The sequence below is a fragment of the Haliaeetus leucocephalus genome, unplaced genomic scaffold (genome assembly GCF_000737465.1).
Source record: "Haliaeetus leucocephalus isolate CR32 unplaced genomic scaffold, Haliaeetus_leucocephalus-4.0 Scaffold170, whole genome shotgun sequence".
NCBI classification, from domain to species: Eukaryota; Metazoa; Chordata; class Aves; order Accipitriformes; family Accipitridae; genus Haliaeetus; species Haliaeetus leucocephalus.
The window spans coordinates 257,685-383,864 of record NW_010972606.1 but is presented as its reverse complement, the minus strand read 5'-3'; the positions used below and the strand labels follow the sequence as shown (position 1 = coordinate 383,864).

The window sequence follows — 126,180 nt, the reverse complement described above, 5'->3', positions numbered from 1 at the left end:
TCTGCCCGTCCCGGCGGCCGCAGGCCGGGCCGGGCCGTCTCTGGGCGCCTGAGCAGAGGGGGGGCCGTCGGGCGGTGTCGCAGGGTGCCCGAGGCCCCTGCCGGGTCCCCGTCCCCCGGGAGGGAGAGCGGGGGTGCCTGTGCTGGGAGCCGCCTGCGTCCCCGCGCCGCGGTGCGGCGGCTCCGGGACCTTCTTGCGGCTGGCGTGGGCTGGGGCTCGTGTGCCAGCGTGGGCACCCGCGGCTCGTCTGCCTGGGGTAACGAGCCTGTGTTGGCTGCCGTGGCGCGGGCGTTTTTCTGCTCTCGGTTCCCCGAGTAGTTCCTCGGTGTCCGCGCCGAGGGCCTTGAAACTGTAAGCCTGGCGGCTGCTGTTGCAGCGGAGAGCTCTTTCGGGACCGTGTCTGCCGAGCGGTGGGTTTGCAGCGGTGTTATCTGTAGCGAGCATCGTTACCCTCTTCTGCGGCTGCCTAACACATCGTTTCTTTCCTCTGACGCACCTGCTCAAACGTTTCTGGCTCTGGATTTGTGAGAGGAGCGGGATGGAGGTGGATGCGACGTACGCTAGTTTGCCTACAGCTGCTTATTAGGTTGCTTGAATAGAAGAGGATGAGGCAGATGCTAAACCTGCAGAAGTGAAGAAGTGCCTGTCCCTTAATCCTCTCATCATTTTCTAAAACGGATGAGAAGAATGTTTAACTAAAGTCACTTAAAAATAGGGTTTGAATGAGGAAGTGAGGGAGGGGGGATTGCAGCTGAGGGTACAAGATTCTTCTTGCCAAAGCAGCATTTGGTTTGTGTGTTTGTAGGGCCGTTCAGTGATGGAGTGTCCTGCCGTAAGCTTATCCGTTTAACTGTGTTTTGCTCACCACGCCCTAGTGGAAAGGACTGGCAATCTCGATGCTATGGCTTTTCTCTTTCTTGTGGTCTTTTTGTTATCCTGCAGAGGTCTGTTTCCATTAATAAAAATTCTGCTCAGTTACTTATTTTGTGATCTCTGTTAGCAAAAATTTGTGCAACTGGAAACGATGAGTCACCAGATCTTCATTTAGTGATTCCTGGCCTTATGGTCAGCCAGCCACTCCCTCTGCTGCTGTAGATCTGACAACAGCTTCCGTGGTTGCAGTGCAGTTATCTTCACAAATATCTTGATATACCCTGTGGTAAGAGTATATAGATCACTTTTAACCCATAGAACGCATTCTTAGCAAGGATAACTTTTTGTAATCATTCAGCCTTCAGTTCTTCCCTTTTTTCCTGCCCACCAGCTGATAACTTCTGAGTAAGGAACTAAAACAGCTATCTGAATTAGTGGGTGTGCTGTTTCTTTCCAGGCTAAATCCCATGAGGCTTTTGCACTAATTGACCATGAATAACAAATTGCCTTCCACAAGGCTAACACTGTGTTAAAAGTATTTGTCAAAATTAAATTACATTCTGTTCCAATAGACTCAGATCTGGTGTGTGGCTTCGAAAAGTTATGGTTATGCACATTTGGGGAAGGAGTGTGTTAATCTCATTTATTGAACAGCTGTGGTAGTTTTCGCTTGACATCTGATGACCCAGAAATTATTTGCAAAGATGGGAGAAAACATTTATCTTTCCACACAGGTGGAGAAGCTGACTTGCACAGATGATGTTTTGAACTCCACTCTCCTCCTGCCTTCCTGATCATGTTACTGACATACGTTAGTGTTGAAGTTGGGACTGAGCCTAAGTTTTTGAATTCCCATTTTCAACTGCAATTTTGCTAGACCACAGCTGCGCTTTTTTTGGTCTGTTTTAGGTAGTCACATCTGTAAATGAAACTAGTTTATTTTAACATATTAGTGTCTTATTTGAAGCATCATCTGCTGCAGATACAGTTTGCATCTTCACCAGGTCTCAATTCACCTGTTGCAATTCTCAGTAGGGAGTTTATTTGCTGCTCTCTCACTTCCTTTAGCAACTCCACTCCTTCCCCCCTGTTCTATGACTCAATAACAAAAGTTCTTCCTGGAGCTGCAGTAATCTGGTGGATCTGCAGGAATTAAGGAATAATATTCCTGTAAACTTCAGTTTCTTCAAAAGCAATCTGTGTGGAGGTCTTTCAGTATTTTCAAATAAAAGTGAAAAATGCAATGTGTATGTGGGTATGGCATGGTGTGCCTTCAAGCTGTACCTAGTGTTGATATATTTTAAACCTGTACAGCAGCATTTTAAGAAGAGAGAGTTTATGCTGTCCCTTTTTTTTAAATTTTACTCTTGCCACAGTTTTAGTAATAATAATGTAGGACTTTTTTCTTTTCTTTTTCTTCTTATAGCTTCCTGAGAACTGTCACACTGGTGGAAATGTGCTTCTAAAAGACTGGTCAGGTCCCTTTAAAGTGAAATGAAAGTGAAAGTTAACCAGGCAGGAGTTTGAGCTCTTTCAAAAATTAGTGCATTGTGTGCAATCTTGAGTATTTGCTGCTTTTTTCTCTCTCTCCCCTCTGTTAAAGCATTGAATAATAAATTACAGAGTTGGAGAGGATTTTTATAATTAGTTGTTCAGTGTATTCTCCTGTCCTAGGTTAGGACCAAGTCTGCTTACACAGGTGACTTTGTAGGCTGTTGTAGTGCTCTAACCTCGCAAACAGAGGACTGTCCCTGGGAACAGGCACTAGAAACGAAGGCACGGGCCTCTAGCTGAGCATGATCCCGGCAGGCTCTGCACTTGTGCTCTGTGAGTGACCCATCTTCAATCCCATAGACCCACCAAGCGCCTGAGGCGTACGGCGCTGGGCTGGGGAGGTGATGTCGTCCTTCCATCTTGTCTGCACAGCTGTAGTTGCAGCAGTGTGGTCTCTTCTGTGCTTTCCTGGGCTGGTGTGACCGCTCGGTCTCTCCTGGCTAGGCAGACTGTGTGTGGTGTTGGGGATGGAGAGGGTGCTGTGGTGTGGGGGCGTAACCTGCTCCCGTCTTCTGGGGCTTTAACCTCGGGGGTGAAGCTTATCCCTGCAGCAGGCTACATGACTGTCCTGGTTTCAGCTGGGATGTAGTTAACTGTCTTCCTAGTAGCTGGTACAGTGCTATGTTTTGAGTTCAGTATGCGAAGAATGTTGATAACACTGATGTTTTCAGTTGTTGCTCAGTAGTGTTTAGACTAGAGTCAAGGATTTTTCAGCTTCTCTTGCCCAACCAGAGCACAAGAAGTGGGCACAGGACAGAACCAGGGCACCTGACCCAAACTGGCCAACGGTGTATCCCATACCATGTGACGTCCCATCTAATATAGGAACTGGGAAGTGGGGGCGGGGAATTGCCGCTCGGGGACTGGCGGGTTGTCGGTCGGCGGGTGGTGAGCAATTGCCCTGCGCATCATTTGTACATTCCAATCCTTTTATTACTACTGTTGTCATTTTATTAGTGTTATCATTATCATTATTAGTTTCTTCTTTTCTGTTCTATTAAACCGTTCTTATCTCAACCCAGGAGTTTTACTTCTTTTCCGGATTTTTTCCCCCATCCCACTGGGTGGGGGGGGAGTGAGTGAGCGGCTGCGTGGTGCTTAGTTGCTGGCTGGGGTTAAACCACGACAATGACCATGTGTTCATCTGCCTCCAAGTGCTGTGATGTAAAAGGCCCAAAGCAGTGGTGCACGTTAGGTGATGTGGTTGAGGGGCCTGTCTGCACCTGCACGCACCGAGGAGCACAGAGGCACAACGGTGGGTGGGGAACCGGGGTGATGCCCTGACCCAGCTACTACCAGGCCCATCACAGGAGAGCAGCCAACTTGTGAAGGCTTGTCTCTACATGCATGCACGCAAAGGAGCACAGAGACGCTGGCAGGTGGGGGAGCCCCAATAACCCACTCCCAGAAATGAGCCCCAGCCTTCCCAGAGCTGTCTAGGGGAGCCATTGCCCCGTGGGCCAGGGGTGACCCCTGTCTGCACACATCAGTGGGGGGCTGGCTCCCGTTGCAGGCCAGGGCGGGGGCACGGGATGCAGGGGTTGAGCGTGTGGGGTTGTGAGATGTTAAGGGGAGGAACCAAAGGCAGGGATCGAGGCCATTTGGGGAGGAACAAATGCGGGGAAAATAAAAGGATAAAGGGTTAAAAAGGACTGACCCTGCGTAAACAGGTCTGCTGTGTGTGTACCCTTGTCTGGCTGTGTCTTGCGACCCGTCAGCGGAGTCTGTCCCGTGTCCTCGTTAAACTCCTCCATGGCTGCCTTCCTGGGGAAGGGACGCTGTTCTGCACGCACGTATCTGCGTGGAGGTGTAAGCACCAGTACCTGGAGCCAGATGGTGGGTCGGAGGGCCTGTGTGTCTGTGGTGCCAGCACTCAGCATGAGTGTGTGATGGCTAGCAAAGATCAAGACGGACTAGCCAGGAAGTAGGCGAGGTGGCCTGGGAGGCAGGCGTACGTGCATCTCTGAGGGTGAGACCACCGAAGGCACTGGCCGCTGGAGGGGCCACGGGTCCTGGCCAGTTGCCAGAGAGACAGTGGAGTCTGTGGTCAAGTGTGAGACCCCCAGTTACTCGGGGGTCCACAGCACACATGATGGTGTATGAAGGGGTCTGTGCAACAGCGGCTTCTACATCCAGATGCCAGCAACTGGGGAGACTGGAGTCTGGGGATAGCTGCTGCGAAGACTAAGCCAGCTACTGCTGGATCCACCTTGTACACATGCATGTATGTGTATTTCCCAATAATGGACCTTCATCCTTATCAGTCAGGGAGGGGAGCAGGATGAGGCCATCGATACTGTTTTTGTGAGCATCTGTCTGTGTTGATCAGTGTGGCCAGCCACACGTATATTTGGGCACGCTTTGTGTATGCGTGTCCATGTACATGCCTGCTCAGCCTTGCTAATGGTTGGACCTGGGGACGTGGAGCTGTGACAGCCTTGTTTCTGTCGAGCTGCGGGGTTTGGTAACCCTCTGCCGGTATGCCAAGTGCCTCAATGTAGGAGTAACGTCAGGTATTCATAAAGCAAATTTGTCTGTTACACTGGCTGGTGTTTTTTTAATACTTCCTCCTCCTGCTCATATCGGTACAAAAAACCACATTTTTTGGGTGGTTAGATTGTCATGTCATGCTACCATCTTCCTTCTCACCAAAATAACTTTCTCTTGTTATACACACGTGTCTTAACACTCTTTCTGTATTGCTGCAGTTGGGTTGGCTTGTGACATACCCAGTACGGTTTATCTATGCCACCTTCCTGAGGCTGTTCAAGAATCCCCATCCTGCGATTACTCTGAAGGATCCTGAACTGAAGTATGCGTTGAGGCTGATTGATAAGGAGGTAAGTGCATGTACAGTGCTGAGCATGATTTCTCCATGGATACTGTGAAATACTTATGGCATCTTAAATCTTGGGTAATGTTGCAGCAGGGCAAATACTTGTATTTTAAGGAAAGGACTTCTTTCTAAATGTTCCTTGCCTAGTATAACTGGGTTCTGCAAGCAGTTTGTTTCCAAGCAAGTTAGAGAGGAGAACGCTGCTTTAGAAATGACCAAACTCATAGTTTCTGTCAGGTGTGTCTCATGTCATGGAGTACATCAGCAGAAATTCCTAAACTCTGCACTACTAGATTGGCTATAAGACAGAAGTCATGCTGTCAGGCAGAGCAGGCAGTTTTTTCATGGTCAGTAGCATTCAGCATAGTAGTTGTCAGAACTATGTTGGTACTGATTCATGTTATTGGAATTTGTACTCTAATGTGTTACAGGAAGAAAGGTGTTTAGATGGTGTAGTCCTGACAGCACCTGAGCTGTCTCAGCTTCTTTTTCTCTGTTAAAAGTAGAAGCTGTTCTGTACCTCCTGGGCTGCTCAACTGGGTTTTTAGAGGAAAGCCATGACCCTTTCAGGAGTTGATCTTGCTATCAGGAGTTGGTAACTCAACTTGCAGGAAGGGGACCAAAGCCATGAAAGGTGAAAAGTCCGGATTTCCCTTGGATAAACTCACCATCAAATGCATGAGAGAGAAATCTTTGCTTTTCAAGATATATTTAGTGTTGACTTTTTAAGTCAATGAGCTAGTCAGAGAGTTATCAGAAGAATTTCAATGAAAAGCACTTTGGACTGGCACAGAGCTTTGTTTGAGGTATAGGGAGTGCACTGATAGCTTGGCTTTCATTTGTTCTGTCTAAGAAAATGGTTACTGTCATTCCGAGTCCTAGTTTCGTGGGAACTGAAAGCTTCCTCATGGCTTGGGCTGGGTGGCATTACTGAGTTTATTTCCTGTGTGTACTTACTGAATTTATTTCCCATATCTACTGCAACAATGCTATTATTATATACTCCCGACTTTTGCGTGAGACCTGTAGCACGTGGTGGCAGGTACAGTCTGCCTGAGCTGCAGGAGGGGAGGGAAGCTTGAGGCAGTGCACATGCTTCTGAGAACCAAGCTACTTGCAGGTTTCTGCTAGTTTGTAGCAGAAGAGAGTTCACAGTTCACTTGATTTTTTTTTGGCTAAATACTGATTTTCTTCTCACTCTTTTTATTTTTTACATGCTTTTTTAACCTTGGGATGGAGGAACAGCTCTTACATAACCAGGTCAAATGCTGCTGCAAGGGGTACCTTGATCAACTGAGAATATTGACTGATGGATGTTTGTAATTTTTTGCCTAAATGGGAAATGTGTCCTGGAAACAGAAGTTAATTTTGAAAAAAATAATTTGGTACAGTAAGTGCTAGTAGTTTCTAACATCCTGCCAAAAATCTGGTGCAAACACTCTGATCTTTGGTATTAAACTTCTCAACATTGCCATATCCACCTGTCTGTGAAAGATGAAATTAGTCAGAGTCTTTCTGACATGCTTCAGTTTGTATTTTACAAGCTATTAAATTTGAAGTAGATGAGAACTGTAATCTAAACCCACCTGTCATTACACAAGAATGTTTTAACTTGGGAGGAGAATTGTGCTCTCGGTGTGGTTGTGGACCCTACTCAAGACATCTGTGTGGTTGGCTAGAGTTTACCTTCCATTGCAAGAGGAATTTCAGTACGCTGGTTTTGCCTTTACCTAGTGCCCAGCCTAGCTAAAGACCCTCATATTTTAAAAGTTTCTGTTATTCCTATTACCATGTTGGTATTTATTCCCTTTTTGTGACTATGAAGCTGCTGGTACCTTCACTGGCAGAGCACCAAAATGTTTTGTGTTTAAAACAAAAAAGGAACAAATGAACTCCCTGTTGTGGGGGTTGTAGTTTTTAACCTGATGTATTTTGATGATATAGTCGAGAGTATGGCCTTACAGAAAGTTTTCTTAGTGGACTGTGGCCCAAGCAAAGGAGCAAGAAGCTTGACCAGGAAGGGAGGTGGCAGGAACTGCTTAGACTGATTTCACAGCTCAAGAAAATGGGCTGGTGGTGGCAACGGAAGACCGAGTTGCATGTACTGGGCTGCCATACAGCAATACACGTATGTGAAATCTCAGAAGGATTCCACAGTTACGTAGCAACAGTGTTTAGGTGTCTGCAGTCTAAAGTTTGAAAAGCACTGGTCTAGAGAATGCCTAGTTTGACATATAAGTATCTGTTAACACAGCTTAGATTTTTGCGTATGAGAGCTGGAAATCGAACATACCATGTTGTCGACCTGTTGCGAGCAGAAGCCTTTCTTCCTCTACCCGCTGTCTGCCTTTTACCCACCAGCTGAAATGTTAACATCTGCCCAAATTGGGTATGCCATACCTCCCGTCTGTTGAATGGAGAAATAGGGGTCACAAGGCTGCTTTCTAGTGTTTTATCATAGGAAAAAACTGTCATAATATGGTTAGGTGTGCTAATTTATTTTATGCCTTAAAAAAGCCGACAACCTCAGGGTTTTTTTTTGTGGTGGTAAGCATAATTCATTTGTTGCCTTTCAGTGGCTTCAGCAAAGCACCAGCCTGCAAAAACTGTTCTCCAGCTTTGCATTTGCAGTTGCGAGCGTGGAAGACTCCACAGCACCTGCTACTTGAGACAGAAATACGTGCTGGTATCTGGAGGCCAAGGGCTTAGGCTGCTGCCAGATGATGGCATTGGGGAATGCTGTGGAGATGCCCCCATACTGGAAGTGGCTTCTTTGTCCTGTTTTAAGGCTGTCTTTAATCTGGCCTTGACTAACGACTTGCTGAATGGCATGGTCAGTGTCTTGGCCACTTGGCCAAGCTATCTCAACTTTAATTCATGAGATGATTAACTGGGAATTTGTTCTTTCTGCATGCTGTTAAAGACAGCATTTTAAAAGATTATTGGCAAAATTGAGCTTTGAAGTAGTGAAGCTTGTGCTGAAATTTCCATACAGAAACAGCAGCGGTCAGTGTGAGAGTAACAGCGTTAAGTCCACATTAGCTGTCATTCTAGTGGAATTTTCAATGGCAGTTACTGTTCCTGAATAGACATAAGTACAGAGAAGCCCTTTTTAGACTGCTACTCGATTCCCTTCTTTCTTCTGCATTTACCTTAAAATGATTTATTGTGAAGAAAATTTCATCGGTGTGACCAGAACTCATAAGGGAAGACTAGAACTGTGATGAGAAATGAAGACAGATTCCTTGGTTACTTTAAAAACAAAAAACCAAACAAAAAAAGGGTTACAATATTTTATAGGATGTTTATGAATTTTTCTCTAGAAGGGATGTTATGTCCCATAGGGCTTTAAAAAAAGAAAGTCATTGGATGAGGCATTAGGCTGTATGATGTTTCTGTCTTTTTTTGCTGTCTTTTCAGTCCCATGAATGTGACCTGATTTTTAAGAGATAAAAATTGCATAGTATAAGAAATAACATTTTATTTACTCATTACAAACATTTTATTCAAGATATGACTTTCCTAGTAAAAGATCAGAATAATTATCCCAGCTGGACTCCGTAATACTTTTATAATGAAGTTCTTATCTAGATAGAGTGTTCTTTTCAATTTTAGTTAAGAATTAATTCAATTTTTACAGAGAAAATATTTTTAAGGCTCTTAGCATAGCAAAGGGGACCAGGTTGCTACTTCCTGATTTTCTTGACATCCACTAGTGTCTTCTGAAATCATCTACATTGAAATGGTTAATTCGTTTGATTTTGAGACTTCAAAATCAAAATTTTTGGCCTTGAACTCCTGCATATTTAAACTTTAAATGAGAACTGAAGAACTGATTAATTTTTATCTTGTGGCCTTCTCACAGAAGGCAATGTAAATGTTCATACTACTGAGAAAGTTATTGTTTAGTCTTAATCTGTATGTAAGTATTTTATCAGGTTTTGCTATTCACATTTAAATATACATCAAAACCATATTTGCATTTGTCTTTTATTTCTATTTCTTCTTCTGTATTACTTCTCAAAATATTTTGAGATAAATTTAAGTTTTCAGGGAGTTTGAATGAAAAGTTGACCTCTGCTGGATTGCTGTTTTCAGAGGAGTTCATATTTGCATTATGCAAAAATCTCAGTTAGGATGCTGCTCTTCCCAAAATATTTAATCCTGCAGGAAGCCAGACTAGCGTATCGGTGTTACAAGTGAAATCACAAACATTAAATCCCAACAACATAGCTGATTGATTGTTCTTTTTATTTTCCTCTTTCAGGAAGTTAGTCATGACACAAGAAGATTTCGATTTGCTCTCCCTTCCATAGATCACATTCTGGGTCTGCCTGTAGGTACGTTCTGACTTTCCTTACTGAGATGTGTTGTTAAGTATACTATAAGAGATTTTGTGGGGATTTTTTTCCTACATTTTGAACTGTTGAATTTCAAATACTGTCCACATGGCTTGAGCCAGTATTTAGAGCTTTGCAAGATTATTCTCATGCTGTGAGTCATCTGCAGGATCTGAAATCTTGTGTACTTACAGAGTGTACATCCAGCTTGTTTCTGTAAAGACAGTAGACTGGTCTTTACTTGTATTTTTCCAGTCTTGACTTTCCAGTGTGTGTTATTCCTGTGGTGCTTGGTCTCTGTGGTCCCTTTCCATCCCCTGAGGCAGTGCGCTCAGCTGCTCCTCCTCTAACACATGCGGTTTACCAGATGATCTGCTCACTTCTGAATTTGCAGCCAGTCTCATGGAACTTCTTAATCACCATGGGGTAGATGTTTCCTTAGGCCTTGCCATGTGGCGTGTTGCCTTCCATAATAGCTTAGTGCTATTGTTTCCTACTGCTTATATAAAAAGCATTTAATTGTGGCTTGTGTTTAATAGGGACTTCTGCCTTAAGAACCTGTTGCAGTGATCTGTGGATCAAGTGCTTCGCGGTAGTCCTCAGCACCTTTCCAGCATTACAGTCCATCGTGTTTAGATTCCCTCTTGTTTGGGATATATTATTCTCTTGATCCTGTTAAGTAGTCATGAGGGCAAAGCTAGTTTCCCTCCCTTGCCCATAATGAACATTGAGGAGTGAGCTGTCTCACATCTGTCATTGTTCTTGTCCTACACGCCAACAGAAAAGGAGCCGTCTGGGGGGAATTTGGCCGGCTGGATGCCACGGCTTCCTCCAGTGTTTTAGTAAAAAGTCAGGGCAAATCAGCCAGTTGTTTCAGCGTAGCCCGAGGAGGTGCGTGCCTGCCCCGCACAGTCCCGGGAGCAGCGCAGTCGTGATCTCGAAGGTGCTCTGCACGGGCTAATCTGGGGGTGACTGAGGGAGTGGTTTACTGGGCAGACTGGGGAAGCAAAGATGGCTGAAGGCTGGTGAGGGTGGTAGCAGCAGCTGGGAGCAGCAGGCTTGGCAGCCGTGGGACAGATACTGGCCTGGATGTTTAGTCCAGCCCCAGCATTTCGCTTTTACCACCAGCTGGAGCGTTACAGGAAAGAACGCGATTCACTCTGAGGGAGAGTGCGATTGTGTATGGCCCCATGCAGAGGCTGCCAGCTGCTGTCCTGTCAGTGTGGATGTCCTCCTTTCAGCTGGCGTAGAGTTTTACTTTTTTTCCTGATTCTCTCCCCCATCCCACTGGGTGGGGGGGAACTGACTGAGCAGCTGCGTGGTGCTTAGTTGCTGGCTGGGGTTAAACCACAACAGTAAAAGCGTAAGGCATGTTTTCCCTTTGGGAGGAGCACCTTCTTTGAATTTGTACTAAGTCGTGACGCATGCCCCAGCAGCGGTCCTGTCCGCCCAGTTTCAGTCTGCAGTGGTCCCCATGGGCCCGTTCCAAGGCCACCCCTTGGCTGGAGGAGGAATGAGAGGCTGCTCCTGCAGCTCCCCTGAGGTCTTCCCTAGCAGCAAACGTGTGCTGCCAGATGTGTATAGGCTTTGCTGAGAGGGTTATCTGAATCACCCTTGCATTATGTCCGTGTACAGCTTCAAGTGAGGTATGGTTGCTCATTTCCCAAGTCACCAGGTAGCACATCCTCATTCACCTACTGGTTTGCCTCACTGGCCCTCCAGCTTGGCAAACCAGCTCCCAGTAAAACCTCCTCTTTGTGTTCCCGTAACAGGCAGAGGAGCTGCACCATCTTTGGAGAGCTGCATTCATCTTAAGAGATAGTTTGTTCTGTTGACCTAGTGGTGATAAAATAACAAAACCCAAATCTCCCCCCAGGTATTCTTCATTTGGGTCTCTTCAGGGTGTTGGAATTTTATAGGAAAACCTTTCAAAGATGTTAATTTTAGTTTTTTTTCATCAGAAACATAGACATTGAGAAAAGAAACTATTGTAGAGTTCAGTGAATGTGTGACATTGAAACGTGATCGCTACATTCAAATGTTAAGCTGGAGGAATAGCAGGGTTAGAAAAGTGCTTTATGTCTAGGCAGCCTTAGCAATGGCAGCTAGATGGCTTCCTGGTAGACATGAACGATCTGTGGTCAAAGTAAGAACAGTTGTAAACACAGCTGTAACTAAACTGTAACAGTTTATAACTAACAGGTTAATAAAGAAGTGTGAACAGCACTTGATGGTTCTCCTCTTTGTTCTTTTTACGTGTCTGTATGGGAGAGACATATCACATCTTTTGCAAGATCTCACGTACAGTTAGGGCTTTGGTAAATGTAAATGCATGAAGCTATCAGAACAGATATGACTGACATATAAAATTAGCACTGGAGTTGTCTGCCCCTCCAGGTTGAATCTGTGCATGGTTAACAACTCTGCCAATGCGTTACAAGGACAGGAAAACAAGAGAGGAAAAAGTGGTGCCCCCAAAAAAGGTGGTTAGGAGAACTTTGAGACTCCATTTGCAGTCCGTGCCAACTCAGTACAACTCCACTGAAAGAAAAATCTTCTGAAAGCAGACTGCTTTTTTTCTTCCCTGTGTACAGGACAGCATATCTACCTGTCTGCACGGATTGATGGAGCTCTGGTTGTCAGACCTTACACTCCAGTTTCCAGTGATCGTGACAAGGGCTTTGTGGACCTTGTTGTCAAGGTGAGAATGTCATGCTCCTTTACCAGGCTGGGCAACTTCTGAGCCCACCGTTACACTTGCAGTGCTATGTGTAGTCTGATGTGCTGCCTTCTGTTCAAGTATGTGCCACTGTGGAGTTCCACTGTTGTAACAAGTGATCTGCAATTACCTACAATCCATATGGCATTTGCAAGCACTTCTTTAGTGAGTGTGTCTCATGAGATGCTGCATGATTTTCTGTATTTGCATACTGCAGTTTTCCAAAATCTGTGCAGACCTGCAGATGTTCACGCACTTTTTTAATCCTTCTGAAATAAGGAATTAACCTTGCCTGAACTGTCAGCTTCTTCTGAAGCTAATGTAATACGGTCATTATGATTGTTAAGAGCAGTGATCATTATCATTACTGATCCAGACAGTGTGAATGACTGATTTAATTGGCAAGAATATGATTGAATCTTGTGATAATGTCCTTTTGTTTTATCTCTTGGTAGCTAGACTAAGCAAATATATTTAAAGCTGACAGGAATTTAAAACCTGAATATCTGCACTGGATTTCCTCTTAGAATTTTAATCTTAAGTTTTTTTCTTCTTCACAACTAATAACACTTTATTTGTTTATTGTGAAACTAGACATGAATTTGCCTTTTACTACCTACTTACCTTCATGAGTATGGCGTTGCACACAGAAGACATGACAAGGGAAAAATTTAAATATTTGACTCAGAAATGTTTCACAAGACTCCTTCTTCCCATTGTGGCTCTCCATGTATGCAAATGGTGCTGTTCTTGTAAAAGTGTAGCTAGTCTCAGCTTGAAGTCTTTAACACCCATGTGATTTAAAACAAACCCCAGCACAGTTCCAGCAATGTAACTACACCCACTGATACCTGTTGGTGAACAGTTGAATATTCAATTAGTTGGTATCCACTTTTTTGGTTACTGTAACTTTGAGGTGCAAACAGTCGGCATCCCAAGAAGGTGGTTTGGGTATATCCCTTTGCAACTGAGCTGTCAGGGATCTTTCTCAGAAGTTTTTCTGTTTGAAATCACAGTGCTGGGTTGTTTGGGTTTTTTCTGCCTTTGTTTTTTTTCCCCTTTTGAACTTGGGTGTAAATCATGCTGATTATTTAGATATATTTTCTATGTTACAGAAATACAATGGAGAAATTGCCAGTCTGTGTCCAATCTGATCAAAATTAGGGCAAGACTGGCATTTTAATCTTTTTCAGAAAACTCAGTGCTTCTGTTTTATTGTCAGTCAAATCTGCATTGGTAGTGTTTATCTACTGATTGTATTCTTTGCATGAGGATTATGGGTACCTAAATATTTAAAGGGAAAATGCTCGTCTTTGAGCTGTGAGATTAATTGCTTCATTGTTATTTTTAACAGATCTACTTTAGAAGTGTCCATCCGAAGTTTCCTGATGGAGGGAAGATGTCTCAATACTTAGACAGCCTGAAAATAGGGGATACTATTGACTTCAGAGGACCAAGTGGCCTACTTGTCTACAAAGGAAAAGGCAAGACTGACTCGGAAGATATAGTTTATCCAGAGTAAACAATACAGAAAAAAACATCATATAGTAGTAGTAACACTGGTCACAGTTTTTTCTGGCTGGGTTCAAGTTTTTATAGAATCATAGTATCATAGAATCGTAGAAGATTTTGGGTTGGAAGGAACCTTTAAAGGTCATCTAGTCCAACCCCCCTGCAATGAGCAGGGGCATCTTCAACTAGATCAGGTTGCTCAGAGCCCCGTCCAACCTGACCTTGAGTGTTTCCAGGGATGGGGCATCTACAGCCTCCCTGGGCAACCTGTTCCAGTGTTTCACCACCCTCATCACAAAAATTTTCTTCCTTATATCTAGTCTAAATCTACCTTCTTTTAGTTTAAAAGCATTACCCCTTGTCATGTTGCTACAGGCCCTGCTAAAAAGTCTGTCCCCATCTTTCCTAAAAGCCCCCTTTAAGTACTGAAAGGCAGCAGTAAGGTCTCCCTGGAGCCTTCTCTTCTCCAGACTGAACAACCCCAACTCTCTCAGCCTGTCTTCATAAGAGAGGTGCTCCAGCCCTCTGGTCATTTTTGTGGCCCTCCTCTGGACCCGCTCCAACAGGTCCATGTCTTTCCTGTGCTGAGGACTCCAGAGCTGGATGCAGTACTCCAGGTGGGCTCTCACCAGAGTGGAGCAGAGGGGCAGAAAGTCTGTGGCTACATTTTGATTACACATACTGCATAAACCGAACCTTAGCTATCACCTCTATTTATTATTTGGGCTGATACTCTCGGTATACTCGTGCTCTCCCAATAGACATGGGGATTCTTTTCTGTTGTTAGCATCTCTGCACAAAAGAAACTTCTAGTGTCTTAATTAAGTCAACAGCCATCTTGAGGGGGATTGTTATGTGACTATCGAAGTGCTTGTTATTGATACTAATCTCAAGGAAGGGAATTCGCTCCCTGCTTATATGGCCACAGTTTATACACTGATAAAAACACTTGGTATATGTGCTGTGCAATGCTAATTTCCCAAGTGAAGATGAATGTTATCAGTAGGAAGTACTTTTATGCCAATATAAAATATCTCACTTTGGCATAGTGCAGCCACAAATGTGTCACAAAAGCCTTCTGGCAGTTTTGTGAGCAGCAGAACTCAGAGATGTGGTTTTCCAGAGCTTTGTATATTGTGTTCATGTTATCCTGGATGAAGAGAGGTGTGAATACAACAAATACATCATTCTGGGCAATTTCAAACTCTGTGAGATTTGGCTGAAGCTGGCAAATCAGCTCAAAAAGAGGAGATAAATATACAAAAAAAATACACCCTGCGTATTTCAGGTTTTCCCTTAAAATAATCTACATGGGGTGAAAAAACTCCCTGAGCAGATTAATTCCTTTGTGTAGAACTGTTTCCAGAATCTGGGCTTCTGAATATCACTGGGGGTACGGGACATGAGCAAATAGAAGTACAGGTAGTGATGGCTTGATGCTGTAGTCAGGAGTAAGCAATAACCCATGTCAGTGTCGGCTGTTATCATCACGTGTCTTACAGTCTCTAACCATGTTCCAGGATTTGTTTTAATTTGTGACTTCTTCACCTTTGTCTCATTTCCTGCTCCTGCTTTACGGAGAGGGAAGTGTGACAGAGCTGGAACAAAGTCAATTAGCTGAATGGGCTGGGAAGGGACCACAGGCGCTGTTTCCTGCTTTCTTCAATGTTTTCCATCAATCTCTCTCTCTCTCCCCCCCGCTCCCCATCCTCTCTCTCTCCAGGCGAGTTTGCTATTCGGCCTGAAAAGAAAGCTGAACCGGTTACTAAGAAAGTGAAATATGTGGGGATGATTGCAGGTGGGACTGGTATGTATATATAAAGATTAATCCTTGGTTTCTGACAGCTGGTAGATGTATTTGTTCATATTTTCTCTCATGTGCTCACTCGTGCTTTCTTTTGCTCCTTCACATTCTCGCATCATTGACCTGCCTTTCTCTTTCAGGGATAACACCTATGCTGCAGATCATTAAAGCAATCATAAATGACAAAGATGACCCTACCATTTGTCAGCTGCTGTTTGCTAATCAGGTAATTCTGTCCTTTTTTCTTTTTATAAAGTTTTAGTTAACTAACAGAACTCCACTTGGGCAAATTATATTCTTGCTGAGAAAGCCTGGTACAGAAATACAAACTCTGAGGGGAAAAGTGAACTGAGATGTTGAAAACTTCCCATAGAAAAGCACTATAATGAATTGTTTTTTAAATGTTACTACAGAAATACTGCTCCCCTCCCAGCTAATGCTCGCTTTCCTGTGTCTTATTGCTCTGTTTCTAATCCAGTTTATAAATGTTTTAAAACTCTACATTCCTTTGTGGAAGTTGTTACTGTTTTGGGCAGACTTTCAAAGCTGTCTCTCTTTGTGGAAACATCAAGGAGGTGGACATGTGTCTCCTTCAGCGATTGTAACTCCCCAACTTTGCAGCAGGGTTTGTATGTGGAATCTTTCTGTTTGAGAACACCTTAGGTGAGGCTAAAATTAACAGTGGTCTCCAGCAGCTCCCTTGGCTATGGAGCTGTGATTCTGCATGGCTGTCTCCTTTCATTTCCATTTCCTCTGTCAGTTCTTTGTGCGTTTCTATTGCTCTTTGAGTTGTATCATACTGCCATGCTGGACAAAGGGAAGATCTCTTATCCATGGAATCCTTGCGAGAGATTTCTTGGATGACCAGGCAACCCAAATGGTGTTGTGCTGCTGAACTGCAATGCCCCTTCTTCGCCTGATGTTCTTCTAGCGCTAATCCTTTTGCTTTTAAATTTCTCCATCAACATAAGTATTTGTTTCTGGATTATGAGCCATTGTTTGTGGTGAACCTCACTTCATGCCTGTGTTTTTTAGCTTCTTTAGGCTCTCCTCTGTCATTCCTTTCTCCTCTGATACTCAGTGTGTCCTCGTTTTTTGTACCATATCTGAATTACAAACCAAGATTTTTCTACCCAGAAGCTACGATCCAAGTGCCAACAGATGCCCTGTTCTGATGCTTTATTCCAGTAAGACCTCCTCAAGAGCCCTGCTGGTGCCCTCTGGTGCTGGCTGGTGCGGCTGCAGCAGCTGGTCTCTGCTGAGCCCTAGGAGCTGGCATAAAGTGCAGTCGGGATCAGGGCAAAAGGGCCAGGATTTGCTATGAGTAATTCAGAATGACTACTACAGGGATAGAGCTGCTGCTTTAGCAACCTAGAAAACCTACTGCTTCTTGCAGGGAGGACTTGGGGAACAGTTGCCTGTGTATTAGCAACAGCCTGTGTAAACAAACATCAATCCTTGGCTTTGAAGAGTCCTCGTACCCAGTAACTGCACAAATATAAAGCAGCCTCGTGACAAATGGTCAGTCAGGAAAGCCTGCAGACTAGATGTTTTTTAATACTGAATATTTAGATTTTTTTTTTTTAATACGTGTTTTGCTGATCTTTTATTTTGGCCTTCCTGAAAGAGCTGTGTTGGATTACAGATGACAATGTACGTGGGCTCATACTGTGCTTCTGACTAGCATGCTTTGAGTTGGTCAGACCCCGTAATAGCTTTTCTGGAACACACGTAACTGCAGATCCAGAAATAGGCACCTTCTCGGCAATAGTTGCTGGCACATTCCTCCTTTCCCCCACAGTTACAGACATAGTGGTGTCCTCAGTGCTGAATTATTAAGGTGGCAGAGGATGGTACCACTTTTAGTCTCTACCCTTTTCCCTCCTTCCCAAACTGCAGCTGCTGTTACAGGAATAAGGCTTTCTTTTGGCCTTCAATTATGTTGCATCAGGGAGGAGCAGAACTTGATACCCTGGGTAATATTTGTTGTTCCAATCACAACTTGATACCCTTTTGGTTATTTGTTCCACATCCTGTTTAAAAAAACCAAGAAATCTCTGTGTGGCGGTGCTGATGAAATTTGAAGTGGCAAAGGTGAAAAACCTGGCATTTTCCTGACTGAATGGCACAGTATGGAGGGGTAGGGAGATACCTGTGTGCAGTCATGGTTATTTTTTGATGAAAGTTTTTTCTGTAATAGGAGTGCTAAAAGAGGGTTTTACTCTCCTGATTCTACCACTACTTCTCTGAACAAGAAAGTTCTGTGTTTTGATACAGGTTTTGCTTTGTTTTATTTTTTAGAGGGAAGGCATTGCATGGTCAGGATTTGGGAAAGTTATGAATCCTTTTATTAGCTCTGCCACAGGATAGTCATGAAATAACTTGTGTTTGCTCTCTTCAGCCTGTAAAATAGAGTTGAATAATCCGTTCATTTCATAGGTCTGTAGAGTAGCTAATGCTCTGTAGTCATCTGAGGGCTGTACTCAAATGCAGAGCGTAATCGTTGTTTTCCTTACCCTGCAGACGGAGAAGGATATCCTGTTACGTTCTGACCTAGAGGAGATCCAGATTCAGAATCCTGGTCGCTTTAAGTGTTGGTACACACTGGACAGAGCACCTGAAAGTAAGATCTAACATGCTAGTTCCACTGAAGCTTAAGTTATGAGTATAATGCATGTGTTTGACAGGAGACATGCTATGTCTTGTTCATATTTCTGAGCTCCTTTCTTGCTTAATGAATTGTGTCTGAATGCATCCAGTAGCATCACTCTTCACACAGTGATGCACAGAAACTCCTAGATGTAATCAGGCAGTGTTTGCAATGCTACAAAGCTCACCTCAGGTGAATGGCAGTGCAGTGTTCCTTCCATGACTACACCTGAATATTTACCATTATTTACTCTGGAAGGTGACTTTCCTTCTTCCCCACAGACATAAATATAACGTGCTATCTTACTGTCTTGTGTTTAGAGCATGCATTAAGGCAGCTGCAGTGGGAGTGTCAGAGGCACTGTTACCTCACGGAGATGCGGCCAAGTGCAGACACCTACCTAGCTGTCACTGTATGGCAGTTATGGTAGCTGATCTCCTTCCTAGGCAATGGAATTGGCTTTGTATTAACAGTGTTTCTCAATGAAAATACTGTTCCAGCTTGGTGCAGTCCAGTTTTAAAGATAATGTGATACAGTTGGCTGGTCTAGGTGAGAGGATGAACCAGCTGAATGTGCTTCCCTCAGCTGTACAAGTTTGAGGAAGAAAAGGCTAAATAGTTACTGCTGTTGTGAAAAGGTTCAATAGATTCTGTGTCATTCCTTGTCGTTTCCTTTCTTACCATTCCTCATCACACCCACCCACATCAGGCTAGATTCATACTCCTATTCACTGGTAGTTTGGGGCAGAGGAGGAAAAACTATATACCTTCTCCTACCTTGTGACCAAGAATACACCTCTGGTAGGGTGGGGGGAAGGGTCTTGCTGTCCCCACAGTCTGTTGCTGTCATGTCATCTTCTGCAATTAGTGTTTTGGAATTTCTAATCACTCTTCCTTTTCTTTGATATATATGAATTGTGAACTGATCTTAGCAGTTGCCATAAAAGTTCCTCCTTAGACCCGCTCAATGCTGTTCTGCAGACTTTCACTACCCTATGTCAAACCAGACCAAACCTGGAAATTTTTGGATAATCTGTGGGAGAAAAATGTGTCAGTCTTACTGTGTCCAAAGGTTTGGGTTGGCAGCTTTTTGCATCCAGGGCTGGAGATGTGATGGGTAAACCTGAATCCTAGTATTAACTGATTAGCACCGTGAGTGTTCCAACCAGGAACAACTTCACCAGCTAGATTTCCCCTAGTGAACTTGTAAACAGTGGGGTAGGGAGGATGGATGTTGTTATTACACAGTGCTGGAGCTGAAGAGTTTCACCTTCTGTTCACAGCTCTGCTTGAGATTTCCTTGGTGCTTTTAGCAAGCTTTATTAAAAGTTAGCCCTTGTTTTCTCCATACATCAGTTTTGCATCTTAAAAGCAGAGGTGACGGTTTTTCCATGTAGCATAACTGTGTTGGGGACACTAATGTGAGTGGAATGTACAAATGCTACACTCCAGAATGTTACAAAAAAACCCCAGACCCCCACACTTCATTCTAAAGTGACTTGTATCTATCTTTTCCTCCTTTTTCCTTCGTTCCCCTTCCCCTACTTTCATTTTTTTTTTTACAGATTGGGACTACAGCCAAGGATTTGTGAACCAAGAGATGATCAGAGACCACCTGCCCCCACCTCAAAACGATGTTCTGATCCTCATGTGTGGACCTCCTCCGATGATCCAGTATGCTTGCATTCCCAATCTGGACAAACTGGGCTACACCAAGGACATGAGGTTCTCCTTCTAAAGAAGACTGATAATTCACTGATCTTGTGTAGAAGGGAAGAAAAAACATTTAATGGGGAACAGGACAAAGCTACAGACATGGCTGATGCACAGTGCTGGGAAGCTACATTTACATTAAAAAATGCTTCATTTTTTCTGAATCTCTGGCAAGTAAGACACTTAAGCTCAACTGTACTAAAACTGTACTGTATGTTGCACAGAAACAACTGTATTGTGGAATGGTAGTCATGCCTAGTGCTTGGCTATATTGTATACTGTCTCAAGGGAGGACAGTATAGCTGCTTAGGGCAGTAAACACTCATTTACACTTTTTCTTAGCACTGTAATCAAATGGCAGTAATATCCTACTTCCTAGCACTGTGCATACCCAGTATTTCATGGTATGAAGTATGAAAATATATGGAATTTGCTGGATTATTCATGTTGCTTACGCCAAATTTTAATACTTACAGAGCTTTTACAGTATGAGGGCCAGGAGTGTTTGCCTTGTATGCATAATCTTTGCAACATCAGAAGCTTAAAGAAGATGCTTGTTCAGTTGAAGGGTGACAGTTAACCATTTATGACTGAAGTTGTTCAAGCTGCCTTGTTAATCAAAACAGAGAGGTAGACAGCAGCACAAAATTTGTTTGCTTTGTATTTGGGCATAGCCTCTCAAATGCAAACACTTTTCCAGCTGGTCACAGTTTTCATCCCTGGGCAATGAAAGAAGCTACAGAAAGCAAGCAGCTTTGTGCACTGTTCCACAAATAGCTGGAATTTTTTGCTTGTATGTGTGTGGAATACTGAAAAAAAAAAAATACTAACTTTTGCATTTACTTTTGAATAGTGGATGGTGCCATAGGAGTACAAAAGCATGTGTTCTGCATGTCCTGTGCAGTGAAAAAAAAATGCTGGGTGAAAATTGGATCTAGTTTTAGTTTCTTGTTTCCCAGAGATGGATTTGGAACAAAGGGAGCTCAGGTTTCATTGGCAGGGTGGGTTTCAGCAGGTAGCCCAGCTTGGGATGCGGTATGTATACAGTCGGGGGACCCGCCTGTGTGTCTTGCTCAGGCAAATCTCCAAAGGGTTTTGCTTGCTAAGGATGCATGGGAACAGCCTTAAGAAGTCACCAAACTGACAGCAAATTCAGATGTTTCACTGAATCTAAAACTGTTTCTTAGATGCTGTTTATTATAGCTCTGATTTTTATTTTTTTAATACACTTTTTTTACAGCAGCCTTTAGTAAACTTAAGGCATCTTGCATGCCAAACCTTCTGCTTCTGAACAGCAGAGATGCTGCTGAGATCGGAGCTGTCCTGCAAGGAATCTATAAAACTAAAAATCTTGCTCTGGTGATGAAATCAGAGTGACCGAAAGGATGTTTAGTCATGTATGAAGTAATGTGGATGCTAGTTAGCTACAAGTGTCAGTGTATAATACCACTTTTTTAAAGATTCGGGTAGGTATCTGAGGTTATAGCTTCCCATGTTTTCTCTTGTGTTTGTACAGCAGATGGGTACTGTGCACTTAAAAGGTTAATTTTTCAGCATGAATTAAAAGGAGAAAAAGATAGTACAGTTAATTTAAGGAACCTCAAATGGATACTACTGTTATTAATTTTATTAATTAGATGCTTGCCTCTGAAGTCTTGAATTTTTGATGTGCGCTGCTGAAACTTGTTCTTTAATACTATGCTCCAAAGTTCAATTACTCCTCAAGTAAGTTTCAGTCCCTTTTTTAGGAGGCAAAAAGCAGAAATATGAGAGAAATTATCTTGCTGCTGGTTTATATCACTGTGGGATACACATAAATTTTTTTCATTATAGTATTTAATAAAGTTTTCTTGTAAAAAATAACTCTAGCTGGTTACTCATCAACTATTTTGTATTACTTACTCTGCTTATTCAATTACTGGCTTTTTTCATATCTGTGTAAGAAATAAAGTATCTTGCAGGTGAATCACCTGTGTGTTACTGAGCAGAACATCATCTTAAACCTCATAAGAGACAGACTGTAATTGTAAAACACTCTACAAAGTGAAGGCTCAAAAAAAAGAGAAAGCATTAGATTTGTTTACCCAAGTGCTTATCTCTTTCTTTTGTTTGAGTTTGGTGAAAACTGTTGTATTTGGTGCTGAGTCAAGGAGTAAACTGTCTTTATCCCTGTCACTCCAGTCTCCTCTTTTTACCTTTATTTTGTACATCATCTTCCTTGTGACCATGAGGCCATTTTAATAAATAAAAAGAGGGATTTTATATAATCTGCTGAAACAAAACTGTGTCACAGTCCCTTTGGCTTAATGGTCCTGTACTCTAGCATTTAAACAAGTCAGCGTTCAAGTTGTTTTTATTTTATTTTTTTTCCTTTGAGCCAATTCATCTGTCTGTCTTCTTACAGAAAATATGAGTATTCTGCCACTTTTCTGGCAGGATGTGCTGAGTACTACTAGCCTCCATGTTATAAAGCAGCTGGGGAAACATGAATGTCCTGCATGAAAGGTATTTCCTGAGAGAAACAGGATTGAAAGGGCTGCTGCAGCTTCAGCTTTACCAGAGGAAGGTTGCCTCCACTTACTTACCGCTGTGCAAAGGCAGGTATCCCCATGCCACAAATAGCAAAGGTGTGCTTGCATATGGCAGGAAGGAGGTGAGATGTGAGCTGGTCCTTAATCTATCTTACTCTCGTAGCTGGGTCTTGAGCCTGTGCTTCTTGGGGTGCTGCAGCAGTCCCAGCTGTGCGTCTGCTGGTCTGTGCTGGTGTTGGCCCTGTCCCAGCCACAGGGGCCAGTGCTGTGAGCAGATCTTGGTTCTGGGCTGCATGTGGTGAACTGGCTGCTTGCCCAAAGCAAGTCCTCACCTGTCCTGCTTCCCAGCTGCCTGTATGACTGGGGGGGCTCTGCTTTAATCTTTCAAGGCACTGTATGACAGGTGAGGAAGTACATACTGCCTTAGGGGTTTAATAGTGTTCTCCAAAAGTTTCTGATAAAAATAACTTGGTTTACAGGAAGGAGCCTCATATTGTTCCTGAGCTTTTCTCTTCTTGATCCTGCAGCAGCCAGGCTCTCCCTTGCGTTTGTTAACTTCTTAGACACATGCGTCAGGTGTGAGTGGGGGAAGAGCAGGACAGGATTGGAGCAGCAGGGATCTTTTCTTGCTTGAACAGCCTAACAGGTGAGCAGTAGCTTTTGCTTAATGCCTCTGGGGATTGTGCCCTGCCTGCCACCCCACTCCGCAGTTTGAATTAACAGAACAGGGCCCTGTTTTTAAACAGATCTACCACAGTCAGCATGCAGCATTCCCAGCGCATCAAACACAAGATACCTGCATCAGGCTGTTCTCCTCTGGCCTAAGCCTGGCTCCCAGCAATGCGCGTTAAGAGCATACACAGGCAGCTAGTTGCAGCAAATTCCTGCAAGTACATGGCGTCTAATCAAATCATCTCTGTTGCAACTGGTCGCTTGTGGTGGATGCTATCAAGCAGCATCCCGTGTTGAGCTAACCATAGAACAAGAGTCCTTGCAGCAGTGGAAGGGAAATGTCTGTAGAGCAGGGAGTGGGAGACAGAAAAGAAAGAGGGGGTGCATTGGTGATGGATCACCCAGGGAGGAAGGGCAGGAGAGGGGTCACGGGGTGGCTGAGGGATGGGACAGCCACAGATGAAGGCCCCTGCCAGGCAGTGTCTATGTAGCATACAGCTTGGGGTACACAGACCATGCTGCCACTTCTGCAACAGGGGAGCAGAAATGGTGGGGGGTGATGCCAGACACCTGCCTGGAGTAATTAAGGACTGGCCCAGGTCATCTCTGCTTAAGTCAGAAGCACCTGGTGGACCCAGGTGGGGTGGATACCTGTATCCTGTGATAAGCTAATGCTTCTTACATTAAAGTTTCTTTAAAAAGGGTGGGGTAAGGTATTGTGCTTTTTTTTTCTTGTTAGGAAGACCTACCTGGCTAAGCAAACCAGCCAACAGCAGCTGTGCTGCATGTTTCCTCTTCTGAGAGCCTTTCTTCACCGAGCTATGCTTCCGTGAGCTCTCGAGCTCAACTACACTATAAACTGTACAAATTGTAATAACGTATACATTAGCAAATGGTGTCCAAAGCAAAAAAAAAAAACCAACCAACCAACCCAACCTCTTCACTTTGCTTTTACTAACCTTAATTACCATGGGATTAAACTGTCTGCGGTCAGCACCTTACCTGGTAAATCAGTATGTGGAGTTACAGAAGGTTGTGGTATGGCTGTGAGTCACCTGAGCTGAGACTCCAGCTTGGCTGAATAAATGAACATGGTCAAATTTACATTGCTAAATACTTTGTTGTGCATCTGCACCATTACTAGCCCTAGCACAAAGCCTTGGCCAGTTCCCACCGTTGCTGAGGGCTGGGGCTCCTGAGCTAAACTCACAGGCAGAGTCCGGCGCAGCCTGGGCGATATACCCTGGCTCCCAGAATAAACACCAAGCCTGCGTGACATCTCTGAGGTACCAGAGCCACTCTGGAGAACACAAATCAAACTGGCAACTGCCCCAATGTGTAACTTCCATAGTTCCAACTCCATATAGTCAAGACATTTTGATTTTCCCCTTTCCAACACTGAAAAAGCATGCATAACATCCAAAGGAGAAAGCCCAACCAGTTTTCAGAGACAGCATTCCTACAGACCTGAATAGCTTAAGAGACACACACTAGTTATAAGATACCAATTTAATGCAAAATTAAAGCTTTTCTGCTGATCTTTTATAAACCAATCAATCCTGCTGCAGTATTGGTTATGCTGTAACTTTAAACAGGGGGAAAAAAAAAAAAAAACCAACCTTCCCGAACAGTTGTAGAGTCCTCATGCTCTGCACTATCGCCATAACTGTGTGTATTTTCTATGTAAACCGCCAGAACTATCCCCTCAAACCCCTGCTACCCACAAAAAAATACAATGACACTAGCTCTTTAAAAACAACTGTATCTCAATGAACTATTTAAAAACTAAAAGGCCTCCCTTCTCCATACCCATCTACATTTGTGATTCGGCAAAAATGTCACAGTTCTCTGTATGTTTTTATTTCAGTTCACCTTTCAGCCTCCATGCCTATGCCATGGAAAAGCTGCGAACAATTCTGGCACTGATGCTGCAGCTTCTTTATGTCCTTTTTCAATGGCTGTGTAAAGAACAGCCTTTATTTCTCAGCTGTTGCAGCTGCCCCATCTTATAACTCAAATAAATAAATAATAAATAGTAAAATATGCATGAGCTTTTGAAATTATTTTTATTCTGTTAAATAAAGTGAATAAAATTACAAGAAAACTACAGGTAGAGCAGGTTTGCACTGACAAAACTATTCTGATGATAGCTATGAACAAAAAGTGAGTTTACCAGTTTGAAAACTGATCAGGTCTTCTTTCACTGGTTAACAGTGGCTGAAAGCAAGTAATAACAATTGCGCAACCCAAAAGTCTGACTTTGTCCACTGAAAGCTGGCGGAAATGAAATAAATTAGTCCATAAACGCAATCAGCTGCTAAGCTACTGAAAGCAAATTCAAAATTAAATAATTCTGCCTCCTCCAGACTTTTGCTCTCTGCTACCAGTGGTCAGGAGCTGCCCCGGCTGCCATGAAAAGCACAAACCCACCAGCATCTCCAGTGCCAGGTTTTTGTCTCCTTGGTTGATTTTCCCCCCAAGTTTTCTTTAACACCTGCCACTACCTTTTGCCACACAATGACCTGAGACAGCCACTCAGCAACAACAGGCTTTGCAGCTGGGACCAACCCTACCCCTGCCTTTTGGGCACAGCTCCAAGGCCCTCCGTAGCCTGGCACTGATCTACTTTTAAGGAGCATGTAATTAATAGGTTTCTCATATAGCCCATTTCTATCACGGGGAAGCGCTTTTCCTCTTAGTTGGGAACCAGCTCACTCCTCCAAACCAGCGTTTTTAAGCCTTAGTAGTGTCCTTCACGCTAGTGCAAATCTTCTGACCAGCACCAGTACATTTTCTTTATTACAGACTCAACCTCCTACTGCAGAAAAAAAAATCTGCCACACAGTAAACAAAGGCTGTGAGTCAAATCTACCATGGCCTCCCCAAAGGCTCAGGGTGACAAAGCTTTCATCAGCTCTGGCCAAGACTTAATGTCTGGCGAACAAAATGTTCTGGAAAAATGACATGCCTTCTATAAACACATTTTTCTGGCAGGTACATCCTGTTGTTTTAAAACCTGGAGAGACTGACTCAGCCTGGCTTCTGCAGGAGCTAAGGGAATGTGATGGGTGGAGGGGAAGGTGGGAAATAAGGGGGTGGAGGGAACGGCATGCAAGAAAAGCGAGAGAGGCAGAGCTGAGCCCCACGCAGCCTCTGGTGCTGGCATGCAGAGAGCCACTGCTGTTAACCAGTGGCTTACAGAAAGTTTATGTACACATTGCCCACCTCTTTCGGTCCATTTTTTGCACCGAGGCAGTTTTCCAGCATGTCTTTTGTGGGCAGGAAGCTGTCAGTACTGGTGACAAATTGCTGTAGCGCATCCCTGCCCAACAGGCAGCATTTTTGCTCCTCCTTGGCAATGCTGTCTAGCATGACTCCTCGGATGGCCTTGGGCTTCCCTGGCACACCGAACATGATGAACAAGCCCAGGCAGTCCCGTCCCACCAAGCGGCAGAACTCCGCCAGCTTCTCAAACCTGCTCCTGTTTTGGAAGCACTCGTCTGCCAGCACGGCTTCCCGGCAGCAGTCCTCCACCGCCTCAGCGGGGCCGCCGTCGCTGCAGGAGAGCTCAGCCAGCTGTAAAGCCTGCACAGCGATCTGGAGCTTGATTTGCTTGTCAGCCCCAGACAGAGTCCAAACCCAGTCCACCCCGAACAGGGAGGACTGCTGCTTGGTCATTTTGCTGGTCGCGATACGTTCCTCCACTCCCTTTTCCACGCAGAAGCTGATGAAGTTGACCAAAAAGATCTCGCTCAGTGTGTTTGTGGCTGGCTGGAATTTGCTCTGAGGATCCACAAACCCAAGATAGTCCTTCAGCCTTTGAGATGCATGGACCACACCTTGGCTGAAGACTTCGCAGATGACCAGAGTTTGAGCCTTGTTCTCTTGGTCATCCTCGTGTGAGACCTTCTGGCCCATTTTCTGTGCAGGAGGAGGTCGTTTCCACATGCAGACTGCCTCGGGGAAGTCCCTTCCTTTTCCAGCGAAGGCTTTGTAGGTGCTGGGCTCAGCCAGACCTATTAAACATGCACATGGTTACCTGTTGCCTTCCAGATGAAGGTCATGGCAGCAGTAGAGATGAGCTCTTGGAGCAAGCTGCCGTCCGGCAGGGCAGACGGCTTTCTCCTGGGTGTGTTTCTCCACAGCTGACTGAGCAGCAACCAGCGCAACAGGCCCAGTAACTTTCACACCTACTGAATTCATCTGGGCTTGTTTTCCTTATTGTTAATTCTGGCACCATTGCTTTAGCTGATGCTATCTCATTCCAGTCTGATCTTATCTCCTTTGATCTCCTTTCTAGGACTATTACAGAGAAGCCATTTGATTGGCGCTGGGTGTTTCCTGGAGATGAAACCACCTTTTTCTTTTAATCACCCAGAGAAGGGTGCTGCTGCTGCTGTCAGTGGCATTAGTTGTGCCACGGCAATGCACACGGAATCAGTTGGACTTCTGGCTCGACGGAGAAGCTTGTGCTGTTGCTGCTTTTAACTGGGTTGTCTCAGGGAAGCTCGGACAGTCAACGCACCACCATCCACAACCATCAAACACAGCTACAAATAAACAAGCTTCCTAATCTCACAAAATCCCGTCTCCCTAGCTGTGAAAGCGGGAACATATATTACCACTACAGCAGAAGCCAGCCCCGTTCAGCTCTGGATGTTGCTGGTGCCAAAATGCACCGCTACAGTCTCTTCATTGGCCTGGGATCCCACCCCCATTCTTAAGAAACAGGCTCTGTCCTGCTGAAAGCTGCTCTTCCTCCTCCCCTTCATTCTGAATGAGTGAAAAAAGCATCGAGGATATGTCTTTCTCTGCCCTCTTTACTCTCATTGCTCGAAACATCATTTGATATCTCTTTCCTTCTGTCTACAGCTGTTCTTGTACTCCTGCCAACCCAGAGAAACACCTTCTCAGGTGCACAGGCTGGTCAGTCCCACTGCTGCCCTTGGGTCCCTCTCTCTAAGGAACAGATCATGGCCTACATATTACGTGTCTTCTTCCACAGGTCTTCAAATGTGTCATGGGCCCATCTCCGTTCCTTCAGGACCTTCTCACAGCTATGATGAGGGAGCACGCTGCTGCTTCTCCTGTTCTCTCTCACTGTAACCCTAATTTCCTTTCTATTCAAGGGTTCCCCAGCACCTAATACTCTCTCCTTGCTGACGACTGCTCCAAATCTACTGGTAACTCAGATGATTTTGCTTCTTAGCTGCCTCAAAGAGCACCATCTTCTTCCTCCCAACTGTGGATAAAGAGGCTCAGTAGGAAAAGCTCTTGCTGCAAATGAAAATGCCAAAATACTAAAGTGAAGCATAAAGTATGCACTAAACATTCGTAAACAACAAAGTGGTGCAAGATATAAAAAGCATGCAGGTAGGGTAAGTGCAACTTCTCCCCTGAAGGGAAAGCCAGGATGCAACAATACCTGGTGGATGGGAATCAGAAGAGTCATTCCAGAAGTTATTCTGGATTACTTCTCCATTTCTAAGCATACATGTAATTTAAGCAAACTGAAAAAAGCTGGGTTTAATCTCCATAGGCTCTTGATCAATACACATCTATCTCTTCCTCATCACTGTAAATAAACAGACAACAGAAGTTTATCATACTCTAGGTTTCAAGGTGCTTATCCTCAGCGTTCCCACTGAAATGCTGAGCTGATGAACAAAACCACAGAAATGAAGGTCACAATAGGGGTTCTGCATTTTCTGGTCCCTTACCTGGGCTACGCCAGGCAAAACACTGATCATCATTTGTACCTGCACCCCAGCAACAAAATGCAGTTTGGGGAAGCTCAACTCCTGCTGGCAAAGTAGCTGGACCTCCTACAACTGCTGAGGGCTGCAAGGGCACGGGGAGGGGAATGACACCTGGGACCAGAGAGACCACTGCCCTGCACAGCAAGAAGGGCCAGAGCTGGTCCTTCCTTCAGCACCCTGCGAGGACTCCCTGAAGAGCACACACCGAGCAATGGGGAAGTGCTTTCTCATCACACCATACCAAACAACCCAAGATGGTTCAAATCTGGATCCCAGAAATATGTAAAAAGACTTGGGGTAGTTGATTTCTTAGCTGTTACCCGAGTCCTTCTGCAGGCACTATCGACAAACAAATTAATGAGTCCACAAAGAATTCTCCCTCCTTTGCCTTTTAAATAGAACAAAATGAGATTCCTAGGAAAATAAAAAGGAAGAAAGAGGATAAATTAAAAAAGAACCAGCTTCCAGAAACACTTGGCATTTTCCACAGACTTTATTGGATTTTACATGGCAATACACAGTAGTTAAGTTGCCCTCTTCAAACACGCACAAAATAAAATACCCCAACGGTATCAATTGTGTGCACCTATGCTCATGAACTTCCTGACTTTATCACTTACTTTCATATCCCACCCCCATAAAATAACCAAGGTTCAGATGATAAGCAGCTTCGAGGGGATGACCTGGCTTCCAACCACTGAATGCAGGAAAGGGTTGTTTGGAGCACAATGCTACTTACACCGGACTTAAATAAACCATCATCTGCCATTGTTGATATGCTTGCTAATAGCACTGGCCTGAAGAGAAATCGGAGAGTATTTTTTTGTGCCTATTTCAGCACATAATATTGTATCACTAGCCCTCCTTTCTTCCCCCTGTGAATATCCCATCATGTTCACTAGCCAGCACCTAGTGAGAGCTAATCTGGAGGAATAATTTTGCTCAGAAGCCTGCACCACATCTTCCCAGTACTTCTGCAGTATTTGGGAGAGCAGGGCCTTAAGCTCAACCTACGTGTAAATAATAACTGTATTGCAGAGTATTCACAGAAAGCAAGCCCTGAATTCACATCCCAAGCATCTGCACCCTAAAGCTGACAAGCAGGCATTATACAATGTAGTATTTCTGCCCAAATAAAATAGCTCAAACACCCCCAAGACTGCAGAGGAAGAAACGACAGAAAGCAAATTATTTGCAGACAGGAATTAGTCAGGAATATTGAATAAAGCACCAGTTGTGATCTGTTTGTAGACAAAATGGTAAGCAGCGCAAACCACACATTATGGATTGTTTGCCTGGCTCCAGTTACCAAAGAGAAAATGGCAGAGCTTCACGTTATGTGTAACACAACCAGTCCACATCATATTTTTCATCTTGGTACATAAATAATAGTCTACACTGCACATCCTTCAAAGAACCAGGCTGGTAATAGCTTATCAGGTTACAATAATATAATGCTGGAATATGTCTCCAATCTACCCCAACATCTGATGGGAGCTCCCTGGAAGACCCTGAAAGAACCTTTCTTCCTTTCCTAGCTTTGTTAATAGTGTTTCAGAAATACCCACAAAGTCAATGCAAATCTACCATCCCTTGCACCATGCCAGCAATGTGTTCAAAACGGTCTCACTTCCAGCAAGGAGAGCAATGAAACGAGTGACAAACACTTGGTGAAGCAACACACCACCACAAGGAACAATTCCAGCTGTACTTTTTTTGCCTTTACAAAGCAAAGAAGCTTCATGCCATTGTGCTAAAATACATGCAACGTTCAACACCATACGAATGACCACTGTAATAAACAGAGTTACTTTTTTTTGTTTGCATTTGGCTAGTACACCTTGCAATACCAAAAGTCTGACAAAAGGTTTCCACTGGCTAGTTAGGATTTTTAAAATCTGATGATCTTCAAAAGCAGAGGAGCTGTGCTTTAAGAAAGTAAAATGATGAGCAACATGTTTGATACTTGAATTTTGGAGGAAAAGTCCCACCTTAGGTTTAATATTATGAAATAATATATTTCCTATACATTTCTCTATATAACTTTATTTTTTTTGCAACTACACCATCTTTACATCAGTCACAGCACAGAAATATCCCTTCCATATGCAGGGAGTACTCTCAACTTTAAGGAAATTTTTTAAATCACAGAAGTGTTAATAACCTTGTTTGAATGCTATAACTACTGCTGCTGGGAACAAGAAAGAAGACATTTTAAAATGTGCAGTTTCCGTGCAAGTCACTGCTAGAAGAAACATGCTTTATAATTGTTTCATCCCAAATGGAAGATCATTAAACTGTGCACTTTGTAAAAAGCACGAAAGCAAACAGTTCCAAAGGTCAGCCTGCCTTTTCCAGTAACCAGCTGGTATGCAAACTGGCATAATTTTTTTTACAACCCTCTCCCCTTCCCCCACACCTCAAACCTTCCATCATTTTACCTCACAAAATTTAAATTTTTGCTTTTATATGTACTTCATATACTTCTTTTTTCTTTTTCTTTTTTTTTTTAAATAAAACAGTATAAAAGAGCAACAGTCAAGAGCTACTGGGGAGTTTATGCAAGGCATGGATGACTAAAATCCTACACTGGATACCGTAGGAAGGGCAGAACTGGTATCTGTGCCGAACAAATGCACTTGAAAAAGAGCAGTCGCATCTTTTTTCAGCTGAGAGTCTAGAGAAAGGTGATGCACGATATCTACAGATGCAATACTTCTACCTAACATCATCTGTTCTTTTGAAACAGTATAAATGATTATCTGAGGCTGTGAATAAGCAAAAGGAGCACTATCATACCACGTAAATTTAAATGCAACACTCAGAAACGTATCACCAGTTTGTACATTAAATATAGTAAAAACAATTACCATTCACCAGTGTCTGGGTGTTTCTTATGGCAACTTTGGAGTAGGCACCTTTTTTTTTTCTCCTTTTTTTTCTAAAAATTCTCCACCCCCCAATGTTACTTCTAACAAACAGAAGCAAGAGCAATGTAATGTACATGATCTGCTGCCCGTCATGTATAATGATGACGTTTCTTGTACATAGGAAAATGAGCCTTTGTCAGCGCCTGGTGGTGACTGTCACACGTTGGAGTCCTCATCTGTTATACTGGTGCTAGGAGAGCGAGTTGCAAAGTCTTTAAACATTTCATCTTCTTTCAGCATGTGCTAGAAAGGAAAGGAGGGAAGAGTCAAGGTTCAGGCCCTCACAACTAAAATCAGGCAGCTGTGATGGTCCAGGCACACCGCCATTGGCCCTGCAGCCACCACGTTGTTCTGCTGAGGACGTTTTTCACCCATGCTGTGGAAAACGAGCTCACTGCTGTCCGCTGGCCCAAACGGCTCGGGGAGCACGGGCTGGGGCTGAGCTTCCACCCACAAAATGTGCCACAACCCTCAGCTGGCAACTCGCCGCCCAAGGGCAAGCCCCCGGCCTGGAGCCGGGTGCCCCACGCTCGGCCCCCCTGGAGGGTGCGGAGCCAGCGAGGAATCGCTGGTGACCGCTGGCCACCACTCCCAGCTGGGGCAACCTCTGCGCCAGGATGGGCGGGCATCTTCCTGAACCGCTGATTTTTCTTTTCCCCTCTGTCCTGTACAAAAACCAAAGGACCTCAGTGGACGCCTAGTTCTGATGAGGCTTCGCTGTTACCCACAATTTGCACAGTATTTTATATGCTCTAGCCCTCAGAGACCGGTGGCGCTTCGCTCTATCCAAAGACTAGGTCCCGCTATGCACTGAAATCGATCAAAGCAATTGCCCCCAAAACTACAAACCTCAGCTGTTTGACAGAGCCAGTAATAGCAAACGAAAGTTGTACTTAGTGTATTTGTATTAAATAGCATCACTGTTTAATACTAGCAACTGCCAAGGGTTTTATACCCATCTTACATAAATAGAGATCTTATTCCACAGACCCCACTTTTAAGCCTTACTGTCAAGTTGTTGATGCCTTCAGAAAATGCTCCTATTTGCCTCACTGTCCCTTCTGAATCTTCCATCTACAAAAGACAGATAATGAATAATGAATCAATAATAAATTCATTGTAAGCCACAACAGAGTGGCAATTAAATGCAGCACATAAGTAACTGCTTGATTACACCTGACGTGGTCAGAGCAAGGGAGGAGCGTGCCCTGTTGGGAGAGGACAGTTATGCCAGAGTAGGTCCTAAAGGCACTGCATTCACAGCTTGAACCTCCTTGGGCCAAGAGACACTTTTGTTAGTAATGCTATGTGACTGCAAGAAGGCAGGACCTTCACAGGCCAAAGCAAAATGAAGGCTTCCCTGGAAAAAGGAAGGTTTTCCATCGAACCTGACAGCACAGTCAAGGACTCCAAACTGCTAGAACTGGCTTACCTGCTCCAGCCTGTCCAAATCATCATCATCATATACTCGGATATCCAGGCCGGGCTTAAAACCCTTCTTCGACCCACTTCCAGATGCCCGCCCCAGCTCCATAGGACACACATACTCTTCCACATCATCTTGCTTCTTCTTCCTCAGGCTCCCAAAATTGCTGAAGGCAAGTTTCTTTGGCTTACGAGTGAGGAGAAAATTTACAAGAAAGAGAATCAGCAAAGGATTAACAGATCTCTCACTCTTGCACTGGTGTTTCAATGATAAAGGGTCAAAACCCCACTTCTCTCCTTAACAAAGATCTTCTGAATAGCTGTATTTCATGATAATTGCATCTGAAAGAACAAGATGTGTGCCCTCATTCTACCATTGTTAAGACAACACCATTTAAAGGATCCCAAATAAAATCAGAATCCCACTACATTAAACCATGAGCATATGAACAGTAAGAGACAGTCTCCCTCCCAAACATTTTATAGTACAGACAGAAGGACGACACACAAGACTGCTACCTCTTGTCCGTGCATTTGAGAGGCTGAGGTGTGGTATGTTCATGGTAGACCCAAGTGTCAAACCCAGGTCTGCTGAGTCCTGCTCTCATGCTTCTTTCATTAGCAGCCATCCCCTTTTCTCAGACCTTACTGAACTGCCCTCCAAACATGGATAAAACCAGCACACTGGAGATCGAAATGTCTGCCTGGAAGCTCATGCACTGACTCAGAACAAGTGACCTACCTTTACTTTGGCTGTTGCTGTTAAGAGGACATAGTCTGGGGACTCCATGGCTTCGCGCTTCTGCTGCTGGGCCTCCTGCCCAATGAGGAGGTTGAAATGAGTCGCCAAGTGCCGTCTCAGTAGCGTCTTGTTTGGTGGGATGTTCAGCAGCTGTGCCATGGTTTCTACATTGAAACGAGGCTCTAAAACCTATTAATCAAATCACAGAGAACCCAGCTGAAGCCAGTACTGTCTGATGAGGTCTCAAGGACATCAACAGGCACATCTATCTTGGTCACTTCCTAGGGTTGCTTTGGGGTTTTTGTTGGTTTTTGAGAGGAAACATACAACAAAGAGGGAGAAAAGAGAGTTACCTAGTTAAAGGATTCATAAAATGCTACCTTCAGGCTTTCCTTCTTGAGTTATAAACAGAAACGAATTGGCAGGTAAGAAGAAAGGAACAGATAAATCCACCCTTAACTCATGTAATGTGTGAAGCTGCCACAAAATGTTTACCCACATCCTCTTTAATTCTGGAAAACGTAGCCAGAGGAATGATGGAAAATAAACAGACATAAAATGTTTGCAGCAGCGAGATACCTCTTAATCACCACAACAAACTTCTACAAGTGTAAGTCCCTTGTCTGGAGTATCTGATGCTAGAGCAATTAAAAACAATCCTGCTTTGACATTGAAATCACAAATTTTACAAAAGTAACAGGCCTTCCTCACAAAATAAATACATATCCAGGTCTAGAAAGGAAGACAGTGGCTGTTTAACAGCATGATAGCAGCGTACAGCATTGTAGGACAGAGGGTGGAAAATGCCATACCTAAATTAAATTGTGCGGGGAATACAGGTAATCAAACCCATTGCTACCCACACTAATGCTGCCTGACATTCATGTCCTTTGAACTGTAGGGTAATAAATTTTAATAGCGACTTCTTATTAAGCAGAATTAGAAGATAAGGTGTGTGCAGCAAAGATAATGCCAGAACTTTGCTCGAGCGACTCTCAGCCATATTTTTTTTAGGCAAATGGAACAAGCCAGCCTAAAACCTTACCATCAGTCCCCCATGCACACCGCTCCCCCGCAGGTTAGGTGCATACTCTGCCAGATCAACGGAGCGTAACCACTCCATCACACGATGATTGGTCCACTGGGTGACCTCAGAAGGTGTGACATTATTCTGCGAACAGGAGGAATAGGCAGTTAAGGAGACTTCCCAACGCAGCTGTGCCAGCCCCAGTCTTTACTGAAACAAACCTCTCCTGCCCTTAATGAATGCAAGCCCACTTTGCACTTGAGAAAAAGCTCTTTTTTGGATTGCTACCTTGCAGCAATACCAATGTGGAGATGGGTCTGGACAGTGGGCGGGTCTGTATTATGCTTCACATCATTTGATTATCCTGCTGTGCACTAGGACTACTTGCAATTTCTACAAGTAGAACTGAAAATTTAGCTAGCTCCATGAGCCACTGTGCTTTTCTTGCAGATATGCATCGTGAATCTAAATCCAAAAGTATGGGTTGCTTCATCATCCATTGCTCTATCCAGCATATGCTGCTTCCAAAACAAACTGATGGCAGTCTCCTGTCTGGTAACAGGGCCAAACTCCTTTCACACAGAAAATCTTGACACAGCCATCAATTTTCCAGAGAGTTACACAAGACTCACAGCAACAGTGCACTGAGTTCAAGATGATTTAAGTTCCAGACAGCACATCAGAGACTAGGCCAAAACAGCCAGCTGTTGGCTAGGAAGATAAGCAGGAGACCTGGCAAAGGGGACATGAGTCTGGGGCCATGGCAGGTGGAGGAAAGAAAGCAGTGTTCCAGGTAGTGATAGCAGAGCATGAGACCGGAAGAACAATATGAGAAAAAGGAAACCGAAAATGAAACAGAATGAAATAGGAAGGAAGAGACAGGAGCAGATAGCAGAGCAGGATTAATCAGAAACACCAGGGCAAAAACCCCAGAGGATTCCTCTTCACAGCTTCATCTTAAAGCAGTACCTCATCAGATGGCCTCCTGCGCAGACAGTTGGGCTCAAAGTTGTTTATTCTCAAAACCTGAATGGCTCTTTTGATACTGAGGTGGTGGAGGACACTGACAACTTTCAAGGACAGCAAATCATCCTGTCAAAGAGGAAGGGGGAGTTAATAAACACAAATGTACTTATTGGTGGAACCAGCACCTGACTGGAGGAGAGTGCTTCAGACCCTGACTTAAAAGGGCATATCTAACACATTAAGGGGTAAGATTTTAATATGAGAGATACATGATTAACGTCAAACCACCTGTCCCAAAATAAAATCTTCCCATGTTGCACTGTACTAGCTCCTGAGTGATGTTCTTCACGTAGGCTACAGAGCTTAGTACAAGAAACCTGGGATAACAAGGAGGGGAGAGGGTGAGATGACACATCCTCAGCGATCTGATTACAGCCAGGACAGTTTTCCAAACACAGTGCATCAGACTCACCTGGCATTCGCATTTAATCCTGCCAAAAGTTTTAGTACCACAAATGTCCAGCTAAAAGTTTAGCTGAAAACAATAAATTACCCTGAAAATTGAGGCATTCTGTATGACTAGAATGAAAAAAAAGAGGGAAGGAGAAAAATACAATGTTGTGTCAGGTTGGTCTCCCACAACAGCAAACGCTGAATGTTTTTTAGAATACTTGTCACAAGTGATGGAATGATGGAAAGGGTGACTATACCCAGGCTGCGGAGGGGCTCACCTTAAGCCTCCTTGGCCCCAGCTCACCATCACTTTGTAGCTCCTACCTTGTGCAGGCACCCGCTACGGTCTGAGGAAGGAGGGCAGGTGGGCCAGGAGCACCAGTTCCCCCTCACGTGTGCCAAAGGAGCACGCTGGATACGCAGGCAGCCTGCGGCTTGGCTCTGTGATGAGGCACCACGAGGCAACCTGGCCGCACACTTTACAACGCACCATTTTCAGCATGGGATAAGCCACTTCTCACACATTGCAGGGCAAGAGCCTGCAAAGGCACGGCCACGCTCCTCCCTGCAATGCATCAGTGATTCTAACAAAAGCAGCGGGTTCTCCCTCCAAAAGCTCAATCCTGGCCATGTCTAGCCCCAGAAATTTAGCATTTCAAACCCCAAATAATCAGATTCTCCCTGATTTAGGGAGCCCAGCCATGAAAAGCTTGTAAGGAGGACTATGTGACAGGCCCAGCTAGACTTCCCAGCTTGCTTGCTGCTGCTGTCGCTCCAGAGGAGTGCTACGAAAGAAAAACCTCCCCTGCACTGCAACTAGGGTCACATGCTGCGGGACTTGCACTCCTGCCAAAGTAGGCTCTTCAGTTGTAATTCAGTCCTAACTGTGCCATTAAGTGTCTCAAAGTCCAGTTCTCTGCTGGTGCAAGTTGGCTGACTTAGATAAATTTATGCGTCCTTGTGCCAGGGTTAACGTGGCTTCATATGTTTTAGTATTACTTATGTGTTATGAATATTAGACTTTATTTTGTCGGAACATTTATGACTAGATTTTTTGCTTACCTGAACGTTTCATTGCGTTCGGCTAACCTTATGATGAATCTAAGAGTAGAGTTTCTATGTCATGGTTTGCTATTTTATTCATTATAAAATAACAAATATTTGCTATTATTTATTTTGAGTCAGGGTAACTTCACGAGATTTTTAAAAGTATTACTTTCATACTTTGCATACAGTTGTATTTAGTTGGTCATTTACACTGAATCTGTTGTTATAATTTGATGGTTAAACTCTGTCTAAAAATATCCCTAGTGATCTACAATTAAAGGGAAGTGACAGGAAGAATACCTTTTTAAAAGGCAAAGCTTCTGCTACACATCCCTTCTCTGCCCACCTCTCACTTTTCTTTCTTTTTTAATACAAAAAAGACTGACTGTTTAAAAATACAAGTTCCCTTACATTACAGCCTATGCTGCGTCTCATCTGTATTCAATTCTCATCCAGTTAATACAGTGGTAGCAAAGTCTCTCAACACAAGACCAAGCTCAATGGAGCTTACTGGCATCAGATCTCCAAGACTTAAGAACCAGAAGAAATAAACTGCCTCCTACTTTTATATTAATGTCTGAACTCAAAAGAACTGAAGGAAACAAACACCAAACCCCACTACACAAGCAGTGAGTATTTAACATTTGACTGAAATGGAGTCAACAGCAAAGTCATGCCAGGTAGCTGAGGCATGTCAGTTCTGGGCAGCAGCTGCAGTTCCTCAGCAGCGCCGTGCTTGTCTTACAGGAGGAGAGTTAGATGGATCAACCCTCGGCTTTCTCCCGGTGCGACTGTAAAGCCTATATAAAATACATGCAAATATGGCATAAAAAGGTAACTTTTATTCTGCCCATGGCATGGCTCATGAGAGAAAAGGAGTGTGATCGATTTCCTCTTTGTTATACAGAAGGAATTAATATTAGCGATGCTTAGTTTGCACTTTTGTCTCCGGAGAAGAACAAAGGTCTTATTTCATCTTACCTGAGACCTTACACAAAGGAAACCTGCTGGGTTGACTTCACCTGACCAGCAGTAAAGTGGGGAGCCGACGCTGGTGCTAAGCATTTTGAAATACATTATGCAAAAGCTGTTAAATGTAGCCTGTTTTCAAACAAGTTGGTTCTTAAAACTGCAGTTTTCTTCAAAGGAAATTGCCTGGGTTTTCTTCACCTAAGCATCCACATGAATAGGTAAGCACACCGAATGTTTGCTCACTGAAGAAAAAAATTCCACCTATTTCTATTAATTAATAACAACCTGAACAGCAAAGGCCCAGCTGCCTGAACTGTGACCACAGAATTTGCACTTTTGTGGACGTGCAAATGCTGCCTGAGCACATCAGTGTCATACACAACTGTTAAGCACAAGAATGCCCATTTCTCACGCATGACTCTGGGCTCTTGCTTATTATGTTTGCTCTTCCACCTTAAGATAATATCTTTAAAGCTGGAAAAAATATAGGAAATACTTGCAGGTGAGTAGTAGTATCAGGCCTTCTGTTTTCTATAGGTTACAGCTATTAGCATTAGCTTAACACAGGACACCCACTACAGTTTCAAGGGGTTCTTTAAACACTGCAATGAAGCGCACAGACAAATATGCCATTCCGGCGTATCCTTTTAGCAGTACCAATGCCTCTGACACTAACCTCCCTCAGCCTTCTCCCTACAAGCACCCAGAAAATTTGCAGACCTGATTCATGAGCCATTCCACAGCTTTGAAATTATCGTCAGGAAGTCCAATGGGACACACAAGATGTTTAGCTGTTGGAGAGAAGTCTGTACTTTTGGTACATTGCATGTGCATAGGAGTAGCCTCTACGATGCTGCAAAAGCGACTAAGAGCAAGCTCCAACTTTAGCTTCCTTTCAGTAGATTTAGTCACCTGGGGCAAAACTCACAGGCAGAGATGGCGACCATGTGGCACTTCTACGTTCCTCTTTAAAACTTCCAACACAAGCCCAGAGTAATGCACACATGGTCTGCTGGCTTCCAGGCAGGCACCGACTTTCTGCTCTAGGAAGCTACAAGCCAGATCACCGTGATCCAGCTCTCTGGCTCTTTGCAGCCACTGGACCCCCCCAAGATGCCCGTCTGGTCCTGCTCTTCCCGGACAGACAGAATGGCTGTCTGAGACCCAAGAGCTGCCCAAGCAGCCGCAGAGCCCCTTGGGCACCCCACTTGTGGGGCCAGCTGGCATTTGGCCAGCGGGAGGGCTGAGGGGAAGAGAGGTAGCAATGGTGGTGCCTCCTCCCCAGCCGCAGCCAGCTGTCTCCTGGGACCAGATGCTGCCTGGACCCCTCTTCCCCCCGACATATAGCAGGGGCAAGGAGCGCATTTGGGGCTGGGGCTGTTGCCAGGAAAGGCTTGGGGGCAGCTGAGAGGAGGTGAACGTGGGAAGGGGAGAAGGCTGTTCACAGAAGTGCGTGGTAGGACACGGCTGCTTGTGCTGTGGGGTGCACAAAAGGTTGCTGTCACTGGCAAATTGACCCAAAGGGAGCAGGAGGGACAGGGAGGCTGGGATTGAGAGGTTGGAGGGCGTTATGTGCATTTAATATCTAAGCATAGTGAAAGCAGGTCTCTCTAGTCTCACCTGGTCTTTACTGAGCTATATGGAGGTATGCCAGCGTGCATTAAAGTGGGGAGAAACCAAGAACATGAAAAAGATGTCAGGAAAAGAAAAGCCTTTGACTCACCACGCTCATGTAATGGAGCATTCGGCCATCCACCTTTCCTTCATCAAACTGGGTCTTATACTGGGGGAGGCCAATGTCATCCAGCCACCCTAAGGCAGAGACAGACACTCATGTTAGTGTGGTAGCCAAGTTACCTAGGACCAGTTAGTGTTCTTCCCATTTTCTCTGAGCCCCAAATTAGCCATGATTAGGAACCCCTACCTAAAGGTACTGCTTCAGTATGTAATAAAAATCTTACTGGTAACCCAGTGGTAATCCAGTTTTCCATGATTGTTTTCCTCTTCAGATCCGAGTGCCTGCAGAGCAAGCTGAAGCTTCTTCCGATGCAATGGGTGCTTTATCCCAAGCTCCTGTGAAAGGAATGAAGCAGCAAACCTAGAGACAATACTGTATTTTATTTCTCCCTCTGCTGAATTACAAATGGTTTGAGTCACACTGCACACAGCACTTGCTGGTGACTTGGCAGGTGTATTTTCTATTTGCTGAATATCAGCATCATTTTAGCACATGTTCAGCACTAGGGAAAGATCCACTCACTGTGGTGGATTAATTTCAAAACGTGGTGGATTCCAAAGTGCATAAAAATGTCAGCCACAATATTCTCATATCAGGTTAAAAAAATCCCACAATATAAACCATGTTAGCGTTCAGAAAAATACTTGATGGGATTACTTCCTTCCCTCCCACTTAGGCAGGTAAGGTTAAAAGAATTATTTAGTTAAGAGCATATGAAGGTCCCAGGAATTACTGAAATTTAATAACGCTTTCAAATGCATAACACCATCCCCAATTTAGGTGCAAGTGCAGCCATTCCAGGATCTCTTCAATCCCCTATACAATTTCACCAGTGCTTTCTAGTTAATGGTACCTCTGATAACACTATTACAAGCCAGTATGTTCATATGATAGTTTTCTTATTCCAATTGTAGTATAACCACAACTTTGAATCAGCTTACTGCCTAATTGAGAAAATGAGCTTACTATTTGGTGAGGAGAGGGATTTTTTAAAAGCTGAAAATTCAAATGTTAGCCAATACTGTGGGTTCAAAGTATAAACTGAATCAACTTTTTTTCTGTTTCTAGTTTTAGAAAAAAGACAAAAAAATTAATGATTTAAGACAAACAGACTGATCACCCTGTGTGTAACAAGTCCTCACTCCTCTCTGTGTAAACTGGGCAGAAAATACCATCAGACCAAATGAGCAGCTTTTTACACCCTTCTCACACAGGCATAAAGAGTGTACCATATATAAGTGCTAATGAATCAGGGCTACAAACCCATGATAATGAGGCACTCTCGCATGCATATTTTTAGAAAGTGGCATAGCCGATTAATATGTCCATGCTTAATGAAGTTAAATCACATATTTGTAATTACTAGTTTCATTACAGAGCATTATATTTCTATGAAACTTCCACTAAAAAGAAATGGATTTGGCATCACTGCAGATGACAATATTTTAAACACTCGTCTTGTTTATGTTTTTATTTTTACTGGGTACACCTTACAGACATGATTTACATGCATAGAAGTAGCAGGTTTTTTGTATGTTTAACTGAAAGCAGTGTTTCCAGTGTTTCTCACCTTTTCCAGATCCTGCTGAGAAGCCTGCAGAAGTGTTTGCCCGGACAGTATCCAGTGTTTGCCATTACTTATGTACGAGCCTAGCCCTTGGTCCTGGAGCCAGCTGCAAACCTGCTCCTTCGTCCACTTTGCAAATGGCATGTCCAGCTCACTACAGATTTTACCAAAGAAAGACTGATAAATCCTGTGCCTCAAATTATACATAACAATAAAACCAAAACCTAAGGCTAATTTATGAGTATTTTGTGGAAGTTGGGACAATCGCCGGGGGAGAATGTGCATCACGGTTGGCTGTTAGGTGAGCCTCGTGAGGAAGAGGGTGTCTCTACTTCTGAACTGTTAGCACCATGAAGTGCTCATTGCTGCTGATCTCCTGCCGCTATCATAATAACCACGGTCTATGAATGCTACTGAGAGCCACCTCTGCCACCTAGCGTGACTAAAACTCTGAAGTGAGACCATAAAATTTCACTTCAGCCTTTAATCCCCAGAAGCGCGGCAGGAAACGTACCAGAGGAATATCCGTCATTGCCACGTGAAGGCTCACGCCTTGCTCCACATGGCCCCACGGCTGCACCCCTATGAAGCCATGACCGAGGAAGGCTCCGCTCAGCAGCAGGACCCCACGACCCAACCACCCTCAGCCCTGCAAAGACCATCCATCCATCTCTCAAAGGAGGAAACAGCCTGGATCTGCAGGTTTCCATTTGCCAGGAGAGGGGACGTTTTGTTTCTGCACGGTGCTTCTCCTTTGGACCCCGTACTCGACCAGAGCTGCCAGGAAGGCAAGCACCAGCCCGCTCCGCACCACTCGTCTTACTTGTGAGACTGCCCCAGGTCTCGAGACCAGCCCAGTCGTGGCCCAGCAGTTGCTCTTGTCCCTCCTCTTTTGAACTCTGTCTCGGACATGTCATCTGGGTTGAAGGTGGTAGACTGACTTCTTTTAAGTCTAGTTTAAAGGAAGAAAGCATATTCACATTTGGCTAAGGAAAAGGCATGCTGCTACTACTGCAACCAATATAGGCAAGATCTCCTACAGGGTTTGTAGCTCTTCTTCTACCTGCCACTGACCTACTGTTAGCTCTCTCAAATGCCACGCTGGCTCCTGGTCTTGAGACAGAAAACCATGGAGCCACATGTTGGAGGGGGAAACAGGGAAGATGTATTTATTCCCAGCAACCCCCCGCGCAAGCCCCAGCTCTGGAGAACGGTCATTTTGTATCTTTTACTTACTTTCCAAATAACTTCTTGATCCCCCTGGCCTTTTTCTTGGAATCCGGAGAAGGTGGTGTCATCTGTAGACTATCCATTTCTTTTGGGCGAGGGGGCAAGCCAGCCAGATCCAAGTGATCTGCAGATCCCTTCTCTGTTTCAGCTATTAGAAAACAAAAGCCCCATCAAGACCCACTTGTGCAGGACTGTACAGACACACTCCTGAACTTGGGAATGACTCTTGCTAAAATTATTGAGAGCCACCATGTTAAGAAAATGGGGCAGAGAGGGATGGGAAAATCCAGGAGAGACAACACATGTTGCTCCTTCATGGGCCTGACTGGGAACACTCCAGTGCAATGAATGCTCTGCGCCAGTTAAGTGCCTTGCATGCAAGGTGGGCAAAAAACACCTCGTGAATCAATCAGTGAATTAAATCCCAAGTTTACTGTTCTGCAGGGATTGCTCCTACAGTCCTTTCACAGACAGAGCCAAGGCACATGGATGCCCAGAAACAATTCAGTGCAATGGCAGGGAACCAAAAGAGGAGTCCCCAAAGCACAGAAAAATAAATAATTTCCCTGCAGGCATCTTTCCTAATAACCCACAGTTTTCCATAAGTTCCCCATCCAGGAAGTTCCAGCAACAAATAACTCCTGCCCCAGGAGCAGGAGGGCCCTCTTCCCCTCGCTTCTGCAAATTGTGGAACATTTTGTTCCTCTGCAGAGAAACACCATGGAGTTTAGGCTCTGTCTGAACTGGATCTTCTGAGTGATGCACAAAGCATCTCTGATTAGAGACCCTGAACATTACCACCCACTCTAAAAGCACTGAATCTTTGATCTGTAGCTGTTGTTTTCTATGACAACAAACCTGAGGGCTCCTGTCCCCAAAAGGGAAGTTGTCACAAAAGCTAAACTAACAAAGAAGAAAACTATTTTAAGATCATTTAAAAAGAAAACTGAAAGAATTGCAATATCTACTAGACTACGTAAGCAGAGATGTGTCAGCAAGTGCCAGATAGCTGAATAAAACTACCACAGGGAGTTTACGCCACTTACTTGCTGGGGAACAGTATCAGCATGAGCCTGTTCAGATGAAGCAACCGTGGCAAGGCAGCCTGCAGCAGGCTGACAGTCAGGCCTGTAACCACTTTTACCATCTTTTAACATGGCTGTGTAATTAGATGACCATCATTTGTTTTTGAAATTGACTCTCAGAGTTCCAGGAGAAAAGCAAACAAGTTAGGTAAATCAAGGTAGAGCATATATTGCTGGGACATATGGTCTCAAGTCACAGAGTTAATGCTGAGGTGGCCACAATGTGCCACAAACAGCAACAAACTGCAGGCTTTGCCAGCCTATCTTTCTGCTGGGCAAAGTTTAAATGATTCAGCCAGAATACACCTGAACATGTCCCATTTTCCATCAATACTTTAGATGTTAAACCTTGCAGTGAAGCAACAAGGTCACGTAAAAGATTATTTCCAGGCACTTTGGTTTGACCACTATCAAATATGGGATCCTGCCAGTGAGAGACAACACTAATGTCAAACCAGGCTTTTGCGGTTGTGGTTTTTGCTTTACTTGTACAAGAAAAAGTGCTAGCTTAGAAAAAACACATTTAAAGAGCATTCTAGAGAGAGAATACCAGACAAGGTTGGGTGCATTAGTAGCAGAGATTTGCGGGTATTGCAACATTTGCTCCTTGTACCTCACTCCTTTTCATGCACTGACACAACCCCATAAAACAGCCAACATTTAAGTTGCACAGGCAACCGAGAGGACCCAGAGCACTTTGTCAGTGAGGGGCACACCGGGTGGCTGTACAACCACCCCAGCTGACACAGCTCTGCTTGCTAAGGCAAGACCCTGCAGGTCTTACCTGCCCTTGCCAGAACTACCCAGGGAACACTCACAACACAAGACTGGTTTTTACTACACAAATAGCTCCATCCCCATCTGCCCCGATTATTTCTCATTTGTTTATTATATAATAAACTACATCTTAGAAGAGAAATTACGTATCCTTCCCCCCAGAACTCCCCTAAGTGGACGCCTGGGGAATATACCTCTTTCCCTGCTTTGCCACCCTTTAAGCTCTTCTAGGGACTCCAGGACAGATGACAGCACAAAGGTGTGTCCCGTATTTAAACATCACTGCTGCTCACCTGCTACCTCAGTCTGTGGGTAACTTTGTGCTCACAAAGTTACGGCAAAGGACTCTGCAAATTAACCCGCAATCTCTCTCATTAGTAGCAGTTACTGAGAAATGGTGCAGCTGACTTTCAGCAGAGGGCAGATGTTACATGAAAATTCCTTTTAGTGATGGACAAAAGTTTTGATGCAGAGCTCTGGTGTCTAGTTCTTGTTTGAAAAGTGTGTGGCCATAACCAGCTGTTAGCAGCAGTCACAACACAGCGCTGGTACAGGCAGACATGCAGGATTACTATACCTAAAGTAGGTGCACTTGCACTTCGACTGCGATCTTCAGATATCCAAACAACGCACATAACCACACGCAGCACAACGGGAAAGAACACGCAGAGGGACAAGGTAAAACACAGTTCAAAACTTACATCAGCAAAATACAAGACAAAAGGAGGGAGGTACATGAGACACATGCGCCACACGCAATGCTGAATTCACACAGAGATTGGGATTACCAATTCACTGTTAATCCCCCTCTCACAAAAAAGAAATGCAGTAGAGCTCTGTGGTGGAGAGGGTAAAACAACACCACAGTCGCTTTGGTGCAGGGAGGTCACTTGCTCCATGACACGTTGGACAAGTGACTCAGGTAGGCTCCCATGAGGTGGCAGTATCTGGACACCAGCTTTACAGACGGAAGCACTGAAATCTGGGTAACAAAATAACTTACTCAAATTCACAGGACCCTGATCTAGATGGCCCATCTTCCAGTCCTTTAAGACAGCCACAAGTACTCCATTTTGTTAGACAAATTAATTTCAGGATGAAACAAGTGATTACACAAAAGCACACATGAAATAAACCAAAGCAAAGAGTCTAACCCTCAGAACAGACTGTACATCTATTCCAAGTAAGCTAGCAAGTTCCCACGCTGTATGTCAGAGGCAAATATGGGCAATGTATAATAAATGTGTAGGTATGTTATTTCTTTTGAACAAAACTCTAAAATTATCTTTGAGTAAGTAAGAACAGGAGACTCTTCTGCTCAACAAAGCAGAAGCTATCCCCCTTCAGGCTTCTGAAAGATAGAGCTAAATTCCTAAATCTTGTGCAATAGAAAGCCAAAAACTTTAGATGAATGGCAGTAGATCTGATGCACAGACTCACGTCATGCTTGAACTGGAACAGTGGAAAGACCACTATAGCAGAGCAGTGAATGCAAGTAGGATTTCAGTTGGTGGCAACAGCGACTTCTGCATTAAGCAGAACATTTTGTTTATTTCTTTGTCACGTGCAAATGTAATCAAATGACAATACCAAAATACCCCCCCCCCCATTACAGGTCCAAAAATCAACATGAGCTTGAATAACATGTCAATCCTGTTCCTGTTGTCACCATCTCTTTTGCTAAGCTGCTTAAATACACATAAAATAAAGAGGAAGACTGAGTGCTGCTGCCTCATTTTTGTACATCTGAAAATCTTAGGAAAGATAAACTGAGGATGGAGCCAGGGGAAAACAAACCCCACAAATCCCATGTGTGAACTATGGCCGGACAGCTAGCATTTCAAAACAGCAGCAATCCACTACAAGGTCCCAGGGGAGATATCACAGTAGAGGTTGAAACAGGTCAAATACTTCATTACATCAGTGAGGTTTTCTTCTGGTTTTTTTTGGTGCTGTTTGATATTTTCCAAACATTCTACTGAGAAAAGTGCCACCGAGTCACAGTGAGACTAAGGCTGGCCTTCCTACTTCTTAAGACAGCTACAGCTGATGTTAAGACCCTTCAAAATGCACAGAATCTGCATGCAGGTGCATCATACCTACCCAGATTGGGGGCACTCGCGGTCCTCTTGTTATTTTTTATCTTGAAAAAGCCTCGTCCAAACGAAGATCTGGCTTTACGGGTACCAAAACTATCCTCGTCGCCTGTGCCACCATGAGAAGGAGACTTTGGAGGGAGGGTTGCAAAATTATTACCTTCTGCAGGAGGTTTAACCTGCTGAAGTTAGGGAAATAAAGATTCAGTATCAGGGAAGTGCAAAAGGCCTTTTGAGAGAGACTGCAAAGTGCAGATAATCTGGAGAGTTGCTCTCATTTGTTACTACGAGAAAACAGAATGTAAAAGTCATAAAGGAAAACATAAATAAGATCTTCATTTGAATATGTTCAGGATGCAGGATTACTAGCACTGCCTTCTAAGAGTAATATGTCTTCTCTAAGATGTTTCTCAGTTTCTGCAAGGCTGGCTTACAGGCATGGAAAAGGTAAAAATACAGTCCTGGAAGGCTTTGAACTTTTCCAGCTTTCCAGGATTTCTGTCTCCCCCACTGGTAGCTGTAGGGGCAGTGGGAAGCAAAGAGAGAGATGGGACCCCCACAGTATATTGGTTCTCTGCCAAGTGTCAGACAGCTCTTTTTTGTCTATCACTGCTCTGCAATTTCAGAATTAATGGATTAATTGACTATGTCCACTGCCAAAGCTGAGAGGAAATTAAATACCAAGTGAGAAGAATAAATGTCAGGACTGACATCAGACACACCAGTTAACCAATTTAAAGCAGTAGTTTTAACCTTGCCGGTTGTTTCACTGTCTCTTTAAAAGAAGAAGGAAGCAAACCCATTCACAATCCAAATATGATCTTTGGTTTTTACTGAATTGATACAGCATTCACCTTACGACTGGTATCTGAGGTATGTTGTCCCTGCTCAGGTCTTCCTATAGGTAATAATTGTTGCATGCAAACTATGGCCATACAGTACTGCAGGGTAACTGTTCTGCAATGACAGTCTTTTTAGGAACACAGTTGCTACTCACATTTGGAAAGCCAAAGGTTTTTAAAGAGACACTAATCAAAGGTAATTACAGAGTCAGTAAAATACTTAATGGTTAGCTTTGCTAATTATCTAGTGGTAGAATATGTGGGGGAAACATTAGCTTAGATGGCAACCTTCTGCTCAACCAGACTGAAACATAATCCATGTGTGAGAAGACAAGAACGTGCGAGACACTGTAAGCCTGACGCTGAAGTGACGGTGACAACCATCACATACACTCCTCACTATTTTGTCTGCAGGTCTCCTATTCCCCCTCTGGAACTGCATGTCGCAATTTCACACAACCGAGCCTTTCAACACCCGCTCACTGTCTGTGTTTCTCCATGTACACGCACGAGTGCGCACACACACGTTACCTCTGTTGGCTTCTGTGCAGAGTCTCTGTCCTGTTTGGAAAGATTAAGACAGACATTTAGCAAGTCATGGTTTATAGCCAGTATTCAATTCATTTTGGTTACCCTGAGTTAAATTCTGACTGAAATACCCTTCCCTGCCTATTTTTTCTGCCCCCAAATAAATCTCTTCAGAGCCGTATTTCACAGATTAATTCCTGCTTTCTTTGAGGTCAGTGAGCTAACATGACAATACAGTTGCTTTGGTTTACTTTGTAAAACATTAGCTGTGTACATAATTAGTGACATGCAGTCTGTTAAGGCACTAATTGGCACAGCTGGCTGAGGGGACCCAAAACAGGAATCAGACATGGTAGAAGCCAAATAGGTAAAAACATCCACAGCCTCCACTCCTTGACTGTCCAAATAAACAAACAAAAAAACCCCTAACCAATGAACTCTAGCTCTCATCATCAAATTCTGGTTACATTTTCAGTTCTGTCAACATCCCTCCTGAGCTGTAAGGCACAGCTCAGCAGCTTGGGTATTGGGGAACTCAGCTTTTAGGAGCTTAGGCTGTCAAAAAAGAGCACAGGAATTGCCCTGATTTGGTGATATTGTTAGAGGCTAGCTGCTTTTGGTCACTTCAGAAGAGACCTGAACTGAAGCTATCACCAGACATACAAAGGCTCAGTACTTTGTTCCCAACCACCTAAAACATATAGTCACCCCAGACTGTATTTTATAACGCATTAATTACATGGCCTTCCAAAATTCTTCACCTTAAACACAGGTAGGAAGTGGTAGTGGGACCTTCTTCTTGTCTTAAATCAGAAAAGCATATCAGCTAAAAAACCCCCACCTCATTATCTGAGGAAAAACACAGCAAGAGATTCTCAAGTAAACACCTCATGCAAAAAAAAAAAAAAAAAAAAGCACCTGTGTTTTCAAGGACAGATTTTCTCCTTTAATAAAATCTGGAAGATGTCACATGTATGTGACCATAGCTAACACACGACATGAGCAGCCCTACTCTGACTCAGAATTTCTCAGAAGGCGGCAACAGAGCGTCCACAGGGTCACTGCTGCAACAGAGACGTCACCCCTATTTCTAAGGGGATGGGAGGAAGTAAGAGACTAAACCAACCGCTTCGGATGTCTCTTTTCTCAAACTGCTCAGACTGCTGGACTTCTGCAGAGAGGAAGTTCTGAAACAACGACACAAAAAACCCAAGCCAAGTTACTGGAATTAAATTTGCTGAGATAAACACACACTCAGGAATCAGCTTGAAAGGAAGCACTAAAATACATGATGAGATATACTAAAAACAAAGACATTTTGAATTAAGGCAATTGATGCACTAATCAGAGCCCACGCAATTTGATGAGATACTGTAAAAACCTCCACATTGTAATTACTGCTGCTAATGCCTCAGTGACATGATGCCTACCTTTGGGTATTTTTGGCTTCTTATTTAATGTTGTATTTTCAGAAGCACAACCAGAAGTTACACAGGCAAAGGAAGTGATATAAACAAAAGCTATGAAACCCAGTATTTTTAGCAACAGGCTTCTGACTAATTTAATCCTTAAAGAAGCCAAGCATATTAAGTCAAGCATGCGTGTTTTAGTATTTTATCTTCAGTTCCATTTTCCATTTCAGATCAGATATCCCCTAACTTCTGGTGGGATTTACAGTCTAGAACACTTAAGTCTGGTTGAAAAGAAAGTTACCATTAAAGTTTTTCCTGCAACCAGGTATAAATTAAGAGTAACTTCACTGAATTTTACAAAGTTACCTATCTTTATACCAATATAAGGGGAGTAGAATTTGGCTTTGGGAATATTCTTGTGGCACTAAGTCACTCAACATAGAAACAGCTGCTGAACCTCACACTGTGCACCAGACAAACCCTGTTGACTTAGGCTCCTTACTAACAAATTGCTTTGACTCAACTTCAAGTTCATAAATAGTCCCACTCATTTCCCTAGGGAATATGGCTATGTGGCAGAAATTAAAATTATTTTCTCATTGTAGTCAGCTGATCACCTTCCTCCCACTATCAAAAGAAAAAAGCAAATCACGTGCACATATACTACAGAAAACTGTAAATTTCAAAGTATATTGACAGTCTACAACCCAATTAGAGATGCTTCACAATGTAAAAGAAATTAACTGCACATGTGCACAGATAAAGCATTGGAAAATAATGATCACAAAACCATAGAACATGAGCAGAAAACCACAACCACTACACATCATCTCGGCTAGAATTAGTTGACATATTTACATGTGTATGTAAAATATGGGGGGTGCGTTGGGGGGGGTTTCAAGTCAATGATCACATGTAAGTATGTTTCCTAAATATTTTTGATTATTATACTTACACTGGACTATCACACAGCTGAGTTTCTGGGGAGGAACCTGTTCTTGCTTCACTGTAAAAGCAAAAAAGATATGAAAAAAGTAAGGCATTTGGGGATCCCATTCAAACACCTTGCTGATGCAGAAATCCTATCATCTCAGCCTGCCTTAATCCTGTTTTCACTTCAGCTGTTATAGTACTAACACATGGCAAATTTTCTCCTCTATGGTGGCAAGTCTTGTGAAAGATAAAGGACAAAGGTGAGCTCAAGAGCCCCAGGGAAGACAACTTGCACTGTGATGACAACACTGCACTATTCAGCTCAAATAAATGCAGAGGTTACAGCATGTGCAGGGTCTGCAGCAGCACCAAGCAGCGGAGGTCACCGGCTCCCTGTGAGTCACCCACAGCTCAGGGCATTTTGCTGCAGGTTAATGCTTTGTTTTTTTTCCAAGAGGGGACACAGATTAAATCCCTGCTGGTGGTGGCTATAGCTGCATGAGGCACAGCACAGCAGAAACCAAGCAAAGCTGGTCTTCTGGATAGGATGCTTTCCTTGACTGGAACTGGAAAAATCACACATCAACTTGTGCTTGCACTGATTTTTCACATCGAGATCGACGATGGTTTACAGCCAACAAGATTTCCTTGCCTCTGGATTCTCAGTATTTGATACTCATTTAGACAAAGCCAGGGATTTGGACCCAGAAGAAAAAACCCTAGCACAGCCTTTGCCTCCCTGCGAGTCTGGTGTGCTTTTCAGCACTCCCGGCAGTGCCAGTCCAGATCTGCAGGGGCCAGCTTTCCTCACCAGGGCAAGGAGGGTGCAGGCTTAGAAAGGCTGGAGGGAATTCACGGCTGCTTCTCACCCAGGAGGCTGTGGCTGCATTCAGGCATGCGGGCCCCTGGGTGCCACAGCCCCAGGGTGCAGCCACCACCCCCACCCCGGCGTCCCTGGGACACTGTGCCTACGCATTTCGTCCTGCTTTCAAAATCTCAGGCAGGGCTCTCCTAAGAGCGACTGAAGAAGTATCTTTGCAACTCATCATGCCAAAGGACAGCAGCAAGGGTATCTCTTTCTCCGATCTTCTGAAACGCCACTTGGGTCTCCTTCTGGGGCTTCATTAACAGCTCCAGGCTAGAGGCAGACAGTCCTTTTGCTGGAGTTTTGGCAGTGCCTTACACCAGCCTTTAAGCAACTGTGGAAAATGTTTGAATGCAAATCACCAGGAATGCATTTGTGCTAGCACAGCCAACACTATCTCAGCCATACCTAGATGATGTAAACCTAGATAAAAATAACGATTCTGTGTCCTTCATTATATTAGATCAGTTTTTCCCTCCTTCTGTTCATTTTTGCGAAGCAGCTGGTATAAAGTATGAGTGCTGCTACAAGCAACAGCATACTAATCCTTGCTTACTGAAAAGATCTAATCAATGCACTTCACGAACATAAGCTTAGTTTGCTATAGCTAGTCAAGTGAATGCTAGCCTTGTTTAACTGACTTAATGACTTGACAATACAGTAACTGACAGATTATTACTCTCATTAAATGCCACAGAATATTGGATTTAGAATTGAAAAATACATGGAAACAATAATACCTCGTTTCACTTGCAGGATCTGGCCTAGGCTGGGTTTTCACCTTCTCTGCAACAGTTTCTGAACTCTTGGATGTTGATGAAAAAGAAGGGATTGAAATCTGTAAAATACTGGTGTGGATCTGTAAGGAATTCTAAAGAGAATGAAGAATACATGTTACACTGTTTTGAGCTGAAATTAAGCATTCATAAATGAAAAAAAGAGTAACAGATAAACTATGAAAAGAAGGATCTGAAATAAGATTTTTAAAAGTGATTTTTTTTCTTTCTGTTGTAATACAATGATTTACTACTTGAAAGATGGCACTGAAGACAGAACACTAATCACTGCACAGATAAGCTACAGCATAGACAAAAGTCTCGCAAGTCTCCCAAAGCTGCCTGCTAAATCTATCTCTACCAGAGACCCCATGAAGGGTAGTTCACTTTTCAGGTTTACTCCTGTCCTCAGCCACTCAGAGAATACCAAAAAGCTGTCAAACATTTAATTCAATTTGGTCTTCTTCATGGTGTGTTCATGCTGTTTAGTTAAGCAAGTCAAGTCCCTGTTCTCAGACCTTTAAGAGGAGAGATCTATAGTTTTATTACTGGAAAATGTGATTGTAAAAATCAGACATTGGACCACAACCTACCTACCATTTAACTGAATGGATGTAATGATAACTGCATCCTTTTAAATATGACAGGATATATTTAATAAGTCCCAAGATGTTTACTTCAGGTTCCTGACAAATTAAATGCAGCTCCTAAAACAGCTATGTTTGATATGAAAAGTAATTTCTATGTTTGATAGGAAAAGTAGTTTAGACCCATTCTCATGACAAATACAACTATTTGCTGTCTCCTGATCCCATCTGATGATTAAGAAAAATAAATTTAAACTCAAATGAAACTCCTCAGCAGCTTTCACAAGAAAACTACATTCTCCAAAAGGATATGGGACATTACTAAAAACTGTGCAACCCAGAAAAAGATCTTTTCAGAAACTTGAGTTTTGGCATCTGCAATATGAATCCAGCACAAGCAATGTTTTCAAGGAGTGATGGTATTAAATGAGGAAGAAAAAAAGATACCTCTTCATGAATATTCATGTTAAACTCATCATGGATTGGCGATGCTGTTACTGGGGTTGGGGATGGGCTTTTCTCTGGGTCAGTCAGACTTGGTGTGTCCAGTAAAACTGTGGAAACAGACCCTGAATTCAAGAAGTCTTCACCATCACTTTCCTTGCCTGAAGGGAGAGAAGATGGAAACTTGTTGGCTTTACTTATGGATACATGATGACCCTCGCTCCCACACAAGGTATGCTCATTTATGGACCAAAAAGGGAAGAAGCTAAGGTTTTGTTTGTTTTGTTGGTTGGTTGGTTTTTTAGGACAGACTACAATAGAAGAAGGGGAGTCACTGACAAATATCACTTCCCAATTCAATCACCAAAACATAGCAGTGTTGGAGCAGAGGAAGGACATACATCTGACAGCAAAAAGCCCAGCAAATACCCTCAGGGCATTTAGTGGGATCAGTTTCAACAAGCTGAATAAACTGGAGTAGGTATTTCCTGTCCCGTGTTCTGGAATTTCATTCTAAATACTTCTTTTCCCTTATTCACTAGGGAAAGACCAGGAGGTCAAATCTGCCTGAAACTTAAGATGTCTCTACGGTATCTTCAAGTTACCCATAGGAAAAATGCAGCCCGCTGCCCAAGAGTCTAACACCAGCTTTTAAGTTACTACATTATATTTGCAGACTGCCACAAACTGCGTGTGTCTCATTCAGTTAATGCCGTAGCCCCACTGCACCAGTATCTGGCATCCTCTGCTCCCAGCGAGCAACTCGCTGATCCTGAGCTACCTCAGTACTACCAAAAGGCTTGGATTTCCACACTTGCCATTGATACCAGAGTGCTGACACTGACAAGAAAAAGTTCAAGGCAACCAATACTTTCTAAAAAGTGAGCAGAAACCTAGCACTCATTGCCAAAGATCTGATGCAAAGACAAGCCAAAGTCTGTTCACAGCAAAAACCTTTCCTGCCCATTTTTCACCATCTGAAATCTCTGTCCATGGTCCATGAATTGACCAGAAAGCACAGTTCCCAGAGACCTGAGGTCTGTTTTAACATCCTCCTGTCTTTGAAGGCATAGCACTGCACGAAGGAGCCATACCTATTCAAAAAAATGCGACTCCTCCAACACTCGGCACAGTGTTTTGCCCTCATCACCACCTTTCCTCTTCCCTCACTGATAACGTGCTTTCCCAGCCTTGCAGATCGAAGACACGCACCTATGTCCTTAATGCCCCTCAGTTGTTTTGAGGAAGGAAAAGTCCTTACATACCAAAATCCAAAGCCCACAGGCAGTTTTCAGCCCAGCATGCTCTGGCACATGCCAGGTCCCGTCCAGGCTTACGTCCATGACGCCGGACTAGGAGAAGCTGCCTGTGCCCACCGCTGCACCCACCTCAGGGCTGCAGTGCTCCTGGGGGAGCAGGACAGGGGGCTGCAGACTGTGGTCGAGGGCATTCAGGCAGCCCAGCACATCAGCCGGCACCTATCCTGGTTTTGGCTGGGATAGAGTTAATTTTCCTTCTACTAGCTGGTATAGTGTTATGTCTTGGATCTAGGATGAGAAGAATGTTGATAACACACTGATGTTTTCAGCTGTTGCTAAGTGGTGTTTATACTAAATCGAGGATTTTTCAGCTTCTCATGCTCAGCCAGCGAGAAGGCTTGGAGGGGCACAAGAAGTTGGGAGGGGGCACAGCCAGGGCAGCTGACCCAAACTGGCCAAAGGGGTATTCCATGCCATGTGACGTCATGCCCAGTATATAAACTGGGGGCAGCTGGCCCAGAGGAATCACTGCTCAGGAACTAACTGGGCATTGGTCAGTGAGTGGTGAGCAATTGCACTGTGCATCACCTGTTTTGTATATTCCAATCCTTCTATCAGTATTGCCATTTTATTATTGTTATTACTATCATTATTAGCTTTTTCCTTTCTGTTCTATTAAACTGTTCTTATCTCAACCCAGGAATTTTACTTTTTTTTTCACAACTCTCTCCCCCATCCCACTGGGTGGGGGGGAAGCGAGTGAGCGGCTGCGTGGTGCTTAGTTGCTGGCTGGCATTAAACCACAGCAGCGCCCTCAGGAGCAGAGCTCAGGATCTCCTTGCTGTAATCACCGCCTCCCCACTGGGATGGCCTCTCAAAAGCCAGGCAGAAGCAGAGGGGCACCAGGAACCTCTCTTTTCCCTGAGTCTTAGCCCCAGTCTTGGCAGCATGTCCAGATAGGGCTCTGCCATCTACTTTGCCTGCCTTGGCCCAAAAGCCCAAACGTGAATCCCCCACCACAAAAATACATATTGTGCCTCCTCACTCCTTTCTGGCTAATAACAATCTTCAGCCCTGGGAGCTCCCACATCCCTCTCCTAGGAAGGTCATCCACCTCCAACATTTGCATGGCCAACAAAAGCTACAAGCCCTTGTCTGTCCTAAAGAAGCTCAGCTAACGAGCCTGGGTCAATTCGAGGTCTGTGGAAGGCTGGGTTGGCCTTCTCTGGCCTTCAGAGGACTCAGTGACAAAGGAGGTTTCCATAAGGTGGTAATACAACACTGGGGCGCACAGACTTTTGAGTTGTGCATATATTATACATGCATATATTACCAGAATGCTAATGTCTAAAATTTGTTGAGGACAGGTCTTTCAGAGGACAGTGACCTACAAAATGCAACTTGAGTGCTGAAAGAACAGGATAATGCAGGGAAAAACCCCACCAGGGCAGGATTACTGCTGTAAAGGGATATGGTAATTTTCTAACATCTAAGTGTTTTCATCTGAAGAACCCAGAATGATTTCAGTGTAATGTTCTACATGTGTTTCTTCTAATTTTCTTCTAAGGGAGAAAGGAGAGAGATAGGGTATTCAATGCAATTACATCAAACTGATGACCACCTCAACATTTATTGCCTTTGGGGATCAGAAGCTCCTGGATTTGGAAACCTCCGCCAGTCTTGGAACATACGTTATGGTATACATTATAGCTACCATTTCAGCCACACAGTTAAGCTCATTATCTGGTGGCAGAGAAGACTTTTTTTTTGGGGGGGGGGGGGGGGGGGGAAAAAAAAATGGTAGGAAAAGCCAGCCTAGCCTCCAACTACAGTAAGGAAGGAGAACTATTCCACAGCTGCTGCACGTGGTGGTTTGTGAAGGCTTCATTACATGCCAAAGATGTGGCATGTCATCGTAACACAGTCCTGGCAGCACATCCACTTTGCTACAGACATTTTTGCAGCTCTCGGGCATTGCTATTACAGCGTGCGCAGCCGCTGGGGCGGTGCTGGTTTGGCTTGTAGGAATGTGCATGCTCAGGCACTGCTCTGCTCAGCTACCAACCCCTCCCCAGGAATACAGGCAAGAGAGGGGAACAGCAATTTTGAGCAGTTAATGTAGCAGCCAGCCCTGAAAGGCATTTCAGGAGGCTATGGAAAGAGCCTGGGAGCTTATCATATTCAGACTAATTTTACAAGGGGGAGATCAGCAACATGACAATAATAGTTACTACTACCAGATGATAAATGGGACAGCACCCAAATGTGCAGCTGCCTGGAGAAAAAAGGCAATGCACCAGTTCGCACCAGTTCACACCAGTTGAAGACCTGGCTTTTACTCTACCTGAGAGATGCCTCCAAAGATAATAAGTCTAGGAGTCAATGTAACACTACCACAATGCACCTAGTGTTTAAATAAGAGCATAGTTTAAATTTTTTTTGATTGTACAATACCTTTTTTACCTTGAGCCAATATCACCATGTCTTGAACTTTCTTGTACCTATTCAGAGATTGCCGAAGCTCTTCTATCTTCCTATCCTAAAATAAAGGGAAGTTGTGACTGTGCTTCTTCCTTCAGCAAATCAAAAATAACAAATACAAATACTAGATATTCTTCAGTTTAATTGGTTGTGGGACTAGAAGAAATGGGATGTGTGGATGGGACAGGACCAAGAACTCCGAGAGGCTTTGAAAATATTGAAACTTGTATTTAGCAGAAACGATCATCTGGTTAATCACTAGAATTGTCCCAGCCTTGAAAGTGGATTTCAGCTCCCTTGTTAAGTCAAAGGTAGAGTATAATAAATTTGTCATGTACAAAGAAAGGAGTAATCAAAGGATTTAGGGCTTTGGTGATCAAAAGAAAACATCCTACAAAATGCACATGCATATGAATGTGCAAAATCATACATGAAAACAATTCGTACTTTACAGGAAGCCCTTTTGGAAACGCAGCCTGTGATATCTCATGGGACTTGTATGGAGCTCTTTACATTTTCAGAACACAGTGTAAATCACAGCTGCACTGAATTGAATGACGCAACAATATAAGGACTCTGTGTACATGCGATAGAGCTCATAAATGCTCAGTTACAGTCCCTTAAAGGCACTGCAGTGCTTCTTACTACAGTGAATCATTGATTCTTACAATTTAATTTTTTAATTGAATTGTGACAAGGTCATATGTGAAGATTTTTTTCAAGATTTAACTCAATCTGATGAATGATTACCAAAAAAATAATGACTTTGCTACCTTTTCTTCATTTGCTGCCATTAGAGATTCTACCGCCTTCTTCATTTTCTGTACTTCTATATCTAAAAACACAATACAGTTCTCTAAGTCAATTTAAATCAGACAGTGTAAGGAAATAAGAAAAACAAAAAACCTAGAAGCAACTCAGTAATATCTGAAAGTAAATTTACAAATTAAAAGACAAAACATAAGACACTTAAATTCTATTTTAGATGGAAATATATAGAAGAAAACCCTTTTTCTTCAAAATCTTTTTTCTGACATTTTTATCAAGGAAATGATGAAATTCAGGAAATTTCCTTACCTACCCCCCAGCCTTAGGAAAATGGAAAAGTCAAGAGTAAAACTACTGCTTGACTTTCATAATCTCCATCTTTCAAATAATCAAATAATTGCAAAACAAAAAGTCCAAAATATAAAATAATACATTTGGAGTGCAATAAAACACATCCTCATTACAACAGTCAACAAACAGCCCAGATGGCATCTCAAAAACCCACTATACAAAGCAACAGGATTAATGGATATGATGAAGAAAGCATTGTGCAGTGATGCTTAGTCTTAATTCAGTATGGATGTAGAAATGAGCATAGCACAATGGAATGATACAAGTATTTGCTGTGATAAGCAGTCATGCTAGAATATATATTGTAGTTCAGACATTGAAAAGGTCCCCATTAGAAATGACAGTGTTCTGTGCTTCATCTAGAATCCTTATTTACAAAGAAGTATAAATACATAGAAACATATATGTTCTAACAAGGTTAGATTTTGGAGGGGTTCTGGACTAGAAATTCAAAAAGAATGGAAATATCTCAATTTTTGCTAAAAATCTACCTTGCATAAATGAAGTAAACTTTAAATTTCATTACAAACATAAGGAGGTGGCCAAATTCACAGGCAAGAAAGCATTTTACCTTAACTTCCTAAAATTTCTTGGAAAACAAACAGAGTGGGAAGAACATTTTCCTCCTTAATTAAATGCAAGAATAAAACAAGCTGCCTGGCTGGCTTTCTAGATGAAAGACATTTGGACACATTGGGCTAAACCGGCAACTGATCCAGTTCCAATGATTTTCACTCAGTTATACTAACTGAAAATCTGGTTTACTGGATTGCGACAGCATTGCATTGAGAGGCAACTGTTTTGTGAGTCTCCTTGAGACCAAATCTTTCTCTGTCTACCAGCTTTTCTTCAGAAAACTTTGTATTTCAGGTATGATATAATCACCCTTATTCTCAAATTTTTTACTGTAAGCGTAACTAAGGGTTATAGATGATGCAACCTAACAATGTTTGTTAAAGCAGTTTTGCAAACACATGCAGAAAGCTATTCTGGAAAGCACTTCTGAAATGCAAATGCTTGTGGAAAGACACAAGAAACCTTACTTTTATCTTTGAGCTTCTTTTTACAATTTTCATCTGTGCAGGAAAATCCATTGGATTTGAAATTAGCATGAAGGTTATGACATTACGTAACTTTTAAGACCATACTGATACTTAAGGAGTCAACTATTCCTCACTATTATTGCAGAAGCAAGCAGTTCATGGTTTCACCCTGCACTGCCCCAGTGCTAAATTTCCTAATGACACAAAATAGTCTCACTGCTCTCATACAAAACTACCTGTCTCAAGGATATATTTTTCAACTATATGTTTTCACTTGTAAGGCCTCAGAAAAGGCTTATGCCAAGAGATCACTCTTAAGCTAACGCTTTACTAGCAAAAGCCAGGTAAGTGTAACATATATACATACTCGTTCAGAAAGCACAATTCAGCTAATGGGGCAGATAACCTGCGTTATCTGCAGACAGCATTACTTAATATTTGTCCAAGGCAGAAAAATCATGGTTCATCTTGGCAGAAGATCTTCTGCTGAGCTATACTGAAAACTCAACTAAAGCTGAGAACCAGAGGATAATAGGAGTTCAACATACACAGCAGCCCCCAGGAAGAAAAGCCCCATATAAGTAGTCATAAATGCAATAAAGTCAGACCTTGCTCACATTTAAATGTTCTTTAAAAAAGGCCGGGGGGGGGGGGGGGATATATCATGGTTCAATGTGGTCACTTTTAGTAATCTTATGCAGTGGTTTTGAAAACAGATCATTTTATTAAATAAAATGCAACAATCTACACACAGCATTTTCCTCCTCTGGTCAGAGGAGGAGACTAATCTCTTGTGGCTTTATTTTTCTAAAAAACATACTTTAAAAGCACAACCTTAAAATCAGCAGTAACTATCAGTGAGATATATTCAGAAGTGAAATTGCAGCAGAAAAGCCTGTGGAAAATTTTTGAAAAATTTATATTTTTAAATAAGTTCCCGAATCCAAATTGCCCCCAAATAGATACCGATTTTGCTTCTTCTTTGCAAGCAAATAAAAGAATCATCTGACATGTAAAATTTCTGTGCTAACTCAAGCTTAATTAGGATTTAGACTTAACCAGTGCACAAATCGAGAACCAGTCCTCAATTTCACCTACTTAAGGTCCACACTGAAGATTTGCTGGCGCACATCATACTGTGGTTTGCAGCATGGCTTTTGCCCTTCCTTACCAGTAAGGGGTGTACAAGCAAAGCCCAGCACAGATACCCACACAGCAAGTTTCCTTCTCAATATAATCTTTTGGGGGAATTTGTTGAAATTAGCTTAAGGATTTCACTGCCAATATAAACTGCATCTTTTGAGGCACCACGCAAGCCACATAAAGATTGGCTAGGGATTACTGAGGCTAGTTTTAAGTTGATCAAGAAGTTGCTATGCCAGTAGGTTCAGCAGTTGCATCATAAACACCCACTAAATATATTAAAAGAAGTAAACGCAAAGACAGAAAGTATATGAAAATTGAGGCTTTTATCTGTTATATCCTGTACAACCATTCATGGAAACACAATCTCAGATGAGGTGACTGAGGAGGACATAGTGAGAGAGCCTCCCTTCTTACCTCTGTCCAGTATTTCAATTCCTTCTCCTTTCAGCTTGCAAACCAACTTTTCTTGCAACCTTTTTACCTCGGCTTCCTTCTGCTCTAGTTTGTCTTTCAAAGCTGCTAGCTCATCCTGTAACAGACACAGAATCACTCAGTGACAGCTTCCACACACATCTGAGATGTTCCCAAAATTCCCTCCTATGAAGCACAGTGGACAGGTCCTCAGCTGGTGGAAATGACTGAGGGCCCCCTGACATTTACACCGGCTGAGGGTACACCCACCAAACTGACTCTGAACATCACAACAGACCACTGAGTCCATAAGGGGGCAAAACCAGGGGCCTATGGTCTGAAAGAGTCAGTCTCGTATAATTGAAAAGAGATTTTACATCTAAATTTAAAAAAGAAAGAGTAAAGCAAAAAAAGCAGTTTTCTTATTTATTTAACCTTGCAGAGACAGAAAAAGTGCAGGTGATGAGGCTGAATGCTAAAATTTATGAACACGTATTGCGGTATTTATAGGGCATTTTGCATGTTCAAAGCTGGACAATTATGGAACTGTGCTTACACCAGGCTGAGGACAGTTTCAGAAATAACCACTGCTTCTATGAAAGAAAACTCAATCACGACACCATCAAGCACATAAACACATACTGGAAAGCAGTTCAGACAAAAATGTGGTACCTCTGTCACAGTTTGGGTTTGCTGATCAAGCATTAGGAAAGGAAGCTTAGAGTTGAGATTCATGGGAATAAGACAGATGGTGTTTGGGGGAGTTGGGGTGTATTAGATAAATGCTGTCAAATTTTAACTTAGATCTAACCATCTGCACTAGCAAGTGACTGGCACGGATCCATGCATTTAACTTTTTAAAATTTGAGTCAAATCCTACCCAGTTTAGTAACATGTTTCTTTGATGTCCGAGGATATCTTGTGCAACAGCATCATCAAGACAGGACCCTCAGTGCAAATGTACCCAACACTGAAAATTTAATTTGTTCAGTTTGTAAATAAAACAAAACAAGGCAAGACTCATAATTTTGGCATTTACAGCTTCTAACTGAAGTTTTAAAACCTTGAAGGAATAAACCAAACTAGAATACTGTGGGTTAGGTATATTCCTGAGCTTCCCTCAAAAGATCTGTTGCAAATATATAATGATGTCTGCGACCCAAACTATGGCCCAGACTACAGACTTTCCTGAAATTGGTTCCTGTTTGCTCTAAAGCACCATTAAAAAATAGATCAATCTTGAAATTTTCAAGAAATCAAAGCTTCTTCCAGAACAGTGGTTGGGTCCTCCAGTGCTCCAACCTGGTACTGATTTTGATGGGATTTCTGCCAGCGTAGGACCCATGCTTCTCCAAAACAAGACCATCTCTTGGTCACTTGAGAAGCTGCTGTGATACCCATGGGCAACTAGAGCTGCATGTGGTTGTTGATGTGTATTTCTTCCCCTGAGTTAGAAACAAAATATGTAAATTTACAGGTGGGAGAGGGGACAGTATAAAAGAAACACTACTTTCTAGCTAGTCTTCATGAATATATTTTCTCTTAAAAGGTAAGAAAGAGTTTCATTTGAATAATGGACATAAGCTACAGAACAGGCAATCATCCCTTGGAAGGGGAATGATTTTAACCCAAGTCTAATTCCATTACGTGTAACCTATGCAGAGTTCACAACACTAAAACCCTCTCCCATCCAATGTAAAAGCTGTTTACAAGGAATATCTACATAAAGAGCTTTCCACATCTAATGGGAAAGAGTGCACTGCATATCAACACACAGCAATTAATGAAGAACAGAGCATGACAGCACGATGCAAGACAGACCGTAAAATGGTGGAACATGAAGGATTCAAAACAGGCCCAATGTTACCCAGAAACTACTACACCTTTAGCATCTGGCTTTTTTGCTCCATCCGCTGCTTTTCATACTGCATCTGACCCACTTTGATTTTCATACTAGAAAGTTTGGCCATTAAAGACTGGTAACAGAGACAGAGGAGTGAGAGAAAACTAAAGATAGAAAAGAGACAAGGCTATAATGGCAAAGAGAAGTTAGACACTTAGAGAAACAGGCTCCTAGAATTACTTAGGTGAATGCTTTCTCTTCAGAAGTGGCTGATTTTTAGCACATTTAGGAGAAAATAAATGGTCAGCTTTGGTCTCACCTATGGCACCCATCTTATGTACTGCAACTGGTGTTTCTTGACACACATGTGAAACATGGGTCTAAACAGGTAATAAATTCATTGTTAACAGCCAGCTGCCTGGTAAGTTACCCTTCATAAAAAACAATGCCCAGATCTGAAAACCACGGCATGAAATTTGGAAATAACCCCTGTTGCTAAGTGAGTACCATGAAACCCCTGGGCCTGAGTGTACTCAGGATTTTGCAGGGTGCAGGCAAAGACGAGGGAAAAGAACAAACTTCTAAAGCCTGACTTACACCCATCTCTGCTTCTTGCCCTCAGCCTCACTTACTTTGGTCGTTTTCAGTTTTTTCTCATACTGAAGTCTTTCATTGTCCATTTCTCCCACTCTCAACCGCAATTCATTTATTTCCTGGATCAAATCCTGAGTAGGGGAAAAACAGGACCAGAAACAACAAAGATATTCAATAAACAAAACAGAACAGCTACCCATTGGTGGGACCATAAAAACACAGCGGCAATAAAAGGCACTCCGTACACAAAAACACATCACTCAAATTCATAGCTTAAGTCAAGCAATTCAGAGCTTCCTAGATACCCAGGGACTGTATTTCTCAGTTTCTGCATTACTGTACTGAATGCAAGAGGACAGAGGACAAACGAAGACATAAATTGAAGTTGTGTTCCCTGTGCTGAGGGCCAAGAAAGGCCTCCTGCCCCTCTGGCTGCTCAACTGCTTGGATGTCCACCACTGCGCGTGGGTAATGGAAAACTGTGGCAACTATCCTTCAATATGCAGCAGCCACATCCTCCCCTCCCCAGGCTCGCCAGCCATTACCCGCCTTTTCAAAATATGAAGTGATTACAGTGTAAGTCCACGTTTCCGCCACTCAAAGGAGCCCCTCTAACTGAGGACTGAATGGAAGACCTGTCACAAGTTTCTACAAGCACAAAGGCATACGTGTTTAAGCATCAATGACAACACCACATCTAAGCTTTGCAAATTCAGCCTGGTTTGGAAGAAACTCGGAGCCACCACTAACTCACATCTGAGCTCTTCAGGAGAATGGCTCAACCTCCTGGCGAGATGTACCAGGCTTGGATGTCAGCCCTGAGTGCCATCAGGTCTACAGCTCCCCTCCTGCAGTGGTCAAACGACCCCTGAGTTTGACTGTCCCACCAAGGTGGAAGGTGCCCTTTCTCCAAACCTCCCCATCCTCTAGATGGGGAAATGGGATCTTAAGTGGCTGGCTGCAGACCTGCAGGAAGCCTGGGGGACAGCCAGGAGAGAGTGTCCCTCCATATAAGAAATAACAAACCACAGATTTTTGGGAAAATGATCTTCCTGCTCAGCAGGGGAACACATTACCAGAGAGCTGGGGCTTTCACACAGCAAAAGGATGTCCAGCAAGCTTCTGCTTCACACAGATCTCACCGACCTTTAGTTTATGTATGGACAGCAGCTCAGTGTTACATTTGTGTGAACAAAAGAAATAAAAAAAGAAAAACAGTTTCTCACAGCTACTGTAATGCTGAATCACTAGGAAACTCTTCAGAAGAGGAGATAAGCTCTTTGTGCACCCTACAAAATGTAAGAGGACTTGAACTGCAGCATAACGGCTTTTAAACTACCAAGAAGATAGTATGGTACTTAGGTTTGCTTGTCCTCCTATGGTAAGGCAAATCCTATCCATGTCAAGCAACGCTGTACATCGACCTAACAACTGTAAGCACACTTTTTCAGAGCTGTGTAATTAATAGAGATTTATAATTTATAAATTAACAAACCAGCAGCTGGCATTTAGAGGGTATTCATGGGTCCCTAGTAACACCTGCCTTCCAGCCCCACGCTACATTTTCTGAGTTTACAAGCCTCTGGTTATTATTTTGTGCTCAATGAATCTGATGGCAACAGAGCAGCATCTGCATTTCTTTAGCAAGATCCAAGGTCAATTACCAGAACAACAAGGAAAATAAAAATATAGAACATTTTGATGCTATTAGTAATTACTGCTACCAATGTATGACTTTCTGATTTGGGTACACCTGCAATTCCTCACTGAGTCTTCAATGTGACCTTTACAAAACACATCACTTTTGTAAGTATAAATGTACATGGATGTATGTCTGCGTGACTACATTAATTGAGCTGTTTCTTATCAACAGCAAGTGTTCGAGATCTCTAACAAATCTATGTTTCCAGGTCTGATGGTCAGCTTTGACACTATGACAATTGATTTGTTTGGGGCTTTTCTCTCCTGCAGCCATCATTTTTGCTTTGGCATGATCCAATGTCAAAATATGCTGTGTAGCAATAACTGCTGATGTTGTTGCCTATCTATTTATCAATTGAACTATGTGACTTTTAAAATACTGAAGGAGAAGAGGGAAACCAGTTATCCATATTCAAAAGGCCCCTGTGAGGCAAAATGAGTAACAAACCAAAACTCTTCTCCTTTTATGAAAAAAAGTTAGCACAACCCATATTGATTAACAGCAGTGTCCAGATGCACTCACAATGTCACAGAAAACAGAGCAATCTTGCAACCAGAATCCAAGGGTGTAAGATCTTGGATCAGAAACTAAATTCTTCTGCTTAAACTGCTATGGGCCTCATGGGTAATCAGATCCTTTACCACTGGTAACTGGTCACCAAAAATACCATACAATTTCTCAAGGGTTAAATAGAACTAAAGACAAGTCCTAACAGCGTGCTTTGCTCTAAAAATATTTTCAGTAACTCTGTTACAAGTGCAACATTAACTCATGTCTGAAGTTATCTACAACACAGTAACTGTAAATGACATTCATTCTCATCTTTTTGAGGCAGACGAGTACATCAAAGATTCGTGAGGATCCATGTATAAATCCTCATTAGTACAAAAGGGATGGTCAAGCCTTGCATAAATGAGCAGAGGAAAAAGAAAAGGCCCAAACAGGGCTGTCCCCCCTGCTACTGAATTACTCTTTAACTCTGGGCAAGCTACTGGAGGTAGAGATTGTCAAAGGCACTGAGGTTCCCTAAGAAATCCTAATCCTCCCAGTGTATTTCACTTTCCTGCTTGCTGCCTCGAAACATTCACCTTTTTCTTCCACTATTCTCTGTTCAACTGATTTTGACCGCAAACCTTTCCCAGCAAGGACTGTGCCTTGCTCCCTCCTGCAGCAGCCCGAGCAAGGAGATCACAGCATTGTTTGAAATCTGAAGGTGCTGACCATTATAACCGCTTATGACCCAAAGAGGTTTTGGGACCAATGTGATGCTTGAGGTGTGTATGTCCCCATAGCACTCAGGGTGTTACACAGGTTCATTGGGATCTGAGACCGGACCAAAAACCCACTGAGTTCCCTGGCTGACTTGTATGAATCAGCAGTAAAACAGTCACCCACATGGTAGCCAGTGTATGGCACCTGCTTTGCTTGCATTTAATATCTCCTCTTCGGGCACCCGTAAACAGGTTAAAATACCTGCCCTGGGCGTAATGCACGTTCCTATCTTAAAAACCTGCAAAACAGGAGAGAGCCACGGAATGGTCCTCTTCTGATCCGGAGTCAGGTCCCTCCATGCAAACACCCAACAGCTGTTCCTTGCACAGATCCACGTATGCTGCTGGTGGGGTGGGACATACAGATGCCTATTTCCCAAAGCCTTTTACTTCCCTGCTCATGTTACTCATGCTCTTCATAGTAGGGCCAGGGAGGCACAAAAAAAGCAATGATAACTTTAAGCTTCAGGGGTCAGAGGCTTCCTTACTGGCACTGGAAAAACAAACTACATTCGTCATTTTGCTCCACTCAGAAATTCAGCTGCACAAAGGAGACCGGTGGTGTTTAAATTACGAAGAACTCCCCATGAGTGAGCCAGTTTACCCTCTGGCTGCTGCTTCAAAGACCATGTCTGGTCATGGACTCCTCCCTAAATAAACTCCCTTGTACGATATTTTCTTACATAAACTAGCCCAACTCAGACCACCCATGCTCCTTAAGGAAAATAATACTGGTGTCTGCCGAGAAAGTGGAAGGACTGGTATGACTTAAAGAACAGAACAATTATGAATCTCTATTAAGTATAAAATTCGCTTTGAAAAAGCTGTGTATTTGAGAACATCCAGACAGTAAAGTCCTAGAGCACAAAGGAAAAAAAGCTTACCTATCTAGTGAAGCATCTGTTTAGACAAAGAATGGTGAACATGAGAAACCTACAAAGCTGGAATGGGAAGTTGCAATGACAGACATAAGTAAAAACTCAATATTATGAAGGATTTAATCTAAATGGTAATTCTGTAGGAGACAGTAGCTCACAGAAGTTGTTGTAAGATGTCAGTGTTTTTTTTTTCTTTTCCCTAAATAAAACCAGAAGCAATATTCATAGTTTTTCTTTCCCAGTTTGGGTGTGAAATTTTTTCAATTTTGAACACTGCATGTAAATGCCATAATGTGTTTTACAGTAGAATATTTTAAATAATCAGCTCTGCTGAAACAATTGATCATCTACTACTTTAAACAGGAATATAATTAGATCAATACTGAACAAAATATCGTGTACTTCTGAGTACTGCCTCCTAAATACCTATTAGAGATTTTGCATGGCTGAGACCCTTACAACTAATTAGCCATTCAGTTTTCCACTGAACAAAATGAAAATTAAGACATATTATCCCTTTCAGTGTCTAAGCCTAAGCCTTTTTACAGCTATGAAGTGTTGAAAAAAAGAAGAAACAACATAATAATTTCTATCACACTAAACTACATCATTCTGGTTTTCAAAGGGAGCGAGGAACATTTAGTAATAGTTCATTAGTTCTGGCATAAATATCCAGGATATAAATCTATATAGCCCCTAATTATAGTAATAACCTTTTAAACATAACTGAGGTTATCTTATTTTTATCAAAGACATTAAGCGTATTTCAAGGTATTTCACAGAAAAAGGTCTTCACAGCTGCCATGCAGCTAAGCCTCTTGCAGAGACCCTACAGAGTTGCAGTGCATGTTGTGGTCCCCACACTGTAACCACTTTTCTGGCAACAGAGGTAGCTCCATATCCACCTTCTTGGCATGCTGAGCTGTGCTATTAAGAGACACTGCAGTTCAGGGGAGAAACAAAGGAAGGGGGAGTAGAGGAAAGCTCAACAATGAATCATATTCAATAAAAATAAGCATAGAAATAGAGGAAGCAAATCACTCAAAGCCCAAACACTTTCGTTACCTGTTTTGGAAAGCACAAGAAACACAGGGTGTCTACAAGTTGGAGATGCAGTGCAATCCAGTTCTGAAAGCACCTGGACCAAACCTCGCCACCCCAAACCCATTTACTGCTGATATCAACCCATTCACCTACTACCACTTGGGCTGCTTATGATAGGTGTCAGTATACAGGTGAAGAGAGTTATTTGTTGTATGCTGTATTCATGGAAGAGCCGAGCACTGTGTGGGCAGAGACACCTCATGGGAGCTATGAAAGCAGCCAGCTCTTAAATACACCTCCTATGGATGCAGAACACCTTCAGCAATTCCCTCCACCTTTTCCCCTGACAATTTCTCCAGCATTGCCACACACAGTACTCACCTGGTCTGCAAAATCAGCTGCTTTTAAGGCAATGCTGTGATGCTTCATCTAACACCTGGTATCAAACTGTTACCTTACAGGAGGCAACATGAATCCAACCCACAGCTTGGCAATACCCAGATGTGCTACACTGCAGGAACAGATGCTGCCATCACTACGTAAATGATCACCACCTTTCAAATTTGAACATGATTCAAGTCATTAGTTTTCAACCTGTGGACTTCTTTGGGTCTGCAGATTACTTCAGCAGGTCCAAAGAAAGTAATTCAAAAGCAAGCCTAACTTTTGCTCTTATGCTTGCAACACAAGTGAGGAATGACACTTTCCTGGAAAATATATAGGAAACTGGAAGGGTGTCGGTAAACCACTGATTGAAGTGGAAAGGGCAATTTTTTTCTCCTGTGATGACATTGTGGCTTCTTTCCTTCTAGAAATGAATGACATTTGGAACATCCACAATACAAACACCTGACATTTCAGCTCATTTATGAACCCAGAATTGGAAATCTTCTTCTGCTTCCTATGCAGACTCCAAGGTATTTCTGATACAGGGTATGTCACCCTGGCAGCAAAACTCAGCCTGATTCTTGGAGTTTCCTGCAAAAACTGGGTTTGCCCACCTGCTTTGAGGCTTTCTGGCTTCAACCACGAGCAAGGTTCAGCTACACAGATCTGCGGCACACCAAGGGCAATGCCTCAGGAGAGCGCTGCCAGGGATGGCAGCTCTGCCCGGCATGGTACACCGCTGGGCTCGAAGCCAGGCTGAGATGAGTAATTGCTGGCCTCTCAGTCCTGGGATTCTGTAAGGCTGGGGTTTGAAGTGAGGCTTCAAATTGCCCTCACACAGAGTCACCGCATTCTGTCTGTTACCAAACCCAAAAGTTATGTCTTTCAGTGTGCTCTGTCTTCGCACGTGCATGCTTTTTGTACCTGCAATGGGATTAAGTGTTTGCCTCAGACACGCCTTACTAGGAAGATGACAGTTTCAAGTTGGGACAGGAGAGTGCAGTAGGTTTATGATTTTATTTAAATCCCTCCTAAATGCCATCCCTCCAGAGATCTGATGGCAAGAATCAAAAATTTGTTTTGGAAATCTTTCTTTGTAAAACCAGAGTTTACCATAGAGGATGCTTTTTTATTTTGACATACATGTTTTAACCTTAAAGGTGAGTTCCCATGTTGCCTGGCAAAAAAAAAAAAAAAAAATTCCCAGGAAATTTTCAGGTAATGTGAAGCCACACACAGCTTTCACAATTTATTCAGTTGGGTTTTACTCACCTCGGTGTCTCTGAATCTGTCCTCATAGTCCAATCTATCCTTCTCTACAGATGTGAGCTTTAACTTCAGAGTGGAAATCTCTGCCATAAGATCCAGCTTCTGAGTTTCAAGGGATGTTCTGCTTAAAAGCTCCTGATTCAAGATGAAGAGGAAGAGAACAGAATTATGCAGGCAAGAGGAAGAAATCAGTAATTTATTTCTACAGCTAAAGGCCTCTTTCATGGGGAAAAGCATCACCCTCCTCCTTGCACTATCTGGAGCCCTGGGACACAGCTATTACCCATCTGACAGACTCCAGGCACCCAGGATGCATCTGAGATCACAGGGGCATTATCATGGGTTGGCTGCCAGGCCAAGAAAAAAGCTTCTCTGTCATCACAGTTGCTCTGGGCAGCAAGGAGCTTTGAGGAGAATTCACCCATCCTGCCAGAGGCTTTAATCCAAGTCTCTTTGAAGTTCAGTGAGGAAAGGCTCAAAGAAGAGCAGAACTGGATTCCTACAGTGTAAAGCAGCACTGACTTTGCTAAGTACAAAAACTTTAAAGCAAATATGGTAGAAAATTATCACTTAGTTAAGAGGCATCAAGGGGTGCAACACCTTGACGTGTACTGCTCTCACCAAAGCAAAATGCAGTTTGTTAAGACAGACAGCAAGACGGACGTGGGGCTGTGAAATACCTGCTGCAGCATCTCTTCCGTGGCATTCAGCTTCTCCCTGTGCTCCTCTAGACAGAACTCCAGATCCCGAATCTTTTCTCCTTGGGCCTCCACCTGGTCTGTAAGCACACTTACCTGCACAGTGGAGAAAAAGCGATGCACGTTTAGTACCTTGCACCCATGCCATATGTGTCACCTGAAGAACTGTATGTGATAACAGTGCTGGATGGGCCAAAGATTAAATGGGACCATGGCAGGAGGAGGAGTTGCAGCAGAGCTCTGCAGTGGACACAACATGTGGCAAAGGCGACAGGAGAGGAGGGAAAGCTCTCCCCTCACGCTTACTGGAATTTCAGCCAAAGTTCTGGTGGATGCATTGCAATTCTGCATCTCTCCTTCTGACTTGTCCCGGAAATTTTCGTAAGGGGTGGCTCCTGCATGTTGCAGCCAACAATTATGCCTTTATTGTGACAATACATTAACTAAAACCCACTAGCTCCTACCTTAACAACCAAGTAGCTAAACATCACTGCATATCATTTATTCTCCTTTCCAAATGATTGCACACAGCGTACCATAGCACATAGCTTCTCCTTTTCAGAACAATAAAAGCAAAGGAGGTTAAAACACAGGGACTGAGGCTAGGCAAGACCAAGACATCACCTTTTGAGACTGCAGATCGATTCCCATTTTGCCTTTTCTGAATGAAAACCTTTTGTTTTAAACAGGTCTTTTGAGGAAATCTGCAGTACTTCTGGGAATGAGGGCAAGCTGCCTAGAGCAGCACTTGGCATTGTCACATCCCCTCGGACACGTCCGCATCAGGGGATGGCAGGACACCTGTGCTGACCAAGGGGTGCCAGGTAGTCCCAATTCCGACGGCGAGAGTAAGCCAGCTTGCGAGAGCATCCAGGGCTGACCCAGTCCAGCCCAGCAGCAGGTGAGCAGGACCTCTGAGGAGCTGCTTGTCTCCTCTCACCCACTGGCCAGTCCCGCAGCTTTTGTCACCTTTCAGGAGGACAGGACATCTGTCACCTGATGCAGACAGCATGTGAACGGTCATGGAAAATGGTGATCTTAAGGATACACATGAATGTAAGAAAGTGGTTGCTCTGCAGACCTGCTCAGATAACAAGATTCAAAAAGATATCAGATACACAGAAAGAAAGGCCTTTAAGATTTTTCCTGCAATCTAAATTCACACCTATCCTTAATCTGGGTTAACTCTCAGCCTTCTGAACACTGTCCAGGACGACACAACTGCAAATAAATCCTCAGAGGTTTTATCACATCTATCAAAAAGTCTTATGTATGCCAGAGCAAAAAAAATTAATCTAGGTGACTCTCACTTGCAGAACAAGAGATTCCTTATCATTTTCCAGACGAGCCAGCCTTTCTTGATACACATCTCCATTCCCAGATATGTGTCCATTAGTCTGAAAAAGACAGCAAATACTGCATAGTCAGCAACTGTACCGTAAGTGTAATTCAACTTTACCAACACACTTCAGGATTATTTTTAGTCTGCACAGTTCAAGAACAGATTGGAAGTATTCTCCAGCCCCCAAAGGGTTACAAATCAAATAAACTGTCAACAAAGGACACACCACCACCATTCAGGACAAGAATTGTTCAGGGGCTTAAAGATGAGAAAAGAAGAACCTTCTGGTGACCCAATTCTGCAAAATTCACTTACTGTGTATTCAGCATTTTGTTAACAAAATTTGTGCTCAGTGATGTACTATGCTAAGCCATACTTGCAAAGAGACAAATACCCTGAGACATTCAGCAAGTGAAAAAAATCAACATACAATCTACAAAATGTGCATTATGCTTCTTGCAAGTCAAACAATTTTTTCTAAAACACACAGTAAGAGACATCCTTTTACATCAGGCACATTTTACTGGGTATGGGTGAATGTCTGCACTCTAAACGCGTCTCTTTGTAAAGCTGCCTGAGGCTAAAGAGAAACAAGAATACATGTTAATGCTATCAGAGGGTTCAGAGGAATCAGCAACTTTCTTTCTTCATAATAACTTCAATGCTCTTGAGCAGCGAGAAGGATTTTACTCTATCCATATTCAAAGCTGTCTCAAAGCACTTTGTGATGGATGCCACAATCAGATCTCAGCTCAGAAAAGAAATTCTTGTTCCCATCATTGCATAAATTGTTCAGAGGAGTCTGAGAAGCTGCTCTGAAATCCAGCGCACTCAGCAGAGACTCCCACCGACATTGAGAAGCCTTGATTTCCTTCTGAATATGCGATGAAAAGAAGCTGGGCAACTGATCCTCATGCCCCGGTGAGTCTGCGGCACAGCCCTGCCTTGAGAGGCCACCACCACTTAGGAGCTGCAAGCCTCAGGCTCCTGCTTTGAATCTCCCTTTCAAGCAGCTCATCTCCCGTGATTTCAGAGGATGCCTCAGGAAACCTGCTGGCTAAAACTCCTTTTCTAAGTTACATGTCTGACCTTGGGTGGTGGGAGAAACTGCCTCACTTGAAACTGAAAGAATAAAACTCCCACCAGCGCCACTTAAAGATTAGACACAAAGCAAACAGGAGGGGGTACAAAGTATTTGACCTCACCTTAGTGCTCTCAAGAAATCAGGCTGTGTCCCGGTAGCTTTTATATCAGTGTGCAGTAGCAAATGTGTCTCCCAAGCATACATGCGCAACTTTTACAAGGTCACCATAGTATCTTCCCTGAAATCACTAGAGCTACAGCAGACTAAGAAAGGATGCTCTCTAGTAATTTGTACCAATACCTCGTATCATAACGGTACCCTGTATCTGAATTATTTAGCAGTAAATTACTAGGCCTTCTGACCATCCAGCCACTAAGCACCAAGGCAGAAGTACTCTAAACCTCTGAGTTTGTCCTGTTTTTCCCCTGACCTCTATGAGAATTTGGCTCATGCCATAGGATTTCCATTCAATATCAGTGAGATCTTCAGTTTTGTAACACTTTAATTTAGGTGAAAGAAGTCAAACAGATTCCAAAATAAACTTGTTAGCTGCTCAACTAGCAGGTTATGCTTTAATTTGTAACTTGGCTTGTATGTGAAATACAAAATCGAGGTTTTTGCATACTTTTGCTGTTCTGTAGCTCCCTTCTCATTTAAAGGCCTCCAGTACATGTCAGTCACTCAGCCTCCATAAGAACAGCATCCGTATTTTGTAATATACAACACATTTATCAATCCAGTGTGCATGTCTGATGTAGGAAAGTGATATTCGTCCCTCATTACAAGCAGGCAGCCGAGGTGCAAAGACAACCCTCCATCTTGCTGGGGCTAACATGAAAGTCCTTGTCAAAGCACAGACTCAACTCCCTGCCTCCCAACCACCACATCAGTGCCCTAACCACTGAACCTCCTGATACCTCTGGTCAGAGTAACCAGACACAAATTAACTAAAACCAAAGACTGCGTGAAGAAAATACAGGGACGTAAGTATTGGTTTCACACTACAATGAAAATGTCTTTATGATGCTGTGAAAATCAACGAGGTGTTAAAGTAGAATGTTAGTCATTGTGCTTAGCATCTTGCCAAGACACCTTTGTTGTTAAACCTCGTTCACGCTTCTGAAAAAAATCCTGTTTTGCTCAGCACATCATACTTGGCTTTAAAATAGGACCATTTAGAGAGTAAGAGTTCAGCCTGCAGCTGCACATTGCTGTAAGAAAGAGGGAGGAGGCATCGGGAACCCCAAACAGGACTGGAGTAAAGGCTGCTCTCCCACAAAACCAAATACAAAGATGTCTTTGCTGGCTGTCGCCAGAAATATTTTGTAAAATCTGCATAAAAACAAACCTTCTGTAGTCCACTGAAAACAGAAAACTTTGTGTACAACCCAACAGCAGTTTGCTTTTTGCCTGAAACATTGTTAAGTTCTGTGTAATACCTGGGACTAACTCTTCATTTTAGGTATGAAAAGGCAAGGAAGTCACTGACTTTGGTTTCAGCGGCCAAAAAGATGAGAGCTGGAGAAAGGACAACACAGAAAGGCCATGGCAGCTACTTCACAGAGCAGCAGCCCCAGCATCTCCTATAGTGGTGCAGAGATCAGGGACCCACAGGCAATGGCTACATGATGCCTTCCCGCATCTCTCCTCTGCGCTGTTTTCAAAGGTAAAAAGTTAATACCTGGCACAATTTTCTTCCCGGAGAGATGAGGAAGGAAAAGAGGAGATGAAACACATAAAAAGAACAGGGCAATGATGGCAGTGAGCAGGACTGAAGAGAAATGGAAAGGGAAGATGCCCAAACACTGGATACGGGAAAACAGTGCATCAGGAGATGGGGTGGAAGGAGCCCCAACAGGGAGGAGTGGGCTGCAGGGAGGTCTGAAAGATGCCGGGAGACCTGGTGTGTGCAAAACCTGGGTGAGCAACTTTTGATGTGTCCTTCAAGAGGAGTTTCTCTCCACGTGGGAACCCGCAGCCTCCCCTCGGACTGAGTGTAGCAACTACTCACCCTGCAGAGCAATGGCTCCACTTTGAAAAGAAAAAAAAAAAAAAGAAGAAAAAAAGAAAAGTAAATATTTGATTCAACAGCAACTACAAGCGTATTTGGGGCACTTGGTAGTTCTAGATCAATTTTGTATCATCAAAGTCAATACAGGATTAACATAGTTTATTAGCTGTGTAAGACAAGCTTAGCCATTTTCCAAAGAAGGCTCTTTTTCATCAGCAACTTAAAATCCATCTTCAATTAAGCAGTTAGACTTTGCACATGTTTTCAATTTAGGGATTAATTGCAAAACATTGTATGGGAAGAGAATGCAGATTTACCAATACCGATCTTAATCCTAAAAACAAAAGAACAGTTGTCACAATGCCACTGAGGCTTCACAGAAGTTTGAGGTTAAGCATTTACTTAAAATGCCTTATAAGATCAGACCCAGTGCACTTAAAAATTCTGCAAGATCAATCCGTGACTAATCTGTTAAACACGTGTGCAAGCTTTGTCTGCAGTCATGTTAGTGTAAAAATCCACACTACTCTGGAAGGAATTATTCCTGTAATAAGTAGATGCATCACCAAACTTTCACAGCTTGCCTGCCCTCAGTCATTAATCCCTGTTCCGTGGAAGCAAGTTAACATTCCAAACCACAGGGAAGTTTCTAATAGCTGCTGTTTTCAACCTCCCAATAATAAAAAAAGAAAAAAAAAATCCATTTCCTCTCAATTGCTGAATTCTGCTTTAAAAAATAAAGCTCATTTTTAGCCTACTGCAGCTGATACCCTCATTTCCCTTCATTTTCTCTTCTGCTTTTGAGACAAAATAAGCAGCACAAATCACACTGTTCTTGCTGTAGATGCAATTTGATTTGTATAGAAGGAGCTGCCACTCCACAGCATTATTTTCTTGTACGGCAGATTGCACTGACTGTTTTGACCACCACAGTCCAGTCAACAGTTGAGCAAGCGAGCTGTCCCTGACATCTCTCTCCTGACCATCTGGAGTTAAATTAGAGCTCATCAACATGCTTATGTTGTTCAGATCATTATAATACACATTACCTACGCTTAGTTAAGCACAGCTACTGCTGTTCTGCTTGTTCACTCAGTTTTAGAGAGTCCCTTGCAAGGGGGCTCCTCCAGCCTCAGCTACCTCAACATCACTTGGTGTGCCACGGGCAGAGCCTCCAGGTTTTCCAAGCAAAGTATTCGCCACCCTTTCCTCTGCAATACAGAGCCGTGACAGCTTTACCCTCTGTAAGTATCGATTCCGTCCCAAATTCATACCGGTCAAGTCTGTCTGAATGCAACCTGTACCAGTGTTTCACCAGTTTGTGTGGGAGCCCACCACTGCCCTCCAAAACTGGCATCTCCTGCATTTCACACCTCCCTACTCACTGCTGTGAATATTTGCAGCCTGCTCCACATGGTCTGGCAGCAGGCAGGCAGACCTGCTGCTAAGCTTTTCCTAAAGTTTATGGATTAGTTCCTCCTTATAGAATGAGCAGGGGAAAAAAATCCACAAACCCACTCAAAACCCCCCACTGCATTATATTTTAAAATCATTACAATAAAAGTGAATTCTGAAAGAAAACCAGCTTCAGACAGACCTTCACTCTGAGGAGTTTACCTGAAACATTTTCTAAATATAAGCAACACGGCTGTTGAATAAGGAAGATGCAACCGTTTCAAAATATTCAATTTCTTCAACAGCAGCTCAGCTGATATCTGATACAGGAGAAAGACAAAATGCTTATTCCCTACCAGCATTGCCCAGCTATGGCTTGTCGCTCAGGGAGATGCAAGAGCCAGAACAAACACCGATAGCCTTACCTTATTTAGCCAGATGCAGTGTCCGTGAATGTCCCAGCTATACTCCATGCTGGTCATGACTATCTTCATGCACCGAAGGACGCAAGCGACTGTGGCAGGCAGCCGAGGCTGAGCACTGCAGCCCCAGCACCGCAGGCGCCCGGCGTGCCAAGCGGTGCCGTCAGGGCTCCTCTGAACCCAGACGGAGAGGTTAAGCGACGGCAGGTTTCCTTGCCTCGCCCAGGACGGAGGCGAACGTGGCAGCGGAGCGGGAGATGTGGGAAGCAGAGCCGTGAAGCAGCAGCGCTCCTCAGGCAGAGCGAGCGGCTCCTCTGGGGAATTAACACATCAAAGCCCGGGAGTTCTTCCAACTTGAGCCTGCCGCCGCCGGGATCCCGACACACAAAGCCCAGGCAGCAAGGCAGATGAGGATGCAGGCAGGGGAGCGCAGAGCTGCGTAAACCTGACCGGGAGCACGGACAGCCCCACGCGGGCGGCAGCTGGCCGCCTCCGCTGCCGCTCCTCACCGAACAACGCAACCCCCTCCTCGCAGCCTGCCGGCCCTGCGGAAATCATCCGGCGCAAACACACGTGAGAAGAGAGCGATTCCAATCCCTTCACCTGACTACGAGGTAAACGGGAGGGAATTTTCTTTTCTTGGTGGGCGATTAATTGTAAAAGCTGGAAGAACACGTGTAATTCACTTGTAGGCACCAAGAAAGAGAGGAAGGAAAGAGTTGACTCAACTGTCCCAGGTCTCACGAGTGGCTTGTCTGAAGTTTATGTCATACTTAAAAATGATGTAAAATGCAACAGTTACATCCAACCTCTGTCCTCACGTTTAAGCTTCAGTTTACCCAGTAACAGCAGCAGCATAACAAATCCTTAGTATTTTTGACCACAGAGCCTAGCTCTGGGAGTCCTGTGATTATCTCAAAACCCACAGCTTTTAATAATAAAAAAGAAACGTTTACAACTACCGTTGATACGTAAAAATCTCAAAAACGTGAATACTGAATAACCGAGAACAAAAGAGCAGAGCAGAAGCTGAGTTTTTTAAGCCAGACTGATGCATTTTGGATTAGGAACGGTGACTTTCAACAGCTCTGCCATCAGCGCTGCCCTACGGTCCAGCATAGGACCGCAGGGGTTGTTCTTACTGCCGATGAACTCATCCACAATGCATGAAGATGCCAAGACGTGCTATAAATGAGCCCGTATTATCTTCCAGTGTTAAAAACACACCAGTCTGGATGATCACCTTTAGCAAGAAGCAGGGTCCTGTGTTTCAAGAACTTTGAGAGGCAGATCTCTCTCATGGACAAAAAGTATTGCCAGGAGGCAGTTTATGATGACAGGCTGAAATGGTATCACAAGGCACCTTTCATATTGCAACTTGAGGAGGGATCTCAAACAGGTGTTTGGTGGTAAACACCTCTGTGCCGCACATTACCATAGGACCTTTCCATAGCTAAACTCAACGTAAGCACAAGCAGAGCCAAATGAATGCACAGTACACCCACACTAAGACAATCAAACAACAAACTTTGGTTTGAAGACAAGATTTTTCCATGAATAGGAAATGTGAGATGATTTCTGGCTAACCAAACCGCTTCCTCCACTTGGGAATTACCCTGTTGTCCAAATAGGCCAACATATCCTGTAAGATTACAAGCTATGTTTATCCAGCCAGGAAAATTTCTCTCTGAAATCTAATATCCCCTTTTATTAACTCTCATTACTCCCAGCCACTCTCTGGAAGAACCAACTTGTTGAAGAAGTGTCAAAGTCTGAGGCTGGAATGTGAGATCACAGATCTGCTATTCACAGAAGCAACACTCTGGATTGCACAAGCCACTATGGGTATCACAGCTCAAACTAACTATCATCTTCAAATGAGCCAAAAATCTTCTTCAAGAAACCTTTGGAGACCATAAAGTTTGTTTTGCTTTAATGATCTTACAGCCAACTTCAGAAATTCACTTCTGGAGTGAAAAAAAAAAAAATATTTTTTTTTATATATATATATATATTTTCTCAAATTCAGAAAGTCACTTCCAAAGCTAAAACCACAGTTGCACTTGCTGTGGACTTTAAAGTATTATCCTGGCTCTTTCATTCCAGAAGCACATCCTTTAAAGAGGAGAAGGCACACAACAGGACCCACATATACAAGTTCAGATCAGGGGAAGCTGGCTCTGAGGTGTGGGAAGGGACTGTCCACCCACTTCTACCCTTCACCCTCCTTTTTAACAAGACACAGTTGGTTTCTTCTTTCTGGGAAGGTTGTTGCATAAGATGTATTTTTAAAAAAACACTAAAAAAACACTGTCAAGAAAAATAATAACCTGAAAGAAAACTGTCTCGTTTGTTTCAACTGAAGAAAAACTGGAGCAACGTTCATGACTGGGAGCAAGGTTTCTGAGAAATATTCTTCAAGAGAAGGATCTATCGACTTCCAGCTAGACACAACAGGGCTGCCTTGGTCTTGCAAAAGGCCAAGTTTCATTTAAAATGGTCTTGTTACTGGTGACGATGTTACAGATTACTCACACGCTGTCTATATTCAAGCCACAAGCTCCGTTTCACAGAGTACAGCACATGTTTTATTAAAGTATACATCAGAATACATTAAAAATTTCTGTTGATTGGGAGGAATCTGAAAAAACTCCAAAACTTTGGAAGAGTTATGATCTGGCTATAGATTTCAGGTCTGGTCCCCAGTGAAAGCACACACTCCCAACACGTCTGAGCTTAGAAAAGGCCTCAGTCCCTCTCCAGATTTTGAACAAATGGCCTAGTTTGTAATTTTAACCATGACATTCACCTGCCCTCCATTTGCACATGGAGACACGGGGAGGGTTTCAGCAACACAGACAGCTGTAGATGGACAACTAGAAATGATGTGTTATAGTTAAACTGGCTTATTTGTGCAGCAGAAAGCTGCCCATACAACTTCTCTGAACTCCCCGTGGGGACCATCCAGTGGATTCTCTTGGAAGAGCTCTGCCAGATGTCCGGGCTCTGTACACGCACTCTGGTGTCACGTGGCCATCTGACATCCACTGGTTAAAAAAAATCAGCACGAGGCATTTTAACTCGTTGGCCCTTTTTGGGTCCTTGCCTAGACTTGTCTAACACACCGAGAGGAGCAGAAAGGAAGCGGTCACCAAGAAAAGCGGTACAGGGACACGGGGCAGCTAATTCTGGCATGGCAAAACTGGATGCTCTGCCTCATTTTACAGAAGCGAGCAACTTTGGGAGACCGCTGTCAGACCCTTTTCCCAACTAGGGCATCAGCAGTTTCCCTGCAGGGGCCAGGAAAGGATTTTTCTCTTGTGACACACTGTTTGGCAGCAGTGAACACTATTTTTGTTTTCCTCTGAGACACGAGAGACTTGCTTACAGCTTTGGATGGGTTGTCACGCACCAGTTCCACCAGCTTGGAATAGCCCGGTGGATGCAATTACTTCATGCGTGGCAGATTAAACCAATTTCAAACCAAGGAGGTGTCTTCCCTTCCTTGGTAAGGTGGGCATAGCTGCAGAAAGCCTTCCTGCAAATCATCTGGGGAATTCATGTAACACCTCCCTGCTCAGACAGGGACCAGCGACACTGGTGACACCTGCAAGTCCCCTGCTTTGTAGCACAGTACAAAGTGTAACGTTCAGTCTTTCCTACTAAGGGCTTTAAGAATACCAGAGAGTACAGGGGAATAATTTGAGGCAGACTGAGGAGAAGCATAGATGGAATAGCCATTTTCTGCAATCTTTTGTACACACAACCCCTGCACATCTTTTCCAGTGCTCAGGAGGCACTAAGCTGAATGGCACAGCAGAGCCCGTCCTTTCCCGGATTCAGCCCACAGCTGCAATGAAAACCATTACTGTCTCATTGCCATGCAGTGAGCCGTATCACACTGGTCTGAAGGACCTCGTTCCAGATCCCAACAGCCAGACATCCCTAAATCACACATTTTCCATCACAAGGGGCAATGACTGGCCTTCACTTCATTAATCTCAACAGGCACTGCAGCCTCCAGCCACGCTGCTGGGCCCCTTTACTCCAGAATAACGTGCTGTGGATCAGCATCACTAAGCATGGACTACTGATGTCTGTGCACTCCATGGGGAGCAGTTAATTTCCCAAGGCTGTTTATTTGTCATATGATCATTTTTTTGTTTATAAAGGCCATACCTGCATGAAACCTGTTATGTTCCTCGATTTCTGCTCCACACAGAGCAGAGACTAGTTACAGCGATGTTCACTGCTGTACATTACGCAGGAAGGAAACGCTGATGTTAGCGAGAACTCTGCATGTTTTAAAGATCCGACTCGAATGTCACTCCCGCCTCCTCCTCCTGATCTCAGCGTTGGCTGCCATGTTTTGACAGCGGGGGCGAGATCCAAATCCCACTGGAGGCAGTGGGAAAGCTCCCACGTGCTTCATTAAGTTTCAGGCATTTTCAAATGAGTAGTTCAAAGCAAAGGGGGGAAAAAAAAAAGCTCTCCCCTTAAACCTTTCTGCAAGAGCTACAGAAGCGAGCCCAGGTCCCCATCTCTTCCCACCGCGCTGTGCACAGGTCCTGTGCCACTGGATGGGACGTCAGGTCACCCAGCGCCAGCCCCAGCCACCAGTCTGGCAGGCAGTCCTGCACCTGCCACTCTGGGCTGCAACTCAGCGCTCAAATAAATCCATTTTATCAAGATAAAAGCACTTTTTGCAAGATCAGCGGTGGCTCCAGGGTGACCAAACCCTTTCTGAGGGGGTGTGATGCCCATCCTGGGAAGGGACCAGGCGACGGTGGCTGCCCATCCCAACAGCAGCAAGGCATAGGGTGCAACAGAGAGCCACCACGGTGGCCTGTCCTGCATCAGACCCAGACTTCATCAGATCTGGCATCCTCATTTCAGCAGCACGGTGTTACCTTGGCCAATACCAAGTGTATGAGACAACAGGACCTGGACACTGCTGTAAAACCGATTTGGCAAAATATGCAGAAGCGCACACCCACTGTCATTGTTGTAACAGCTAGAGACTGACTTAAAACCTGAAGCATGGCCTCTAGAAATAAGTCTTGACTTCCACTGCTGGAGCTTTCCCAAAACCTGGGCACACCTGGACTACCACAATGCAAACCCTGCCACAGACCATGAGCACAGGGACTTGTCTTTGGCCCTGCTAGGAAGTCACCAGTCACAGGGCACCCGGAGGCAAAACCAGTGGGTCCTTCGGAAATGATGCCATGTAACTCATCTTCTGATAAGCACAACATTTTATTTCCCAGGGTAGTCTTCAAGTAGCCTCCGCTATAATAATACTTGAATTTTTGGGAAAAGCAAGTCTTGGGGGAAAAAACAGCCTTGTTGGGTATATTTTGGTGTATTTTTAAAGCAAGGTGACAAAACCTGGCAGATTGCCAAACACAGAAAATAAAAATTTGGTTTGGTATCCAGATTAAAGAGATGCTGAGCTTATACCACTCACTTCTGTTATAAACCAGTTAAGGAAGCTCAGTAACAACATGGGTCCTTGTAGAAAATAAGCTGCCAAAAATGCTTTTTAGTGAAAAGTTCATATTGAAAACAACTCCCCCTCCCCATTTAAGCATCTGTTTCCTATAAAAATGTCTTTCCCCAACCCTCTGAGATGAAACTCGTTACCAAAAATATTTGCTCCCTAGATTGAGGCATGGTGGTACATCAAAGAAAGTACAGGCCAACCCATTGCATGAGGTATTTGAGCAACAGCTTTTCCAAGGCCCCACAGCAGCATCTCCAAACCAAAATCTCTTCCCTTTGGTTCTTTGAAACCTACTTTAAAACTTTTAAATGCCTGCATAAAACACAGCCCCGCTGCCAGAGCCAGCCTATCTAACACACAAAAAAAGCGCGTGCGTTACGGGTGAAACAAGGCAAGACTGTACCATTTGACTTTGGAGCCATTCGATCAGAGCCTCCGCCGTTGAGTCTGGGACCTGGCAGCGCAGCCCCTCTCTCTCGTCTGCTTCCATCATCTCCAGCAAGCCCCGCAAGTCCTCCACCAGGTGCAGTGCCCGCAGGCCCCCCATGAAGGGGGAGGTGGGGGACTGGCAGTCAAAGATGCCGTTGGAGTACTCCAGCGCCTTCGAACCTGGAGGGAGCAAAATCGCACGGGGTCAGGCACGAGGCAAGCAGGTCAGACATACAGCAAGGCTGAGAAGTGCTAGGCAGCGTTTGCTCCCAGCAGGCATTTAACTGAACCAAACTCGGCGCTGGTGCTCGATTCCGCCCGCACCACACAACAATTTGGAGAAGGGCAAGCCCTTGCTGGCATGCTACAGAGGTGGAAGCTCCAGCAGGAATGAGGAGGGCTGATCCGACAGAGGATGCGTACACCACAACTGTGCCCGCGGGTTCAAGGCGTGGGCTGGGCTCCTGCTCCTCGGGTGTATCAGAGGTGGGAAGTATCGTGGGGGGAACAGGCTCTGCTAATGCTTTAGTCACCCTGTAGGGATTGCGTAACCCAAGTCAGACAGTGACGGTGTCCAGAGGAAACCGTGCTCTGCATTTTTCATGTAGGAGTATGTTATGCTGCTCCAAGGCACTGGAATTTTTTAAAAAGAATAAAGAAAAATATGAAGATAAATAAAAAGACCAAATCACTTCTACACAAGAATAGATTTTAAACCCAACATGACAAGGTAGCACTGACATTTGCATGTTAATAAAGAAAAAAGCTCTTATTTGCATAAACTCACAGTACATATATTTGACCAACATTAAAAGTTGCTATATATTAAGTAAGGAAGGAAACTATGAATTCAGGATTAAGGTTGATTATAGTCAGCCTAGCTAATTCCAACTATAATTCCAGCACACTGATTTGTGACCTTAATACTGTAATGCCTCAGCACAATGAGACGTGTTCATGACAGAGCATCACTCGTACTGTCAACTTTTGGAAACTACAGTGATATGCCATATATGCACTTCCACGAACTTTCATTCACCTCATCTGGCAAGCCACAAAAACGCAAGTATTCTGCTAATTCCCTTTGAAAAAAATAAACAGAAAAAATCCCCAGCAGCATAGGAGTTGATAACCCTGTTACATTACTTTATAGGTCTGTTCAGACACATGGGTAAACGAAGTCTGTGGTGACTTAAACATCCCAACATCACATTTTATTTTTGTATTAAACCTCATCCAGCCATAACCAACTTAGGCTCTTGGAAACACAGATACATGATCAGAGCCAAATACCAGTATCTACTTATGGAAATGACTAAAGTCACAGCTTATATGTATTTTTAGAGATCATTATGATCCAACTGAATCCACTTTACATGTGTTCCTGCTATGTGTCCTTAATATCTTTAGGAAAACTGTAGAGAAAAGTCATTGTTCAAACAAAGCACGCACTGTACGATCATTTTTTTCCCTAAGGGAAATTATTTTAAGTGGAACTCTTAAAGATTTTATAACTGTGTTGCTATCCTTGCAGAATATTTTTTCAGTTTGGGTAGCTGTTTGCATAGCTCTGCTGGAATAGGATTAAACTATTAACTTCTTGCTGCTTTGTTCCTCTGTGTTGTGTACTTATATTATTTTCTAACTCACTAGACTCAACTTAAAAGCAGAGGCTGTATACTTTGTGATGCCTCTCCCTGGTCCACTTACAATTTACAAGTACTTATAAAAACCTCAAATGTTCAAGGCAGGTCCAAACCAAATGTTTGGACACAGAGCATTCCAATTTTGAAAAAAGGAAAATTCGATTCATGTTTTAACTCTGTAGAGTTGAGAGAAGTTCAGAGTAGCCAGTATTAGGCAAACTTATTCTTCCCGCCTTGCAGCAGCTCTTTAAACACATTCAGCCTGGTTTGAAACATGCCTTGTCCTTGGCTTTCATGGTGCTGTGTGCACCAGCTGAACTGCATCACTCAGCCACTTTGAGCAGCATTTTGATAGAGGCTAGGAGAAAAATTACAAGCCCCTAAAAATTAGCCATGTCTGTGTGTGAAAGTCTGTGCAATCCCTCTACTCCATTTATTTGTAGTCGCTGAGCTGTAATGGAAGACACCAAACACGTTCCCTTCTCAGCCTGAAACTCTGCCCTCCAGGTATGACAAAGGAGGACTGAAACAGCTAAATGAACAAGCTGCCCCAAGTGTTTACCTGCTATAATGCCATCCATCTGCTCCAGAGCCGCAGCGAGCATGTCACTTGCATCACTCATCATCTTCTCTCTTCTCAGGAACGATCACCAGCTACACCATAAGGAGCAATAAAACACCGGTAGTGTGAGTTAGATCCAGAGCCTCAAGTCTGCAATTCAACCTGCAAGAGAGAATTTCATTTCACTGCATGTTCTCTGAATTCAGACACCACCGTTGCCAGACCAGCAGGTAGACTGGGACTGTTTGCTGACCACAAGACTTGGAGTTGTTCACCACCAGACATGAACTGGCATCAAAGAATCAAAGCCCGCAGGTCCGTGCCACTGAAGGGGCATCCCACAGAGCACCCCAGAAATCCCACACGGCACTTCAGGGAAGCTTGCATAGAAGACACAGGCCTTTCATCGCTAAAAGGAAGCTGCAACTCAGCAACAAAGCACAAGTCTATCTGGTGTATTTTTTCTCCCCAGGAATTTGCTGGTACAGAAAAAGAGGAGCCTGACCATTTGCCCAAGATCTCTGGATGTCTCACAATCCAGAAGCCCTGGGCATGCAATTATTTACCTACAGGCAGCATATCTCAAATGCCCAGGACTCACTAGACATAGCATGCCCGCACAGACTATCCCCCCGACAACGTTGCTCCAAGCTTAGCAGAGATTCACACCGTAATGATGCAGTTCTGATCCTACCCTCAAACTTTTGAAAGCCAGAAGTGGTCCCCAGAGGAGCATTTCCAGCAGAGCCTGGAAAAGCAAACCTGCCCGATGTGCTGTCTGGGCAGGTGAACTACCACACACGAAATCCTGAGTTAAGCACGTGCGTAGGTACTTCGCTGAAGCGGAGCTGCAGAGGTCAGAGGTGTGCCCGACCCCTCCACCCCAGCACAACGGACACACAAGGCACCGAAATAGCCCAGATTGCAGTGGCTTTAATCTAGGACACGCGAGACTACTTCTGCTATAAATACAGTTAGGGAACAAAGCTAAACAAACACCAGGAAGGAAAACTCGCTTTAACCTTCTGCATACCCTGCCATTTGGTTTTTGTATTAGGCCACACCACTGCTGACATTTGCCCCAACATAAGCAATTAAGAAAGTTGTTCATACTCGCTCTGGCATAAGTCCTGGAAAACAGTCCACTAAAAAAACAAAACAAAACAAAAATTCACATTATAAACTGAATTTTCCCTCCTACGAGTCACCTTATTGGTTTGACCCAGCTGGAAGGTAGCTTTTATTGGAGATCGCCAGATAGCTTTGCTGAAATGCTACGGTAAAACACCAACAAACATTTAAACTTCCACATCAAAACTTTTATTACATAAAGTAGGTCCAAACTCGAAGGTAATTTTTGAAGGACAGCACAAAGACTACTGTGCTTTTGACAAATGCCTTGCTTTATTATTTAGTTGCCAGAGTCAGAAAAGCCAAAAGAACTTTAAAAAGTCAAAATACCTGTAAGTAAAGTAAAGGCACTGCAAATCTTAAAAAATGCAGTAGCATCATAACTGAAGACTTCCAAGCTTCAAGAAGGAAGCCCCCCAATTTAAACACAATGTAAATAGTAAACTTCAAGCAGTCCAATACCTGCCATAATATGCAGATCCTTCAAGATGGTGCCTCTACACCTGATAAAAATGAGCAGAAAACACAGCTTTTGCAAACACATTCACTTGGACAATTCTGAAGACAGTCTTGTCCTTTCTTTCCCCTTTAGGATATCCTGGCTTGGATAACCAGGTCCTGCTGAAGCCTAGTGAACATGGGCATCTGTGCTGGATTTCCCTCTGAAGGCAAAGAGCACACAGAGAAACCCCAGGACTGCTGCTGCCCCAGGCAAAATGCTGATTCCTCACAGCTCTAAGTGGAAAAGGACCAACAACGCAAAGCATCCACAAACCCGCAACAGCCAATTAATGCTTGGGAATCGGGAGTGCCCACGATCTTCCCAGTGTGCATAAACACCTGATGGGGTGAGTAAAGAAGACAGAGCCAGACTGTTCTCAGTGGCACCCAGTGACATGACAAGATGCAACGGGCACACATTAGAACAAAGGAAATTCCACTTAAGCATAAAAAAAAGTTTTAAAAAAAAATTGGTTTTACTGTGAGGGTGGCAAGCACTGGAAGGAGTTGCCCTTTTGGGGTCTCCATCCTTGGAGCTACTCACAGACTGACTGCCCGGCACAGCCTGCCCTGGGCTACCTTGCTTTGGGCAGGGGGTGCGCTGGAGGCCTCCAGAGGTGCTTTCCCACCTCGGCCATCATTAAGCTCAGCACAGCTCATGATCAAGCATTAAATATAGTATTGAGGCGGCCGCCTAGGCAAAGCCAAGCTGCAGGCTAAAAACGTGCTAAGGAACAGAGTGCTCCCTAATCACATTTGTTCACAGTGCACCCCTTGTTCCTCACCTTCTGTCAAGGAGACACATTAATTGGGAGCAAAGAACTGCTAATTTACATTTACACAATAAAGCCATAGCTCACAGGCACAGAAGAATCACCATCCCTGGACTTCATCCAGGCACAATCACTCCTCACGTTTCCAAAAAAAGCACTCCTTGCTTTTCCTAAACAAGGGTTTTGTCCATGGTTATCAAAAATCCCTAAGACAGCTCTACTGAAGGGAACAGCAGTGGCAGACGGTGGTACTAACAGCATCCAGGAGACCTCCAGCATTTACCCCAGTGTTACCAGGCCCTACCTCCAAGGAAGGAGAGATGTCAGTCTACAGTGTTTCCTCCACTGCTACTGCAAAAGGAGTTGTGCTGCCGAGAGCAGCAGTGAGAAATTTTAAGATAAAATATAGTGAAGCGAGACCATGCAAACACAGTGATCTCCAAAAACCCCTCCAACACTCATGGAGCATCTGTTAGCAGCCTGACCAAGCCTGCAGCTGAGAAACTTGGAGAGGTGAAATAGAAAGAAAAAAAAGCCCTCAAGGCAAACAGCTGGAGATGACACAACAAAATCCCATTTCCCTTGTTATTTGGTCCTAGAAGTGGTCATTGAAAACTAGCCTGGAATGGCACATCCTGCTCTGGCCACCTTCCCAGCACAGTGCATCACATCTAGCAGTCAGGAAGTAAACCGCTGTGATAGAAAAGTACTGTTAGAGGCATCCTTCCCCAGAAAGGGCAGAGGATTCCTTTTATTCTTTGCACACCATCACCGGCACACGGGGAACAGATGGGCAAGGGGGAAATCAAAGACCTCATACACCAGCAGACCAAAGAACCAAATTGCATGAAACAAGAAAAGACAACAAACCACAGGAGGAAGAGGGTGAAAAGGGGAGGTGCAGAGGGAGTCAAATAAAGGCAGTTATTAGACAGAGGTCATAAATCAGCAGTCTTTGTGGATTACAGGGAAGAAGACAATACTGAAACACCAACGGACTGATCCCTCCGCCTGCTGAAGGGGTCTGAGACTGCCTCTGACTTCACAAACTTTGAGAGGATCCTGGGCTGACCCTCCCTGATAAACATGTTCCTTTCTTCGTTTTGTTTTTTATGGCTTTGGTCTAATAGAAATAAAACTTAAGACAAAACTCAAGGCTTCAGGGTTTGGTTTTTTTTTTCAGCAGTGACTAAGGAAAACCACAGTCAGGTAACACGAATGAAAATCCATCTTTAATAAGTGCAATGGAGCTCTTTAGGAAAATAAGGAATAGCTAATATTTCAGATGATGTCAAGCAGTTTAAATTCCTTTCATTCACAAAAGCAAAAAGGAAGAAAAAAAAAGAAAATCATCATTTTAACACAGATGGATCTATGACATGGCAGATAAATGAGAAACCAAGGTGCACACAAGAGATGGAGAGGCAGATGCATGAAAGCCACCCATGGCATAACGCCATCGAGAACACACCTGGGAGGAAAGTACTGACAGTACCCTGTGTGACAGACCATTTAAAATAAGTTTTCCCTTGCTTTCCAAGAAAATGATGACTTACCTTCCTTATTCCTTCAATACATACACAATCAGTGCAAGATGGGGTGGGGAGGGATGTTTTTACAGAAGTAGATCGCCCTTCTAGAGCTCCCAGCTGAATACCTTGCTCATGCCAGCAAGAACAAGCACCACTTCATCAAGGCTGTATTTACAATCCACCATTAAAAAAATAAAATACAAATGCAGCTATCTCCACTATCAGTTACAATTAATCTTATCACTAGCTGGCATTTCTGCTGCATTCCTGGCTGTTACGGAGAAGATGTTATTTGGTCTTACTTGTTTAATGTCCCTTCCTCTGGTTTGAACACACCAGCCGGTTGCTAGGGCTATGCTGTTCACTTTTCAGTAGGTGGAGATTTTTTATTTTTATTTTTGAATGACATACAAACCCTCCGGCTACAGTGCTAGTGAAGATGTATTCCGAACGGCTTACAGAGAAAACAAAACACTGTACTGCAAAGCCAAGGAAAGCTAGAAAAAAACAAGGGGCTTTGTGAATGGGAACTGCAGTCTGCTGGATGCAAACAGGAAAACTGCCTGAATATGGATTTCAAAATCAGATATTTAATTAAGATGGCAGACTTTGAAAAAAGAAGAAAAAAAAAGCGCTTAAACATTTTACATATGTAGGAAATTATAGTTTCCCCACCCAGAGGCTCTCTCTTTCCTAGATCAAACAACACACAGACAGGCATCTAGGGGCAACATCTTCAAGCCTCTTTCTTTTTGAGGTGGTCTCATTCTGGAAGTCCACCTGCAAAACACACCACACTTTAAAACCCAGAGGTTTGCAGAGCTGAGGAGAATCAGCTGCCTGCTAGCAGGTCTGAAGGCCAAAAGGACATACCGTACCCTGTATGCAACCTCTCTGGGGAAGGGCAAGGGCTGGCCTTTCATCCCACTCGCCTTCCTCTTTGTGCACAGGCTCCTCAAACGCTCAGCCTTTGGAAAGAAAGCATCAGCTACAGATTATTTTTATGATATGATGCAATAAGATGGATGACTTGAGTTTCCCAGCTCTCCCATTCCTACATAACACTCCTTAAATCAGGAAATTTTGATACACAGGAATGAAAAATCTCGATTAGGGCTTGCTTCCGAGAACTGCAGAGAGTAAAAAAAGGGCCCCCAAGAGCAGGCTGTTATGGCAGAGCAGTCTACCACAAAAATACAATGAAAAAGCCAACAAACTGCAGTCACCTCTTATGGGAAAGGTGGAAGGAGAGAACCTGTTCCATGGCAAAAGTAAGAGCCCAAATTTCACCTTGCTGTCAAAATTAATGTCCCTGCATTCTTGGTCCTACATTTACGAGACAACTGCGAGAGGTCTGAAGCATCTTCTGGATTTGTCTCTCTCGCCTCACAAGCCATCTGTAGCAATTAATTTTACAAGGTAAAGCTCTATTTCGTGCAGATAAATGCCATTTCAGACACATTATCACATCTGTTTGCGCTTCTTCTGGCTGACCAGAAGAGAAACATGAACACATAGAGACTTACTTGCAAAATACGTTTCAATCACAAATAAAACGGGCTTCAAATGAATTCAGTCTAAATCTCTGGCACAATTTCTCATGGGATGTTTTGAAGATATTCAAGTATAGTGCCACCAGTCAGTAGCATTTTAACACTTAATAACGAACACATTCAGCTGATTTACACTAGGAGTCATTAACATTTCTTTTAACACAAAAAAGACTCCATTTCATACCCTCCAGGCCTGAAAGAAGAAACTAAAAAAGAAAATGGACCCTTGCTGAACATATTGCTCTGGCATTTTGCAAGAGACGAGCAAATGAAATTTAAAAAGTAAAATAGGGAAACGCTGGATATATCTTAATGCGAATAACGCAGAGCAGTACCTTAGCAGGAGGCCGGGACAGGAGACTGGCTAGGTCCCAAAGATGCTTTGAGCTGCGCCGTTCCGACATCGCTCCCCTTCCCCGGGAGAGGCCAGGGCCACGCGGAGGCAGGGACCCCTCTGCTCAGGTCCCCCCGGGCACGGGGACACCTCCCGGCACCCCCTCTCCGCCGGCACCCCTGCTCTCTTGCCCCGCAATGGCTGAACGGCCGTCACGAAGCGGGAAGGCCTGGTGAGAGCAGGCACGTCCTCTGGCTGGGCCTTCCCGGTACAAGTCCTCCTTCTCAGGAGGACGGCTACGAGGGGCCCTGCCCCTGACGCCGGAGCCCGGGGAGGCCAGGCTCAGGGCCCCGCCAGCCTGCAGGCTCAGCACCCTCCGAGAGCCCAAGGCTCGACCGTGCAAAAAGGATAAACATCATCAGGAACAAAACCCGACCCAAACGTTGGCAAAGGCTTACTTAAACTGATAATGCCTACTTGTTTTTATATGTATATAAATAAATTCCTTCTTGAATTTGCTGAACTCTAGTCAGTGACATCAAAGCAATACTCTTCTCGTATCACGCAGGACTACAAAAAAAGCAACAAAAGCCCCTTTGTTCCCTAACTTTAGATCCTTTCTTTGTTCCCTGAATTTCATTATTTCTTTATTATACAACAAACATTATTTATTTCCTTTAACTGATAAAAATTAATGGAAACACACTGAGGCTGAAAGCCTATCCCACAGTATGTAAGAAGCGTCTTGAGATAATCTTGAGATATCAAGGCACAGAAGACACTTCAAAGTATTTTAAGAGCATAAAGCACAGAAGTCCTTCCAAGATATAACTATTTATACCTGGGAAAAACTTACCTCAAATCACACAACAACTTTTGTTACCAACCAGCTCGGTCACGTTCTACACTCTGCCTTAAAATTTGTTAAACACATTAGTCATGATGCAAAAGCTAAGCCTCAACAAACTAAGCATCCATCCTTCAGACACCTTGACAGAGATGTATACACAGCAAACAGCTTATATAAAGGCCCAAAGTCTCTGAGTCAAGGCTTATGGCTTAGATTCATATCCAATTACAAAACAAACCATTTATTTTGGTCTGCAGTACTGAAATCACTCTGGTTGCTTATCTCTGCTACCCAACTCTCCAACAGCTTTTTTTGTTGTAATTGAAAGGAATTTTCAAAACACAGCAGGTGACAGGTTACGTTGTTCTGTGATGCACAAGCGAGCTCTGTGATCGCTGGACGACGCCGAGGCAGCCAGAGCAGCAGTACCTTACCGGCAAAGCAGCCATGTAATGCAAATACCTGTCTGCAAACACTCTTCAGACTCACTTTCACTCTACTCACAAGCAATCCAAGGTCAGACGGAGGCTTGCAAAAAAACCCCACAGATATACTTCACTTCAGGCTGTTCATGTTTTACTGGTTAACTATTCAGTAAATGCCTTCAACTACTCACCTTAGAGAGTCTGAGAAATCAATATGCTATTTTCTCACATTTTGCTCGGGTCCAGTCATTAGAAAAACAATTGAGATATTCATTCCTCACTCTCAGACTGCTAATGCAAGCAAGGAAATGCCTCACATTCCCCAGCAACATGTTACTGACACACTGTGGCCATACCGGCTACGGAACAAAAGAGGCACTGTTGGGTCAGAGTCCAAAAGGTAGCTCTTCAAAATACCTTAAGAACCACCAAATCCTGAGTGCAGACCCACGTTTAGATCTGATTTCATAGCTCATGCCGCTTTCTGTTAATGGGCTGGATCCAAAGATCAAATTCACAAGCTTCCAGATTTGAAAGGGTTTGGCTTTACATTTTGGTCTAGGAGTTTCCAGATCCACAGTTTCAGTGTTGTCACTGCACAAAGCAAAAGTAGAGGGCATCCACCATCAAAAAGCCCATAAAGTAAATAAAATATATTTAGCTCGAACAGTATTTTCATATGTTTAACTACCAACTACTTGTAAAGAACAACAGAAAACCCAATACTTTGTAACACTGCAGCATTAATTGTTACATGAGGAAAATTTTCATATAAAGCCCCAGCTTTACATCCTTGCCCTTCTGTCTGCCTCTGATTTTGTTATCTTAAGATTTATTTTTCCAGGAGGAATATGTAAAAGAATGTGATTATCTGAAGCATATGCCTTGTGCATGAGGATACTTATGTTTTTTAAAGATTCATGATTATCTGAGAAATTGAGGTTGCCAGTACCACCAATGAACCACTGATACACCAACAATCCCCTGATGCAGCACGATTAGCCACCTCTCTCCTCTTGGCGTTTTAAAAATTAAGCAGGGTAAAATTCAACATGGTTGAGGACTTCCCCCCCGCCCTGCCTCATGGGGGGAAATGGGACTGAATTTTAAAGAGAAAAATATAGAGGAGAAAAGTGAAAAATAATAAATTGTAGGCCAATTTTCACTCTGGTTTTCTCTTGTTCACCTCAAAAACATGTGTTTTCATCTTCTTTTCTCCCAAACTAAAGCCCTTTGCCAATAGCTCACGCTGGAGCTTTGCCAACAGCTTATATTTAGGTACTACACTTGGGAATCTGAGACATTCTACATGAAGACAAACTGCTTTAAGGCAGCATGTGACTTTAATCACTATTAAAAATGGACATTGTACCTTTGAGATTCCTGAAATATCAGATGTAGGTACTGTGCACTTCAAAACACAGACTTCAAAATTTGAATTAGTTCTCAGCTTTGAAAAGGCTCAAGTAGTTCATGTGCAGAACACATTCTGAAATGTGCGTGTTTGTTCTCATCAATGAGAAAACAAAGGCGAAGGTAGTCACCTTTGTGTTTTGACAACTGCTGTGCGTGCTACGCCATCGCCAACCAGAGCAGCCACACATAAAGACCCTGCAGCGCAACACACCATCCCGCTGCAGAACAAGGAGATACCTCTTGCCCAGGGAGCGCAGCGCTGCGAGATGAGATGCTCTCCCCCATCCCCTTGGGACCATCTTCCCCTTCCTCCGGGACACAGTCTGTGTTTGCTGCCCAGCTCCAGAGCTGCTCATTCAAGCCCAAGGTGAAAAAAGGGCACTCGCAGACATAGTTTTTTCCCAGCGTTACCCTTCCCACACTTTCTTTTGACTGGCTTCTGTCCCCCACGTCCCTTCCCAGGATACAACCTCCAGTTCCTAGGACAACACAGGCCCAAGTCTGATAACCAGAGATTTCCATAATGCTGGAGTAAGCAAAGGTTTTTTTTATTTCTTTTTCAGTCAGGATCAGAGCACTGTTGATTTTGTCTTGCTTTTTTAACACCAAAGTTTCAGCGCCAAGATATGAAGGACAAAAGCCGTACGCTCTCAGTTGGAGGAAAGGGTCCTTCTCTTCCGAATCCTGCGCTGATGAGTAGCAAGCAAACAAATCCTGCCCCCAAACCCTATTATTACAGTGCAACTTTAAGGAGCCACACGCTGTTCTTGCTGCTGCCTAATGCTCACCCTTGCTTAGCTGCGGAGCCATGTGTCCTGCCCACCCTTGGGCCAGTCTCGCTTCTCAGCACAAAGGCTATTTTGCAGCTAGGACACAGAAACCAGCTCTCTTGCTGCCCACTCCTTTTTCATGGAAGTCCGCAGCCGGCTCTTCAGGACAGAGGTGCTGCCTTCTCCATCCCACCTCCACCTCTCCTCCTCTTATCAGACTGACACCTCCTCACCACCCTTTGCAGAACGATATTTTCATGCCCTGGTGCTCTTTGGCCTCCAGCATCACCCAAGGCTAAAAAACTCAGTGGAGCAGGGGCTGAGCTGTGCCTGGGGCTCAGAGGAGCTCACAAGAGGAAGATACCAGTGCTAGGAGAAGGGGAACAACACTGGAGCGGGCTGGAGGGCTACACTGATAATACGGTCATGGGGTACAGGCGATACTGAAGGGTTTTCACCAGCAGGGTGGAAGGAGGCAACAGGTCAGCATCAAGCCAGAGCTGTGACCTCTGCAGGAACAGAGCATGAAACAAACCTGGTCCTGGCCCTACTGTCTTTCCTTTCTTCTGCAGCAGGAAGAGGATGGAAGCTGGGAAGAAAGGAGGTGGCAGAGGAAAAGGTGACTTCTTTCTGCTTCTTCTCCAGGAAGAGAGAGACACCTTAGGATGGAGGGGAGCAGCCACTCTCCATCCTGTGGCCAAGCCTCTGTACAGATGTAGGAGGGGGAAACATCCCACCCATCGCCCATGGCCCCATCAGCAAGATGAGCAGAAAGTGCTGGCTTTACAACAGAGAAAGATGCAGCTCATGAGATGAAGAAAAATTTTAGCAGTCAGAAACTTAAGACACACTTGCATTGATGCGTGTTTGATGCCCAACTAGGGACAGGATTGTAGCTGCTACAAATCTACCTAGATGGGCTAACAAGGTTACTGATACTGAGTTTACTTGCTACAGATGATCTGCTAAATGTGAAGCAATTTTTTTTTTATTATGTAGAACAATGCAAAATGCCTATTTCATTAGATACAACAATAAACTGTGGTTTATTATTGACCTTACTAACAGTAGGCTGCCTTTAGTAGACAGGGCTACAATGCACTAAAACTGAAAATAAGGTAACTTCTAAGAGCAGTGCAAGAAAGTTTACAATCCAGTTGTGGCAGTACAGTGTGAACACACCTATAAACCACCTGGTTCAGGTACTCAGAACAGTCTAACTGAAGCAAGGGGCTGCAAAGCTTTCTCAGGCAACAGGATAAGCAGTGGATGGGTCAGCACACACACCACCCCACGCTGCCCAGGCCAGTGGTGCCACGATCAAGTCAGGGAGTCTGAAGCAAACTTAGGCATGGTTAAATCACACAACAACAACAATAATGTAGAAATACTGTCCTGTGCAAGAGGTGAATTGCCGCTCTCTGTTATTAAGTATCTGCAACATGTTTAAGCCAGTCTACAATGCTGATATGCCAGTCAGGTTTACAGACTCTGCTGGAAAGCCAGTTTTACACCATAAACCTTGCAATATCTAATTTCTCCCAAAACTCGAAATCTTACAGAGAAGTAATTCCACTAGGATCCTAGTTTTCATTAAGAAAGAAAAAAATATTATTGAGCCACATGGTTGCTGAAGGAAGTTTGATGTGATCTGAGAATATCCTGAAAGTTTGAACACAGGAAGCCCGTTATTTGCCATGTAATATAGTAAGGCATTAGACTAGATGTGGATGGGGGAAGCAGGATCACCTGACTTTTTTTTTTTTTTTTTTTAAAGTCTGCAATAGAGGGGAAAAAACCAAACCAGCTTAGGCTGCTTAACTGTTTCCCTTCCCTCAACCCACAGATGTAATTAAAATAAAGCTTCAAAAACAATTCGAAGTAATTTAATACTATTTTAATTAAAAGCTGTTTTTATAACATAAAAAGACCAAAAGACCTCACTGCTGCTTCATAGTTGTACTGCAAAAAAGTGGTTCTTGTGTAACTTCATAGTTTTCTAACTTTCCAAAGCCCCAGTGTAACAGAAGATAGCAAGGATGGAACAATACACCTAGGATTTAAAGCTCTGCCTAGCCCATGATTTATACACATCTAATTAGCTCCTCCTGCACCCACACACACCCACCCTTGAGCTCTGGGAACTGCTAGTATAATTCCTGCAATTAAAAACTTCGATGCCAGAATCCTTGTTTGCCAAAAGGAAGAACAACAACCAGAACAGCTGGGCATGTTTTTACAGGAGTGGATGCCCAAAAAGCTCAGATGTGAACTCTCCCAAAGTTCAAGATATTTATTAGAAATCTGTAATCCAGCACCCCATTGCCTCCCAAAGACCACCAATGGTCCCACTCCAGCAGAGCAACCGATGCAAATCAGAAGTTTTTGAGCTTAACACGCTGCGGTTTTATTTGGCCATATCCAGGAATCTCTCCCTGGACATGGGATAAGAATACTGAAAAAGTCTCACGCTGTAGCAGCATCACACTCTGGTTTCCCTGTCAGAGACTACGTTAACTTCTTACTGTGTCACGGACATTGGCAACGCAGACAGATGAGTGAAGGAACACTCACCTGCAACGATGTGAAATCAAAACTAGTACAGAACAGTTCAATGCGTGTGTATTGGGTTTGTGTAGCAAGGTTTTGGTAGAGGGGGGCTGCAGGGGTGGCTTGTCCGACAGAGCCAATGCCAGCCGGCTCCAAGACGGACCCGCCGCTGGCCAAGGCTGAGACCATCAGTGACCATGGTAGTGCCTCTGGGATAACAGATTTAAGAAGGGGAAAAAAAAAAACCTGCTGCACAACAGCAGTTGGGAGAGAGGAGTGAGAATATGTGAGAGCACCAGCCCTGCAGACCCCCAGGCCAGTGAAGAAGGAGGGGGAGGAGATGCTCCAGGCGCCGGAGCAGAGATTCCCCTGCAGCCCGTGGTGAGGAAGACCGTGGTGAGGCAGGCTGTCCCCCTGCAGTCCAGGGAGGTCCACGGTGGAGCAGATCTCCACCTGCAGCCCGGGGAGGACCCCACACCGGAGCAGGTGGGTGCCCGAAGGAGGCTGTGACCCCGTGGGAACCCCGCGCTGGAGCAGGCTCCTGGCAGGATCTGCAGATCTGTGGAGAGAGGAGCCCATGGAGCAGGTTTTCTGGCAGGACTTGTGACCCCATGGGGGACCCACGCTGGAGCAGTCTGTGCCTGAAGGACTGCAGCCCGTGGAAGGGACCCACACTGGAGCAGTCCATGAAGAATTGCAGCCCATGGGAAGGGCCCATGTTGGAGAAGTTTGTGGAGGACTGTCTCCCGTGGGAGGGACCCCACGCTGGAACAGGGGAGGAGTGAGGAGTCCTCCCCCTGAGGAGGACGAAGCCGCAGAGACAATGTGTGATGAACTGACCCCAACCCCCTTTCCCATCCCCCTTTGCCGCTAGTGGGAGCAGGTAGAGAAAAATTGGGAGTGAAGTTGAGCCTGGGAAGAAGGGATGGGTAGGGGGAAGGTGTTTTTAAGGTTTTGTTTTATTTTTCTCCTTATACTACTCTGATTTGATTGGTAATAAATTAAACTAATTTCCCCAAGTCAAGTCTGTTTTGCCTGTGACGGTATTTGGTGAGTGATCTCTCCTTGTCCTTATCTCAACCCACGAGCCTTTCGTTATATTTTCTCTCCTCTGTCCAGCTGAGGAGGGGAGTGATAAAGCGGCTTTGGGGGGCACCTGGCGTCCAGCCAGGGTCAACCCACCACAGCATGCCAACTGTTTTGGATAGATTAATGAGCCTTAGTACTTCCATAAAAATGTTCCTCTGAATACAAAATCTCAAGATAAAACTTCAAAAACCTCAAGGGATCAGATACACTTTTAATGTTACACTTCTTTGAAGTACCTTTCCTTTGTATTTCAACAACACTTCAAAGTTTTCCTACTTACATACAAATCAAGTTAGACAACTGAGGCCAAAAGAAGCAGACATTAAAAGTGTTTCCCACTCTCCCAACCTTCAGGTGGGGTGGGGGGTAAAACTCAGTCTTGTAGAAAGTTATATATTAACTCTATGCAGATTTTCACTATACCAGCTGATCAAGAAAAAGTTCATATATCAGAGTCAAATAGAAAGAGGGTACAGCCCCAGTGCCCCCTGCAGCTGAAGGTCCTGGTCCCAATGAGCAGCACAGGTTTAAGTTGTAGGATGCAAATAGTCTCGCCAACATCGGGAGGGATCAATGCAAGTGCCCAGTCCAGGAAGACCACTGGAAGGAAGAGGCTGTTCATGGGAAAAACAAATGTCCACCTGCACTGTCAAACTGAGGTGATCATCTTCAATGGTTTTCTTCAGAGACAAGGGAGAGAACTCAACAGGACTCTCAAAACACTGCCAATGTTGCCAGTGAAAGGGGAAGGGGGTGGCTGGCAAGACGTACCGAAATATAACCAGGTTTTTGTGCCTCAACCAAGGACTTCACTTGACCGGCTGAAAAAAGAAGGTCCTAGAAGTTGTCCTCACTGTCTATTACTATGCCAAAAAAACCCAACAAAACCAACCACAAGTAAACAAATTGTGACACTTCCTCATTATCACTGTGATCTAGCAGCTTCCTCAGCAACCATTTGAACATCTGGAGCCATATCCTTCATGGTATACATGGAGGCGTCAAGAGATACCTGGATCTAAGTCTTGCTTGTTCTCAAGCACTAAAGAAGTTTTAAAAGGTTGATTCTTGCTTCATATAAAATAGATCTATAAAAATAATTATTTATATTAAGACTATGTACCTACTGAGCCATCACTGGAGGGACTGATTCTGGGGGATTATATTTAGCTCTGAAGCACTGCAGATTTTGTTTCCCTGGCTAAAGTTAGGATGGGATCCTCCCTTAGAGGAGGATCTTACTCTCACTTTGCTGAACAGAAAGCAAGCACTGAGACAGACTGCGCTTGCAGAAGACACTGGTGATGCCAAGGCTCCAACTACGATGATCCTGCTGCGTAAAAAGGGAAAAGTAAATCCAAAACTGGCAAGAATGTTTACTTTACATATACAATAGACCTACAGCTTCAGCCCTGTTTAGGAAAAGAAACATTGCTTATTTCAGGATGTAAATCATCATACATCTTCATGCAGAGGTCCTGTCATAGTACAGCTCCTCTCAGGGACAACTCATCATTTATTTACCGCTATCCAGTAACAGCCTGCAGCAGAGGCATTTACGCAGCTATGCGAAGTTGCCTGTTCAGTCACCAGACAGAAATGGGGTAGCTCTAGATCACAAGTGGGCTGAACTGCTCACAGAAAGGTCTGCTGCTTCTCCCACCCCCTCCAGCAATGCTACAAAATCACTATGGTGAATTCCATTTCACTAACAACAAATTCCCCCAACTGGAACATGCCTTACTTTAAAACGTGACTAAAGGTAAGAAATTGGAAAAAAGGGTTTCCTTTCTCATTTTTGGAGTGTAAGATTTATTGCAATACAATCTGAGTGGAAAATACGGGCGGATATTAAACTTGCTGCCTTAAATACAAGTTTATTAGAAGTGCCAAAGTAGTGCTTTCCAAAATGGAACAATAACAGGCTCTACACAACTACTACTGCTGTTACAGGCCTTATCTTTGATCAGAGCAGATTATCTTTTGATCTCCCAAATTTTCCAACTCAGTTTTTCAAGCTAAAGTAAAGAATCTTTGACAGAAGCCCAACTCCTTGATATTGTGATGTGAGAGAAAAGGAAAACACTCAGAACAACTCTCAATTCTATGAAAAAACATCCAAAAAGCATTGTCCACATGGCAGATCCTTGAGAAAACCATGGTCTCCTCATTTTTCATCAATCCTTGATAAATTTCTGCAGAAAAGTCCATCTGGCCATACATTTAACAATGTATAACAGCAATCATCATTCCAGTTTATCTAAATTCTGGTTCAACATCCAATGTTAAAATAAAAGGTTTCACAAGTACATTCAGAAAAAGAAGACAAGAAGAAAAAAAAAAAGCCAGAACAGGTATCTCTGTGGTAACAAAGAGATCTCTGGCAATGGAGGTATCTGAGTCATGCAGTTGGCCTTTGGGATTTGTTTTTTGTCCTTTATTAAAACTTTTGACAGTTCCAAATAGCAAGCTCTTCTTTCCTGCAAATGTCTCAAGGATCACAAATGCATTCAGACCTTTCATAGTATTTTAAACAAATATCAGTTCCTGCTCCTCTACTTGACTTGCAGGCGAAATCTGCCATTTTAAGGAGATAATCTTAAGCAGCTTTCCGAGAAATGTCAAGAATACTAAACTGCCATTTCTGTGCTCTGGTTTCCCCCCCCCCCCCCCAATATTCTATTTAAATTGTCTTTAAAACGAAAGTGGAGCGCTATCCAAGATGAAGTAGTGTGGTGTCCTGTATTTTACAGGCTGCAAGACCTGAATCAGTACTGTCAGCTAATTAAAAACCTTCAAAAAAGTAGGGGTTTAATTCCCCGTGTTGCATTATTATGTCTAAAAAAAGTCTTAGGAAAATAACGTAAGACAACTACTAGATAGCACTCCATTTTTCTAAACCGAGTTTCAGTTATCAATGAAACAAACACTGATGCTCAGCCAACACTTCTGACACTTTTGTGCCTGTTTGAAGCTTCTGCAAACCTATTTTAATGCAAAAGCTGCTTATAATTTCTGGAAATTTCTTTGTTTAAGGAGAAGAAACCTTAATTCGCTGTCGCTACACTGCAACACCAACTCTGTCCTCAGTGCTGGAGAGCATTCCCAGTTCCAGTCACCCTCTTCTAAACACAGCACAGCTGAGGACAGACCCCAGGACAAATCCTGCATCCTGTGTTGATGCAGCAGTCTACCAATACAAAGGATATGCTGTGAAAAATACATTATTTTCCTAATTCCAGCTGCCAAACTCAAAAGAGCTAACCTGACTGAAGACAGGCATAAAGATGAAGTAAATTGGGCATTAAATCAAAAGAAACATCTTGGCTAACTAGCCCTGAAGGGCTTAGGTTAAAAGTTGCTCACCTGAGCTGGGACTCCTGTTACTCTCATCTTCATGGCTATTTTAACACATTAGCTTACCCAACTAGAGCACATGAACATCTATGTACCTGTGCAAACTTCTCACCAGTAGGGAAAAAGCCAGCGCTCCACGTGCAAATAGCATCCAGGAATCTCAAGCACAGCTCCACACTGCTACTAAGGCCAAACTTAGTGTGGATGGATATTCAACTTGTGACTGAGCAATTATTATCTCATAAATAATCAACGCTATACCTGTCTACAGATCTCAAGCAATTCATCTTCAAATCATTTAGAACTGGGTACAGTATGGGGGAGAGGAGAGTCAAGTGTTATTTCCCACTAACACCAGAAAATAATACAGTGCTTTTCTGAAGTAAGAAAATATCAAGGAACAATTAAAAAAAAAAGAAGAAAAAAGAGAAACACACCCAGTATGCATGCAAACCAAAACACACATGGCACCACAAGGACATCTCCAGTATCTCTGCAACAGCAGGCTGTTCCTTGGAGGTTTCTTGTTCAAGAACCGTGACCCAGCCTGGTGCTCCTTTGCTTGCAAGATCTGACAAGATCCCAAGAAGCTGGTGTGGCTGCAGGCCAGGGACCTTGTGCTGTGCTCCAAAGAGCCATATGCAAATGCTTAACGAGAGTAACATGACTACACATGTTTCCTCTCCTGTTGTAATGCCAGCAAGGCTCCAAACTTATTCTAGATAATACAGGAGATAGCAACTCAGCCATGTCAGTGCTCCATGGTGTGGATCACTGCATTCACTATGGCTGTCATAATACACTGTAAATTATACACAACACACACCCTCGATTAACGCAAACCTCAGAACTGTCTACATATTTTGCAGTAGCAGAAATTAACAGACGTTGACAACTAATCAGATAGTAGAAGCATTAAAGCAGACAGCCATAGTCCATTACTATTTGTTGCGTATGCACATAGTTTCTTGCCATCATAACTGACTACACTAATAATTTCTTCTGATGTAGCAATGTTGTTGGGCTTGTTTTCCCATCCTCCCAACAGGCAGCTATTTCAGTTGCTCGAAGCGGTGCTGCCCCCACCTTTAGTGACAGGGCACTATCGCTGGCTGACAACAGCCCTCTGAAGACAGAAGCATACCTTAATACTGCACCCAGGCACCAAGAAACCCGTTGGCACCAGACATCTGATCCAGATCAGCACTTGCAGGAACTATCCAGAGCACATGCTGGTCTGTGCACATCACTCCTCCCACTTCTCTGCCCAGAGCACCACAGCACAGCTGGCAGAGATCTTGTGAAGAGGAGCACAGCTGCAAAGAAGGTCCCTAAATGAAGTGACAAGATAGGCTATAAAGGAGGAGGAACGTGCAAGCAAAGGCAAGGCTAGCTACTCTAGATACTCACAGGATGCAAAGGTGTTAACTTCCAGCAGTGTCCAAACCCGCAAGGGAAGCAATTATCAGTAGCAAACTGTTGTACTGAGAAGGACCAGAAGCAGAGGGAGGAAAGGCAAGGAAAAAGGAAAGGCAAGGCCAGGCAAGGCAGAAGGAAAGGCAAGGCAAGGCCAGGCAAGGCAGAAGGAAAGGCAAGGCAAGGCAGAAGGAAAGGAAAGGCAGCAATAATGGAAATCTGTGCCTAGGTCTTGGACAGAAAAAGCACCAAACCCACAAAGAGGCTCCTGCGAGCACTTGCAAGCTGGCAACTGTAGACTGCCTTTGCTCCATTGCCAGACTATTTTTGGAATGAAACACTGACAGTCAAAAAGGCTCTCCCCCAGATAGCCAGAGATGTGGCAGAGAATGGCACCCCCCACACCTATCGGATTTTCATCTCATGCTGGGAGCTGGGAACAGATACAAAGGGGACCAGAGCTGCCATCAGCTCAGTTTTGGTTTTCCCAGCAACACTGCAGCACCTGATGGGATGCATAACCCTATTTTCTGTCTGCACATGGACAGAGAGGGCTGTTCGCTGCCCAAGTGGCAGAACCACCACAGCTACTTTACCACTGCTATTGCCTGGTGGACCTCAGGCAGAACAACACTCAGGGCACATCAAGTCTCGACCAGTCAGCATCAAGCCAAGTGGGCAAACCAGCCAAAACGCCCCTGGCGCTGAGTCTTGCGAGTGCAGCCAGGACTGATTGCCCAGTCCCACAGCAGAGTTGAACTTTCCAAATATTTTGAACAGCTCCTTATCAGCAAAGCAGCTTTACATCAGCTCAGCATTTCAGTGTTTAGAATCTGGTCCCCTTAAATTGGATTGACAACCTAGCTGAACCACAGCCTGAAACAGAGACAGTCTCTCTGTCAGCACAGGATCTTTTCAGCAAGACCCACCCAGCCCAAGATGAGCAAGTTGCGTAAGCCCACATTTGGACAAGCATGTGTCCAAACGCATGCCACTTGAAGTCAATGGTACTGGGCACATGTTTAACACTGGCTGCCTGTTTGACTAAGTGACCAAATCAGGACCCTCAAAATGCAGATCCTGCCAGCTTTGTGCAACCTGCGGGTGCTTTCAGTAGTATCAGCCCTCTGTTATAAGGTCCACAGTAAAATACCAGCTCTCCTCACCTTGACTGGCTTCAGTCTACCAGCCACCAGACATGACCTCTGTCAGAAACTGAACACGAGCAAGTCTCCACAAGCATCCTCATCACTGTGGCTACAGCCTGCCTTCCTTCTCCACTTGAGAGGCACTACCAGAGCACACACGGTAGCAGGGGAAGGGGGGCAGCGGTTTGGGCCCAAGGGAAATGCTGAAGTTACAAAACTCAAATCAAACCTGCAACAAAGACACGTTCTCTTCCGATACGGATCTTGCTCCAGATCACTCTGGCTCAGTGTGACACCACCATCACACAGAGAAGCAACTTCTTTACCAAGATATTTCTAGGAAAAATTTACTTACGGTTACATAGTACCACTGTGACCCATAAGCGTGACTCCATACAGAAAACAAAACAAAAAATACTCAGCGAATCAGGGCAAACAAGGGTTGCTCTACCATATGAGAGAGGTCACGGGGTTGATGCTTACATCATTATTAGTTTCATTGTTTTTATTTAAAAACAGCTGCTAAGGGCATGAGAAAAGGAACCTCCTCCAGGCATAGGACCGTTGGCTTGGTTACGCAAGGAAGGTGTTTCAGACGTCCGAGCTCTTGGATGATGCCTGCCTGCCACAGCAAGGATGATTCTGCTCCCAAAATGCGCATCTTTTCCTTGTCAGTGGCGCTCGCTGTAGGTCTCTGTATTGGTTTTGTGTGGCAAGGTTTTGGTAGCGGGGGGGTTACAGGGGTGGCTTCTGTAAGAAGCTGCTGGAAGCTTCCCCTGTGTTCGAGAGAGAGCCCATCCCAGCCGGCTCTAAGACGGACCCGCCGCCGGACAAGGCCAAGCCAATCAGCGACAGTGGTAACGCCTCTGTGATAACATTTTTAAGAAGGAAAAAAAGTTGGGACAGTGAGAAACAGCCGCTGGAGCGAGGAGTGAGAACATGTAAGAGAAACAACCCTGCGGACACCAAGGTCAGTGAAGAAGGAGGGGGAGGAGATGCTCCAGGCGCCGGAGCAGAGATTCCCCTGCAGCCCGTGGTGAGGAAGACCATGGTGAGGCAGGCTGTCCCCCTGCAGGCCAGGGAGGTCCACGGTGGAGCAGATCTCCACCTGCAGCCCGGGGAGGACCCCACACCGGAGCAGGTGGGTGCCTGAAGGAGGCTGTGACCCCGTGGGAACCCCGCGCTGGAGCAGGCTCCTGGCAGGATCTGCAGATCTGTGGAGAGAGGAGCCCACGGAGCAGGTTTTCTGGCAGGACTTGTGACCCCATGGGGGACCCACGCTGGAGCAGTGTGCTCCTGAAAGACTGCATGCTGTGGAAAGGACCCATGCTGGAGCAGTTAATGAAGAAATGCGGCCCGTGGGAAGGACCCATGTTGGAGAAGTTCGTGGAGGACTGTCTCCTGTGGGTGGGACCCCACGCTGGAGCAGGGGAAGAGTGTGATGAGCCCTCCCCCTGAGGAGGATGAAGCGGCAGAAAATAATGTGTGATGACCGTAAACCCCCATCCCCGTCCCCCCGTGCCGCTGGGTGGGGGGGTTGGTATAGAAATCCGGGAGTGAAGTTGTGCCCGGGAAGAAGGGAGGGGTGGGGGGAAGGTGTTCTGAGATTTGGTTTTATTTCTCATTACCCTACTCTGGTTGATTTGTAATAAATTGAGTTAATTTTCCCCAAGCTGAGTCTGTTTTGCCTGTGACGGTAACTGGTGAATGATCTCTCCTGTCCTTATCTCAACCTGCAAGCTTTTTGTTCTATTTTTTTCTCTCCCCTGTCCAGCTGAGGATGGGGGAGGGATAGAACGGCTTTGGTGGGCACCCGGCGTCCAGCCAGGGTTAATCCATCACAGTCTCTAAAGAACAACTTCATCTCCCTCAAACCAAGGGTTGGTGGTGGTGGATAAGCCCAAGCCCCTACTGCTTTATGCACCTCAAATCAGTGTGCACTGATCTGCTCAGGGGGGACGGAAAAGGAGAAAGGGTGTTTCCCAACCTACCCCTCGTTACACACCTCAGTACAGACATACCAGAGGAGAATCAGGCCTTCAGAAAAAAAACAAAGATAAGAGAAAAATTTGGCAATTGTTGTGCTATCCTAATGAAACAGACTGAATTCTCTGGCCTTACCATTACACTAAGCACTAGACAATTCAATTGAATTTGATCTCCCCTCATGAGGCAAGGCTATTTCCTCTCCTACTTTCTTACCATAACTCAGATTTGTCTATGTCCTATTTTTGTATCTAAATTAAGAATATTGCTCATAACTAGATTATACGGCATTTATTCTGAAGAGTAAGAGATACTGATACAGCTAAAAATTCCATATAAACACCCTGTGGATGTAAGCCATGACATTTATATACTGGATTAATAAGCACTAAGAGGTATTTCTGATGTAGGGCACATGACCCCCCCTTCATTTCAAAGGCAATTATTTTAATACCGTGATTTCAAAGTGTGACATGTCCTTGAAAGCGCTTGTAGACAGACAGCCTTATCAAAAAAGCTTCCAAATCCTGAAAGGACAATTTCAGGTGCATCTCCGGTTTTGAGATAAGAGAACATCTGGGAGTGAGTGTATGGGCTGGCCAGCAGATAAGCAGGCTAAGACAGATATCAGTTTTATGCAGTATAGATCTGAGCCTCCCTCAGACAAACAGAAAAACTCAGGGAGGTTTGACATAGAGCTTCTGCTTCGGCCCATCTTTAGTTGTAACCAGCACCACTCGCGCTGCCATTGCTGCCGCTGTCAGTGGTGAACCACGCTGCCAGCGCAGCATTGCTCCATCCCCATTCCCTGCTCCCAGCAGGTTTCTGGAGCGGTCTCACCACTCTGAGCAGCCCTTGCCTTTCACACCTTGTTGCCTACTCCTTGATATTTTCCAGATACCTCAACCTGCAAGCTACTGCCATGTTAACTTCAGAGGGCCGGCTTATAGCTTTAATCACAAAAGAGAACACAGCCAGGCTCCTGGTTATCACTTGTCAAACCTAGTCAGCATCAACTCAGCCTTTTAAAAACAGGAGAAACGGAGAACCAGCCAATTTGTTGTAAGGAGAGCTGAAAAGATGACAACAGCTGTTTTCTCCGTCAAGACCTTAGAAGTTCCCAGAGCCTTCTGACAGTGGTTTGATGCCCCAGGCAAGGAAAAAAAAAAGCCCCATCCAAGCCCCTCTGGCCAAGAGCCTTCTGCACACCTGGGCCATCATGTCCCAGCCCACGGATGCCCAAGCTGGTCCCAGGGGAAGGCACCTGCCTGATGACACCCTGTGCACCCCATGGCACAACACACCTTCCTCCTGAAGCAGCAGCTGAGGTGGCTTCCCTTAAACATTGGCTCATACCACTTAATTTTGCCATCAAAGATCATCACCTGTCCTGCTAATCCTAGCCATGTCCCAAACCTACCCCGAATCCTGGAGTTGCATTACGATAGACCTACTACACCAAGTAGAACTGTTAAGAAAGGGGGCAACAAGAAGACCAGCTATCATGCAAGGTTTGCACATGAAGATGTGGGGATACGGGTGGTTAGGCAGGTAGATTTAGCATGGAAGTTGCAAATTTGAGATCTTCGGAGTGAAAAAAGCACTCTGTGTTCCCTTATGTTATTGCAGAATGGAATTTCTTAGTTATACCAATAAAACTGGGGAGTGTAGTAGTAAAGTTCACCATGGGGAACCGCACTGGCTCTGGTACCCACCCCAGTACCTGCCCCCTGCTTCCCTCTGGCCGTGATCACCTTCTGGCTGCCATCTCCCACTTCTTTCCTTCCATTCAAGCTGATGTCCCCTCTCCCACCACCCTTTTCCCTCTCCTGATACTTTCTTGAGTGCCCATGGTTTGTGATTTGCAATCAACCTGTAATACATGACAGCTTCTCCCTTCTCTTTGCTGTTTGCAAACAGTTAGGAGGAAGCATTAAAAAAAAATATAATCCCAAACAACCCTGCCCTCAGTTCTCATGCTTGGCACAACCACAGCCACAAAGAGTCCACAGCAGGACAAGCCCTCTTCAGCCCCGCAAGTGCTGTGTTGGACCCTGGGGCAACCGTGCTCCAAGGAGCAGCTGCCACACGGGGCCAGGTGCAGCATCCAACTCTCAAGGCTCTGCTGAGCAGAAGGATATGCAATTCTTCTCACAGCTGAGAAGTTAACCTGAGTTTTGGTGAATCTGCACCAGGGGGAAAAGGAGAAGGAAGAAGTATCCAGATAGTCAGGTAGCTCCGTCCCTCTCTTAATTTCCTATATCGAAGTAACACACAGAGATAACTGAAGTATCTCAAAAGAATTCCTTGGTAAAGGTATCAGCATGCTCTGAGCAACTTGCCCTGAACACATTCTTGGAAGCAGTCCCCATTTTTGGATGCAATACCTCAAAAAAATTACAAAACACAAAATTAAAAAAAATAAACACAACAAAACAGCCCAAGGCAAACATGCAGCTCCTCACATGCTGAGCTGCTGACACTTCTAAGCAGCTGAAATCAAAGGCTAGTGAGAGAAGTTGTCAGATGACAAAGGAGAGACACAAAGACCCCACCACAAGTGCTCACACCCTGCAAGTAAAGCATGAAAGCCTACGTACCAGCTGCTCTACACTTAGTGCTGCAAAGTTCAGGTCCCAATCCAGCCCTGAAGGCTCCCCAAGCCCAGCAAGGGAAAACCATCCAGATTAATGAAAAGTCACATTCAGGTGCTCAAAAAGTCAGCTGACAAGTAATCAGCAATTTGGGTATCATGAGAAACACTAGATGAAACCGGACCCCTGTGACCATGCCATGGCTCAGGACAGCTCTGCTCAACGCTGGAAGGAAGCATGCACAAATGAGGTTATCAGCTACATAAAAGATTCAAAGGAAAAGGAAAAAAAAATACTGGCTACAATACCTCAGTGCTACTCTTCAGCACTGAAGGTCTCATCTAAGGCATCAGGATATCTGCCCCACTCACCAGAAACAGAAAACTAAATATAATCTTGGAGTTAAATCTTCAGCCCCTAAAAAAGGCTGAAGTTTTTCATCCCCAGATAGAGCACATGGCTGAAGACAGCTGCCTTCTCCACTGCATTCACTAGCAGGGCATGCCCAGAATAAAGCTGTGTTGAGTCACGCAAGACTTTCACCAGAAAGTTTATCAAACAAGGCTTCTGAAGCCAGCCAGAAGGTGGCCAGGGAACCTCTGAGAACCTGTGGAGAAACTGCCACAGGATTTTCCAAAGAAAGATGGAGAAATTCTTTGTGTGATTTCCATGCTCCTCTGCACCAAGCCACTTTTCACCATGCAGATTATCTGTCCTCCCCAAGAGGACTAAACTGTTCCAATGCTGCCTGGTGCTCCAAAGCACCTTTATAAAAAGGCAGAATTCCTGAAAAAAGTAGTTTTAACTAACCTTGAACAAGTACTTAACAATATTGTTGCCACGACTTCCTCTGTAACAGAGCTCATAATTCCACTGTTCACTACTTGCAGCACTCACCTTTTCTATATGACATGCAATACATTTGGGGGTCTTGTCAGTTAATTTAAGTAGCTGTAAATCAAGCCCTATAGCCTAGTGCAGTTGTCTAAAATTATTTCTGCAAATTAGGTAATCCCAGACACCACTCTAGCCAACAACTTCCACTACAACCCATGAGGGGGAAAAAAAAAAAATCCTAACGTGGCATGTGGTGGATGAGACAAGAAGGATTAGTTTCTATATATGCCATGTGTTAACACAGTCCCCACTTAGGATGGCTCGCTTTTCCCATCTCAGTCTCACATAGAAAATAAAACGGGGAAAAAAATATTTCCAAATACTACAGAAAATGTTTCCCCTTCTTCTGGTTCAAGGGGGAAGAGGAGGGAAGGAGCAGAGAGATCCCCCAGCTGGCAGTGAGCAACACCCTCCCCTCCACAACAACCCTAACCCAATTTACACACTGCTGCGCCTTTATAAACTCCAGACAATTCCTCGCATACTTCAAACAATATGCTGAGAAGCGACAACCACATCAGTAAGTTAGACAACATATTTAAAAACAAACACCAAAAAACCACCACCACCAAATTAACTTAACTAAACAGTTAATAAGGTTAGGCAAGATCATTAAAGATAAACAGCTCTCCCTTTCCTTTTATTGTTGACCAGAATCAAACTTTCTTCCCCCGCCTCACCTCCCTCCTTTAGTTTAAACAAGAGAGAGGTGTGGTGCTATTCTAGTACAAGTCAGGGAGCTGGGAACTCAAGTTGATTTTGTTTCTCCCTTCATGGCCTAAGGTCACTTGACTTCTTGTTCAGTTTCCCCATCTGTAAAATGGGCAAATAATAATGAGAAACTACTACACAATGTTATAGAGATTATTCAATTCATAGCTGTATAGTTCTTTGAAGATGGAAACAAAGTGCCAAGCATTATTACTAGATGATGAAATGATGTATTTTCTCCCCCAAGCTATACAGACGAAGAAAAAAGCCATGCAAACAGCCAACTGTATTCCTAATGAGATGCAATACTCAGAAAGTGGGACATCTTAAAACAGATTGGACAATCTTCTTCCAGCTCACAAAGATTATTCCCAATACATAAACCTCACAGAATTATAAATGCAAGAAAAGAAATGTAACATTTGACCAGGTTTCTGCAGACAAAATAAGCTTGTCTAAATAAATAGGGAAAACATACCTTCTCAGTCTTTAAGAGAGCAAAAAATTTCCCAAAAAGTAAGGGAAGAAATGAAATTAGATTTGAAAGCTTTGGAGGGGATGAATTTATGCTTTGTGAACATACAGCAACTGTCAGGACTGGGAAAGTCAATTAAATAAAAAGGACCGGATGGGAGGGAGGCAGGGAAGTGCAGCGTGCAACAGAGAGGTCATGTGCTAGATAAACGGGGCAGTATGCTAACTATTTACAGATAAATACAACTTCCTCTCTCTCTGCAGAGATTTATGTATATTGGAGAGCCACCATCAGTACTGTGGGTGAGCATAACATTAAGTTACATTAACATTACCCAAACCGCATCACATAAAATGTGAAGAGCAAAAGCATAATGACATACTGCTTTCTGCAAGCAGCAATATTGCGTCTCAGAAGAAAGGGAGGAAAAAACAACCCGGAAAATCCTGCCTCCTTCCATCCCCACCACTGCCTGGCAGGGTGGCACTCTCCTTCCCCATTGCCTCCAGTCCGAGGATCATTGCTCAGCTGACAGGCTTACATGGTACACGGGGTGTCATTCACACCAGAGAAACGTTAACTCAAAAATAAATGAATAGATCGGTGGTTTTAACTCTTACCAAACCCAGCAGCAAATCAGATCAAAACTGACCTTTGATCAGTATCCCCATGTCATTTAATGCCCCAATACTGCTCTGACAACATACTGGGTTCCTAATACTGCTCTGACAACATACTGGGTTAACACCACGACCCCTCTGCTCCAGCAGCCAGGCAGGAACGGGACTGGGGGGGGACTGGGAACCCCTGCACCCCATCCGTGGGTAGTGTTACACCTCCCACAAACATGCAGAGCAGCCAAAGGCTCTGGGGAAATATTTTAAATTATAACTATTTTGAGCACACTTCAGTTTAGCACAACTATTAAAAGCCCAAGAAAAGCTCTGTGACGGCTGGACCCTGCAGAACAAGGCAGCAAGTGCTAATAAACGCAATAATGAGATGTACACAGAAGTAGCCTTGTACTTCTGTCCCTCCCATATTCAAAGTGACATTGGGGGAAAAAAAAAGCAACAAAACCAACAAAACCAATACTAATTTCTGCCTTTTGCACACAGGTATGGTAACAGGGTGGACTGGACATGTGCTATTTCAGTGCTGCATGTGCATGCTCTGTCTCACTTTGGACACCCAGACAATCTGCTGCCATGGAGCACAGACTTTAACTAAAAGCGGTCCCAAGAAGTGGTGGAGCAAGGTGAAGATGTACCTGAAAACCTCTGCAGATTTTGCTAGGAAAGAGCAGCAGCCACAGAAAGTATGACTGGATCTGGCTACATGGACATAGCCAGGTTTATGTCTTCATGGCACCACACTAAAGCATCTCTCTCTGCTAAGGCTTATTTTAAAAGCCTTATTTAGCTTTTCTGGATTACTTATACACACTGCCTTACTGTGGGTCATGGTTGGACTGTCAGCGATATGTTTAACACAGTGCTTGCTAGGGAGGGAACAAAGGGATGGGAATCTGTGCTTCTACGGCTAAATAGAGGCAGCAGGCAGAGGCACTGAAACTCCACTCAAAACACATCAGGGTATTGTGTGGTGAGATCGGAGCTCAGACATCTGGGCTGAATTTGGGGCAACAGAACAAGAAAGGCCGTGTTCCTCCCCCTGGCTGGGAGAAGCAGACAGCTACCTGAAACACAGCCCACTGCTCCTGTAAACGCTAAGTCAAGCATGGGAATTTCCTGCCATCTTGTTAGGACAGGCTCTTATCTATTTGTTTAATGGTGAAAGCCAGCAGCAGCCAGAGAAATCAGCTCCAGCTTTCCGGACTGATTGCTATGGGCAATGGAGCTGACTCAAACTGTGTGCCTTCAAATACCAGAGAAACACCAGTACTGGAGCTACAGGAACAGAGAAAGGAGGACTGAGCACCTGCTACCACAGCCTAGGATGGACATGGACACACACCCCCCTTCCCACGAGCAATAGCACAAGCAATAGGGAAAACAAAGCAGATTTTAGTTCCAAAACTTCTGCTACTCGGGAGGGGAAACCAGCACAGCATCTGGAGAGCAAAGAGGCAGAGACTTCCAGTGAAGGCAAGACGTTTGCATGGTGATGCCAGCAGACTGAAAGTCTCCAAACACACATCCAGCAGAACGGGGCTGCCAGCCAGCATCAGACTTTTAATGATGTTTTTACAGCCACGACCAACTCAAATCCAGCTGGAGTGCAGGGCCAGCTGGAGTGTAATCCCAGCAACTCTGATAAGCAGCAATACAACTGAAGAAACGTTACCAGTATGGGAGACAATAGGTGATAACTGGCTCCTGCAGCCAGCAGACCTCTGATTAAAAACCCCAGGGAATAAAAGCATTTGGCACTGGAGTTCAGGGTTCCTGACAAACAAGGAGCAACATCCACTTCATTCCAGGTCCGGTGCAAGACCTCAGGCACCCTGTGAATCCCAGAGAGAGCTCCCACACAGTGATTTAGTGTGGAAAGTGTCAGAGATCCAAGAAAAGGCACTCCAAAGGCTATGGAGAGGGAAAGGGACTAAAAGAAGGTAAATAACGTTTTAAGTGAGACACCAGTCCTCGCATACTGTGGGCCTGCAGATGTAGGACAGCACTAGGGAACAGCAATGACCAAAGCCAGGAGAGCCCTGAGCCCCCGGTGGCAGCGCACCAGTGGTCCCAGGCAGCAGAGGAGGCGCGTGCTGCCCTTTCCAAAGCCCAATGACTGTTAGCAAACCTGTGGGTGCAAGGCAAGCACCCCCTTGGGTCTCAGGCTGTTAAACATCGTGAGGAACAGCAGCCACCGCTGACCCTATCAGCTGGCCCCAGGGTGGCACAGGGAAGATCTGGGATGCAGGGAAACAGGAGGGAGATCCAGCCCATCCACCACAGAAAGGGTAGACAGAAAGGCAACAAGTCCCAGCTGGGGTGGGGAGACAGCCTTATGAAGCAGCCCAGTAGAGCTCTGGACAGAAGCTGGCCGCTGACACAGGTAGACTTTCAGGGGCCCTGGACATATGAACAAGTCACCAGATGCGCCTGATGTAGATGCATCACCGAAAGGGAGATACGCTTGCTTCTCTGACAGGCTAACACACACCACCTCAAAGAGGACGGCACAAATGAATACTGCAGTCCTCCTCCAGTGATAAGGCAAGGATGAGCGGTTCAGAGACGAGAGCAACTGAAGGGCAGCAAGCCAAGACACAGGATACAGCATGCTGGTAGACGCTGGTCTCGGCTAGCGGTTGTAGAATATGAAAGAGTGCAGCAGCACGAGTCAGGAGGAGAGACCCAGCGAGCAGCTGGGACCTCAGTGGTGGTAAGGGGCGAGCACATCCCAGCTGCAGGGTACACGGCTGAAGTGCAGACGCAGCAATTCAACGCAGCTTTCCTGCTGGAATTTAGGATGCTAAATCATGCTAGATCATACTGTAATATCCAAAACAAACCAGATGAGGGATAACCATCCCCAAAACAAGACTGCCAGCTCTGACATGCACTAAGGTACTTGGATCAAATCAGTCTGGACCAATGCAAAATGCCACTCCATGAAGTCAACTAAACCGGGTCATTTCCAAGGGCTAATGCAACAGATAGTCCATTTTGCTGAATGCGTTTTCACATAAACTTGCCCCAGTAATCTGAAAGCTCTTGACAGTTTCTTTGCACGTTGCCATAGACCTGCTGAGTCAGATTAACTGCACGCACGCAGCACAGCTGCATCACACAGGCATGGCAAGTCCAGTGGGCCTCGTACTGGAGCACTGGCACTGCTTGAGCCCATCATATGCCACAGAACAGCTCCAGCGGTCACTTCAGTTTTATTTCTTGGATAATCAAAATACACTTCATTACTCTGCCACAGTCCCTATGTTAACTCCAAATCCATTATCTTTAAAATGTGGAAAGCCTCCCTGAATCTAAACAGCAGCTCAGACTGTGTTAAATGATGGCTATCCTTCAAAAGATACCAAATAAATGGATGCCTATACAAGCAGAAGCAGCATGACATTCTTCTACAACTCCTGTTGGAAGCTGTATACAACATAATTTTAATGACATTTGAAATAAAAGCCTAAAGGAACTGTTGTGTAAGGTATCAAGCAAAAAAACCAGCAGATATGTAGATACGATGCAGTGGGTTAATTACTCACCCAGAGGAGCAGACTTAATGCTGATCTCCACTGTCACTCTTGAGCAACTACCACTGATCCATATAAACTTCTGACACTGAAAAGAGAGAAATAAATAATTTAATTAATCACTACAAAGTCCGAGATGACTTAACAGTGATGTCTTATAAAAGTTTATCATCAAGTGACACAGGATACAGGAAGCACAGTGGATGACGTACATAACAGCATTAAAAAAAAGCCAATACCAAGAGATTAAAGGATGACAACTGATGTACAAAGGGGAAATGAGCTTGTTTATTCCAAATAATTCCCAGCAACATTATCTCTCAGTATTCCTACATTACATGGTTGGCCTGTGCCTGCCCTCCACCTCTCCAGCTGACCGTACACATATAACACAAAACGAAGGTGAATGATGCCTTGCAAGGCTTCTTTCTTACTATTGTGACCTCCAAAAATGCCAACCAAGCACCCCACGGCGTTGAACGTCTAGAGATCAGAGTGTGAAGTGAAGACAGTGGAAGTCTGAGCAGCCCATAGCAGTGAACCAACCCTACAGCTCGTTCCCAACAGCTATTCTGAGTCTCTTTACTGTGACTATTTTGGTAAATCAAAGATGTTCTCTGTTACTGTGGTTTGACAGAAAGTTTTAGTCACGGATACTCCCATCTACAGACTGTGGTCAAAATAAGAGCTATTTGGTGTGGGAAGCTTGACAAAATTGTTCCAGGAGAAGGTTCTGGGTAAACTTTGAATTTGAAATGCAAAAGGGAAGTTTGGGGAATGAAACTCTAGACCAATAACAAAAAACTTCTAGACCTAGGCAATTACTCAGCTCCCATTAGAAGAGACAGAAGAATCAGTAACTCATATATGAGTGCTCAGTGAAATACAGCTGGTAGAGTGATTGAAACAACCAGGAACACTCCAGTGTACCCCACCTGGGACACTGCACCAGCATGGTGAGATGCTGCTCTCTGAACAAAAATCACACCATGAGCAATTACAGATCTTGCCAAACCAACAGAAGTTTAGGACAAGCAAGCAGTATGATCAGAAAGCAAAGAATCAGCTCAAAAAAAATGTGGGGCTAAAGAGACACAGACTAACTACTTGTTGACTTGGGGCAACAAAGACCAACTGCAAATATCCAGAAGGTGTAAACTAGAACAGAGAGAATTCAGCCTGTGCATGACTGGGAGATAAGCAGAAGGAAAAGAAAAAAAAAAGAAAAAAAAAGGCAAAAGCATTTTCAGGTCTAGATACTAAAAAGCTATAATAGATGGTCTCAGGGCACACAAATGATTGGGTGCTCCTTGCTTCTCAGAGCAGTTTTTTTGACTAGATTGAACAAAAACACCATGGAAAAAAATTACACAGAACACAAATGACAGGGACGTATAAGTCTGTGCGAGCAGACTCCGTCACAGAGCTGGGGCTTCAGGCTATTGCAACAGAATAATTATGTACTGAGCCCTGTACAAGACAGGAAAAAAAACATCTGTTAGATGGAAAAAGAGACAAGACATGGTAGGCAGGGAAAAAAAAAATATTTGAGGTTTCTGTAAAGGGTACTGCAGAATGTCATGTATGGAACCACAAAGCTAGGGAAAAAAAAGTTAGTTAAGTGTTATTTTAAGTCTGCTTAAAGTAATATCAAGGGCTGAAATGGAAAACCTACAGTTAGATGGAGCTTCTCCCCTTCATTCCAAATACTCAACTCCAGCTGAGCCAGACACGGCTCACAAATTGACAGGGTATCTTTGGGATTCCCACCGCCCGGGCTGCCAGGACCCGCAGGCAGCAGTCGGGCAGCGGGGAAGGAGACGCGGAGCACAGCGCCCGTGCGATTCCGACGCTGTGCCCCGCTGGGTGGGGCTGGCGGGCCGGCCAGCTCCTGCTGCTGCAGCTGGTCTGCTCGTCTTGACACCCACTTTAGAGGCAGTCAACAATCCTGCCCCAATTTCCTCATCGTCTTCTCCACCACTGGAAAGTCCCCGCAGCTCTTCAGGATGAAGCTGCCTCCCAGGTCTGTCTCCCTCCATCGACACCGTCTTTAAGGACAGGAGAGTCTCGCTCCCCACGAGTACTCATCTCCAACTGATTTCCTCTCCCTGGCATGGGGTGCCAGCAGCACCACAGCTACTCCTGAGCCTCTCTACCGTGACTATTTTGGTAAATCAAAGACGTTCTTTGTTACTGTGGTTTGACAGAAAGTTTAGTCATTTCCTTCCCAACAGAGTCAGAGTTACACACACACAGCCCACACCTCAGGCGAGCTGTACGGCCGCCCGCTATCTAATGAGGAAGGGAACGCTTGCAGGCATTTCTCAAAAGTGAACTAACCGCTTTAAGACCCTACCTTGTGTGCTGTCACCAGAAGGATTCAGTTTGTTTCAAAGGCTGCTAGGGAAGCAGCCTACATTTCCCACCCCCCCGTTTCCTTCCTTCCTCAAACTCAATTTAATTTTTACTAACAAACTTCCCCAGAAATCTCAGACTCCCTCTAATCCTAGAGATAAGGAAACCTCTCTTGCACACCTCGCCTCTGAAGACTGTTTTCAAAAGTAATTCCAATAGGGCTGGCTGTGACGTTCACCCCAGTATTTCTCCTGGCTGAATGGGGCACAGGACACAGAGATCCAGAGGGATTTACCCTGTGACCCGCGTTAGGATGCCAGGAAGGCTGACAGCCCCCAGGGGAAGTCTGGAGCTCAGGGACGCTGGGGGAAAACTGGGACTTGTGGGGACTTTTGGGAAAGGGTGGAGTTTTCCTGGTTTAGCTGGAAAGGTAAATTATCATCCAAGAATGGCAACTGAGGGAATAGCTGCTCTTGCATCACACATGATAAATGTGGCACAAAGCCCCGATCAGAGGGCACGCAGGCAGCCAGGTGTCTGGGGGACGGGAGTTCTCCAGCCTCGACAGCAAGAGCTAAGCTCTCCACCAAGTTCAATCTAAGTTCAATTTCAGTATCAAAAAACCAACCTCCCAGAAAACCACTCCCATAGTCAAGAGCCAATTTTGAGGAACGATCATTTAAGAAGTGCAAGACTAGGCAAACCAGGTGAGATATAAGTTAATTGGGTTTTTGCTTTCATACAGAGAACATTGCAAAATATAGATGCCCTGGAGGAACCTTTCCAGTATCCCCAGGAAAAAAAAAAAAAGAAAAAAAAAAAGTACTGCAATAAAAAAAGAAAAGGAGGTGCACAACGTGAAATTTTTTGTCCTTTCCAGACTATAATCTCTTAACCAGGAAGAAAACACAAATCCTAATCCTATAATCTTGCATGTTCAGCAATAATATTTCTCCTTACCAATCAACGGTTTTCTACAATAGCCACCCACATCTTTTTCACATTCAAGCAGCACGATTGCATACAATTGCACGCTGTATGAATTTAAACAGGACACAACTCTATGCCTAAAGACCTGAAAAATTCACATGTTGCACTGCATTAAGGGGCACAGGTCAGCAAGAAAGGTGCAGCACTATTTCTTTGTTTTGTGCCTACTAGAAGCTTTGTTTCAGGAATATTTTTGGAAGAATGCATGAGTACTGCAAGCAAATCATCTGGTTTATGTCTGTTCTTTGCTGGACAAAAATAAAGATCTGCTTTGCCTAATCATTTCTGATCAAGGAAGGTTTTGTAATTGGACCATTTACACCTTGAGGACACGGTGAGACTGGTGGGCAAGTCATCTGGGCAACGGACTCGGGACTTTCGGCACCAAGACATCACACGGGAAGAAGGGACCTGGGCAGAGGGGCTGCAGCTGCCGAGGACAGCATCAGCCGGACAGCAAAGCTCAGCCTGCCGCAGGGCAGAGCACAAAAGGCGGCGGCCACAGTTTCCCAGACAGGGAGTGTTTCCTGAAGTCCACAGCGAAGGTTCAGACAAGCCGCTCTGCCCTGCGATGGAAGCAGCTGCTGCCTGTAACGCTGACAGCTCGAAGCGGGCACGGTTCCCTCTCCAGGAACCGTCTCGCCACGGCTGACGCTTCCGCGGCGGACAGCAGCTCCGCACACATCCCGACCGCTCATCCCTTCAGAGCAGGGACGCGAAAGCCTCTGCGTTCTCCAGGTAGGATCGCTTGGACCTCTTTGGGCAGCCATCCCCTTCTCCCGCTTGGCTGCCAGAAGAAGAGGTGGCAAGAGGCCTCCTCTGTCGAGAGGCCTCCTCTGCCACAGACACCCCTCTGGGCAACAAAACACGAGCCAGCGCTCGTGTGGCTTCTTCCAGCCACCCTCCGCCCGCGGCCAAGACCCCTCTTCCCGAAAGCCCAGCCACGCTTGCAGGAGCTTGGCCGAGCCATTGCTTCACACAAGTGTACGCAGAGGCCGTCCAGAGGCTCCCACACAGACGCAGCTTCTTCTTGTCGAGGCACGCACAGGCATTTCTGCAATCTCGTTATTCAGCTTCCCCCAAGTCTACAGATATTAGAAGTTACTTTTGCAGAACTTGGCCATACACTTTCACCCCTTCCAATGGTAGGTAATACCTAGCTTATGCTGGGCAGTAGGAAGAATTTTTATTTTTTTTTAAAGCTTACATTGAGAAGATTCTTGCTTCAGATGCATATCTGATGCTTGTATACTCTGCGTTTAGTCTGTGTTAATAGACCATTTTTCTTTTTAATTTTTTTTTGCTCTTTAAAGAATGAATCAATAGCCACAACTTGACTCAAAAATTTATGGAGGAAAATTAATAACATGTATATTTCCAAGGAAGTCACCAATGCAGGCTGATCATGGCCAGTTATCTTCACTTGGAAAGGTGGGTAGCGGATTTAAAGCCAAGAATTAAAGCAATGAAGAAACACTGGAATGATTTGGGGACCTAATGATTTTCTGTGGAAAAAGTCTTTGATGCATATCTTTTATTTTGCTATGCCAATGGTACAATTTTTTGTAAAAGGCCTTTGGGCAAAGGCTGGTTTGAACCTGAATGGAAGTAATCAGGGCTGCAGCTTGAGTCATTTCCCCACATTCGTATACCTCATCTATCCACACCAAGTATCACCCACCAACACACAATCTCTCTCACGTTTAAATCACCCTGTCCCTGGATACATTTTTCAGCTGCTGCAGACCACGTAACACATCTCTTATTTATGATGGGACAGCCTAGCTGCACTGAGACAAATGCATAAAACACGGATACTTTAGCCCATATCTTTATTTTTGGTTTCTAGAAGGCTGCACATCTTTTGACACAAAAACCATACAGCATTCCACATTAGCAAACCAGTCTGGTTTTGGATATTACTACACCCACAGCTGAAACCTGAAACAGTACTTGTCCATCCTGCAAGTGCCAGCCTTGAGCTTAAAAACCAAGTTTCGACGCAAAACCAGGGAGTCTGGCACACACAGAAACCCAAACTGAAAACTAAAGGGACCTGAGGAAAACTAACCACATCATTAACTCCAGTGACCAAAGCAGCTGGTATCTCACACAACAACATTTCCTACCATAAACCAGTATATTTAAACAATGTACAAGCACAAACGTCACTGAATCAACATACCAGCATTGGAGGATATAGACAACATAGCCAACTGCCACAGCAAAGAAACACTTTCGGGAAGCATAATGAAATATTACAGATAATCTCCTCAGTCAGAGAAGAGTAACACCAGAGAGACCATTTAATGAAGTACTTGTAAGATCAGTAGCAAGAACAAACTGCAGAAGGTTTAAGTAAAGGCTCTCAAATTACTAACTTATCAGATTTTAAGTGAAACTAGGCATGATTTATGCAAGGAAAAAATTTATGACTAATCTATGACTAATTTTATATTAATCACTGATTGAATCCATATCTGAATTGGAGTGCCACTCCATGCAGTTTCTGTCAGCTAGTGCTTTATTTTAATTCTACAAGCCAAAGCAACGGGTTATATGCAACTTACCGTCTATGTAAATGCAGACATCAGCTGATGGAAGATGTAGAAGTGGCTGTAAGACATGGAGGATTATTTTATGAACCTAATTGAAGATCTCATGCCCCCAGCATGGGAGGTGTGATAAGAAGTCTGTGCGGTCATATATGAGAGAATTCAATCTCCTTCATAGTTATGTCAACTTTGCTGACACCAAGGTGACTAAAGCCACTGATCTTGTTAATCACACAGCAAGCCAGAGCACACAGGGTGGACAGCCATCTTCAGGCATCACTTCTGTCCTTGTGTAAATACCAATAACCAGTTGGTGTTTCAAGCAGCCCTGGTTCTGGAAGCCAAGAGGCTGCAAGAGTTTCATTACAGGAGACTGCTTTTTAGGGTGACATGATCACAACAGGCTGTAACACTGTTATCACTAAACTAACACCAAGATTAGCACAGTGTTTTCTCTCTCATAGGCATGGGTTTGGTCTTACTCTTCTACACATGCAAAAGAGCCAACAAAAGCTTCCATGTGCCTCTTGGCTGGAGGTTTATGGGACACCTTCAACCTTGGCATGCTCCGTCAAATGCAAAAGGCGCTGCTCTACCAGTGCTGTTCATCTTCTTAATCTGACTGGTGTTGCCACACACTGGTTTCTGTCTTCCTTCCCAACTCTACTATAAATAAGAACAAGACATTCCTTAACAAAAAGGGATTGGGCTCACACATAAGGTTTGCCATAACATCTTCCAGGAAGATGCCCACCCTTCAATTATCCAAAATTGTTAACAGGCATCCTTCACTTTGAAGTTCAGTCACAGCAATACTTTGCCATTCCTAGAAGGAACTTAAATAGCTCCAACACCACAAACTTAGAAAATCTTGTTAGTGAGGCACACACATCCGAACTCTGTGTTTCCAGAGCTGAGAAGTGAGGTGGAAGCTATGCAAACAGCAAAAACCAAAAGCACTTATCAGGAAAAGGAACAAAATACATTCTTTTGTTGTTGTAAAGAGGAGGCAGCCAAAAGATTTGAGTTAAAAACCCTAGAAATTAAGACCAACATAACTAGATGCTTTGCCAGCTTCACAAGTAAAAAGTTTTATACATTTATTTTGCTATTTCTCCATGCAGACACTTCAGTTGTTTCAGCCCTTTTAAGTCGGTTACGTGCTAATATACATGCACACAACAGGATTCAGCTGTCATGTTATCATATGCACTGCAAATAATCCTGAAAATACCATTTCTACTAATCACATTGCTCCACACAGTTTTAAAGCACATGATTGCAGAATAAAACCCTTACCACTTAGTTTTGGCCTGGATTCTAAAGGAAATTAAGTTTATGTGGTAGTGTTGTTTGTCAGTCCTCACCCTATTAAATTTTCAACTCGCTAGTCAATTTTGACCACATTTGGCAGAAAGCAAAGAGATCCTAATAGGTGTCACATTCTTACATCTTTGGGAGAAATTAGTATGTAGGTAGAGGAGACATCCAAATTAGCTTCACATGGACTCAGACTCTGCTGCAAGAAGTCAACAACTCCCTGCTTTGTTTGGCCCAGCAGCTGCTCCATCAGCATCTGCACATGGGCATCCAGCGCACGTGTTGACTCCTGTGTGGCCAACATGAAAGACATTGGAGAGAAACCATGGACCAAGCCAAAAGGGAGGGAAAAGATAATCTGGAGTTAAGGAACAGCAAAAATGAAGAGGTCCAAAGAGAAGGATCACAGGTCATGGTGGACAAAAGGCCAACGCACACAGGGGAAACAAAATTTTAAAGAACTAGGTTTTGTCAACTCTGCTACCTGAGGGATAGTTGGTGGCAGCTCTTTGCCATCTCCATACCTACAAGCACAGTAACATCCCTTCCCTGCCCTCCTTCTGCCCCCCTGGAAAGACCACAACAAACCATTCTCCCATCACATGCTGGGCTAGCTGTTTACAAGCCATGTTTCATCTTCCGATACCCGCAAATAATGCTGGATGCTACTGGGGCCACAAACGGACCATGCCTTCAGCTGGCAGATGGGACAGGAACAGCACAGCAGCAACTAAGCTCATGCTTGAGAAAGAGCCAGGGTAGACTAGATCCACCTCAACCCACCTGTGTCACAGCTGCAACAGAAAGTAAGACCCCTCTCCAGAACTGTCACCTACGAATTGCAGCCACCTTCTTCTTCATCCCAGGGAAGGATAAATGCACATCGCATCCCATGAAGCTCTTGCTAGGGAATGGAAGCAACCCAGAGGCACTACTGAAACATGACCAAGAAAATACTGCCTGTAAGGAGTACAAAAGGAACAAAAGCTTACGAGCTGAATCGAGATCACCTGCAACCTACGTGGGTTGGTTTTGCCCAAGGAGCTCTCAGCATCATAAACCTGGACAGCTATTAGGGGATGAGAAGTATGATCAAATTAAACCTACTTCAGAAGAAGGGGAGGGCTGAAGGCCAGAAACAAGCAATAACTACCCTGAGAGGTGCCAAGCAGCCAGCACAGGGAAGGGGAGCACCCTGCAGAGCCAGGATGGGCATCCACCCCCAGCCAGGGCTGAGCAGCCCCAGGGCAAGTCCCACAGCCACCAGTGAAAAGTGAGGCTCTCCCTCTCTGTGCTTAGCAGCAAGCAGATAGACAGCAGGAGGGTTTATTTGTCTTAGTTCTTAGACACGAATGTTTCTACACCATGAAAGCAGAACACAAATATCTCCTTCCCACACCCCCACAAGCCTTTCTGGTTTAATTTGATTTTATTCAAGAATCTTCTTTATAACCAACCTATTACAGCACTTTATTTAAGGAGTAAGTAAGGATGGTGCCACCAGCATTAAAGACATTTTCACTAACAATTACAGGGCATTATCCTCAGAGGAAAAACTTCATTAGCTTTCAGTCTCTCTCCTTGAAAGAGGTCAGTGTCTTGCAACAACAGAAAAAACAGTTTCTCTCTCAGGGAACACAGAAAAGATGCAGGCAGAGCACAAGGCTCACGGGATAAACGACGAGATGCAAAATAATTTTCTCCTTCTAGACCATCACTTTGAGTTCAGACCGATTACACAACAATTTAAAAAGTCACCAGCACCAGCTTCCCTGCAAGCTCTCCAGGGTCTTAATATGCAAACAATGTCTGCGATGGCAGCCCACCTGCCCGAAGGCACTTTATCCAGCCCTCAGACCGAAGCCCTGTGTGACCGCAGGCAGCAGGCTTTGCGGGAAGCAGGGCTGGATGGCCACAACAGCCCCAACAGCTCTACCACTGCAGCAAACGCCCCGGGTCAAGACAACGCATGTCCTGATGGCAGCGTGGAAAAGATGCTGGTCCTGTCAGGAGCGCTGGATCTGTCCTGTGATGCTCTCTCCCCGGCTGCAGTAGTTTGGCTCCTCTTATTAATAGCAGGGCACTGGCATCTACAGCCCATGGCTCTGAGCCAAGCACTGCAGTGTGTCAAGAGCAAGGTGGCAAGGTTTATGGAACAGAGCTTCAAAACGCTGGGGCTGGGAACAAGACAGAGCCTGAGCATAAACATAAAGGTGTCCAACAAAAACAATAGGCCTTAAATCACAATGAATTACAACAAAGAAATGCATCATAGTAGAGCCTGAAACAGCCAGGTGGGGATATCTGACCCTAGAAAGCAGTATATTCACCGACAAGCTTTCCACTCAACTCGGTCCTATTAACTCTCCTACTTCACCCACCCAGTCTTCTCTCTCATGGAAGAACAAGCAGCCCTAACCACCATAGCAGCCAAGCAGAAAGTAGTTCAGTGAAAGCTAGTTTCATATTTCACATTTAACTGGTTGGTTGGTTTGTTTTGTGGAAAGGAGGTTGCTTGTTTTTTTTTAAGGAAAGAGGCAAACTTTGCTCAGCCTCCAAAACTAAAGTCAGATGTGAAAGAACAACTTAGAAGATGCTGGGGGCAAACAAGTCCATCATTAAGTATGTGTTGCATTGTATCTTCATTTAGAAATCACCTAATAACTATCTCTCCCATGGGGGACAGTTAATATTAGAAGCCACATACATCCTACACAAGCGCACCTCTATTAAACATAATACATAAGGATGTTACTAGAATCCAGTAATTTCACAAAACAGATTTTTAACTGCTGTGTAAACTTTGGGCCATAGCAAAAAGACTTCAACGTCACTTAATCTGATTATTTTCCACCACACAAACTGTGGAAAGGACCATCTTCAGGAGCATATTCTGAGAGGCGGTGGAGCACAGGGAGACCCCATCCCCTGCACAGAAGGGCCGGGTGAAACCTAAGCCTTTGACTGGAAGACTACAGAGTCCACCCCTTTGAACGATACCTAGGAGCACATGTTGCTGTCCCATGGAGGAGATGGTGGAGGCAATGGAGATGGTAGAAGCAGACAAGGTCTTTTCAGAGAAAGTCACCATCATACCTCTCACCTTCTGCAATCCAACTCTCCCCTCATTACCATACATGGTGATTTACACTCATTAGAGCCCCCTCCACAGACAATATGAGAGATTGCTTCAATAATGGTGTCAGGATATAGAGAAAAGGCTTTCAGGTGACAGCAGGTTTCTGCCTCAGTTCCTTTCATCCTGAAAGATCCCCCAAGAATCCTATAAATTTGTGGAAGGGGAAAAAATAGCCTCCCATACTTGACCAAATAGCAAAATACAGCTTCTGCTTTATCTACAGGGCAAGTCATCACTTGCAAAAACTTGGGGTCTTATGGGGTACAGTACAAAGGAAGATGTAAGAATACAGGTAAGTTGTTCTGAATTTGTACCCCAGTACTTTCCAATGGCTGCCTTAAGTGCTTTTATGATCATAAGCAGTCAGTTGTTAAGATTTTCGTTAGGAACAGGAACACTTCCCCAAAAAGAGACAAAGACCATTTTACTTTGATTTCCACAAAAAACCCTAGTTACTGAGCTCCAACACAACTTCCACTTCTCATTCATTCCTCATTTACTATCTTGTACCCTCCTTAGGTATATAGCACACCTCTAACCCCAGCAAGGACAAGGTCTAGCAGATGCCAAACTTGCAGAGCCCTGACTTTTAAGAGAGGATGCATGTTAATACGAGCATCAGACAGGACTACACAAATGCAATGCTCTACAGAGGGCGATCTAGGCGAACCAGAAGAACATGAGAAATGAAGTGCAGAGAAAAGAAGGACAGATTGGGAAGATTTGTACAAGCCATGTGTGCAGCACTGAACAGCTTGCCGCACAGAGAAGCCGGCTAGCTCTCTTCTGCAGAGAAATGCATCTCAAGTACAGGGCTGCCAACACACGACACCACATTCTTTTTTAATTCAGGATTTTTTTCCCCTTCCTTATGCAAGCTGGGGACCTGCAGGCTGAGAGATCACCTGCTTCAAGATGAAATTACTAAGACAACTTACCGCACATCCTGCCAGGCTCATTAAACCACAGTGACCCTCACATACATGGCAGCAATGCAGCTGGTGATAATGCATTTCCCCTTTCTGCTTGCATCACTGATTCATACTCATTAGGGCATACAATCTTTATATAGAATTCCTTTATGTAGCCTAATTTGCCAAGAAGCAATCGCTTTCCTCTTCCCCTAGTAATACAAATGAGACGGAGCTGTAAAGTGATTTCATTTGCTGTTTATCCCATGGCTTTCCTTCCCAAA

General features: G+C 44.2%; 3 protein-coding genes across 6 annotated transcripts; 1 reads left to right on the top strand and 2 right to left on the bottom strand.

Annotated features, from left to right (window-relative positions):
* Nucleotides 1-5,123: 5,123 nt before the first annotated feature.
* LOC104829372 (NADH-cytochrome b5 reductase 3) lies at nucleotides 5,124-20,824 on the top strand (the record flags this gene model as incomplete). Its single annotated transcript, XM_010563575.1, has 8 exons — nucleotides 5,124-5,267; nucleotides 9,531-9,603; nucleotides 12,198-12,304; nucleotides 13,677-13,806; nucleotides 15,558-15,641; nucleotides 15,779-15,864; nucleotides 18,162-18,261; nucleotides 19,854-20,824. Coding segments are annotated over 8 exons (897 nt in total), but the record flags the coding sequence as incomplete, so codon positions are not given.
* Nucleotides 20,825-26,319: 5,495 nt separating this feature from the next.
* REP15 (RAB15 effector protein) lies at nucleotides 26,320-28,689 on the bottom strand. The gene has a single exon (XM_010563574.1). It carries the CDS (start codon nucleotides 27,150-27,152, stop codon nucleotides 26,400-26,402), a length of 753 nt encoding a protein of 250 aa, XP_010561876.1. The 5' UTR covers nucleotides 27,153-28,689; the 3' UTR covers nucleotides 26,320-26,399.
* Nucleotides 28,690-30,013: 1,324 nt separating this feature from the next.
* Nucleotides 30,014-85,032, bottom strand: PPFIBP1 (PTPRF interacting protein, binding protein 1 (liprin beta 1)). 4 transcript variants are annotated; one of them, XM_010563569.1, is made up of 28 exons: nucleotides 84,948-85,032; nucleotides 82,714-82,919; nucleotides 71,861-71,947; nucleotides 70,533-70,646; nucleotides 69,856-69,987; nucleotides 63,340-63,432; nucleotides 62,748-62,840; nucleotides 60,868-60,982; nucleotides 59,308-59,340; nucleotides 57,919-57,980; nucleotides 57,119-57,203; nucleotides 53,409-53,566; nucleotides 52,339-52,469; nucleotides 50,756-50,806; nucleotides 49,515-49,575; nucleotides 48,392-48,421; nucleotides 47,026-47,200; nucleotides 43,067-43,208; nucleotides 42,654-42,782; nucleotides 41,834-41,984; nucleotides 40,487-40,598; nucleotides 40,249-40,337; nucleotides 36,057-36,179; nucleotides 35,106-35,231; nucleotides 34,061-34,249; nucleotides 33,326-33,505; nucleotides 32,902-32,967; nucleotides 30,767-32,136 (listed from the first exon to the last, which is right to left on the bottom strand). In XM_010563569.1, exons 1-28 carry the CDS (start codon nucleotides 85,009-85,011, stop codon nucleotides 32,050-32,052), a joined length of 3,084 nt encoding a protein of 1,027 aa, XP_010561871.1. In that variant the 5' UTR covers nucleotides 85,012-85,032; the 3' UTR covers nucleotides 30,767-32,049. The 4 variants fall into 4 exon arrangements, with proteins under 4 accessions (XP_010561875.1, XP_010561871.1, XP_010561872.1 ...); XM_010563570.1 differs by having other exon boundaries at nucleotides 47,026-47,197; XM_010563571.1 differs by lacking the exon at nucleotides 62,748-62,840 and having other exon boundaries at nucleotides 47,026-47,197.
* Between the last annotated feature and the right edge of the window lie 41,148 nt (nucleotides 85,033-126,180).

Coding starts and splice junctions, on each gene's coding strand:
- REP15 (XM_010563574.1), bottom strand. CDS start 27,152: ATGTGGAAACGACCTCCTCCTGCACAGAAAATGGGCCAGAAGGTCTCA.
- PPFIBP1 (XM_010563569.1), bottom strand. CDS start 85,011: ATGATGAGTGATGCAAGTGACATGCTCGCTGCGGCTCTGGAGCAGATG. Junction 69,988..70,532: donor CGGAAGAGATGCTGCAGCAG/GTATTTCACAGC, acceptor ATCTTGAATCAG/GAGCTTTTAAGCAGAACATC. Junction 60,983..62,747: donor AAAAAAGCCAGATGCTAAAG/GTGTAGTAGTTT, acceptor TGTCTGTTACAG/GATGAGCTAGCAGCTTTGAA.